The sequence below is a fragment of the Eschrichtius robustus genome, chromosome 11 (assembly GCF_028021215.1).
Source record: "Eschrichtius robustus isolate mEscRob2 chromosome 11, mEscRob2.pri, whole genome shotgun sequence".
NCBI classification, from domain to species: Eukaryota; Metazoa; Chordata; class Mammalia; order Artiodactyla; family Eschrichtiidae; genus Eschrichtius; species Eschrichtius robustus.
In genome coordinates, this window is record NC_090834.1 from 60,180,754 (window position 1) to 60,322,170 (window position 141,417).

General features: G+C 51.1%; 2 protein-coding genes across 4 annotated transcripts; one reads left to right on the forward strand and one right to left on the reverse strand.

The window, feature by feature from the left end:
- The first annotated feature begins 19,845 nt into the window (after positions 1 to 19,845).
- On the forward strand, positions 19,846 to 93,090 carry ARRB1 (arrestin beta 1). Of its 3 annotated transcripts, none has more exons than XM_068554494.1 (15): positions 19,846 to 19,893; positions 72,086 to 72,116; positions 73,857 to 73,917; positions 76,968 to 77,012; positions 77,764 to 77,960; positions 79,326 to 79,385; positions 80,179 to 80,246; positions 82,431 to 82,566; positions 83,433 to 83,517; positions 83,946 to 84,018; positions 85,014 to 85,151; positions 86,365 to 86,448; positions 90,411 to 90,481; positions 91,274 to 91,325; positions 92,664 to 93,090. In XM_068554494.1, exons 1-15 carry the CDS (start codon positions 19,874 to 19,876, stop codon positions 92,773 to 92,775), a joined length of 1,233 nt encoding a protein of 410 aa, XP_068410595.1. In that variant the 5' UTR covers positions 19,846 to 19,873; the 3' UTR covers positions 92,776 to 93,090. The 3 variants fall into 3 exon arrangements, with proteins under 3 accessions (XP_068410595.1, XP_068410594.1, XP_068410596.1); XM_068554493.1 differs by lacking the exon at positions 19,846 to 19,893 and adding an exon at positions 68,891 to 69,108; XM_068554495.1 differs by lacking the exons at positions 19,846 to 19,893; positions 85,014 to 85,151 and adding an exon at positions 68,891 to 69,108.
- Positions 93,091 to 109,981: 16,891 nt separating this feature from the next.
- TPBGL (trophoblast glycoprotein like) lies at positions 109,982 to 111,160 on the reverse strand. The gene has a single exon (XM_068554260.1). The coding sequence runs from the start codon at positions 111,158 to 111,160 to the stop codon at positions 109,982 to 109,984; it is 1,179 nt and encodes a 392-aa protein (XP_068410361.1).
- Between the last annotated feature and the right edge of the window lie 30,257 nt (positions 111,161 to 141,417).

Genomic DNA, 141,417 nt, shown 5'->3' on the forward strand with positions numbered 1-141,417 from the left:
GATGCAGTTATGTGTTTTTCCTGGAGTTTCTTGGCACTTTTCCTGTTCGTTTGGGAGAGAAGAAACTTGTGCCTTCTTTACCATATGACTAAGAGCTTCTAGCTTCTTTTTTTTTTATGATATTTTTATATCTTTTTTTTTTTGGCTGTGTTGGGTTTTCATTGTTGTGCGTAGGCTTTCTCTGGTTGTGTTGAGCAGGGGCTACTCTTCATTGCAGTGCATGGGCTTCTCATTGCTGTGGCTTCTCTTGTTGCAGAGCACGGGCTCTAGGTGTGTGGGCTTCAGTAGCTGTGGCTCGTGGTCTCTAAAGCGCAGGCTCAGTAGTTGTGGCACACGGGCTTAGTTGCTCTGCAGCATGGGGGATCTTCCCAGACCAGGGATCGAACCCATGTCCCCTGCATTGGCAGGTGGATTCTTAACCACTGTGCCACCAGGGAAGTCCCAAGAGCTCTAGCTCCTTAACTGTATTATCTATTGACTGGAACTCAATTCTTGAAGACCTTTTTAAGACGTTGTTATCAGAACCTTCTGTTTTCCTGTTCTAATTTAAAGCAAATACTTCTAGGCAAACAGTTATCACTCTAGGATTTCCTTTCAACGTGTGTCTGGATTAGTTCTATTTTTATTGATACTAAGTGTGTTAGCTCAGGCTCCCCAGAAGCAGAGCCTGAGACAAGGATTCTGGTGAAAGTGAGACTACTCTCTCAGTTAACCATTGTCACCAGGATAAAGCAGGGGAAGAAAGCTAAGCAGGGAAGTATTCTTGGCTGGAGATGCTGGAGTTCATTCCCCCTTGAGATAAGGAAGCATTTTGTGCAGCAACTCACAGCAGGGGCAATGGGTACGCTAGGTCGGTGGGGGGGCGGATTTGAGAGCACCATCCACCACTCTAGTGGTTCTCAAACTTGAGTGTGTACCACAATCACCCAGAGGACTTGTTAAAACACAGATCACTAGGCCCCACCTCCAGAATTTCTGATTCAGTAGGTCAGGGGCAGGACCTGAGAATTTGCATATTTAACAAGTTGCCAGATGCTGCTTCTGGAGCTATACTTTGAGAATCCAAAGCAGCACATGACATCTTACTTTTTTGTTTTCCTGGACTACAAGCTCAAGTAATTTTTTTCAGCATGAATGCATGGGAGGTACAAGTCTATTTTGCCCCTACACTTGTCTTTTCATTAGGCCAGTTCAAAAACATTTCCCTCAGAACTTTGCAGGCTGTTTCATAGTTTCTAGCTTCAGAGAAGCCCAATGCCAGGTTTAGCTTTATTCTCTCCCCTTACAGATAACCTGTTTGTTTTTAAGTTCCAGAAGCTGTTAGGCTTTCTGAAACCTTGTGAGCCCTTAGTTATGCATTTTCCCCCCTTTTGGCTCTGCTCAGCATTCAATAGGCACTTTTATTTATTTATTTTTTGGCTTGAGGGATCTTAGTTCCCTGATCAAGGATTGAGAACCCAGGCCCTGGCAGTGAAAGCACCTAACCAGAGTCTTAACCACTGGACCATCAGGGAATTCCCATCAGTAGGCATTTTTAATCTAAGGGTGGTTAGGAGGGTTTTTGATTTCTTTTTTGTTTGTTTGTTTTGGTTGCTCTGAGAATTTCCCTTCTATTATTTCTCTGATTATTTTCTTGCTTCTTTTTTCTGTTTTCTGTTATTCTCATTAGAAAAATATCAGGCCTCTTGAAATGATCTTTTATGATTCAATTTTCCCCCCTTATTTAAAAAAAAAATCTTTTCTGTCTCTATATTCTTTTTTTTTTTTTTAATTTATTTTTATTTTTGGCTGTGTTGAGTCTTCGTTTCTGCGTGCAGGCTTTCTCTAGTTGCGGCGAGTGGGGGCTACTCTTCGTTGTGGTGCGCAGGCTTCTCATCGTGGTGGCTTCTGTTGTGGAGCACAGGATCTAGGTGCACAGGCTCTAGGCGCACGGGCTTCAGTAGTTGTGGCTTGTGGGCTTCAGTAGTTGTGGCTCGCGGACTCTAGAGCACAGGCTCAGTAGTTGTGGCGCACGGGCTTAGTTGCTCCGTGACATGTGGGATCCTCCTGGACCAGGGCTCGAAGAGACTTTAGTTTTTTAAAGAATATATCAAGGGACTTCCCTGGTGGCACAGTGGTTAAGAATCTGCCTGCCAATGCAGGGGACACGGGTTCGAGCCCTGGTCCGGGAGGATCCCACGTGCTGCAGAGCAACTAAGCACGCGCGCCACAACTACTGAGCCTGTGCTCTAGAGTCTGCAAGCCACAACTACTGGAACCCATGCGCCTAGAGCCCATGCTCCGCAATAAGAGAAGCCACTGCAGTAAGAAGCCTGGGCACCGCAACAAAGAGTAGCCCCTGCTCGCCACAACTAGAGAAAGCCTGTGCGCAGCAATGAAGACCCAATGCAGCTGAAAATAAATTAATTAATTAATTTAAAAAATAAAGAATATATCAAAATTAATTTATTTTCATTAACTGAAATAAAATACAATTCCAATTGCAAATCAAGTTTCTGACACCACAAATGTGTCATTGGATTAATTTACACAGAATGAAAAGCCTCAAATAATGATTAAAAACAAGAACATTCCAAGATTTCCAGGTGGGGGGAAAAGCAGCATCTTTTGCGCTTGAATAATCTAGGATACGATGTACTTAATAGTTGGAAGAAACCTGACAAAAGACAAAATAATCCTTAGTAAAATAGAAATATAAAACTTATGACCATGGTATTATCCTTTGCTTTAAAAAATTGTTTTCCTTCCAGTTTTATTGAAATAGAATTGACATGCAGCACTGCATAAGTTTAAGGTGTACAGCATAATGATTTGACTTACATACATCATGAAATGATTACTGCAATGAGTTTAGTGAACACCCATCATCTCATACAGATACAAAATTAAAGAAGTGGAAAATAATTTTTTTCCTTGTGATAAGAACTCTTAGGATTTACCCGCTTAACTTTCATATAAAACATACAGCAGTGTTAACTATATTTATCGTGTTGTACATTACGTCCCTAGTTCTTATTTATCTTATAACCGAAGGTTTGTAACTTTTGACTACCTTCATCTAATTCTCCCTCCCTCAACCCTCCGCCTGTGGTAACCACAAATCTGACCTCTTTTTCTATGAGTTTGTTTGTTTGTTTTTGAAGTATAATTGGCCTACACCACTATGTTAGTTCCTGTTACACAACATAGTGATTCAGTGTTTCTATACATTTTGAAATGATCAGCATGATAAGTCTAGTTACTGTCTGGCACCATACAAAGACATTACAAAATTCTTGACTATATTCACCACGCCGTACATTTCGTACCCTTGACTCATTTATTTTGCAACTGGAAGTTTGTACCCCTTAGTCTCCCTCACCTGTTTCTCTTCTCCCATCCCCTCTGGCAACAACGTGTTTGTTCTCTGTATCTATGACTCTGTTTCTGTTTAGTTCTGTTTGTTCATTTGTTTTGCTTTTTAGATTCTGCATACAAGTGAAATCATACAGTATTTGTCTTTGCCTGTCTGACTTATTTCACTTAGCATAATACCCTCTAGGTCCATCCATGTTGTCCCAGATGGCAAGATTTCATTCATTTTTATGGCTGAGTGATATTCCATTTTGTGTGTGTGTGTGTGTGTGTGTGTGTGTGTGTGTATGACATCTTCTTTATCCATTCATCTACTGACGGACACTTGGATTGCTGCCATATCTTGGCTATTGTAAATAAAGCTGCAATGAACGTAGGGGTGTGTATATCTTTTCAAATTAGTATTGTCATTTTCTTTGGATAAATACCTAGGAGTGGAATTGCTGGATTATACGGTAATTCTATTTTTAATTTTGGGGGTAATCTCCATACTGTTTTCCATAGTGACTGCACCAATTTACATTCCCACCAACAGTGCACGGAAGATTCCCTTTTCTCCACATCCTCACCAAGACTTGTTATTTGTGTCTTTTGGTAATAGCCATTCTGACACGTGTGAGGTGATATCTCGTTGTGGTTTTGATTTGCATTTCCCTGATGATTAGTGATGTTGAGCATCCTTTCATGTGTCTGCCTGTTGGCCATCTGTGTGTCTTCTTTGGAAAAATATCTTTTCAGATCCTCTACTCATTTCTCAATTGGGTTTTTTTTTTTTTTTGATTTTGAGTTCTATGCATTCTTTGTGTATTTTGGATATTAACTCCTTATTAAGTATGTCATTTGCAGATGTCTCCTCCCATTTGGTAGGCTGACTTTTGGCTTTGTTGATAGTTTCCTTCACTGTGCAAAACCTTTTTAGTTTAATGTAGTTCCATTTGTTTACTTTTGCCCTTGTTTCCCAAAATTTTTATTAGCTCTTATTAGAATTTCAACAGTTTTTCCACTAATATCCTTTTTCTGTTCCAGGACCCAATCCAGCATACCACATTGTATTTAGTTATCCTGTCTCCCGAGTCTCCTCTGGGGCAGTTTCTCAGTCTTTCCTTGTTTCTGTCTTTTTTCTTTTGAAAGTGGTGAAGAGTATTTGTCAGATATTTTGTAGAATGTCCCTCAATTTGGATTTTTTTCTCATGATTAGACAGGGATGAGGTGCTTGGGGGAGAATATCACAAAGGTGAGGTGCCCCTCTCATCACATGACATCAGCTGGTGATGGTACCCTTGATCACTTGATTAAAGCAGTTTGTCAGATTTGTCCAGTGTGAAATTACTATTTTTTCCCTTTCCATACTTTCTTCTTCAGCAGTGAGTCACTAAGTCCAGCACACATTTATGGGCAGAGAGCCAATTAAGCTCCATCTGGAGGGGAGAGTATCTACATATGATATTTGGAATTCTTCTGTTAGTAAGATTTGTCCCTTCTCCCCATGTATTTATTTATTCAATCACTTATTTAGATCAGCATGGACTCCTGTATATTTATGTTATACTTTGGGTTATACTCTAATACTCCATTATTTTGTTGCTAAAATTGTCCCAGCTTTGGCTATTGAGATCTCTTTCAGGTTGGCGTCTATGTCCCTTTGACACACCCCCATCCTATATATTTAAGCACTTCCTTACTTTCTGGCACTAGCTTCTAGACTTTCAAATCATATTTTTTATTTTGGCAATCATATTTTTCATTTCCCAGAACTCTTTCCCATTTTCTTTCTTTCTTTTTTTTTTTGTTATTTGAATTTTTGAATTTTATTTTATTTATTTTTTATACAGCAGGTTCTTATTAGTTATCTATTTTATACATATTAGTGTACATATGTCAATCCCAATCGCCCAATTCATCACACCACCACCATCCCCCCCGGCACTTTCCCCCCTTGGTGTCCATACGTTTGTTCTCTACATCTGTGTCTCAATTTCTGCCCTGCAAACCGGTTCATCTGTACCATTTTTCTAGGTTCCACCTAGATACGTTAATATACGATATTTGTTTTTCTCTTTCTGGCTTACTTCACTCTGTATGACAGTCTCTAGATTCATCCACGTCTCAAAAAATGACCCAGTTTCATTCCTTTTTATGGCTGAGTAATATTCCATTGTATATATGTATCACAACTTCTTTATCCATTCGTCTGTTCTTGGGCATTTAGGTTGCTTCCATGACCTGGCTATTGTAAATAGTGCTGCAATGAACATTGGGGTGCATGTGTCTTTTTGAATTATGGTTTTCTCTGGGTATATGTCCAGTAGTGGGATTGCTGAATCATATGGTAATTCTATTTTTAGGTTTTTAAGGAACCTCCATACTGTTCTCCATAGTGGCTGTATCAATTTACATTCCCACCAACAGTGCAGGAGGGTTCCCTTTTCTCCATACCCTCTCCAGCATTTGTTGTTTGTAGATTTTCTGATGATGCCCATTCTGACCGGTGTGAGGAGATACTTCATTGTAGTTTTGATTTGCATTTCTCTAATAACTAGTGATGTTGAGCAGCTTTTCATGTGCTTCTTGGCCATCTGTATGTTTTCTTTGGAGAAATGTCTATTCAGGTCTTCTGCCCATTTTTGGATTGGGTTGCTTGTTTTTGTAATATTGAGCTGCATGAGCTGTTTATATATTTTGGAGATTAATCCTTTGTCCATTGATTCGTTTGCAAATATTTTCTCCCATTCTGAGGGTTGCCTTTTCGTCTTGTTTATGGTTTCCTTTGCTGTGCAAAAGCTTTGAAGTTTCATTAGGTCCCATTTGTCTATTTTTGTTTTTATTTCCATTACTCTAGGAGGTGGATCAAAAAAGATCTTGCTGTGATGTATGTCAAAGAGTGTTCTTCCCATGTTTTCCTCTAAGAGTTTTATAGTGTCCGGTCTTAACATTTAGGTCTCGAATCCATTTTGAGTTTATTTTTGTGTATGGTGTTAGGGAGTGTTCTAATTTCATTCTTTTACATGTAGCTGTCCAGTTTTCCCAGCACCACTTATTGAAGAGACTGTCTTTTCTCCATTGTATATCCTTGCCTCCCTTGTCATAGATTTGTTGACCACAGGTGCGTGGGTTTATCTCTGGGCTTTCTGTCTTGTTCCATTGATCTATGTTTCTGTTTTTGTGCCAGTACCATATTGTCTTGATGACTGTAGCTTTGTAGTATAGTCTGAAGTCAGGGAGTCTGATTCCTCCAGCTCCGCTTTTTTCCCTCAAGACTGCTTTGGCTATTCGGGGTCTTTTGTATCTCCATACAAATTTTAAGATTTTTTGTTCTAGTTCTGTAAAAAATGCCATTGGTAATTTGATAAGGATTGTATTGAATCTGTAGATTGCTTTGGGTAGTATAGTCATTTTCACAATATTGATTCTTCCGATCCAAGAACATGGTATATCTCTCCATCTGTTTGTATCATCTTTAATTACTTTCATCAGTGTCTTATAGTTTTCCTGCATACAGGTCTTTTGTCTCCCTAGGTAGGTTTATTCCTAGGTATTTTAATCTTTTTGTTCCAATGGTAAATGGGAGTGTTTCCTTAATTTCTCTTTCAGATTTTTCATCATTAGTGTATAGGAATGCAAGAGATTTCTGTGCATTAATTTTGTATCCTGCAACTTTACCAAATTCATTAATTAGCTCTAGTAGTTTTCTGGTAGCATCTTTAGGATTCTCTATGTATAGTATCATGTCATCTGCAAACAGTGACAGTTTTACTTCTTCTTTTCCAATTTATATTCCTTTTATTTCTTTTTTTTCTCTGATTGTCGTGGCTAGGACTTTCAAAACTGTGTTGAATAATAGTGGTGAGAGTGGACATCCGTGTCTTGTTCCTGATCGTAGAGGAAATGCTTTCAGTTTTTCACCATTGAGAATGATGTTTGCTGTGGGTTTGTCATATACGGCCTTTATTATGTTAAGGTAGGTTCCCTCTATGCCCACTTTCTGGAGAGTTTTTATCATAAATGGGTGTTGAATTTTGTCAAAAGCTTTTTCTGCATCTATTGAGATGATCATATGGTTTTTATTCTTCAATTTGTTAATATGGTGTATCACATTGATTGATTTGTGTATATTGAAGAATCCCTGGGATAAATCCCACTTGATCATGGTGTATGATCCTTTTAATGTGTTGTTGGATTCTGTTTGCTCATATTTTGTTGAGGATTTTTGCATCTATATTCATCAGTGATATTGGTCTGTAATTTTCTTTTTTTCTAGTATCTTTGTCTGGTTTTGGTATCAGGGTGCTGGTGGTCTCATAGAATGAGTTTGGCAGTGTTCCTTCCTCCACAATTTTTTGGAAGAGTTTAAGAAGGATGGGTGTTAGCTCTTCTCTAAATGTTTGATAGAATTCACCTGTGAAGGCCTCTGATCCTGGACTTTTGTTTGTTGACAGATTTTTAATCACAGTTTCAATTTCATTACTTGTGATTGGTCTGTTCATATTTTCTATTTCTTCCTGGTTCAGTCTTGGAAGGTTATACCTTTCTAAGAATTTGTCCATTTCTTCCAGGTTGTCCATTTGATTGGCATAGAGTTGCTTGTAGTAGTCTCTTAGGATGCTCTGTATTTCTGCGGTGTCTGTTGTAACTTCTCCTTTTTCATTTCTAATTTTATTGATTTGAGTCCTCTCCCTCTTTTTCTTGATGAGTCTGGCTAATGGTTTATCAATTTTGTTTATCTTCTCCAAGAACCAGCTTTTAGTTTTATTGATCTTTGCTATTGATTTCTTTGTTTCTATTTCATTTATTTGTGCTCTGATCTTTATGATTTCTTTCCTTCTGCTAACTTTGGGTTTTGTTTGTTCTTCTTTCTCTAGTTCCTTTAGGTGTAAGTTTAGATTGTTTATTTGAGATTTTTCTTGTTTCTTGAGGTAGGCTTGTATAGCTACAAACTTCCCTCTTAGAACTGCTTTTGCTGCACCCCATAGGTTTTGGATCGTCATGTTTTCATTGTCATGTGTCTCTAGGTATTTTTTTATTTCCTCTTTGATTTCTTCAGTGATCTCTTGGTTATTTAGTAACGTATTGTTTAGCCTCCATGTGTTTGTGTATTTTACATTTTTTTCCCTGTAATTGATTTCTAATCTCATAGCGTTGTGGTCAGAAAAGATGCTTGATATGATTTCAATTTTCTTAAATTTACTGAGGCTTGATTTGTGACCTAGGATGTGATCTATCCTGGAGAATGTTCCATGCACACTTGAGAAGAAAGTGTAATCTGCTGTTTTTGGACGGAATGTCCTATAAATATCAATTAAATCTATCTGGTCTATTGTGCCATTTAAAGCTTGTGTTTCCTTATTAATTTTCTGTTTGGATGATCTGTCCATTGGTGTAAGTGAGATGTTAAAGTCCCCCACTATTATTGTGTTACTGTCGGTTTCCTCTTTTATAGCTGTTAGCAGTTGCCTTATGTATTGAGGTGCTCCTATGTTGGGTGCATATATATTTTAATTGTTATCTTCTTCTTGGATTGATCCCTTGATCATTATGTAGTGTCCTTCCTCGTCTCTTGTAACATTCTTTATTTTAAAGTCTATTTTATCTGATATGAGTATTGCTACTCCAGCTTTCTTTTGATTTCCATTTGCATGGAATATCTTTTTCCATCCCCTCACTTTCAGTCTGTATGTGTCCCTACGTCTGAAGCGGGTCTCTTGTAGACAGCATATATATGGGTCTTGTTTTTGTATCCATTCAGCAAGCCTGTGTCTTTTGGTTGGAGCATTTAATCCATTCACGTTTAAGGTAATTATTGATATGTATGTTCCTGTGACCATTTTCTTAATTGTTCTGGGTTTGTTTTTGTAGGTCCTTTTCTTCTCTTGTGTTTCCCACTTAGAGAAGTTCCTTCAGCATTTGTTGTAGAGCTGGTTTGGTGGTGCTGAATTCTCTTAGCTTTTGCTTGTCTGTAAGCTTTTGATTTCTCCATCGAATCTGAATGAGATCCTTGCCAGGTAGAGTAATCTTGGTTGTAGGTTCTTCCCTTTCATCACTTTAAGTATATCATGCCACTCCCTTCTGGCTTGTAGAATTTCTGCTGAGAAAGCAGCTGTTAATCTTATGGGAGTTCCCTTGTATGTTATTTGTCTTTTTTCCCTTGCTGCTTTCAATAATTTTTCTTTGTCTTTAATTTTTGCCAATTTGATTACTATGTGTCTCGACGTGTTTCTCTTTGGGTTTATCCTGTATGAGACTCTCTGTGCTTCCTGGACTTGGGTGGCTATTTCCTTTCCCATGTTAGGGAAGTTTTCAACTATAATCTCTTCAAATATTTTCTCTGGTCACCTTTTTCTCTCTTTTCCTTCTGGGACCCTTATAATGTGAATGTTGTTGCATATAATGTTGTCCCAGAGGTCTCTTAGGCTGTCTTCATTTCTTTTAATTCTTTTTTCTTTATTCTGTTCCACAACAGTGAATTCCACCATTCTGTCTTCCAGGTTACTTATCCGTTCTTCTGTCTCAGTTATTCTGTTATTGATTCCTTCTAGTGTAGTTTTCATTTCAGTTATTGTACTGTTCACCTCTGTTTGTTTGTTCTGTAATTCTTCTAGGTCTTTGTTAAACATTCCTTGCATCTTCTCGATCTTTGCCTCCATTCTTTTTCCGAGGTCCTGGATCATCTTCACTATCATTATTCTGAATTCTTTTTCTGGAAAGTTGCCTATCTCCACTTCATTTAGTTGTTTTTCTGGGGTTTTATCTTGTTCCTCATCTGGTACATAGCCCTCTGCCTTTTCATCTTGTCTATCTTTCTGTGAATGTGGTTTTTGTTCCACAGGCTGCAGGATTGTAGTTCTTCTTGCTTCTGCTGTCTGCTCTCTGGTGGATGAGGTTATCTAAGAGGCTTGTGCAAGTTTCCTGATGGGAGGGACTGGTGGTGGGTAGAGCTGGCTGTTGCTCTGGTGGGCAGAGCTCAGTAAAACTTTAATCCGCTTGACTGCTAATGGGTGGGGCTGGGTTCCCTCCCTGTTGGTTGTTTGGCCTGAGGCGACCCAACACTGGAGCCTACCCGGGCTCTTTGGTGGGGCTACTGGCGGACTCTGGGAGGGCTCACGCCAAGGAGTAATTCCCAGAACTTCTGCTGCCAGTGTCCTTGTCCTCACAGTGAGACAGAGCCATCCCCCACCTCTGCAGGAGACCCTCCAACACTAGCAGGTAGGTCTGGTTCAGTCTCCCTAGGGTCACTGCTCTTTCCCCTGGGTCCCGATGCACACACTACTTTGTGTGTGTCCTCCAAGAGTGGAGTCTCTGTTTCCCCCAGTCCTGTTGAAGTCCTACAATCAAATCCCGCTAGCCTTCAAAGTATGATTATCTAGCAATTCTTCCTCCCATTGCTGGACCCTCAGGTTGGGAAGCCTGACGTGGGGCTCAGAACCTTCACTCCAGTGGGTGGACTTCTGTGGTATAAGTGTTATCCAGTTTGTGAGTCACCCACCCAGCAGTTATGGGATTTGATTTTATTGTGATTGCGCTCCTCCTACCTTCTCATTGAGGCTTCTCCTTTGTCTTTGGATGTGGGGTATCTTTTTTGGTGAGTTCCAGTGTCTTCCTGTTGATGATTATTCAGCAGTTAGTTGTGATTCTGGTGTTCTCGCAAGAGGGAGTGAGAGCACGTCCTTCTACTCCACCCTCTTTGTCTTTTTCTTTCCTGTTTTCTGATTGATTCTTTTTACCAGGAGTCCTTTCTTGTTGTATGGATCCAATATAATGTCAAATTAGAATTTATTTCTAATCATAAGGTTGTAAATGCTGTTTATTGGATTTAAATGATCAGAATTACTCTCTAAATAAAGCACAAAATACTTAATTACGGTTACAGAGTATATGTAAATATTAGAACTCTTGGCAATGTAAAAGTAACAGTATAGCTGTCAGAGTCAGAAGGTTGGGGTGGAGGAGAGATGGAACAGAGTACAGGGGCTAATTTCTTCATTTTATACAGTAGAAATCACAAGATATTGCTAAAGAGGATGAAAGTGGAAATAAAGGTTCATTGAGCTTGAAGTAGTAATGAACAGAATAAACTAACACTATAACTACCACAATGTGGAAGAAATTGGAAGATGAGAAGTAGTGTAAGTGAGCAGATGTCTTCATTTTTTTCATGAGGGGAGTCACTAAATATTAATCCAGTTGATAAATCAAGAAATGGAGGTATATGCATATTCGCCAGATTTGATCAATCTGATGATGGTAAAAGCCATCACATCTCAAATCAGAAAAGCTTACTGGTTTCCTTTAAAGAGGGGGCCTAGAGCAGGGTGGGGTGGGGTGGAGTAAGACTGACTTTTTCCTTAGTAACATTCTGTATTAAAGCATTTAAAAATATATATTACATTTTTAAAGTAATATTTTATAAAAATAATTTAAATGTATGTAAATGTTGAACACTGGTTCAAAAGCTAGTGCTTGATAGAATGCGCAAGGTGGGAATGGCAATGACAGGGCTGGATGAGGCTGAGGGTGTGTAAGCTTGTGGCTGCAGAACACAGCCCTGCTTGGGTAGAGGTGTTCCCAGAGGCAGGGCCCCTTCCCTCTGCTCCTTTAGCATGTTCATTCATCCAACAGCTTACCTAGCACTTGCTGAGCTTCAGATCCTGTTTTGGAGCTGGGGATAGGGAGCCATCTTTGCCCTTGAAATTGAAATCAATCCCTTACAAAAGACTGCTCACCTTAGAGCTGGCACTCCCCACCATGGGAAGGGTCTAGTCCATTTGACTTTCCTTTTCAGGACAAGGGAGGTGGAGGTAGGATTCCTGGGGGGTATGGTGATCAACCCTCCTGGTTTGCCCGCCATTATACTGGTTTTATAACTGGAAGTCCTTTATCTCAGGAAACCCCTCTGTCCTGGGCAAACCTGGGCACTGGTCACCCTTTCCGAGGGGACAATTGCTAGCTCCATCTGTCACTTCTCCTCAGTCTTTGTTCTGCTGGAGGAGATCAAGGAACCCACGGCTTGTGGGAGTCATCTCTAGAGTTGACAGCATGCTCTGCTTTCTGAATTTTGGAGGGTCTGCAGTAGTAGGGTAGGCAGGGTGAAGATCAGGGAGCTGGTGATTCTGATTTCTGGATGGCTAAGGTGAAGGGAGAGAGGACTCCAAGGAATGGAGCTAGGAGATGTGGCGTGGGGTAGATTAAGGTAGGGTGGTTTCTTTGCCTCTAAAATTGCGTGTCTGAGGGGCATACAGTTTCTTGTTTTGTTTTTTTCTTGAATTTTTGAATTTTATTTTATTTATTTTTTATACAGCAGGTTCTTATTATTTATCTATTTTATACATATTAGTGTATATATGTCAATCCCAATCTCCCAATTCATCCCATCACCTCCCACCCCCCACGCCCCGCCACTTTCCACCCTTGGTGTCCATACGTTTGTTCTCTACATCTATGTCTCTATTTCTGCTGAGGGGCATACAGTTTGACCTTGGGAGGAGACCAGATTGTTAGGCCCACTTCATTCCTTAAAATGCACTTATTTAATAAGTATTTATTGGGCACCTACTATGTACTGCACTCTTGATTATTGTTACATTACACTTCTTCATTAATTCAGCCCTGTTTAGACTCTGGGGATGCAGCAAGGGCCCAAACAGATTCACATACAAAAATGGAGTTTACAATATAGAAGGGAATGTTGACAATTGACCTGTGGGCCTCTTTCCCTTCCATTAATCTATTTGTCTATTCTTACACCAGTACTGTTCTGTCTTCTTCTTTTTTTAAAAAAAATATTTATTTATTTATTTATTTTGGGTGCCAGGTCTTAGTTGCAGCACGCAGAATCTCCGTTGAGGCATGAGGGATCTTTTAGCTGCTGCATAAGGACTTCTTAGTTGCAGCATGCATGCGGGATCTAGTTTCCCGACCAGGGATCGAACCCGGCACCCCTGCATTGGGAATGTGGAGACTTACCCACTGGACCACCAGGGAAGTCCCTGTCTTCATTATTATAGCTTGATTTTATGTTTTTAAATCATGTAGTGTGGGTTCTCCAACTTTGTCTCTTTTTTTCCCCAAGATTGATTTAGCTTTTTCCACATAAATTTCTCATATAAAGGTCTACTAAAGAAAAAGCTTATTGGGATTTTGATTGGGATTGTATTGAATTTACAGATTGATTTTTTTAAAGTAATTAATTAATTTATTTTTGGCTGTGTTAGGTCTTTGTTGCTGTGCGAGGGCTTTCTCTAGTTGTGGTGAGCTGGGGCTACTCTTCGTTGCTGTGCACGGGCTTCTCATTGTGGTGGCTTCTCTTGTTGCGGAGCACGGGCTCTAGGCATGTGAGCTTCAGTAGTTGTGGCACATGGGCTCAGCAGTTGTGGCTTGTGGGCTCTAGAGAGCGGGCTCTGTAGTTATGGTGCACGGGCTTAGTTGCTCCACGGCATGTGGGATCTTCCTGGACCAGGGCTCGAACCCATGTCCCCTGTATTGGCAGGCGGATTCTTAACCACTGAGCCACCAGGGAAGCCCTATAGATTGATTGTTTTGGAAAATAACAGCCTAATATTGAGTCTTCTAAACCATAAATTTGGTATATGTCTTCATTTATTTAGATCTCCTTTGATTTCTCTCAACGTTTTGTAATTTTCAGTGTGTAAAGCAAAGGTCTTGCATGTCTTTTGTTAAATTTATTCCTAAGGATCTTATGTTTTTCGATGCTCTTGTAAACAGAATTTTTAATTTCATTTTCAGTTCTTTTCTGCTAGTATTATATATGGAAACGCAACTGATTTTTATATATTGACTTCATTTATTAATTCTAGTAGTTGTTTGTACATTCCTTAGTATTTTCTGTGTTAACAATCATGTCATCTGCAAATATAGACAGCTCCACTTATTTCCTTCCAATCTTTGTGCCTTTTATTTCTTTTTATTTCTTATTGCAATGGCTAGGATCTCTTGTATCGAATTAAATATAAGTGGTGGGGCTTCCCTGGTGGCGCAGTGATTAAGAATCCACCTGCCATTGCAGTGGACATGGGTTCAAGCCCTGGTCCGGGAAGACCCCACATGCCATGGAGCAACTAAGCCCATGCGCCACAACTACTGAGCCTGCGCTCAAGAGCCCACAAGCCACAACTACTGAGCCCACGTGCCACAGCTACTGAAGCCTGCGTGCCTACAGCCCGTGCTCCGCAACAAGAGAAGCCACCGCAATGAGAAGCCCGTGCACCGCAATGAAGAGTAGCCCCCACTCACCACAACTAGAGAAAGCCCGCGCAAAGCAACGATGACCCAACACAGCCAAAAAACAAAAAACAAAACAAACAAATAAATAAATTTATTAAAAAAAATAAATATAAGTGGTGAGGACTGAAAGCCTGGCCTTATTCCTGATCTTACGGGGAAATCATTCAGTACTTCAGCTTTAAGTGTCATGTTAGCTGTAGGCTTTTTATAGTTTCTCTTTATTAAGTTGAGGAAGTTCCCTTCTACTGCATTTCACAGTAAAGGGGATATTTGTCTTTTTTTTTTTTTTTGCTACTCAGCCTTTAAACTCCTTACTCATGTTTGGGGAATCCTCCACCCTTTGAGTCTTGGAGTAAGTTAAAGCCTGCCTTGCAGTATGGTAATCACAAATGCCAACCACACAGATTCTCAGTGTCCTTGCAGCACATGGACACTGAGAATCTGTGTGGTTGGCATTTGTGATTCCATACTGCAAGGGTAGGATCACATGACCTAGGGCAAGGGCACATGACTAGGCTCAGCCAATCAGATGCATAGGGGACTTTGACTCAAAGATGTAGAGCCAGCAAAGAATCCATTCTGGTGACAGAAGTGACAGTGGCCATATCTTGTTTCTGGGGTAGCAATAGGGCTAGGTTTGGTTCTGGCAATAGTGGGGGTATGAGTTGTGGTATCCATCGTTCAGCAGTAGTAGCTACATGACTATCTTGCCAATACGTTCTTTGTATGATTAAGTCAGCCGGAATTGGTTTCTGTTGATTACAAATAAGAACCTTGAATTGTCCACCTAGTTAAATACCAGTAAGCCCACCATAATGAAATCTTGTTAGACAAACTGGAGATCTTGTTAGACAAATGTAAAACAGCCCCTGCCATACTGGGGAGCTGACCCATCTGTGAGCCTTCTTCCTCAGGATATGGCTCTCATCCTCCTTTCCAGCTCCTCCCCTCCCCTCTCTGTGCTTTGGCCACAGATCCATCTGAATCCTTCCGAAGTGTCATGCCCTTTCCTTCCTCCCTGGCTTTGCAGCTGTTGAGTATCTTCTCCCTGGAATGCAGTTACCATCCCTCCCTAAACTGCTGACACTGCCTCCTAATTGGTCTCCCCTTCCACATCCCCTCAGGCCCATGTCCAGTCCACATTTCATACAACGGCCAGAGCTGTCTTCCCAAAATATATGTCTGAGCATGTCACCACTCTGTTTAAAATCTTTCAAAGCTTCTTTATTGATCTTTGGATAAAGACTAAATTCCTTAACACGACCCTCCAGGCTCAGCATGGTCTGGCTCCTACCTACCTCTCCAGCTTACTGGAAGACACTTAGAGGCAGAAGCAGGGGACTGGATTGAGATGGAATGAGGGGGGCAAAGGAGGAGTCAAGGATGACACCCAGATTTCTGGTTGGGGCAGAGGCAGGGAAGCTCCTTAGTTTATTCACCTTTAAGATCTCAAAGGTGTGTACTAGTCAGCCTCACATCTTTTGCTGAACAGGGAGCTGAAAACTCATCCACCCACCCACCCACTCACTCACACTTCAGTCTGACAGTCAACTACCTGAACAGCCAAGCAGAGGCTTTAGGAGTGAGCTGCAGCTCTTTTATTTTTATGTCTTTGGCTTAGGCACTTTCCCTCCCAGTGTCTTCCTTTTCTCATCTATAAAGCAGGAATAATATCAATACTTTCTCTCTTCCCTTCCCTTTCCTTCTCTCTCCCTCCCTGCCTCTCTCCTTGATAAAAAATTATTGTATGTGGTAAATTTCAGGCATGTGACTGGCCCAAGTTGGGACATAGCTGGAGATGACCATCTCCTATGAGTCTCAGTAATAGAATCTATTTGTCTTTTAGAAAAATCACTCTGGTTTTCAGGTGGAGGATGTATTGCAAATAAGTTGAGACAGGAAAGAAGGGGTCTCCAGTCTTCTCAACCCTTGGAGAAATGTGTGGGGTGGTGGGCTGCATGGAGGGTGGAACAAACAGACCTGCCCCAAAACTCAGGGTAATCCTGGATCCTCCACTGTCCACAGTCCGTCCCTCAGCACGTGCTGTCGGCTCTACCTCGAAATTTAGATGAACCCCTTTACTTCTCTTTTTTTTTTTGGCCATGCTACATGGCTTGTGGGATCTTAGTTCCCCGACCAGGGATCGAACCTGGGCCTCCTGCAGTGGAAGTGTGGAATCCTAACCACTGGACCACCAGGGAAGTCCCATCCCTTTACTTCTCTTCATTTCTGCTGCCATCACCTTAGTCCAACCACCATCCGTTCTCTCTGACCTACTCCAATAATGGGATGCCCCGCCTCTGCTCCTGTCTCGCTCCAAAACATCTCCATCCAACAGCCAGTGACCTTTAAAAATGTAAAGCAGGTACTGTTACTCATTTCCTAAGCCCTCCGCCAGCTCCCCAAACTCCTCAGCCCTAGCCACAAGCCTGCACGGTCCGCACCACTCCTTCCCTGTTCACCCAAACCCAGGCACCCTGTCCTTCCTTGCTCCTGTGCTTCAGGAAGGCCCAGCTTCTGTCCTTGCCGCCCCCTCTGCCTGGGTGGCCCTTCCCCTGGCTCTCCCCGCACACCGCACATCGCTGAGTCCTCCCCTGCAGGTCTCTGCCCAGAGGTCGTCTCCTTGAAGAGCCTCTTTCTAAGTACACTTGCCCCCGTCACTCTTTGTTCCATCACTTTTATTTCCTTCATAACACTTATCACTGCCTGAAATTAGACTTTTTATATTTATAGAGGTCTCCTCAACATTACTACTTTTACATTTTTATTAATTTTAATTCTACTAGGAATACATAACTATGTTGCCCAAAGAGCCTGACAGGTAAACTCCTCTTCTCCCAGTGAGATCCCTCACTGAAATGACAGCTCCATTTGTCCTATTGACCATGATTTGTAAGTTCCTAGAACCATGCATGCATGGCACATTCCACAAACAGTTAATGAATGAAGAGTGAATCAAGGGCCACACTCTCGCTCTACCACATATTAGCTTCCCTTTGGGGAGGGCTGGAGGAGGAGGAATCAGAGGCCAAAGTCCAGAGGAGGCGACGGATTTGGGCAAACTACTTAGTTTCTCCAACTATCAGTTTGCTCATTTATTAAAAAAAAAAAGGGAAAACAGCATTTATCTCATAGAATTGTGAGCATCAAGTAGTGCCAGGCACACCATACACCCCCTCATGAAGTTTATAGTCTAGTGGGGGGGTGGGCAGTGGGGACGTACTTGAAACGCTGCATGTTGATTCCATAGTTTACCAATCTGTTCAGTGGCCCTAGAATTTTAGAGCCTTGCTTTCCAAACTGGGCTGGAAAGAGCTATGTGGGAACAGGGGTTACCCTGAAACCATCCGATGCATCTTCCTGGACTGTTTGTTTTACTTGGAAGTAATTTATAGCATTATGTTTTATAGTAAACTAAACACAAAGACTTATTGAGTCAAATGCAGAATTTGCCTGAATTTTAAAATTCAGGTGCTTTGGGCATCATCATGAGGAGAGGCACTGGAGATCATGTGGGAGGGTTGAACGCCTGTTTTCTAGGTGGGGAAATGGATGCAGAGAGTGGCCAGACCCGGCCTCTCCATCCTGGTTAGGGTCCTCTCTGGCTCACTCGGTAAGCCTCCTGTCATCATGCAGGACGCTGGTGTGCTCCTCTCAAGTCCCTGACCTCAGCAGAAACAGCAGGTAGCTTCCTCTCCTTCCCCTGTGGGAGTGAGGGTGAAGCCCAGAGGCCAAGGCCAGGAGGAAGGTTCTGGGCCCTAATCCAACTCTCCTAATTCCTAACATTGTCCAGACCCTGGACCACCCTGCCTTCCCATCAGCACTTCCTCTTCTCAACCATCCACCGATCTGGACACAATTATAGTTATTATACTGGGATATCCTTTCCCAATTATGTAAAATCAGCATAGGTAACTGCTTCTGAGCATAATTACAGGAGATGTTTACAGACTCACAATCACATCAGAGTAAATGATAGCTTCCTTTCCTCCCATTAATACACCAATATTAGGCCCCTATCAGGGCCAATTAGTCAAATCCCAGCAGTGAGGGGGTGGGAAAGACCTCACACTCTCCCACCACCTGCAAAGCAGGAAGGGATCTCAGGGTCCCAGCCAGGATTTTACAGGACACCCAGAAGCCTGCAGAAGTATGGGCTAACATTCACTGGACACCTACTGTGTGTCAGGCACTCAGGGTAGGCCAGCAAACACCTAGGAACAATTCTGCACGCTGGTGTTAATATCCCACTTTACATGTTTGTAGACTGGTTCTGAGAGGGCTGGTGTCCAGGGTCACCCACAACAGACCATGAAGCTAGGAGGGGGCTTTTCCATTATGCAACTCAACCGGCCAGACTCCCAGGCCACAGCGCCGCCAGCTCTATGCCCCCTTCCTTATCTCCTCTTTTCAATGTTTCCTCTTCCGTGGCAGTCACCAAAGCTACCCCTGCTCGCCGCCGGTCCCCCTCCCACCCTCATCAGTTCCCCAGCGTTGACACTGCCTTCTCTGGCCCCCTCCGCCCCTTCTTCCTGTCCCTGTGGGGTTGTAATCTCTCCAGAAGGGCGGGGAGGTGGGGTGGGGATAGGGTGGGGCATAGGGCGAAGGCCACAGCTGGCACCCAAAGTTTCCCACCGACCCCCACCAGGGGCTCCGCCCGGAGCTCTGCCCTGGGGTCGCGGGCACACCTTCGGCGTCCACGCTCCCGCACACGCAAAGGCCGCCCCCCGGCGTGCGCAGGGGAGCGCGCCTGCACACACGCACACCGCACAAAGACGTGCACCCCGCTCCAGCCAGGCAAACGCACCCCCAATCGGTAGAGCACGCAGCGGTGCACACGCACCCTCGCGTGCACACACGCGCACGTATACCCACCCCAGCGTGCGCCCTCACGTACACACACACGCACGCACACACAAGCCGGACAGCATCCTTGTGGACCCCTAATGCCGACCTCAGGGCCCTGACGCGTCCGGGCCCTGCCCAGCGGCTGGCTCGGCGGCGCGCACACACGCGCGCACACGGGTCCCCGCACGCCCTCCCAGCTCGGCTGCTCGGCTCCCCAGCTCCCCGGCTCCCCGCCCCGGCCGCGGCGGTCGCTGTGCGGCGGTCGCTGTGCGGCGGTCGCTGTGCGGCGCGGCGGGACCGGGCGGGGGCGGCGGCTGGGAGCGCGGAGGAGGCGGAGCAGGAGCCGGGAACCGGCTGGCCCGCGCCCCTCCTGCCGGCCGGGGATTTTCCAGCCTGGGCGCTGACGCCGCGGACCTCCCTGCGGCAGCCGCGGACCATGGGCGACAAAGGGACGCGGTGAGTGCGGGCGGCGGCCGGTCCGGGGCGCGTGGGGCGACCCGGGCGAGGGCGCGGGCAGGGGTTCTAGTCCGTGTCCCGGCTGTGCGTGCGCAGCTACCCTGGCACCGCCAGCGCCTGCTCCGCGGCGGCTCTCGGCTCTCCTCCACCCGAGGTCTCCCGTGTGGTCACCAGCAGGGCCAGGGGCGTGGGGACGGAGCGATGAGGACCTGGCCGCGGAGACACACTCACACGCACTCACTCGCTGACACCCAGCACTGGCCAGCCGGCGCAGGGACGCAGGGGGCACGTTGACACACAAAGGCACACGCTTATGTGGACACACGGGCACACTCATGCATGGGCGCGCTCATGCTGGCACACACACTGACATTCACTGCCACGTGTCAGCACATCCAGTGACACACTGTCACACACTCACTGGTACACATTCATCAACACGTTCTTGCTGGCAGTCATGTTGGCATACACAGGTCACACTTCAACACATACCAGTGCTAACGCACCTTCATGCTGGCGCACACATGTTGGCCGACCCTGATACATACACTGTCACTTGCACTGACCTTAACAAACACTCTCACTGAGACACACACGTTCTTACCCTTACCAACAGGAATGCTTATGTTGGCATGTCTCTCACCAACACAGTGTTCAACAGGCTACGCCAACGCTGACCCCCACAGACACACATCAGACTAATGCCCACACCGACACCCCAGGTCACATGCCAACAGCCCCTGGCCGCTGATACACTACAGGTCCCTGCAGGTGGAGAAGTGGAAACACACGCACCACACAGGGTGGGAGGCCCCCTGGAGCCTGGGAAAATGCCTCCCATCCACATTTCCTTTCCCTCTGACCTCCCCAAGGCCTGCGGTGGTGGCCGGGATCTGCTTGAGCTGGGGGTGGGGAGGGCCCTCCTGTCTCCTTAGGAGCCTGCCCTGCTCAGAAAGAGAGAGGGATGCCTCTGAAATGGGAAACTGGGACAGAAAGGGGAGGGGGCTGGGGCCCAAGACAAGCCCCGGTCAGGCACTCAGCTTTGTCACCCTAGTTCTACCCCTTCCCTCAGCCAACTCCCTTAAGTTCTGTTACAGGCTTCTCCCTTAGCTCCTCTTACCCCTTCTGCAACCCCCTTATTCATTCTTTTCTTTCTTTACCCTCTTCTGTCCTTGTGCCCCACTTCTCCCTCCTCTCTTCCCTCTCTCCACCCTCCCTTACTCTCTCCTTGCTTCCGGTAATTATTTATTGAGTGCCTGGGGTGTACAAGGTATAGTGTGGGGATCAAAGATGTCCAAAACCTGTTCCTTCCCCAAAGGAGCTAATAGACTAGAGAGAAACAGCCCCCGTGGTCATCATGTTTCGGGACCACTGACAAAGCAATGTACCACTCACTGCCATCTGACACTGTCTCTCAACAACCTGAGAAAAGTCTTTTTTTTTTTTTTAACACATTTAAAAATTTTTATTTATTTATTTTTGGCTGTGTTGGGCTTTGTTGCTGCGCGCGGGCTTTCTTTAGTTGCGGCGAGCGGGGGCTACTCTTCGTTGCGGTGCGTGGGCTTCTCATGGCGGTGCCTTCTTTTGTTGCAGAGCAAGGGCTCTAGGCGCATGGGCTTCAGTAGTCGTGGCACATGGGCTCAGCAGTTGTGGCTCGCGGGCTCTAGAGCACAGGCTCAGTAGTTGTGACGCATGGGCTTAGTTGCTCCTCGGCATGTGAGATCTTCCCGGACCAGGGCTCGAACCCATGTCCCCTGCATTGGCAGTGGATTCTTAGCCACTGTGCCACCAGGGAAGCCCCAACCTGAGAAAAGTCTTTCAGAGATTATTTCCATTTTCCAGAAGAAGAAACTGAGGCTCAGAGATAACTTGTGCTCCTAAGTTTTAGAAACTGCTTCCCAGCCATCCTCCTGACGGCTCTGCAAGGAGGTTAGCTTTCCTCTTCCTGTTTTCCAGAGGAGGAACCAGAGCTTAGAGAGGTTACCTGACTTGCTTAAGGTCAAGAGGGGTCAGAGACAGGACAGAGGCTGGAGTCTACTTGGTCCATTTCTCTGTGGCTCACCCTTGGGCACTGTCACGCCCCTCTTGGGCCCTGGTTTGAGGCCCAAGAGGGATGGCCTGCTCTGTGTGTGGAGGCCCAGCTGGTGGTGGAGGCTGCAGAAGATCGTGAGGCATCTGCGTTCACCTTGATGGCTAGTCCCCATTGCTGAACTGGTGACTCATGTCTCTGTCCTCAGCAGGAGCATGTGTGACCCTCTCCTCCACCACATCCATGTCCCCCATTGCCAAGATCCTCCTGACCGCTGAGGTCAGACTCTTCTCCCGGCAGGGAGTCAGGAGCGCATCTTCCTTTCTCATTCCTCACGTGCTACTTCACCATCAGGGTGACTCAGCCCCTCTTGGACCTTGGTTAGCCTCACTGTGACTTGGGGGAAAGTGTCATTGTTCTCCTGCTGGCATAGGTTGTCAGCAGGATGGGACACCATGAGCAGCCAGGCACCTGTTGGAGACCCAATCTTTGGGGCCAAGCATTTTCCACGACTCCCCCTTCTCTGCCTCTGACTCACTGGGGCAGCTTGAGGACCTTGGACAATGGTCCTCACCTCTCTGGACCTTAGTGTTCCTGTCTGTAAATTGTAGCTATCAATACCTACCATTTTCAGGGCTCTCCCTGTGTTTTCTGAATATACTGGGCAGGGGAGGAAGCGCTGCCAGAAGCCTGGTGCCCAGACCTGGCTATGGTCCATGTGACGGTGGCCCTGCTCTCTCTTCCGGTCTCCCCTGTAGTCCCAGGAGGCCTCCCTCTCCCTTCCAGACAGGTTTCCTGAGTAATTTGGAAGAGAAAGACAAAATCAGTAATGGGCTGTACCTTGCCTTGTTCTGTAAACCATGGGATTCTACTTTATCTCTGACTTAGAAGAAGAGGCTTGCAAGTATCCAATACTCTAAGGATCAAGAGTCGTTGCATCCATCCTGCACCTGGATTTTCAACCCCCACGTGAAAGTGACAATGAGAATTAATCAGAAACTGTCACTGCCCTCTAGGGAGTCCCAGGGTCAAGGGGGAAAGAGGGCATGAGACGAATACCTGGATAGGACTAATTACAGGTAGTGTGATGACTGCTCTAACAAGTGCTCTAGGAGCAATCATACAGCCATTCAACAAACGTTGACTGAGTGCCGGGGCTGGCGGTTCAGAGATGAATGGCTCTACTCTGTTTCTAAAAGACTGAGAGCAGAGCAGATGATTATAATGCAGGGTGACATGTGCTGTGGGAGGCTGAAGGAGGAGTCCCCCGCCCAGTCTTGGCAGGGGGCATGGTGAGGGAAGCTTTCCTGGGAAGGAGGTGGCATTGGAGCAAGGGGGTGGGACTGGGGATGTCATTCCTGGCCAGGGGTGCAGAATGTGACAAGGCTTGGAGGCATGAAGCAGCCTGCGGGTTGGGCTGGGGTGATGGGTGCGAGTGAACACGGGCCAGTTATCAACAGGCTGGGATGTCAAGCTAAGGAGAGAAGATTTTCTCCCTAAGTCCCTGGTGACTCAGAGAGGACTGTGGGGAGGGGAGGGATGGGAGCAGATTTTTGTTTTAGAGGGATGCCTTTGGCAGTGGCAAGGAGGGGCAGGCCTGGATGCAGGGAGACCGGTGAGGAGGCTGAGGAGGAGCCTGAGAGAAGGCGAGATCCGAGCTAAGGCTTTGGCAAGGATGGAACCGAGAAAGATGAACAAGGAGCTGGAGTCCATTAGCCTTACTGCCTGGATGCCTGGTATGTGTCAGGTTTACATGCATGATCTCATTTGGTTCTCCCTATGATCCTATTAGCGTAAGGATTGTTGTTCCCATTTTACAGACCAGGAAACAGACTAGGAGAGATTCAGTAATTTGTCCACTGCCATTCAGCCAACGAGCTTCTGAACCCAGGCCCGTCTGTCCTGCTGCTCCTTGCTTTCACTCAGACGGACGGGGTTGTCTGGCTCATAGGTGGCCTCCCCCATCTCCCTGGCGGCCTCATTCTCAAGTTTTGCGTCCCTTCTGGTTCTTGCTGTTCCCACTAATTCAACTGGCAATATACAGGATCAAAGTTAAACAACAGGAGGGACTTCCTGAGAGGTGATGGGATGGAGTGGCATTTCGTTTCCTACAGATGTTTATGAACTCTTCTTTTTTGGCAGAGAAGGAGGGTGGGTGTGATGGGGACACGTAATCACCAGCTCTCTGTGAACCTTGGCTGTTGTCTCTCTTGGTGGTTAAGCTCTGTGTGATCCATCTTGGCTGGAACATGGGGGAAGTCCTGTGGCTTTGGCCAGGGGCGCTTATGGGGCTGCTGGGAGTGGAAGCACTGAGCTTGACCCATCTTCTGTGATCCTTGACTCTGGGCTGGCCTCTGGGCTTCACACGTCTCCCCAGCTCTCTTCCTTCCGAGTTTGGGCCTCCTTGCCCAGGGTTGAAACCTCCCACTGGCATGGGTTCAGGGGTCCTGAGTCATGTGTGTGCCATACCTCGGGGCTGTGGCAATGGAAGAACAATAGCTTGGGAGTCAGCACGCCCCGAGTGGCCTCCCGGCCTCTGCCAGGCCATCCTCCACAGCGACCATGCTGACCATATCTTGAGGCCTGCAGGGGGTGGCAGCTTGACAGGGAGTCAGGCTGGAAGTTGAGGAAGATGTAGGGAGGCTTCTGCATAGATAGGTCCGGATCTTGGGGCAGGGGTGGACGTGGGAGGCAGGGATTTGAAAGTCTTCCGGTTAGAGATGGTGTTTGACTTGGGGATTATGGATGACATGGTACAGGGAGAGGGAGAAGATAGAGCGTATGAAGAGAGGATGGCTGGGGGCATTTGAGGCTTTGGAGAGCACCCATGCCTGGGGGTGGAGAGAGGAGGAGGGAGAGAATAGGGGAGGCTGTGTCCTGGGAGCCAAAGGTCAGGGAAGGACCAACAGAGGATGAGCTTGGGAAAGACCCCTGGGATTTAGGCAGAAGGCAGTGGCTGGTGACTTGGTGAGAGGGGTTTTGATGGAGCCATGAGGGCAAAGCTGGGCTACAGCGGGCAGAGGAGAGAAGAGAAGGACCTTGCTTTTCTCCATGCCTGGAGCTGGGGGGGAGCCTCTCGGAAGAAGGGTATGAGGCCCTGGGCTGGGGGTGGTGGGGTTTCCGGGTGTGGGGACCTGGGGGGTGAGGCTCAGCTGGGGACTGGGGGGAACATTGCAGAGGCGTCAGCTGGTCACAGGGGGGCATGTCTGTGCTGGCTCCTGAAAGAGGGGCCGCTGACTCAGGCAGGGGGTCTTGAGAAAGGCTTCCTGGAGAAGGTGCCCCCAGAGCTGGGTCCTGGGGCACAAGGAAGGCTTAGGTGTTCTAGACAGAAGGAAGGGCCTAGGCCAACGTGCAGGTGCGGGAGTGTGAGGGGTGAGGCTGCCGAGGGAGGTGGCAGCCCTGGCGAGCAGGCTTTGGGTGCTGGGGTGGGTGGGTTTCAAGGTACTTTCTACTCAGGTATTCACACCTCAGGTGTCTTTGTTCCCCAGGTGGTGAGCTCCTTGTGATTTGGGGCTACCTCTGTTTCCTGTTTGCTGGTCCATTATCCAGCTCTGGGTCTGGTTCACAGGAGATGCCTGGCAGGGATTTGTTGACAGGACTGAACTCCTTCCTCCCTTCTTGCCTCTGCTGTCAGCCCAGGGGCTCCCTGAGTGCTGAAATTAGCTCTTTCCCATTAGGGAATCCTAAGAATGGAAGCCATGCTTCCCACATTAGACCGGCTGTTGCGGGGGGTCTCCTCCATCAGACTGGGAAGTCGTGAGGGAGAAGGTTACCACCCCTATCAGAACGGGCTTCCTGCAAGTGAAGCCTGTTTCTCCCCCATCAGATAGGCTTCTGCAGGTGGGAGCCATGTCTCCTACATCAGGCGGGGGGCTCCTGGGGGTGGAGCATGTCTCCAGGACAAGCCCTGGAATTAGAACAGGGCACCCTTATGGTTCCTGGGCACCCTCCTTCCCTCCTGTGTGCAGGATGGGTCCTGCCCCAGGGGTGGCTTGAGTCCTAGTAGGGGGATATAGATCAGAGGGGGTGGGACAGGGCAGGGTGGCTGCTTTTGAGAGGGGAACAAAGGACACTTTTGTCCCAGCCCCCTCCCTCCCTCCCTCCCTCCCAAGGGGCCCTGGCAGGGTCATCACTCTGGAGACGCACCTCCTCCTTCCTGGGCCTGGCCCCATCTTTAGTCCCACTTGAGAGGAACTGCTTGTTCCTTCCCAAGAGACCCGGTGCCAGATGAGGCCCCCAGGGGGCCAGACCCCAGGGACTGGACCAGACAGGTCCCTGGAGTTCTGTGTGATTGAAGTCACCGCAACCACTGAGCTGCTTTCCCTCTGCCTGGGGCTGGGCCTGTCCTGGCTGAGACCATAGCCAGTGGGTCCTTCTGTAACTGGAGAGGGATCTGGAGCAGGTAGGGTGTTGTGGTCCATGTCAGGCCAGCGGGAGGCAGGACTCCTCACTCAAGGTCTGAGGGGTTCAGTGTCCATGCAGGGTGCAGCCTCTCTCCAGGGTGTACTCAGAAGCCCAGAAGCTGAATGAGTATGGACCTGCACAAGGCAGGGGCTCCCTCTCATCCTGGACGTGGGCCTCTGGCCCCACAACTGGTCCTCCTGGTCCTTTTGCAGCCTCACCCCCTTCGCCCAGCCTGTGCAGTCAGTGGGCATGGATGCATTTTGGCAGAGGACCAGGGAGGGGGTGTGGAGTGGACTGCTGGGATGTGCCATCCCCGGAGGGTCCCAGAGATACGCTCTAATGCTTGCTCAGTGCTGGAGGGGAGAAATGGGGGATTGGGCAGCTCAGGCCTCTGCCCCACACCAGTGGGACTGAGACTGCTGGGTGGCTGAGGGTTGTGTTCTTTCCTGTGAGACCAGGTCCTCGCCTGGGCAGCCTTCTGCCTCCCAAAGCACCTACAGGAACCGGCAGGCAGGCAGGTCCTGGAAAGTTTCATTTTCTCTGCCCAGGCTGTGCCCTCCTTTAGGTGCTCCCAGTGCCCTCTGTGATCTGATTAGCATGTATTAGAGGCTGATTAGTATAGTGGTTAGGCTCTAGGAAGAACCAGGTTTCCTGGTTTCAAATGCCAGCTCTGCCACTTACCAGCCTGGCAACCTCTGCTGATTATTTAACCCATTCTCTGCTGCAGCTCCCTCATCTGTAAAATGGGATAGCAAAATGGGATAGTGCCTGCATGATACGTTGTTTTGAGGATTAAATGAGTTAAAATAGGTACAGCTCGGGGACAAGTCCTTGGAACAAGTGCCGTGTTATATGCGGTTAGTTCACGACACCCTTCCTGTCCTTCAAGACCTGGATCACACATGGCCTCCTTCTCTGGGAAGCCCTCACTGATCTCCAAGTGCCTTGTGACTTTTTTTTTTTTTTTGCCATATATTCATTCTCTCTCTCTTCTCTTTCTGTTGGCACTCATCCCTCTGTCTCTTTGTGGGTCCTGGTTATTTGCACACTTGTGATGTCCTCTGTGTGAGGCCAAGGGCACCTGTCCTGGGTCTGTTGTCCCTTTGCACCTGTGCAGACCTGGCATGGCACCGAGCTCCATAAATATTTGTTCAGTGAAGGAAGCTAATGTAGGTGTTTCACTGGGAAAAAATATACTTGGGGATGGGCAGTGTGGTGGGTGAGGACAATGGGACACCATTGCTGATTCTGAAACGTCTAAAAGTCACCCTGAGCCACAGGCATTAGATTATTCTCTGTGATCCAAAGGGCGGAGGTCACAGGATGACTCGCTTTACCTTTGCTAGGAGAATGTGTTTTCAGACAACCAGAGCTACCTGGCGAGGGGCTTGGTGGCTCATTCCAGCCTCTGTGCCTTTGTTCTTCCTGCTCCCACCGTCCAGAATGCCATCCTTTCTTCTCTCTGCTTGTCCAAATTCTATGTCCTAAATACGTGCCCAGCCATGGTGCCATCACTTCCTGGCCCCCAGAGGGTGGGCTCCATTCATCACGCCCATCCTCAGACATTTACTGAGCCTTTCCTGGGTCTGGGCGGTGACATGGGAAGGTAGGGAGTTCCCCTTTGGGTTGGACATCTGGATCTGGCTATAGTATATCCAGTGTGGTTTGACCTGACCCGAGGAGGGGACCATGGCTTCCGATGATCCACCGGTGATCAGGGAGCTCTTTATGCAGCTGGAGAGCCCTCCCTTGGCCTGCTGGCAGAGCACAGAACTCCCCAGTGGCTTCCCACTGGGCAAGTACTCAGAACGCACCTAATTACTGGGGACAGAGTTCTGGGCACTGGATCCAGCAGGCTGCGGTCCAGTAATAATCAGCTAATTAAACCACCCAAGAATTGCTCCTTGGCCCAGAGGAGTGGAGGGAAGGGGGTGGTGAGGCTCAGAAGAGTCGTGGGAAGGAGAGGGCTGCTATATGCAGGGAGAGTTCAGACGCTGGGCCTGCTGAGCAGAGCTGGGAAAGGGAAGCAGGAAATGGGGAGAGAGGGTCGGGGGGGGGGCAGGGCAGGGAGAGAGACAGCTGGATGAGAGAGGGTGTTATCTGGGGACAGCACTCAAGTGAGATGAATCAGGGCAAGGATCTGGTCTGGGAGGCAGGGACCCCGTTTGTTCACTGTCCCTGTGACATCATGGATGAACTGCTTTTCCTCTGTGGACCTCAGTTTCTGCACGTGTCAAGCAGCACGGGGGAAAGGGGTTGACCTGGGAGGTCTCTAGGACCCTTTGCTTTGGTTCAGCAGCTAGCAGGGGAGGGGGGCGTGAACAGCAGGCTGTGTTTCTGCCCGATAGCTTGGCCTCTAGCAGCCCTGTCTTCTGGAAGCGGCAGACGGTGCTTGGGTCTGATCCAGCCTGAGATTGAGTTGCCGTAGGTTAATCAGAAGTGAAGACTGTAGGTGGCAGCAGGCACACCCTCGGCCTCTGGTGTGCCCTTAGCCCTGCCCTGTCCTCGTGACTGTCCTGTGGTTCCCAAACCAAGTGTCCTCAGCGAGTGACCGCTTAAGGCTCTGCAGTGTCTTTTCCACCAGTCTAGAAATTTCCCGAGTAGCATCCCCAGGTGTGTGGGGATGGGGTTCCCCGAAGGTAAAGCCACAAGGTTTGGAGTTTGGATTTCAGAATCACACAGACTCGGCTTTGCTGTCCAGCAATATTGTGCACTAGCTCCATGCCCTTGGCTGAGGGTCTTAAACTCTCTGGGCATCAGTTTTTGCATTTATGAACTAAGGATAATAATATCCCCTATTGCGTGTGGTTGCTATGGGCACAGAGGGTAGGGATTTGATAACAGTCATTGTTACTCTTCGGGACTGGCAGTGGACCTCAGCTTTTCTCTCCGCCCCCTCTCTCCTGCATCCCCTCCCTCCTCCCGTCCTGCCCAGGACCGTGTGCCCCGCTGGGTGTGTTGGGGTGGGAGCTGTACTGGGCTGGAGGAGAAGGTCAGATGGTGGCTGGAAAGGGAAGTGAGATTGCCCGGGGAGGGGTGGGGCAGTTGGGGCTGGAGCAGCCGTGGCCCCTTCCCTTTGGGCCCCGCACTTATGGTGGGTTCTCTAGGAGGAAGTGAGGAGAGCGTGGGGGCAGGAAGCTGGGGACAGGGGTGGGCTTTGTGGAGGTCCCAGGCCTCTCTCCTTTAGCCCCCGCCCCCAGGTGCCGGGTGCGGAGCCCAGAGCCTGGTTTTCTGCCAGGGAAGCCAGCAGGCCGCTGTTTCACACACTCAGACAACAAACAGCCCTTCCTGGTTCTCAACCCCTAGTGGGAGGTGCCTGCTTGAAGCTGGGGCACTTGGAAGGCAGCGCCTGCCTGCCGCGGAGGTCTGCGGAGGTCTGGAGGAGAGGCCGCAAAGGAGGGGACAAGAGCCGCCTCCCCCTCCCCCAGCCTCTCCCCGCAGTGCTGGGCTGTGGCATGCCAGGGTCTCTGACTCCAAGGGAGCTGATTACATAACGCAGCCGGACTCCCTGCTGGCTTCTTCCATTCCTCCCCAGAGCGGCCTCAAAGGAGGTGCTGCTGTGCTTTGATTCCCGGGCCCAAGAGGTCATTGTGACCATCCCCCTGCTTAGGGCGCTGGTATGTGCTGCCCACACCATCTCGGGAGGAGAGCTGCATGCCCTGCGCTGCCTTCGTGCAGGCACTGGGGTTGCCTCTGCGCACTGACCCCCTTCCCACGCTCCTGGGAGCAGGGCTCCAAAGGGGAGAAGCCTCATTAGAGGAAACAGGCTATGTCCTGAGATAATTTGCCTGCAAAGTGCCCCAGAGGGAAGCTGGCCTCTCTGCAGCCAGAGGGACGGATAACCAGCATCTTCCGGTTTGTTCAACTCAGTTCCACAAACGTTTCTCGAGCACCTGCTGAGTGCCAGGCCCAGACCTCCACTCAAGGCACGTCGCCGAAGCCGGCTGGCTCACCCCCGTGGCGTCTCTCTCCTGGTGGGAAGCTGACTTAAGGAGCAGCTCTACCCCCCGTCTCCCACCTAAGGCAATAACCTTTCTCACAGGCAGGGGCCTGGCTGTCCTGTGTTCTGGGGTGGCAGGGACATCACGACAAGGAAGCATGGGGGTTCCTCTGGGCTAGGCTTTTTCAGGCTTGGCTTATACCCTTTCTATTCAGCCACCCCTGCCCTCCCAAGGAGGTTCCCGTGAACAAACCCCTGAGTGTCTGCAACATCGCAGGCCCTGGGCTGGGCACTTGAGGTGTGAAGAGGAAACAGGCAAGTCTCAGCCCTCGTGCTGCTTGTATCTTCTGGGGGAGAGGAAACAGATCATCCCAACATGGCGGGTAATGGGAATTCATTTATACGGGGCACAGAGCAACCCCAGTGGATAAGTGTCACAGGCACACCCTCAGAAGCGGGGGGCAGGGGGGTCATTGCAGCAAGCTTTGGAAGGTGAGTTTGACATGAACCAGAGGTGACGCTTGTCTTGGCGGTGCCTGTGACCGATGTTCTCAGCGGGGACTGACTTCCTTCATCAGATACTTGAGAACCCACTATGTGCCAGGCACAGAGTCAGACACTCACTTCATCTGCTGTGAGTAAGGTGTGTCCTGGGACTGTTGGAGGACATAAAATCTAGGGTGAAAAGTGAAGGTTCTGCCACGTGGCATCACAGTGAGTGTTTGGGCCTGAACAGAAGTAATGGGGCAGGTGTAAGAGGAGACACCGGGCTCAGCAACCACTCCGTGGAAACCAGGGGCTGCCTGGGTCTCCCCTGGTGGAGGGCAGCGGGAGCAAAGGCTTCCCTCCAGCCGGGAAGACCTTGCGGAGGTCTGATGACTGTTCCCAGAAAAGTGATGGACATGAAAGAGCTGGGAAACCACGTCTTACGAGAAACAGCTCTAGGCTTGGGGCCGTGGGGCGGGGGTGGGATGAGGGCACACGTCTGCGGCTCCGAGGGCTGGGAACACCGAGGCCAGGCAGTGGCGTGATAGAAAGAGGGAGCTCATCTGGGGTTCTCACCTCCCCTCTATCAGTAGGTTTGTGTCTGTGGGCTGAGTTTTTCAGCCTCTGGGCATAAAGTTTCCATCCTTTCTGTGTTGTATCTGTGCTAATGAAAGCACTCAGCACATTAGCAGGTTGATTTTATTATAGGTCTCTATAGCTCCAGGGCAGTGGAAGAAACCTGGAAGCATTTTTATACTCAGTAAGGAGAACTTCCTTTTTTCCCAACAGATTTTAATATCCTAAAAAGGACAAAGATGATCACACGGCATAATGGAGTGGTTAATATGCACATATTCATTTCTCGTATTATTTAGAGCGATCACTTCAGCAGCAGCGACTCCCTATGCATACTTGAAACAATCCAGCCATCTCTGATGTTTGCAACTTTGCAGAGTCGACTTTGCCAAAAAAATAAAAAGAAAGAAAGAAAGAAAAATGTTTTAGTAGAACTTTCAAACAAAAAACCACGACCCAGTCTTAGACTGAGCCCTGACCCCAATCAGCTTCCGTCGGATTGTAGAGCTGGGATGGGGGTGGGAGAGGTCCCAAACTCCAGGGAGAAAAGAAACCCTCACCTAACCCTCGGGGGGCATTTAACCTGATGGTGATGGATACATGTCCCCATCACCAAAGTGCTTTTCTTCTCCCTATTCCACAGCCACCAGCTCAATCCAGGCCCCACTTCTGGCCTGGACTTATTGCAGTAGTCTTCTGGCTGCTCAGTCTAAACCCCCCAAATCCTCCTCTTACTCTGAAATTCACATCTGACCCTGTCCTTCCGCAACTTAAAAACTGATCAGTTTCCCCTGTTTCCTATGAGACAGTTCACATTCTTCTGGTGGCACTGGAGGCCCTTCCCTCCCACGCTCCTTTCCCAATTCTCCCCACCACACAGCCAACATTCTGGCTCCACTGACTTTTTTGTATGTTCCTCCACAGTCTTCGTACTTTCCACACGTCTGTGTCTGTTCAAGCCAGTCTCTTTGTCCGGAATGCCTTCCTCCTCTGCCTGGTGAAATCTCCCTTGTATTGTAAGGTTGAACCTAAGCTCAGTGCAATTCAATCGAACGCCATGCGATTGAACTGCATTAGACACGTACTATGTGCTTGGGCATGACGCCTTCCCTTGACTCTGTGTTCCCTGCCCAGGCAGAGTCGATGCCCTCCTCCATGCTCCCTTGGCGCCTTGCAGGCTTCCACGATGGCACGTTGTATCAGAATTGACTGCTGTCATGTCAGTTTCCTGTGCTAGAGGGCAGGCGTGTGTATGGTACCTCTTGGATCCCCAGTTCCTGATAGGGGCTGGCCGAGCTGGGCGAGGTCCAGGTTTGCAGAAGTGCACTGAAGCAGGAGTACAAGCAGCGCGCGAACACACACACAGCTGTTGTACTCAAATAAGCGGGGGCCAGAATTGGGTATTGTGTTGGGGAGTAAGTCAGGGAAGGTTCTCTGGAGGAAGTGAGGCCTGAGCTGCTGACCCAAAGGAGAAGCACTCTTTCCTTCTTCTCACTTGCTTCCTGGCCCTGGCTGAAAGAAAACAGCTGAAACTGACTGTGAAAAGGGAAATGTATACATTTTGAACTGCGGGTTGGGATCTTCTAGCCTGGAGATGATTAAATAAGGCGTATACCTCCTCCCTCCCTTCCTTCCACACATTTTCTGGACCTCTAGGACATGCCAAACACTGGGGCTACAAAAATTGATTAAATAAAACAGGTCTTAACATATTTTTCTGTCTTAATGTTCATGCTGGAACCTGCCCTTTCCTTTATTTGTCTCATTGGAGTCTAAGTCTTGGCATGTCACTTACAGCTCTGTGACTCGGGACGGGTCATATATACCATGGAGGTGATAATATGCTCCTCATAAGGTTGTGCTTGATAATGTGTGTGAGGTGCTGCGCAGGTGCCTTTGACAGTGGGTCCCTCATGGAGTGAGAGCTCCTCTCAGACTGCAAGCTTCCTGAGGGGGGGCGGGGACCGTGTCCAATGTGTCCTCAGTGCCCAGTGCAGGGCCAGGCACACAGTACACTAGGGTGGTCAAGCGTCCCAGTTTTCCTGGTCTGTCTCAGTCCCACATTTTGGGAGAACCCTCCGTCCTGGGTGAATGGGGACAGTTAGTTGGTCACCCTACACCATGTTCTCCATAAGGGTTTGTAGAATGGATATATGGATGAATGAATCATGAGGGACAGACAGCAGTGGGACTTGGACGAGCAAGAGCCAGCGCTGGGCGGCTGGCTTGTGGGGTGAGAAGTGATCTTGTGAAGGGTCTGGAAGGCCCAGCAGGTAGAAGGCGGGAGGCAGGCATGGGGCCCTCTGCTCCTCGGCAGGGAAGACACGAGGCCCTGAGTCTTTAAGACTGTTGCTTTCAAGCAGGTTTCAGGCTTCCAAGGCCTATGTGCTCTTCCTCGGACTCATCCAGAGAGAAGGCAGTCATTGAGGTCCACTTCCGCTGGGAGGGCCTGTAATGAGCCCCCAGTTGCTCCTCTGCCTCGGAAGCTGGAGGCCTCTGGCCCCTCCCCCTGCTATGTTCCGGCAAGCCTGCCCACTGCCTTCTGAGCTGTCCACTCCAGACGTGGTGGAGGCCTGGGCCGCGAGGTGGGAGAGCAGGGCTGCAGCCCAGGCCCAGAGACTGAGTGGAGCCTCTGTTTCCCCACCTGTTCCGTGGGGATACAGCCCCTCCTGCCAGGGCGTCTGTGAGATGCCACTGGTGGAAGTCTCCTTGGCATGTCTAGCACTAGTATGTGCATAACTAGTGTCATTTGTTGTCTGCTTCTGTAAATGGGGACAATAAAACTTGCTCTGCCTACCTCCAGGGGCTGTTGTGTGGGCCCAATGGGATGTGGGAACACATGGTCAGCCACGTCATAGCCTTCAAATATTTGGGGAGGGGGGCCTCAGAAGAGCTGCTCAGGCCGGCCCAAGGTTCCAGGCGCAGGTAGGAGTGGACCCTGCCCACCAGGCGTGAAGGATCCTGTGGGGTGGGCTCCAGCACTGCTGTCCGTGAGAGCACGCAGACCCTATGAGCAGGCCCTGTGCTCAGGTGAGCTCTGCTGCTTCTGAAACCATGGCAAGAGAGAGACGTGGGAGGGTTTAGTAGCAGCAGGACACGTGACAAGAAGAAGGAATGTTCCAGAGCCTCGTCTGTCTGTTGGGCCGGAGGCAGGGCCTTTGTGAAGGCGGGTTGTGCTCAGATCGCCTCTGGGCCCTTCCTCCAGCCCAGAGGCGGATTCACCGGGAGGCTGGTGCCGCTTCAGCTTCAGGCCTTCACACTCCAGGGCCGTTTCCAAGGCCTAGCAGTGTGTCCACGGGCTCAGGGGGATTGTGAAACGTGCAAAAGGAAGAAGATATTTCTGTACTTTTTTTCTTTTTTTTTTTTTTAAAGGAGAGTTTCCAAACTACATGAGTTTCAGGCCCATCCAAGCCTGGATCTGCCCCTGCTCTAACCAGGAGTCCTTTGTGCCAGGAGGTTGGTGCCATGTCGCTGCATGTCCTCAGGGAGTTCTCATCCCATCGTGGACCTGGTCATCAGTTAGAACCCTCCCTGCTGAGGCAGGAGCTGAAAGGCATCTAGGGGAGCGAGTTCTGGGCCAGGCCAAGCCCACAGTTCCTGCTTGCTGTGTCAGTAAGAGACTGGAAAGGCCTCTTTGCCCTCAATCTTACTCATCCGTGAAAGGGACATAAAACCTACCTTAAAGGCTGTGGAAAGGTTTAAAAAATGTACCACTGCCTGGTGCTGCAGGTACCCAGTACCTGATGAAACTGCCTGGGAGAGCCCAAGGCTTGTCATGGGAGCTCAGTAAACGGTGGTGGAAGCTGGATGGACGTGGCGCAGGGACCCCACCCCTTCTTTTTTTTAAAATTAATTAATTTTTGGCTGTGTTGGGTCTTTGTTGCTGCGTGCGGGCTTTCTCTAGTTGCGGCGAGCGGGGGCTACTCTTCGTTGTGGTGCGCGGGCTTTTTATTGCGGTGGCTTCTCTTGTTGCGGAGCACAGGCTCTAGGCGTGCGGGCTTCAGTAGTTGTGCACGTGGGCTCAGTAGTTGTGGCTCGCGGGCTCTAGAGCGCAGGCTCAGTAGTTGTGGCGCACGGGCTTAGCTGCTCCACGGCATGTGGGATCTTCCCAGACCAGGGCTCGAACCCGTGTCCCCTGCATTGGCAGGCGGATTCTTAACCACTGCGCCACCAGGGAAGTCTGGGGCGCACCCCTTCTGTTAGGATGGAGCCAGTTCTGCTGACTCTGATTCACCTGCACTGTGCTCTGCCTGATGCTGGGCGCTAGGGATGCGGGCTGCTGGGGTGGGGTGGTGGCGGTCGTCCGATGAGCTAAGAGGGTGAGAGTCTTTATCAGCTGTGAAGTACAGCTCCCTGGGAAGGAGGGGCCATTGTCAACGGAGTAGCCCTTTTGTGGGGAGGGGCAGGGTGGAAGTCTGGACTGTCCTTTCCTGCTCGTGGAGGGGAGGTGGTGGTGGTGGTGGTGGTGGTGGTGAGGAGCCTGGCCGGGTTTGTGTCTGAGAAGAGCTGCCTGTGCGGGCTGGGCTGACCTTTCCTGCTCAGAAAGGAAGCCAGGCCGGCAGGGTGCACTGCTTCCTCCTGCACCTTCGGGGAAGGGTGGCTTAGTGGTGGTTGCCTCCTGTGGCTCCCAACTTCAAACCACAGTGCCCTCTTCAGGGAGGGGAGGGAGGAGGAGACTAGGGCGGGGGCTATGAGGAAAGAACATGGGCTTTGGTGTCAGGCCACGTTTCAGATCCCACCTCTATTGCTTGCTAATGTCTATGACCTTGAGACAGTTATACATAATCTATCTTTTTTTTTTTTTGGCCTCGGCAGTGAAAGCGCGGAGTCCTAACCACTGGACCTCCAGGGAATTCCTTTTTTATATATATATACATATACATTATATATATGTGTATATATAGTCTTTCTGAACCTCAGTTTTCTCATCTTCAAAATGGGGGTTTATCCAGGGAATTCCCTGGAGGTCCAGTGGTTGGGACTCTGCACTTTCACTGCTGGGGGCCGGGTTCGATCCCTGATTGGCGAACTAAGATCCCGCAAGTGGCGTGGTGCGGCCAAAATAAGAAAATGGGGGTGATAATATCTTCCCCCAACACCCCAGTGTTGTGGTAAGCTTAAATGAGATAATGTAGGGCTTAGCATAGTTCCTGGCACACAGTAGGTGCTCAGTAAATGCTGATTGTCCCTCTCTCCTGCCCCATGACCCTCATCAACCTGTCTTCCACTCCATCCTTTACCCATTTGTGAGTGCCCTCAGTTGGACTGCAAGCTCCCTGGCGGCAGGGGTTGTGTTTTGTTTGTCCATCATTATACTCCAGCCCTGGCACAGTACTTTCAATACACCTTGAATTGGTTGGCGAGAAGTTGCACTGGCCCAAAGAAAAGAGCACTAAGTTTTAGCCAGCAACTCACTGCGAACCTACTATGTGCTCCTGCCCGAGGCCTACTGTGTGGTCTCTGCCCTACAGAGCTTGAGTAGCCACTTATAACTTGCTGGGACCCTCTGCACCAGTGGCTTTGTTTTCTTTTCTTCCGAGCACTTAGCACTCATGTAATCAAATCACTCTTTGCTCAGCCTTTAAGATCCGCCTCTCCCCACTGGAACGCAAGGGCCACAGGAGCTGTGTCCCCAGGTCCCAGTGCCTGGCACAGGGCACACGCATACATTTTTGTTGGCTGTCCTTTTTTTTCCCTTCTCTGAGGTCAGGCCTGGTGTCCCTCCCAGCTCAGCTCCTTTCTAGCTGGGACAAATCACCCTGCCTCTGTCAGGTTCAGTCTCCTCATCTTTAAAGTGGGCATAATGTTGGTCCCAAATAATCAAGTGCTCAGCTGTGCCTGGAACAAGGTAAGCAGCCCATCATGTCAGCTCCTATTTTTTAAATGATCTTCAAGGGTCCTTCTGGTTCTGACCTTCAGTGACCTCACTGCCTCTGGCTGGGAGGAGACTGGGGAGAACATTCCATTCCTCGCAGACCCTCTCTGCTGGTCTCACAATGGATTTGGAGCTCTGTGCAAATTGTTTATGTTTCCCGGCAGAGTTTATTACCCAACTGGGCCTTCTGCAATTAATTACAAGCAGAGCAAATAACTTGTCCCTGGGAGGCTGGGCTTGGCATAAACATTTACATCCAGCCAGGGGCCGGCCCAGGGGCTAGGCTCTTTCCTCCAGACTTTGGAACAGAGAAGGATTAGAGGATTAGGGCTGGGAGGGGTGGGATGGGGTGGGGGCCCGAAAAGAGAACTTTGCTTCAACATCTTTTCCTGGACCCCTCCTTAGCCCCTGAGATGCTGGGCGTATCCTTTCTCTTTTACTCCTCCTCCGTACCCTGCCAGTAGAGTCCCTGTTTGCAGATGAGGAAATTGAGGCTCATCTAAATTAAGGAATTTGCCCAAGGACACACAGCTTGCAGGAGTGGCAGGATCTTAGGGTTCACATGGCAGCTGCGTAGAACAATAGACTAGAAAAGAGAGGACAGACGTTAGGAAATCACCGAGGGAGTGTTTGTTTGATCGTTCATTCATTCATCACGTATGTGTCAGGCCCCTGTTGTGTGAAGGGATCGCGAGGAGACAGTGCTGACTGTTAGTGACTGAGCTGAGACTGTGTGTCTCCACACTGAATGCTGGGAACTCCCTCAGGATAGTCCCGTTTACAGGCTAACGTTGGCTGAAAGAGGTTTCCTGGAGGGCTAGGAAGGGGGCGGCTTTCTCTGGGTCTCTAGTGGTCATAACCATCTCATCTTACACAAAGAGATGCCTCCAATGGAAGCAGTCTTCAACAGGAAGGGGCCTCTAAGGTCAGCCTACTCATCCCAACCTAGAATCTGGAATTCTAGGTCCTCGGGCCCCTGCCTTTGCGCTGAGAAGCCTCAGAGAAGGTTTGGCTCCAGGCTATGCAGCCGGAGGGCATAGTGGGGCCCCTGGCAAAGTGCTTCTTCTAATGCATTTATGTCTGAGAGGGAGGTGACTGGCAGGGGGAACCCTCACTGCTGTCCGGATGCCCCGCCCCTGCCCTGCTGCGGGGCTGTGAGTTTTCTGAAGGCCCTTCCAGCCCAGCAGTTCCTGCTCCCCTCCACAGTCCCGCTGTGCAGATCCCTGGAGCCTTCTGCTGGGGGCCATCTTCCGTCTTTGCAGAGAGAAAAGCTGAGACCAGGGAGGAAAGGGTACCTGTTTTGGACATGGTGTGCCTGGATCCTGGAACACCTGGGCGAGGCAGGAGCTCAGGCCTGAGGCTTCAGGCCTTCTGGCTTCAGGCCCCAGGAGACTGGGGCTCAGCCTGAGCTGTCCACTCCGTGTTGCCAGCTCCCAGCCCAGAGCCTGGAGTGTGATAACTGATGCCCGGGAAAAGTGTGACCTGGGGGGAGGAGTGACTGGCTGATGGGACACACAGGAAGGACACTCTAGCCTGGGAGGCAGGGGGCTTCAGTCCAAGTCACTGTCTCTACCATGAATGGACCTTAGTGTTGCCTTCTGGGAACCGAGACAGAACAATAGTCCTCACCCACAGGGTCATGGTGAGGATCAAAAGGCAGCAAGTGACTATTCACAGTGGACAAAAAGTGGAAACAAATGGCCCAAATGTCTATCAATGGATGCATGGGTAAACAAATTGTGGTCTATCTATACGGTGGAGTATTATTCAATCATAAAAAGGAATGAAGTACTGACGCATGCTATGACATGGATGAACCTTAGGAACATTGTGTTAAGTGAAAGAAGCCAGACACACAGGTCATGTATTGTATGATTCCATTTATATGAAATGTCCAGCATAGATATGTCCATAGACCCAGAAAGCTGACACTGGTGGTTGCTGGGGGCTGGAAGGGAGGGGAGGGTGGGAGAAGAAACTGCTTAGGAGGAATGGATTTTATTTTATTTTATTATTTTTTTAATTTTAATTTTATTTATTTATTTATTTGGTTGCGTTGGGTCTTCATTGCTACACACGGGCTTTCTCTAGTTGCATCCAGCGGGGGCTACTCTTCGTTGTGGTGCACAGGCTTCTCATTGCAGTGGTTTCTCTTGTCGCGGAGCTCAGGCTTTAGGCACGCGGGCTCAGTAGTTGTGGCTCACGGGCTCTAGAGTGCAGGCTCAGTAGTTGTGGTGCACAGGCTTAGTTGCTCCGTGGCATGTGGGATCTTCCCGGACCAGGGCTCGAACCCGTGTTCCCTGCATTGGCAGGCGGATCCTTAACCACTGTGCCACCAGGGAAGTCCCGAGGGACGGATTTTACTGTGGAGTGATGGAACTGTTTTGGATCTAGACACATGTGGTGGTTTTGCGCAACATTGTGAATGTAATAAATGCTAATTGTTCACTTTAAACTGGTAAATTTTATGTTACGTGAATTTCACTTCAATAAATTATTTTTTTAATTGCTAATAAAAGAAGGCAGCATCGTGAGGAGGAGGTACTGGAAATGAGATATAGGTGCTGGGGTGAGGCTACTGGAGAAAGAACGAGCGGAGCGAGCAGCTCTGACAGAGTAAAGGTGTCCAGTGGGTGGCACTTTGGGAGCCTGGTTAAGACCAGGGGTTCTAGAACAATAATGCCTAGGGGGCAAAGCTGTGTGGCCTTGGGTAGATTATTCAACCCCTCTTTGTTTCAGTTTCCCCATCTGTAAAATGGGAATAGTAAAGTTTTTTATTATGGGAACCTAAATCTTTTGTGATGGAAATCTTAAAAGTTTTCTTGAGGATTAAGCTAGTTAATATTTGTAAAGGGCTTAGAATAGTGCTTGGCACAAAGTAAGTACTGCGTAAGTGTTAGCTACTGTTATTATCGCTCATTCACACTGTTATTTATTTGTTCATTTACTGAGCACCTCCTCTGAGCCAGGCCATGGGCTGCCTTCTGGGGACACAGCTGTGAGCGTGACTCAGGGCCGGCTCTCAGGAGCTCCCTCACATCCTGGTACCCCCCTCCCCTTGCCGCCCCTGCAGCTTCAGCTGTTAATGAAAATTGTTCCTCGCCTTCTGCTTCTCCAGAGCTGCCTGAGCAGGCACCGTCTCCCCTGGGATCAGACAGGCCTCCTTTTGAAAACTCCCTGGGTTTGTGGGCTGGTGCCTTGGGCTTGGAGGGAGGGCATGCCTGGGTCTCAGTTTCCCTACCTGTCAAGGGAGAGGGCAGGCTGGCTGTGCCCTGGGGTCCTTCTCAGCCTTTTCTGGCCTCCAGACCTCTGAGCCACATAGTTCACTAGCCTATGTTTGGGATGGGCCTGAGGAGTCACATCTGCTGATATTTAATTTATAAAGAGCAGGCAGTTGGGCTTCCCTGGTGGCACAGTGGTTAAGAATCCGCCTGCCAATGCAGGGGACACGGGTTCGATCCCTGGCCCGGGAAGATCCCACATGCCACGGAGCAGCTAAGCCTGTGCACCACAACTACTGAGCCTGCGCTCTAGAGCCCACGAGCCACAGCTACTGAGCCTGCGTGCCACAACTACTGAAGCCCGCATGCCTAGAGCCTGTGCTCCGCAACAAGAGAAGCCACCACAATGAGAAGCCTGCGCCCGGCAACGAAGAGTAACCCCCGCTCACCTCAACTAGAGAAAGCCCGCGTGCAGCAACGAAGACCCAACACAGTGGGGGAAAAAAAAAAGTAAGCAGTCTTTTGGGGGCTGGCATTTGGGACAGTAGGGGTTGGGGGGATCCTGCCTGAGCTCCAGCCTTCAAGGACTGGGCTTCTCCCCTCTTTCGAGTACGGCCAGCCCCTGTCAGTCTCCCCGCCGACCAATAATCATTCAGGCTGAGTCTGACTGCAGCTCTCCTAGACTGAAACAATCGGATTCTAGCTGCTGCCCCTGCCCACTCTGTAACCCCCTCCATGTGAGCACCTCTTCCACTGCCATCCTCAGTCTGTCACCTCTGCACGGTCATATGCCCCACCCTCTCACTGTGACAACCAACATACACACACATTATCACCTGGCCACTTTCACTCCCATTCACACCCCAGCGAAGTCTTGCTGAGCTCTTGTACCCTCCTCCCACCCTCCAACACCTGCATTCCCCACCTCACACTCCAGCCACCTGCCCATCTCCCTGCCCTGCTCCCCTCCCCGACCCCCGCCCTGATCCCAGCTCAGTCTCCACCTGCTGGCTTCCCTCCCAGATGCTTGTCACAGAGGTTGTCCCAGGGTGAAAGGGCAGAAAAGTCTTTCCAGGAAGGAGCTTGCTGTCTCTCGTCTCCTTTTAAAAACAAACTTACGTCTTGAGTAGCTTGAGTCAGGCCTTCCAGACGTCCTCCCCGGTGGTGGTGGAAGGAGAGACCAAAGGGGCAGCTGAACAGGGAGGGCCTGAGGAGGCAGGGAGGGGCAGAGTCAGGCCAGGCCAGGCTCTCTGGGTTCTCAGAAAGCCCCGATATATTCACATCCCCCTTCTTTCTCGCAGACACAGGCGCCTCGCTCTCACAGACACGGATCTTGGCCCTGGAGAGCTCGGCACACTGTGATCAGGGAGGCTTTCTTTGCCAGATATTCATTTATTCAACCCTTCATTCATTCATCGGTCTTGGCTCTGTGCCAGGCCTTGTGCTGAACCCTGGGGACACAGAGTGGGGCGGGACCTGGTCCCTTCGCGAGGGCTGATGAGGGAGGTTGCCGTGTATTCACAGGGACGCAGTACATCTGATATGCGCCATTCATTCATTCCCTTGTTCAGCACATGCTGGCTGAGCACCTGCCTTGTCCCAGACACCATTCTAGCATCGGGGCACCAGCTGTGACCAAAGCAGGTGACAAACCTTACCCTCGCCAGGCTGAATTCTAGTGCTGTCATCCTAGAGACAGGAGTGACCAAAGTTCTGAGGGGACATTTGAAAGAACTGACATTTATCGTTCAGTAATTATTTTAAAAACACAAAACCCTTCACATCTGGACAAGGAGAAGATAGCTATCATCCATAATCTTATCACTTAGAAAGAACATTAAAAAAATTTTTTTGGGGGGTCTTTGCGCTCCTTGCTATTGTGTGTGTATGTGGATGTGTGTGCATGCATGTGCCTGTGTATTCAAACACAACTGTGCTTAAACTGTTCGTGACATTTGGTTAACTGCTTTTTTCCTTCAGCATTTCCCATGTCATTAACTTATCCTAGTATCCGTGTTTGTTAATGACACATAAGAGTTACTCGTGTGACTGCTCGGCAGTTTATTGAACCATCCCCTTGTTTGGCATTTACGTTATTTCCAGTTTTTTGCTATTGTAAATAATGCTGGAATGATTAGCTTTGAAGCCATCTGATCACTTCTGGAGGGCAGAATCCTAAAGGTCACAGAGGTCCCAGGCTTGCACCACCCCCCCCCCCCGCCCCTTTCTTGCCCCTCAGGGGCACCTTCTTCCCTGTGGAGGAGAGGAGCTTCCCTCCAGGTAGCTCTCAATATGAGCTGTTCGGTTACCTTTTGGGGCATAACCAATCACCTGATAACTTAGTAGCTCAAAACAACAAACATTCATCTCCTTATCTCCTGGTTTCCATGGGTCAGGAATGTGGGAAGAGGTCAGCTGGGCAGTTCTGGCTCAGGGCCTGTCCTGTGGTTGCAGCTGGCATGGGGCTGCAGCAGCTGGGTGCTTCCAACAAGCCCTGGTGATATCATCCCTGGCATCTGGACTCGTCCCTCTCTTTCTCTCTCATGGCTACCTCTCTAATCTGGGCCACCTTCATTTCTCACCGGGGTGAGTAATATCAGCTAAGCACACCGCACTCTCCACGGGCCAGGTATCGTCCCAGGCTCTTGACACACAAGAAGTTGCTCATTTAATCCTCACAGCAACCCAAGAAGGCAGGTGCCGTCATGATCTCTCTTCTAGCAAATAAATGGCAGATCCTGGATCTGAACCCCAGGCAGCCTTGTTGTTAATCCTGCCCCTAACTGGTCTCCCTGTGTCCGCTGTAGCCTCTGCCCACCCATTCTCCAGCCAGCGGCCCAAGTGAGCGTATTAAAGTACAGCTACGTCTCATCCATTCCGCACTGTAACCCTGCCACCATCTCATCACAGTGACAGTAAAATCCGACTCCTGACCAAGGCCGCCTGGTGACCGGCCCCTGCTGGCCTCGCCTACCCATCTCCCTCAGCGCCTTCCTCCCCCAGAGCCTTCCCACTGCAGGTTTTGTTTCCTTTTTGCTTCAATGCAGCGTCCCCATCCCAGCCCCCTTCAGAGTCACATTACTACCTCTTCTTCAGCTCCGAGCTCAGATGTCACTTCCTGGGGAAGCCTTGACTTTCTCAGGCTGGTCAGTCACCCATCCTGTGCTCGTGGAGCACTGCCCTTGACAGCCTGTAGCCTGAGAGTCACTGTGTAATGTTTGCTCACTTGTTTGCTGTCTGTCTTGCAGGGCTGTTGTGTTGCACACGTGCAGGGGACATGGTGGTGCCAGTGGGCACTGTGGTCTGTGCCATGCACCCGCCAGAGTTGGGCAACGCAAGGCCCTGCTGTCTTCCCCGCCGAAAGGGAAACTTCAGACAGGCAGGGGCCGTCGCATGGATCTGCTCTGGTCGCCGTGTGTCCCTGGTGGCCAACAGCATGTGACACACGATAGGCACTTGATAAATATTTGTTGACTATTATAGAGCTAATATGTGTTCCTGGGTGGCCAGCACCACGCACGTTTATCCTCAGAACAACCCTTTGGGGTAGGCTCTATTGTAGTCCCCTCTTTTTAGAAGAGGAAACAGGCTGAGGGGGGGGGAGTCCCTTGACTGGTGTCCTCTAGCGAGTGGAGGTTTCATCTGAGGCAGACTGGTTCGCTGTGATAAAAAAAAAATGAATGAAAGAAGGACCCCTGTATTGCAGCAGCTTAGAGCCAATCATATGAGGGGAAGCTCAGACACAGGTCATCGCAGTGCTGGCAAGGATGTGTGTGGGGAGGGGGTTTTTCCTCCAGTCGGGAGAGAGGAAGGAGAGAAAAGGCCCCCAGACAGGAAGTGGATCTGCCCTGGGGCCACTCTCCCCCTTGGGTGCCAGGACTGGCTGCCTTCTCTCCTGACTGCAGCTTCTGTCTCCCAGGCTCTGTACCGTGATGGAGGCCTGAGGAACGAGGGTGCCCGCGGGGCAGGGATGGGGTGGGCATGGGAGTGGCGGTGAGATTCTCTCCCGTGTGCGAAAGTCATACCAGAGGACTTCGTTCTCACCTACTTGGAGGTCTGTCCTTCCTGTCATGCCTCCCCTGGGAGGAAGGTGGGCACAGGAGAGCCCCCACTGTACAGGTGAGGGAGTGGAGAAACCAGGAGACATCAAGGGATTTGTCCAAGTCCCAGAGCCCAGGTCCCTGGAAGCCCCTCAGCCCCCGGCGCTGAGTGTGTGTGTGTGTGTGTGTGTGTGTGTGTGTGTGTGTGTGTAATGGGGGTGGGGGATGCCCCCAGGAGAAGATGCCTCCCTCTTCCTCAATCCTGACTCCTTTCCCAGCAGCGTGTCCTGTTGAAACTGTGCACCTCAGATTGGGACTCGAACCCACGTCCCGGGACTCGAACCCGGCCAAAACCCTCATTGGGACTCGAACCCATGCTGCCGGGACTCGAACCCGGCCAAAAACCTCACTGGGACTCGAACCCACATGCCGGGACTCGAACCCACGTGCCGGGACTCGAACCCGGCCAAAACCCTGGTTGGGACTCGAACCCATGTGGCCAGGACTCGAACCCGGCCAAAACCCTTATTGGCACTCGAACCCACGCTGCCGGGACTCGAACCCGGCCAAAACCCTGCTTGGGACTTGAACCCACACGGCCAGGACTCAAACCCGGCCGGAACCCTGATTGGGACTCAAACCCACGCTGCCAGGACTCAAACCCGGCCAAAATCCAGTCTTCCAACTGAGATCACACACCTGATTTCAGGACTTAATGAAGCTCAGGTTCTTGATGTCTCACCGCAGAAAGAATTCAGTGAGAGACAAAGTGATAGTGAGAGACAAAGTGATAGGTAAGAAGTGGAGTTATTTAGAGACAAACACTCCACAGACAGAGCGTGGGCCATCTCAGAAGGTGAGAAAGGCACCAGGGTATGGGGTTGTCAGTTTTTATAGGGGTGGGTAATTTCATAGGCTAATGAGTGGGAGGAGTATTCCAGCTATTTTGGGGAGGGGTGGGGATTTCCAGGAATTGGGCCACTGCCCACTTTTTGATCCTTATGGTTGGTCTTGGAACTGTCATGGCGCCTGTGGGTGCGTCATTTAGCTTGCTGATGCGTTACAGTGAGCATATACTGAGGCTCAAGGTCTAGTGGAAGTTGACTTGTCTGCCATCTTGGACCCATTTGGTTCTAATCAGTTTCTGTCGTGTCCTTGGGCTATGTCATTCTTTCAGAGATTGTGACCTGCCGCCTTCCCTCCTGTTCCACTATCAGAGGAAAATGCCTCCCGTAGGCTTTGTGGACTGGCCCCAAGTGCCTGCCAGTCCCTGGTTGTCGGGGAGTCCAGAGCCACCTCAGTGCCCGCGCTGCCTCCTTTGAATTCCTTGGGTTTCCCACCAGCCTGTGGGCTTTCTAAGGGCTGGGCCTGGACTCGCCCATCAGATCAGTTTTGCTGCACAGTATTTTCTGAGTTTGTGCTAACTCTGGTGTTGGAGCCCAGCCCAGCCCAGAGGTTGGGCCCAGGGGCTTGGGGAAGAGCTGGTACCTGAGTGGGTCTTGAAGGAGCTGTAGGAGTGACCATATGGAGTCCACATCCCCTGCCTCCCTGAGCCTCGGCCCCCGTGGGACAGAGCTGGGCGGGCCCCGGGGATGGATGGGGCCTCCCCACCACCCCAATGCCTGGCAGGGCTACCCAGCTTCCAGAGGCTCCAGCCCTGGGCTCCTTCCCAGCCACCCGCCCCTCTGAGGCCCCGGCTTCATTCCCTGTCTCCTTCCCCACAGGTCTCAGTCTGCTGGGGATTCTGTTTTGGTTGGAAAGAGGAGGCGGAGGTGTTTGCGTGTCTGGCTGTTTCCTCCTTTCTCATTCCTCCTCCCTGCCGCCCTCCTGCCTCTCAAGATGTTTCCTCTGCCAGCCTGGCTCCACTCCAGCCTCTCCCCTCCCAGGGCAGACAGCAGCCATCCTCTCCTGCCTGGGGCTTCTATGGGCTGTGGCTTTCCAGAGTGGGCTGTGGCTTTCCAGAGTGCGCTCTTTTTTTTTTTTTTAATTTTAGAATTCCCTGGAAATTTTTCCAACCGCACAGCCCCTTCATGCATTCTTTTTTTTTTTTTTTTAACTAATTTATTTATTTATTTTTGGCTGTGTTGGGTCTTCGTTTCTGTGCGAGGGCTTTCTCTAGTTGTGGCAAGCGGGGGCCACTCTTCATTGCGGTGCGCGGGCCTCTCACTATCGCGGCCTCTCTTGTTGCGGAGCACAGGCTCCAGACGCGCAGGCTCAGTAATTGTGGCTCACGGGCCTAGTTGCTCCGCGGCATGTGGGGTCTTCCCAGACCAGGGCTCGAACCCGTGTCCCCTGCATTGGCAGGCAGATTCTCAACCACTGCGCCACCAGGGAAGCCCCAGAGTGCGCTCTTAATGCCTTCCACCCCCAGGAGGGGTCCACAGGGCATGTACTTCAGGGTAGGGGCACACTGCCTCCTCCTTCCTCCACTGTTTAAATCTCCTGGGAGAGGAGGCCAAGGGCCCACTCCAGGGCTGCCTCCTGCTTGGGGTTCGTCCCTTTCCCCCTCTGGGCCTCGGTTTCCTGGGGAGCCTACAGCCAACACGGCCCCTTGGCACAGAGACACATAGCGTGTCTTGTGTTCATTTGGTAGTAGTTTTGTGTTACTTTTCCAAAGGCATTGGGGGGCTGCTCCCCACAACTTGGCAGGGCCCTGGAATGTAGAATTTGTACTACTACTCCTCACATCCCCACCTTTTCAAATATCCAGCCGAGGTCTCATCACTTCCTGGGGACCCTCCCTGGCCCCCCTCTCTGTCTGCCCTCCTGGCAGAGGCTCATAGGGTGAAGCAGACCCATAGCCTGGCCTGATGGAGCTCGGTCTGGGCTTTGCCTCCCCATCACCTGCACTGTGCCTGCAGCAGGGCAGATGCTCAGTAAATATTTGTAGAATGAATGGTTGGAGAGCAGCTAGGGAAGCAGAGGTTGGCATGATGGAGCAATGAGGACAGACAAGGTGCTGAGGGAGGACTTCTCAGAGGAGGTAGAGCTGACCTGGGGTTTTGAAGGATGGAAAAGAGTTGGACAAATAGGCAGGGTAGGAAGGGCATTCCAGGAAGGAGGAACAGCCTGTGCAAACCCTGAAACAGATGGTGTGTGATCTGGGGCTTAGGGTATGTGTGAGTAAGTGGCTGGAGGGGAGGCTGTAGAGAAGGGCCAGGATATGGGAGGAACCTCCAGTCTGGGGGTGGGCACCCTGGCCTGCTGGAATGATGCCAGCAATTAGCCCCTTCCGTTGGGTCCCAGGTCTTTGAGCTGCAGACCTGGCCTTGGAGGGCAGGCAGGCGGTGTGGGGAGGGCCCTGGAGGTTTGCCAAGGCTTGTCAGAGCTTGTCAGGGTTTGGGACTATGTGAATCCAACCCAAGGCTATGGCTCTGCTCCCCTGGGCCGAGCAGGTCGTGGGATTAGAACCTATCAGGGCCAGCTGGTTGAAGCAGGCTTTGTGACAACACGTAAGATAGAACCAGGTTCAGTTGTGGTCTCCGTAATTTCCTGGCTGTGATCCTGGGCAAATCATTGATTTATGCTGCGTTTTCCTCTACAGTAAAGATAATAGAAGCTACCTCTCAAGATTGTTCCAAAAATTAACAAGGTAACTTGTTGTACAGTTGTCCTTTTTCCTCCTTGCTTCCTCTCCCTGTCCTCCCCCACCCTCCTTTCCTTCTTAGCAGAGCTGGCCTTTTGCACTGAGGCCTCAGTATGATTTGAAGGATGCTGGGCATCCTCAGCCCTGATAGCCCACCTGCAATCTCTCCTTCCTGGAGGCCCTGGATTCAGAATGACCTGCTAAATATGCATTCCTTAGGGCAGTGGTTGTGTGTCTCAGCCCACAGCACCAGTATCAGCCTCACCTCTAGAAATGCAGCAGTTAGAAATGCAAATTCCCACTCGGTAGGTGAGAGGCCCACTTCTCACCTACTGAGTGGGAATTCTGGGGGTGGGTGCCCAGCAAGCTGGGTTTTAACAGGCCTCCTGGTGATTCTGACCTAGGCTTAAGTGTGAAAACCACTGCCTGAGGGGACCCGATGCTCAAGGGCCTCTCAGTGGGAGAAGCCTGGCTTTGGGCCTGGAGTCAGAGCACATGGGTGCCCAGGGGGCCGGCTTCAGGGGTGTGTAACCTGTGAAGTCACTCAGGGCCCCAAGTTCAGAAGGATCTGGTTTAATGCACGTCTGTCTCTGTCTTGAATTCTGAACAAGGGGCCCCACGTTTTCATTTTGCACTTGGGCGCACAGATTATTATAGCTGGTCCTGGGTGCTGGTCCCAGCGTGTTCCCGGTTAGCTGGGTATCCTTGGGGAAGTCGCTTTCTCCTTGAGTCTCACTGTCCTCATCTGTGCAGGGGGGTGATAATCCCCACCTCCTAGAGGGATCGTGAAGATTAAATGTGATGAGTGGGTTCAGCAGCTGGAGTGGGGCCTGGCCCAGGCGAGTGTATAGTGGCTTCCAGAGGCCATGTGCCAGCACTGGGCACACCTCTGATGCCATGGCAGCAGACAGACACTGTCCTTGGCTTAATGGGGCTTCTGGTCTGGAACAGGGACACAGATGGCAAGAGATGCACACTGTGAGAAGTGCTCTGAGGGCGCCTAATGGAGGGATCTGCCCTAGTTGGGGGTCACCAAAGGCTTTCTGAGAAAGTGCCAAATGAGCAAAAATCTGAGCTGGAGTAAATGTGAACTTGGTGTGGGGCTGGACAGCATTGTCCAGATGGAGGCAACAGCATTACGGGTGGTATTTTCATAGTTATTTATTTTTTTATTTTTTTTATAAATTTATTTATTTTATTTATTTTATTTTTGGCTGTGTTGGGTCTTTGTTGTTGCGTGCGGGCTTTCTCTAGTTGCGGCAAGCAGGGGCTACTCTTCGTTGCAGTGCACAGGGTTCTCATTGTGGTGGCTTCTCTTGTTGCGGAGCATGGGCTCTAGGCATGTGGGCTCAGTAGTTGTGGCGTGCAGGCTCAGTAGTTGTGGCGCACAGGCTTAGTTGCTTCGTGGCATGTGGGATCTTCCCAGACCAGGGCTCGAACCTGTGACCCCTGCATTGGCAGGCAGATTCTTAACCACTGCGCCACCAGGGAAGTCCCTTCATAGTTATTAATAACAGATCTCTGGGAAGGCTGAGGTGAGGTGAGGTGCGAGGGCCTGGAGGGAGGAGATGGGCCACAGGGGCCGCAGGTGGGTCAGGAGGCTGCGTTGGGGCCTCAGCGTCCAGTCTGGGTTCCTTCCCTTCAAAAAGGCCTTAGACCGCAATAATTTGGAATAGAAACGGACCCTTGCCCAGAGGCCTCCTGGAGCAGGATAGGAACATGGCTTTGCCAGCTGGTGCCACAGGCAAGTTCTTCACCCTCTGGAAAACTTGGACTTCTCTTCAGCACATGGGCCTTCTAATCCCCTCTGGGTGGGCGGTGGTGACGTTCAAGTGAGATGAGTGCACGGAAGCCCCAGCACAGCGCCACCTGCAGGAAGTGCTCGGTACGAAGGGTCGATTCCTGTTTCCCTCTGTTGAAGTGGGAGTGGGAGCCCAGGTTTTGATCAGGAGCCCCTCTAGCCCAGGCTAGCTCCCTTGGGGGAATCCTTTCTTTAACTGTAAGGCAAATGAGGCTGACAAGCCCTTTCCTAGAGATGATCAAGGACTGACCAGCATTGGGGGCCCAGAAGCAGTGGCTTTGGAGACAGCTGAGTGCCCACCTCTCCAGGTGCTTCCCCAGGTTAAATTAAACCCACCAGCTATGTCACAGAGAGGGGGTGAACTCCCCCATGGGCGTCCTGAGTCCAGCCCCTGCTCTCTCAATGGTGAGAACAACTTTCATTTATCGCAGGCCTCACTGTACCGGGTGCTTCTCATGCATTCATGGAGAAAGGCACTATTATTCCTATTTTAGAGGTGAGGATCAGAACAACTCTCTCCTTGCCCAAGGTCACCCAGCTAGTGAGTGGCAGACCCCAAAGCCTTACCTACTGCCCCAAATTGGCTCCCATAGTGACACACCGTGGAGCCGGGGGCAAGTCCAGACCTTTCTGGGCCTCAGTATCACCATGTGTGCCCTGAGGGGCGGGACTTGACATTCTTCAAGGCCCCTTCAGCTCCAGTGTCGTAGGGTCTGTGTATCTGGGAGGGCCCGTCCCCTGGGGAGTTCCGCCACCACACCTACAGGCTGCTATTGTCTTTACTGTGTAGAAAATGACCAGCTTACCCAGGCCCTCTCAGCTCCAGCCTCCCAGGCCTGCCATCTAGGCCTGGCCCCTGGCCCTGCTCCCTCTCTCTTAACCCCCAAGTAGGAGCAGGAATGGCCAGGACCCATGGTTTCTGCACCACAAGTGGTCTGGGGCTGGGGTGGGGGGCAGTGAGGGCAGAACCCTGTGGGAGATTCCAAAGTGGGAAAGAGTTTGATGGCTCCAGGGTACTGACCAAGGTCAGTGTGGCTGGAAGATACGGAGGTGCAGGAGACTGTGGTGGAGGGGAGGTTGGAGGGGTGAGTAGGAGCCAGATTGCGAAGGGCTTGTGGGCAGCAGTTAAACAGCTTGAGGCAGAGAAAGGACTTGATCAGGTCTGTCTAGAATGACTGAGAAAATGCCAGCGACAGTTAACACAGTGTCAGGCACGGAGCATTCAAAGCCGTTCATTATGGTTTGATGCTTTTCATTATATCGATCATTATGAATACCCAGATTCCACTCTTACCAGCTGTGAGAACTTGGGCCAGTCACTAACCCCTGGGACCTCGTTTTTCACACCAGTAATGCAGGAAGAAGGGTAAGGAGCCTTCCTCCCAGGGATTTTATCAGGATCAAAGAGAGAGAATGGGGGGATTTCATCTCATCTCCGTTAATCCTGTAAACACTCAGCCCCCTGAGCCCAGCTGTACAGCCAGGGCCCTTCCTCTGTGTCACATGCATCCCTGCTTCCCAGTTTGGGGCAGAGTAGGACTCAGCCACTGGCTCCAGAAGCCCCCAGCCACAATACAGCCCCTTTCAGGCAGGACTTCACCTTCCCCAGATCCCTTCTCTGTCCTCAACCTCGGTCCTACAAACAGCAGACCTCTTCCTCCTCCTCAGACTCTCCCCTAGCCTTGAAGCCCTGGCCAAGGGGCTCCCAGCCTTAAGAACTCGTGGAGATTCCCAGTAAGCCAGTGTGGTGTGGAGGGGAGTGTGCAGAACCTGAGAACATCACGTGCCTTCTCTGAGCCTCACTTTCCTCATCTGCAAAATGGGAATGGAAATACCTACTTTATTAGTCTCCTATTGCTCCTGTAACAAATTACCACAAATTTAGTGGCCAAATACAGCACACAATACATTCTCTTATAGTTCTGGATGTCAGAGTCCTAACATAGGTTGGCAGGGCTGCATTCCTTCTGGAGGCTCTAAGGGAGAATCCATTCCTTTACCTTTTCTAGCTTCTGGAAGTTGCCTGCATTTCTTGGCTCCTGGCCCCATCCTCCATCTCAAAGCCGTCAGCACAACATCTTCCAATTTCTCTCTCAGTGCTTCCGTCGTCCTCACATCGCCTTTTCTCTCTCTGGCCCTCCTGCCTCCTGCTTATAAGGACCTTCGTGATTGCACTGGGTCCGCCCAGATAATGCAGGGTTATCTCCCCATCTCCAGATCCTTAACTAACATCGCATCTGCAAAGTTCCTTTTACCACATAAGGTAACAGATTCACCGTTCCAAGGATTAGGATGTGAGCATCTCAGGGGGTCGTGATTCAGCCTGTCACACACTCCTTGCAGGGTGGTTGTGAGGATTAAATGAGACAAGAAATGTGAAAGCCTCAAACAGTACCTGGGACGTGGCAGTCAGTCCCTCGGCACATTTTCTTTTTGTCCTCTCTCTGGGCCTTTGTCTCCCCATCCATAAAAAGAGGCCTATTCTAGCTCTAGCAGTTGGATCCCACCTTATCTGGAGCGTGTCATATGGTCAGGCAGACCATGCCCTTAGCACGGAATTCATAGGAAGCAGCAGAATTGAGCCCAGGATGCCCCCAGCGGCCCTCGGAAAAGCCCCCCTTCTCCTCCTCCCTCTTGGGGGTAGGCCTCCTGTTAGTTCCTGGCCAGCCGAGCATTTCCCATCATTCCCAGGGATGGCTGATGGGAAAGGCTGAGCTCACTGCTCCCTGGGGAGGGCGAGGGGTGGAGGGAGGAGAGGGAGAGGCTGGCGGCAGCTGCTTCAAGAGGCAGGGAGAGGAGAGGCCAGGAGAGGAGATTTACAGTGGGAGAGGTGGAGGTTATCAGCGCTCAGGGTGCGTGGGAGGGGGTGAGGCAGGGCCTCTAAGCTGGGCCTTGGAGAATGGTCAGCTCTTCCTTGGCATTCTCAGCCCAGCCCTGGCCATGCTGCTCTGTCCCTCTGTCCCTTCTGAGAGGCCCAGGGGTCTGGAAGAGTGTGTATGTGCGCTGGGGATGGGAGGGGGGTGTCACAGGCCAGCAGGGGCTGGAAGTGAGAGATTGCTGCCAGAGAGGAGTACCGTCCCCTTCGTGAGAAGAGAGCCATCTCAGCCAGCATACATGGCCCGCCCAGGAACCAGTCACCATGTGCCCTTTGGCTCATCATCTGCCTTCACTGTACCCTACTTTTCTTATTTGCATGTGTGTGGGGGGAGGGAGGGGGTAGGTAATAACACCATTACCGGATTTGAGAGAATCAAGTGAGATAGTGACTTTGCAGCGTATACTCTGCTATATAAGGATGTGTGAGTCCACGCTTATGCACGTCACTTTGATGTTCTCTCTTCTGCACCTTGACTACCTGGCAAACTTAATCACCCTTCAAGTCCCAGCTCAGATGTCGCCTGCTCTGTGTAACTCCCTCAGGAGTCCGTTGTCCATCTGGGAAGAATGGAGCTGCTCCCGCCCCCGAGTTGTCCTCTTTATAACCCTCTCTCGGTGCCTTTTGCAGGATAGCTGTTGGTTTGTGCATCTGCCTCCCCAGCCATATGTGGGCAGTGCATTCACCTCAGATCCCTCTGCTTCTCAAGGTCCCAGTGGTTGTGGTAGAACAGAGGCAGGATGATAAAGGCCTGGGGGAGCTGGCCTCCTGGCCTGGGCAAGGTCCCCACTTGGCAGTCCAGCCCTTAGAATCGAGCAGGCCCCCATGATGGACTCAGTCAGATTCAGAGACCCCACTCAAAGCAGGTGGGCAGTCATCCAGGTACAAGAACCCTTCACTTTCTGTGATGCAAATGCTCATGCCCGCTGCCCAGGACCTCCTGCGCATGATCAGGACACCAAGGGGGACATGTTGGTAATGAGGTTTCCTGATGAGGGTGAAACCTGAGCCAAGGGACGGGGAGAGTGTTTCGGGAGGAGCTGTCTAGGCCCTAAAGAGTGTATTCCATAAGCTCATCCACCACACTCCAGGGACCCCCAGGAGGCCCATATCCCAGTGCCTCAGGCCCACTAGATACACAGAGAGGGCCAAATAAATGTTGGGGGATTTGGCCTCCCACTCCTTGCTATGTGTTCTCACCTGTGATTATTTGTCTCCCCCGCATCTCTCCAGGGTCCTGTATAGCCTTGTTCATCCTGGCACTTCCGGTGCCTCTCAGTGCCCTAATCCTACCGTATATTGAACTTGGATTATGTTCCAGGCCTAGGCAGACATCAGCCCATTCATTCCCCTCCACACCCTGGAGGTGGTCATATGATCCCACTATCCAGGTGAGGACAGGTGAGGTGAGGAGCCATTAAGTGCCAGGGTAGAGATCTGGACCCTGTTCCCAGTTGCTCTTTTCCGTTTCCTTCACCGTTTGCATGGTCTCTCTGAGGTTCGAGGAAAGATGGCCTGAGCGTCTCGGTTGGGGCAGGTGGAGCTTGTACTGAGTTGTCACTTCAGACAGTTTGGTAGCTAAGGCCCAGCGCTGTTCCTCCCGGCAGGTTTCTCACACCCCGCCCCCGCCCCCAAATCCGTGTGAGGAGCAGGTGGAAGGTAGATTGCCAAGCCCCAGGGTGTGCTTTGGCGAGAGGTTCAGAGATGCCCTGGAATGCCCTTCCCTGCTCGCTGTCTCACTGAAGGCGGCTGCTCTTGGCTGGCTTCACTGTGCTCACCTCATCTGCAAGCCTGTATGTTTCTGGAAGTAATGGAAATGCATTTCTTAAAAATGCTCGATAATTCAGCCTTGTCAGCCTTGGTCTCTGCCCAGCACTCTGGCCTCCCAGGAACTCCTCATACCCATCACCTCCTCTCAGCGGCCCAGGCCCATACGAGGTGACGTGACCCTCACGGAGAGCTGGTGAACCCGCTGAACCCTGTCCAGCAGGGACCTGCCCAGGGCCACCCAGCGAGTCTGTTTCTTGGGGGATGGTGGTGACGGTTAGTATTTTCACCACTTACAGAGTTCTAACTGTGTGCCAGGGCCTCACTTAACACTGTAGATGGCTGAAGTGCAGGCTGATGAAGCAGCAGGCCTGCCTCACCCCAGCCCTTAACTCCTTTGTGTTGCACCTTGTCTGAGCCGAGCACAGTCCCTGCAGCTCCCATCCTGGGGGGCAAACCCCCGCTGGATTATGCCCACCAAGGAGGTGTATGAGATAGGTACCCTCAGCCTGGAGGCTCAGTGAAGCCCCCTGAGGGAATAATGCCTCTTTTTTCCCCTTCAGTTGTCCTCAAGATTAAACAGGAGGAATAGGTCAAATACTTAGCATATGACAAATAAATGATAAATCTTAAAATAATTGTTATTGTGGTTTTGTGGGTTTGTTTTCTAAAGTTTAATAAAACTACTCAAAGTTTCAGAAGAAAACTATGATTTTGAGATGACTGACAAGCACATATTGTACATTTGTAATATTCCTCTTTCAGAGAACCTTTTACATCGGAACTATACCACAGGATGTCCAATAATGAAAGTATTTGGTTTGGAACACACTTAGGATAAATTGTATCTTTCAACAGTATCTCATTCTTGTAAAACCCAGAAGCGTGGTTACTATATTTTTACTTCCTAATTTATCAGGCATTTGGTTTGAACTGCTTACATTTCTTATTTCTACTCTGTGACTTTGAGCAAGTTACTTAATTTCTCTTTGTTTCCTCATATATGGAGTGGCGATAATAAGAGTATCTACCTTACAGGGTTCTTGTGAGGATAAATGAGTTAAATACAGTGTTTAGAATAGTGCCTGACACTTAATAAACATCATTTATAATAATAATTATTATTACTATTTCTTAATAAGAAAATACACCCAGATTAGTTACCAAATCTGGTCAGGTTGCCTTTCAGTGACTAAGCCCAGGCCCCTGGGCTTCCTGCTCGGTTTCTGCCTCGTGCGACTAGCCCCCAGGGCCCCGGGTGAGGCTGAGCTCATAAAAAGTGACGGCAAAGCACTTTGTGGATCAATGCTAACTAATAGCAGCTCCCTGGAGCTGGCGCATGTAGGGAAGACTCTCGTGGAGGCAGCTTGAACCAGGCTCAGGGGCAGCCCCTGGGGAAGGCCAGTGATGTCCTCAAGGCGGGACCTGGGAAGGGCCCTGCCTTCCCTCCTCCCTGTCGCCTCCTGCCACTTTAACCAGCAGTGGGTGCTGACAAAGTTTGGAGATGGGTGGGGGGTGTTAGTGGCCACACGGGGAAGAGGTTTGCCCATTTAGTGACAAGAGTCAGGAGCAGAGACCCATCTAGCCCACACACCTGGTCACTTCCAGGCCAGAGCTGGGTGCACGGCTTGTCCTGGGCATCCTCTTGTCAGGGATCTCCCAGTCATCCCTATTGCTGTCTCTCAAGAGGTCAACATTCCTGGCTGACAAAGACAGCTGCTGGCCTTTGCCCAGACACATGCCTGTCTTAAGAATGGCAAAGCAGCTTCTGTTCAGTTGCGGGCATGAATGGGAAGTTGGCATGGGACCTCGTGCAAGGGAGGTTGTGGGCAAGACTTCCCCTAGTTCTGCCCCAGGGGGAAGTCCTTCTTTGAGCCTCAGACAGAACTGAAGTCTGTTTTGGGAACTGCTGAGGAGGCAGCAGACAGGAATGTGCCCTCTGGGAGCTCATGGTCTGATGGAGGGGGCATGGTCCTATTCTCCAGGAGAGAGACTCTGGTCTGCTGGTGGGGGCAGGGGGGGGGGTATGTGGCTCCTGTTTCCTGGGACTTCCGATCCAGTGGAGGGGACAGAGCCCTCTTGTCCTCTAGTAGCTCCTTGTCTGAGGAAGGAAGCATGAACTTTGTCTGCAGCAGCCTACTATCTGATGGAGAAGTCATGGCCACTTCGCTCAGGGAATTCTTATCTGATAGAGGAGATATGACCTCTGCCCTCAGGAAGGCCCCCTGTCTCCCTGTTTGATGGGGGAGGCTCATCTCCTTCTCTCACTTAAGAAGCCCCATTTGATGGCCTCTGCCTTTGCTCCCTGCCTCCCTGGCCTGATTCATGGGGAGCTCTGGTCTACAGGCAATAGCCCCAGAGAGCTGGGCAGAGTAAGGGGCTAGGCTGCCGTGGGGCAGGGCGGAAGGGAAGAAGGGGGCGCTTTAGAGGGGCTCCCGTAGCGAGTAAGGGTGACAGGAAAGGCTTCCCAGTCGAGGTGCCTTTATGGGACAGTCTGATGGAAGGAGGTGCCTGGCTGTGATGAGTACCCACTGGGGATCAGGGGGTGCTCCTCCAGGCTGGGAAGGGTAACTTTGGGAGCCTGTCTCCACGCAGGCCAAACTGCTGGAGTGGAAAGGGTCCCTGGAGACTCTCACCTTCTGCCTGTCCGTGCACAGGCCGAGTACTGCCAGCCCAGAGACATCCGCCCTCCAAGGCCTGAGAAGCCCAGAGGAGGAGAGGAAACAGGACGCGTATCAGGAACGCCTTTTCCTTTTGTTTGTAACTAACCCCCTCACTCGGGGCTGGGGAGAGCTGATTCTGCAGGGCCTGCCCTGGCCTGACTGCTGCTGCCCGCAGCCCCCAGCACTGGGTCTTCCACGGCCTCCCTCCTTCCCACACAGCCCCCCACCCCGCCTCAGCTACTGCTCCTGGGCTGGTCCCTTAATTTCACCGAGACTCAGGGCTCTCATCTGTAAAATGGGGTAAGACTTCCTATCTGCCTCATAAGGAAGTTTGTTTTTTCCTTTCTTTATAGGATTTACATAATTTATTCCTTTATCCATGAGATGTGCCTGGAGCACTTCCTGTGTGCTGACCTCTGGGGTGGGCAGGGGCAGAGAGTGTAGGCGAGGAACAGGTGCGGGCAGACAGGAAGTCTGTTTGGGACTTGTGTGAGGAGTCTGGGGACATCCGAGTACACATGTCCCAAGGCTAGTGGGTATGGGGTCAGAGAGGGTCTGGCTGGAGATGGAGGTTTGGCTTACCAGCATCTGGTGGCAGCTAAAGGGGCCAGGTGGGTGGGGTCACCAAGGGAACTGCCTGTCATGGGTCCTGGGAAGGGGTGGAGGCCAGGCCCTGGAGGTCACAGGGAGCCGGGCTCTGCTCTGGAGCCTACAGACAGCTGGGCACAGGGCAGGGATGGGGGACCACTGAGTCAGGGCTCCAGTGGCTAAGAGGAACGGGCCTGGGATGGGGTGACAGGATGGTGCTCCTGGGGGGGTGTCGAGACCTTCGCTTTGGCAAGCTGGGTGCGGGGGTGTGTGGGAAGGATGGTCCTTGGGTTGAGGAGACAGTAAATTATGGCAGAGGTGCTCAGACATCAAAAGAAGGTGGTCAGGCAGATTGGCATTCTCTTTTTGTTTTGGCCGCACCGTGTGGCATGCAGGATCTTAGTTCCCCAACCAGGGATCGAACCCGTGTCCCCTGCAGTGGAAGCGCGGAGTGTTAACCACTGGACCGCCAGGGAAGTCCCGGATTGGCATTCTCTTATTCTCATGATTTCAGTTAGTCTTCTGCTGGCTAGAGGGCTGCTGTGGGAGCACGTGTGTTTACGTGGTGTGTGTATGGTGTACGTCGGGGGAGCTGTAGGTGAGATGTGTGTGGGCTGTGTGATGCAGGTGTGCGCATGGAGTGTGCTTAGTATTTGTGTGTGTGGTCTGTGTATGTGGTGTGTACAAGTGTAAGTGGTATATATGTGGTGTGAGATGTGAAGCATACGTGGTATGTGTGTGGTGCAAGTGTGCACGATGTGTGTGGTGTGGTATGTGGTGTGTTTCGTACATGTGTGGTGTGTGTTGTGCCTGTAGGTACATGTGTAGGGCGTGTAGGGTATGTGTGGTGTGTGTTGTGTGTGTGTGGTGTTTGTGGGTATGTGTCAGGTGTGTGTGTCTCTGTGTGTGTGCATGGTGTGTGTGTGTGTGTGTGAGGTGTGTAGAGTTTGTGACTGCATACAGCAGGCTGGTACTGAGCCGTTTGCCTGGGCTGGAAACTTAGAAGCATCCACCAGGCTTCCGAATTTCCCTTCTCTATTTAGGGTCACATCCAATCGTCCACTGGTAACAGCTGGCTATCCAGAAAAAAAAGGGGGGGGTGGGGTTGTAGTATTTGCCGATTTCTGTGGTGTAAATTCTTCCACCGAGGATTTCACCCTACTAACGTCATGTCATTGAACATGGAGTTGGGAAGAGATGCACAGTAGGGCACCATCTTTATAGTGAAATTTAGTAAAAAAATAGTAAGTGATAAGTTTTGAGTATGTATTCCCTTTGTTTGTTTTTTTTAAATGAGTGTTGATAGTTTTTTTAAAATAAATTTATTTATTTATTTTATTTTTGACTGCGTTGGGTCTTTGTTGCTGCGCATGGGCTTTCTCTAGTTGTGGCGGGCGGGGGCTACTCTTCGTTGCGGTGCGCGGGCTTCTCATTGTGGTGGCTTCTCTTGTTGCGGAGCATGGGCTGTAGGCGCACAGGCTGAAGTAGTTGTGGCACAGGGCTCAGTAGTTGTGGCTTGCGGGCTCTAGAGTGCGGGCTCAGTAGTTGTGGCGCATGGGCTTAGTTGCTCCGCAGCATGTGGGATCTTCCCAGACCAGGGCTTGAACCCATATCCCCTGCATTGGCAGGCGGATTCTTAACCACTGCACCACCAGGGAAGCCCTCCCTTTGTTTTTATTTTTTTACTTTAAAAAAATTTTTATTTATTTATTTATTTATTTTTGGCTGCGTTGGGTCTTTTTTGCTGCATGAGGGCTTTCTCTAGTTGCGGCGAGTGGTGGCTACTCTTCATTGCGGTGGCCTCTTGTTGCAGAGCACGGGCTCTAGGCATGTGGGCTTCAGTAGCTGTGGCACTAGGGCTCAGTAGTTGTGGCTCGCAGGCTCTAGAGCACAGGCTCAGTAGTTGCGGCGCATGGGCTTAGTTGCTCTTCGGCATGTGGGATCTTCCCGGACCAGGGCTCAAACCCGTGTCCCCTGCATTGGCAGGCGGATTCTTAACCCCTGCACTACCAGGGAAGTCCCTCTCCCTTTGTTTTTAATATAATTTATTTAATTGTGATTTTGGATCAGGATTTCTCACCATCAGCACTGTTAACATTTGGGCTCGAGGTTTTTTGTTGGGAGCAGGGAGGGGGCTGGCCTACACATTGTGCAGGTAGCACCCGTGACCTCCGCCCACTAGATGCCAGTAGCAGCCCTCCCCCAAGTCGTGATCACCCAAATGTCTCTAGACATTGCCAAATGTCCCCCAGGGGGCTGATTTACCCCAGTAGACAGCCATTTCACCCCCAGTAGAGAGCCATTGGCAATGGCTGTGTTTAACAACTAGCTCACAAAATTCCTACAAGTGTGACAGTCGGCTCTATGAGCCTGTACAAGCCAGCTCCAGCACATCATGGGCACTGTATCTAGCTAAATATAAGACACGGGTTTTTCTCCCCAAAATTCTTTCTCAAGAAAGAGCCACTACCCTAGGCCATACCTTTCAATCTGGACAGAGCTCCTGACCACAGAGGGCTCTCAGCCCCTGACTGGTCCCCAGAGTGGTTGAAGCAAAGTTGGAGATGCACTGCCCTACTGATCTGTTCTGATATTTTATGAAATGTGACAATGGAGAAAAAAGTAACACTTCTGAATTAATATCTTATTTTATTATATGTTCTTCTGTATCCCTAAAAGTTTATACGTGCAAATTGGCAAAAACAAAAACAAAAAAACCATACACACATACACACACACATACACACACACACACACACACACACACACACCCAAGCAAGTAAAACTTTAAATAAAGTCTTCCCACTGGGAAAACCATGGCTGCCGCGTGTCTGGGGCTGCCCTGTGTGTAACGTGCTCCTGCTGAGGCTGCACACACCCGTGTCTTATCCCGGCGGCCAGGCGGCCCGCCTCTGATTCGCCTCTTGGCCCAGGTCCTATTTTTTCCCATCTTCAAGCTCAGGGTTTGGCCCTTGGTTATTCATTTATTCATTCATTCGAAATATTTACTAAGCACCCACTATATACCAAGGAAGATGACTGAAGGAAGACAGGGTTCCTGCTCTCTGGAGCTTGTCAGTATTTCACTCCACGCCATCCACTGGGGAGCAGAGATGTGCAGGCTCGTGTGGATGCTGAGGGGACATGGGGCAGGACAGAGGCGAGGAAGGGAGAAGTGCATGTGTGGGTGGCTATTGTGTGCCTGAAGCTGAGCTGGGCACATAATACATCGTATCATCCCACCCTCCTGCTGTGCTTCTGAGGGAGGGTTTTGTTTATTTGTGGAGTATCTCTCTCTCTCCCTGCTCCAGAGTGCAGGTGTCCTGGTGACAGGGCACAGGGGCCTCTATCTTCTGGAGGTAAGAACAGTGTCAAGCCCAGAGATTGGAAAAAAAGGAAGAAAATCAAGGAGGGGAGTAGCAAAGATGGATGGAGAGAGGGAAGGAGGAAGGGGTCAGGGCAAGGACACTTTAAGCTGAAGCAGTCAGGGAAGGCTTCTTGGATGAGGTGACATTGGGAAGGAAGGATGGGAGGGATTGCAGTGGGAGAACCGATAGAAAGGCTATTACAGAAAGAGGGAATAACAGGGCATGTCCCTGGAGATTTCTGGAATGTGAGGGTCTAAACTAGGAAGAGAATATCATAAACTGCTGTTTTCTACCCAAGACTGAGAGAGAGACAGACAGCTAAAAAAACTTTTTTGTCTCCAGTGGAGTTAATATAACCATCCCCTCCCACCTGAGGGACAGCTGGGCAAGAACTCTCCCCTGGGCGCTGGAGGGAAGGCAGAGTGTTGGCTCAGGGAATGAGGATAATAGCAATAATAATTACAGTACCAATGATGTCTGCTTCCCTCTATCGTTCCCTACTAGGTACCAAGCCTTTATATATGCCTTCACCTATGGGGTAGATATCAACCCCACTTTCCAGATGATGGAAAGTATGCCTCAGAGAGGAAGCAAAACTCAAGGTCACACAGGACTCAGGCGGGGTCTGCTTGCTTCAGCGTCTGCACTGTTTCCTCTGCCAGCACCCTTCCCTTCCTGCCTCTCAACCCTCGAGAAGGCTGGAGAGCATTCAGGTGCAGTCTGTGGGCTCTTTGGGATCCAGCTGCCAGCCTGCTTGGTGAAATTATTAGCTTTCGATTTCAGATGTCCAGTTTCGTGGGTTACTAGAAAATGGGCCAGGCTCCTTTAAGAAACTCTCCCCTCTGTCCGCGGCCACCTGGTGGCTCCCCTCCTCCCTCACTCTGCACCCCCTGGAAATCTTCACATATATGGATCATGGCTAGAAAAGTGAACACATGAATGTGGACAAGAGGCTGGAGCAATTGCTGTCTGCCTAGACGCCTGTGAGGAGTCCGGAGCCCTGGAGCTTGACTTGGCCAGACCCCCGTCCACCACCCCTCACCCCTCAGGCCTGTGCCCAAGGAAGCCGTGCAGGATTCTGAGCAGGGGTGTGACAGGAGCACCAGAAGCCTGGGGCTCTCCTCCCAGTCTGTGACTGGACACACCCCAGAGTCTCTCTGGGCCTTAGTTTCCTGGCCCGGGTGCAAGATTCTTCTCTCCCTTGGGTGTTGATTTCTCTGTCTGGGAAATAAAGCAGGCTGCACTGTGATCCCTCATGCTCCCCAAATCTGTGAAACAGGGGTGACATCTCCTGTCTTCTTGCCTCCTCCCCCTGTCCTGGGCTGTCCCAAGAAGCAGGTGCACTAATGGTGGGTAAACAGGCAGGCAATGTTCTGACACAGGGAGGGCTGTTCAGTTCTGGCAGAGCAGACAAGCCTGCACACAAATAACTCTGCTACCAGGGAGAGTGTGATAAGGGCTCTAGAAACCTCTTTGCTGCCACAGCTACCTGCTCCTCACACCTCCCGGCTCCCTGATGGCTGTTCTCACACCCAGGAAAGTGGGTCAGAATGTAGGGCGGGTGTACCTGAGGGTGAATGCCCCCTTGCAGGTCCGCACCCTACCCAGCTGAGCTATGACTGCTATCAGGGGCAGGGATGGGGGAAAGGTATGGGGTGACAGCATCTCTGCGTCCAAGGTACAGTCCTGGCCATTCTCCTTCCCCCTAAGTACCTATGGCTCCCCATTGCCTTCTGGATATGGTCTGAGGTCCTTAGTCTGGCATTCGAGACCCTTTATACCTAGCCCAGGGCCTGGGGCATGGAGGTGCTCCGTGACTATCAGGGAAGTGAGTGGACCTTCTCTGGCCCATCCTCCTCCCTGGTGCTCCTCCCAGGCACTTGGGACATACTGCAGATTGCCGACTGTCTCCCAAATGCACAGTGGACTCAGTTGTGAGGCCCCCACCTGCAGTGCTGTCACCCCTTCCGCACCTCTGTGTGTTCTTCAAGATCCCCCTCGTTGCTACTTCCTCCCTTGAAGCCTTTCCTGACCCCCTCAGACAGAACCACACAATTCTACCTATAAGGTAGTATTGTGAGTGGTGAAAAGTGTCATCCCTGCAGCTAGACTGCCTGGGTTCCAATATCAAGCTGTGCACCTTACTAGCTGTGTGACCTTGGGCAAATGACTTAGACTCTCTGTGCCTCAGTTTCCTCATCTGAGAAAGTGGGATAGTAGTACCTCCTCATATGTTGTTGGAGGAACAAATGACACAATATTTATCAAAACAAATATTTATGACACACTTAGAGCAGTAACTGGCACCTGGTTTCTCTCCTGGACGAGTTTTCTGTTGTTGATTGAGCTTAACTTCTGAAGGTCTCTCCACATTCACTGTATTCATAGCATTTTTATCTAACATGAGTCTTCTGATGCTCACAAAGGATTGAATTGTTGCCAGTGCTCTCTCAATTCACTGGTAGTGAATCTGCATTTGTGGATAAGCTTTACAAGATGAGTTTTCTGATGCTGGCTTTGAGACTTTGATTAAGTTATTCAGGGTCTCTGAATCTCAGGTTTCTCCTTTGAAAAATGGGAATGTTTAGATGGCATAATATACTATCTTAATGTGTGTGAAGTTCTTAGCACAGCACCTGGATTATAGGGAAAGCTTAACGCACGGTGACCGACGTGGTTGGTGGGTTTATCTCACTTGGCTATACCGTGGTTTTTTGTCAGCAGGAACTATGAATTATTCATCTTAGTGCCCGCAGAGCCGGGCAGTGGTAGGAGTGTGTGGATGTTTACTCGGTAAGTGAATGATAAATGGGAGAGTCATTGGTCAAAGCTGAGCAGAGGCCCGTGTGGGTGTATCAGTTGTATACCTGGCTCAGCCTGATGGTGGCTGGGACCCCGCCCCTATGAAGTATTTTCTAAGCCCAGTGCCTATTGATCCTGACAGCCGAAGAGAAGCATAGATAGAAGAAGAAATCCCTGGAGTCCACTCACCCAGAGCAAAGGACCATCCCCACCATCTTTTTAAACTTCATCCATCCTCACTGTTGACTAATTCTCTCTTAGGGCATTCATTCAACAGCATTCCACCTGTTTTTATTTACTGAGCACCTACTGTGGCCCAGGCACCGTGCTGTGCCCCAGGGATCCAGTGTCAAAAATACAAATAAGATCTCTACTCTCATATAAGTTATGAAAGAGAAGCAGAGGGTGAGTAAACAGACTTTTACAAAGTGTGGTAAATGTTGTGACGGAGACACACTGGGTGTGGGAGTTGGGGGGCACCTAATCCAGACTTGGGGGGAGTCAGGGAAAGCTTCCTGGAGAAAGAGAGTGCTGAGCAGAAGACCCAGCACGCAGTTCTAGCAGTTGACACAGCAGGCTTGGGGAAGGGTCTGAGGAATCACAGAGACGTGGACTCTGGATTGTAAAATTGCAGTATCAGGGATTCTAGCATCAAAGGATCCGAATGACAGGATTTTCTCTACTGTGCTTACAATATTTTTTTCACTAAGACTTGAGACATACCTTGTTAGGGAAGCCCTGGCGTCTTTATGAAGTAATTTGTGCTCATTGTACAACATGGAAAAATAAGGGATATAAAGGAATGAATGGGTGGGTGGACGGAGTTTCCTTCAACCCCTGTTAACATTTAGGCACATTTCCTTTCCTTTCGTTCATTTTTTGGGGTTGTTTTTAGTTTTAGTTTTTAAAACTGAGATATCATTTACATACCATAATATTAGCAGTTTTAGTGTTTTTTAGTATTTTCACAAGGTTGTATAACCATCACCACTATCTAATTCCAGAATATTTTCATCACCCCATTAGCAAGCAATCACTTCCCATTTCCCCCTCCCACCAGCCCCTGGCAACCACTGATCTGCTTTCTGTTTCTATGTAGTTGCCTATTCTGGACATTTCATATAAATGGAATCACACAATATATGGCTTTTTGTGTCCGGCTTCTTTCACTTAATATAGTACTTTCAAGGTTCATCCATGTTGTAGCATGAATCAGTGCCTCATCACTTTTTATGGTTGAATAATATTCCATTGAATGTATATGCCACATTTAAAAAAATACATTCATCAATTGATGGACATTTTTTTCACTTTTTGTGACTGTTATGAATAATGCCACTATGGACATTTATGTACAAGTTTTTGTGTGGACATCGTTTTCAGTTCTCTTGGGTATCTACCTAGGAATGGAATTGCTGGGTCATATGTTAACTCTGTGTTTGATGTTTAGAGGGACTGCCAGACTGTCTGCCAAAGTGACTGCACTGCTTTACATTACCACCAGCAATGTATGAGGGTTCCTGTTTCTCCATATCCTTGATAACACTTGTCATTGTTCTTCTTTTTCTTTTTAAATTTTATTTACTTATTTGTTTATTTTTGGCTGCGTGGGATCTTCGTTGCTGCGCACGGGCTTTCTCTAGTTGCGGCCAATGGGGGCTACTCTTCATTGCGGCGCGCGGGCTTCTCATTGCGGTGGCTTCTCTTGTTGCGGAGCACGGGCTCTAGGCGCGCGGGCTTCAGTAGTTGTGGCACATGGGCTCTAGTTGTGGCTCGCGGGCTCGCGCAGTAGTTGTGGCGCACGGGCTTATTTGCTCAGCGGCATGTGGGATCTTCCTGGATGAGGGCTCGAACCCGTGTCCCCTGCATTGGCAGGCAGATTCTTAACCACTGCGCCACCAGGGAAGTCCCTGTCCTTCTTTTTCGCTGAGCTATCCTAGTGGGTGTGAAATATCTCACTGTGGCTCCCCCTGCCCTGCCACACCAGTCGGCTTGTGGGATCTTAGTTCCCAGACCAAGGATTGAACCCAGGCCCTTGGCAGTGAAAGCAGAGTCCTAAACCACTGGACGGCCAGGGAATTCCCCTCATTGTGGCTTTAATTTGCATTTCCCCCATGACTAGTGATCTTTTCATGTGCTTATTGGCCACTTGTATATCTTCTTTGAAGAAATGGCTATTCAAATTCATTGCTTGTTTTTAATTGAGTTATTTGCCTGTTTGTTGTTGAATCGTAATAGGGTCTTTATATATCCTGGATACTAGGCTCTTATTAGATACATGATTTGAAAATATTTGCTCCATTTTGTGGATTGTCTTTTTACTTTCTTGATAGTGACTTTTTATTTATTTATTTATTTATTTATTTATTATTTATTTATTTTTGGCTCTGTTGGGTCTTCGTTTCTGTGCAAGGGCTTTCTCTAATTGTGACAAGCAGGGGCCACTCTTCATCGCGGTGGGCGGGCCTCTCACTATCGCGGCCTCTCTTGTTGCGGAGCACAGGCTCCAGACGCGCAGGCTCAGTAATTGTGGCTCACGGGCCCAGCTGCTCCGCGGCATGTGGGATCTTCCCAGACCAGGGCTCGAACCTGTGTCCCCTGCATTGGCAGGCAGATTCTCAACCACTGCGCCACCAGGGAAGCCCGATAGTGACTTTTGAAGCTCCAAAGTTTTTAATTTTGATAAAGTGCAATTTATCTACTTTTTCCTTTAGTTGCCTGTGCTTTTGGTGTCATATCTAAGAAACCATTGCCTTATCCAAGGTCATGTAGATTCACACTTATGTTTTCTTCTAAGAGTTTTATAGTTGTGGCTCTTACATTTAGATCTTTGGTACATTTTGAGGTAATTTTTGTATATGGTGTGAGGTGGAGGGGGTCTGACTTCATTCTTTTGCATATGGATATCCAGTTGTCCAAGATTCATTTGCTGAAAAGACTATTTCCAAAGACTTGTCTTGGTTCCCTTGTTAAAAATCAATTGACCGTAAATATATGGGTTTATTTCTGGACTCTCAATTTTGTTCCATTGATCTCTATGTCTATCTTTATGCCAGGATCACACATTCTTGATTACTGTAGCTTTGTAGTAAGTTTTGAATTTGGGAAGTCTGAGTCCTCCAACTTTGTTCTTTTTTTTTTTTTTTCAAGATTGTTTTGGCTATTACACTTCCATATGAATTTTATGATCAGCCTGTCAATTAATGCAAAAAATCCAGCTGGGGTTTTTGATAGGGATTGCATTGAATTCATAGATCAGTTTGAGGAGTATTGCCATATTAACAACCTTGTCTTCTCCTTCTTTCTTTTGGGTATTTATTGAGTATAAAGTTGAGCTTATGCCAAACATACTGTTTTGATTCCTGATTTATTCTGCTTAATATTCTATCATAGGCATTTCCCTGTGTTATGAAAGATGCAAACATAATTTCAATGCTATGTAGTATTATTCCATTGTTTGGCTGTACTATACAAAATTATAAACTCTTGGTTGTTGGATAATCTATCTAGGAAGGTACTTTTTTCTGGGTCCCTCATGATATAGGCCTCTCCCTATAGGCACAAAGGGACATTGGGAGGACTGGTGGCACACAGAAAAGCAGCAGAATCAGAAAATAGGATCCAACAGGCTGCACAGACACTGATACAGCATGTTTGTTTTAGGCATGTTCTCTAGAACAGTGGACTTGAAACAGTTAAAAATTTGCAGCATGATATTCATTTTACATTGTAACTCAGTTCATCTGAAATGAAATTTTACTAAATAATATTTACTTTTCCTATTAGCCAGGAGAAGCTGGTCTGCTGCAGTTACAAACAACCCCCAAATCTCAGTGGCTCAAGAGCTTTCTTTCTCTCTCATGCTACATGTCTATCATCTAGCAGGAGAGCCCTGGGATTTCGGTCTCTGAAGGCTTTCCCATCCAGAAACCCATTGGTGGTTTCAGTGATAGAGGAAAGAGGGTGTGGTAGGCAGAAGAATGGCCCCCCCAACAATGTCTACGTCTTAATCCTTGGAACCTTTGAATATGTTATATCACATGGCAAAGGGGAATTATAGTTGCAGATGGAATTAAGTTTCCTAAAATCAGTTCATCTTAAAATAGGGAGCTACATGTATTCATAAAGGTCTTTAAAAGTGGAAGAGGCAGGCAGAAGAGGAGGTCAGAGCAATGCAATGTGATAAGAACCCAACCTGCTGTTGCTGGCTTTGAAGATGGAGGAAGAGGCCTTGAGACATGGAATGTGGGTGGAAGGGGCAAGGAAACAGATTTACCCCTAGAGCCTCTGGAGAGGAACGCAGCCCTGCTAACATCTTGATTTTAACCTAGTGAGGTACATTTTGAACTTCTGAACTACAGAACTGCCAGATAATACATTTATGTTGTTTTAAGCCACTAAGTTTGTGACCCTTTGTTATAGCCTCCATAGAAGACTAATATAAACAGCATGGGGAATCATGCAACAGCCCTTAAATGCTTCTGCCCGGAAGTGACATATGGCACTTCTACTCATGTTTCCTTGGCCAGAGCAAGCTGCATGGGCACGACTAACTTCATGGGACTGGAGAAATTTGATCCACCCATATGCCCAGCCTTAGAGGGCAATAGAATATTGGTAAATATAGTAGTATCTACTATACCTTTGCCATCTGCACGTGATGCTTGTATCTTTTATTCTATTCCATTAAAAAACAACAACAACAAAGTACTGGTGGCAACTCTATAAGTTGATTTCATTGTCAACTAATGGGTTGTGACCCCTGGGTTGAAAAACACTGCTCTACAGACCCTCCTCTGCCCATGCCTGATGGACCACATGACACACTCTAAGCCTAGCTGATTGGCCCAGGCATCGGACACCTGACCAAAACTGACCAATGAAATTCCTCTCCTGGGGATTTGGAATTGGGCCATTCAGCCAGTTAACCGTGGGAAGCTGAGCAGAGGCAGAGTAGAAATAGGGTCGGAGTGAGAGCCACATGCAAGCCAAAATGATGGAGGGGCAGAAAAGCCCTGAGTAAGCAGAGAGTTGGTCCACAGAGACAATGTAGCAGCCGCACAGAGAGCAGTGCAGCCGGGAGAACATGCAGCCCCAGGGAGAGAGGTGGAGAGAGAGAGCAGCCGCCTGAGAGGCTGATGGCTTCCCCGTTCCTGGCTCCAGCCCCCGTGCGTCCTGCCTGCATATCCTTCCCGTGAGATTTTTGCCTCCTTATCATACCCTCTCCTTTTCTTGAGCTCTGCTAGGTGGGTTTCTGTTCCTTATCTCCAGAGAGTCTTAATCAGCTAGAACACCACCGGTATTTCTTGCATGGGACCCAGCTTTGGCTCTGAGGATCAGGCTTATGGGGTACAAACGGGACTTGGGGATGAACTAAACCCAGCCATCCCACAGTCTGGAAGTTTGGCTTTTACCTCAGTTTTGTGTGTTTGTGCTTGCTCTTCAAAGCGGACAGGCAGAAGCCATCTCTGAGGTCCTGCACAGGTGGGGGTCCCGGTGACCTGGAAGCGCCCCTACAGGGGCCTTTTTTCTGACAGCATTGTGGTCAGGAAGCCAGTGGAGTTGTTTCAGGGACCGTTTGGCTGTGGGACAGAGTGGAAAGGACATGGGCTCTGGAGACAGGCAGCCATAATTCACCTCTTTGAGCCTCAGTTTTCTCATCTCTGAAATGGGATTGTGGAAGGATCAACAACAGTGTTCTGGGAAAAATACTGAGACATGCTGAGGGCGTACAAGCCTGGAGGGCGCCGGCAGCTGTTGTTGTTGTCTGAGGAAGCCATCAGCGTCCAGCTTCCTGAGGAGGTGGCCCGGCGGCTGGTTGAGTTAGCAGCGGGCCATCTCCCACTGCTGGGCTGGCCGTGCTTCCTGCCCCTCGTCACGCTTACTCTCCTTCTCGCTCCTTCCTCACCCTTTCATTTCTTCCCGCAACTCCTGTCCTCATTTCCCCTCTTTTCTGTTATTCCTGACGTTGATAAAAACACCTGCTTTAGGAAAGCAGCAGGGTTGGACAGAAAATAACCAGCCTCTGGAGGCAGACGGACAGAACTGGGTCTGAATTCTGACTTATTAGCCCCTTGCTTGCTGTGTGTTTCTGGGAACATTACTACATCTCTTTGAACCTCGAGTTCATTATCTGTAAAATGAGGGTTATAATGCTCATTTCACGGTGCTGTTATGAGAAATAATTATTTGGGCACTCAACAAATGCTAGTTCCTACTTTTTAAAAATGTTAGTTGCTTCTTACTTCCTTCCCTCCCTCCCTCTCTCTCTGACTATCACTACTCCCAGCTGGCCCCCCGCACCAGCTTCCTGTGGCCAGGGTGCCACTAGTCCCTCTCAGGGGTCACTGGGATGGCCTCAGGCATTTGTGGCCTCTCCTTTCCATCAGACCCGGGGCTCCTGAGGGGTGGACTGAGGTTTCTGGAAGCAGCTGGGATCTCTGTGGCCTGTCACTTCTCTGGTCTCCTCTGCAGGTCCAGCCTTAGCTTGGGAGCTGCTAGTTCAAATTGTGTGATCTGCATTTTTTTCTCACTTTAGCAATTATTATACCCCAGCTGACTGTGGCATCTTCACACTCTAAACACTGATAAATATTTATGAGGAGGAGAAAAACCCAGAACTTCTAGGGGAGGTGGGGGAGGGATGTGCTAGGCTATTACTTGCCAGCTAAGCTCAGACCCATCGGTGGTCCCTTGGGCCCCAAAAGTAAGGGGTGGGAGTGATGGGGGCTGCTACAGAGGCAGCACAGAGCCACCACCCCACTCCCCTCCTGGGAGGACCTGCTGTCGCTGGGACACTGTGGGCCTCACCCGGCTTTGCCCTGGATGCCTGCTGGACCTCCTGCCCCTCCAGGATTTGGGCTGCCTGTATCGCTCTCCGCGCATGCAGGTCTGCTCTGTTGCTCTGTGTCTGCTCCATCTCTCTCTGTTTGTGACTGTCTCTCTCTCCCTCTCTGTTTGTTTGTTTTATCATCTCTCATTCCATCCTTTATTGTCACATCTCCAGGGCCAGCATCCCTCTCAGCTCTCCCTCCCTCCCTACCCTCCCTCCTCCAATACCTTCTCTGCCTCTGGGTCTCCGGTCTCTACCTTTCTTCTCTCCCTCCCAACATTGCTCTGAGCAGTTCTGGGGCTGGATGATGGGGGATAGGTGAGGGGCCTCAGGCTCCCAGACCAGCTGCAGGGAGACAGCAGGAGGAGCTGCTGGGGACCAGGGTGTGCTCTGCAAGGCAGAGGGAGCATTTTACGGGAGTCAGGGACCATGCCTCTGCCTGACCCCCCATCCGTGCTCTGCTGTGTGGCCATGGGCACATCCCCTCCCTTCCTGGCCTCAGTTCCTCAGTTGATTCCTTCACTTATTCATTCACTCACCCTCTCAACTAATATTTATTAAGTGCTGGCTGCCTACCATTCATTAACACGGATTTGTTAAACACCTGCTAGATGTGCCGTCCTAGGTGCTTGGGACGCATCAGTGGACGAGAGAGACAAAGATCCCTGCCCTCGTGGAGATGACGTTAGCAGAGTAGACAGGCATAAATGTAATCCGAGAGTCAGTCATGTAGTGGGTTAGGAAGTGGTGAGTGCTGTGGAAAAAGGGAGAGTACAGTGAGAAGACTGGGAACGCTGGGTAGGCACAGGGTGAAGCTTCATCGTATAAAGCGGGCAAGCGGATCTGTGCGGGGAGAACGTCCCAGGGAAGGGACTGTTGTGGCAGGGACCACCCTGGTGTGTTGGAGGAAAGGCAAGCAGGCTTGCGGCTGGAGGATGGGGGAGAGTAGGGGGAGGTGAAGCTGGGAGGTAAAGGGGGAGGGCAAACCACACACACAAGGCCGTGCCTCTGCGTGAGCTGGGAGGACTTTGAGCAAATGAGTGGCAAGGTCTGACCTATCTTGGAAGACTCCCTCCGCCTGCTGGGTGAGGAACAGACTGAGGGGGCTGTCAAGGGAGACCAGGGGAGCTATAAAGGCAAGCATGGCGTCTCAGGTGGGGGTGGCAGTGGAAGACAGTGAGATCTGATCATACCAGGCACTGTTCTGGCTCCCAGCGCTTGGATGGTGCCTGCAAGTCACTCCAGGCCCCTTGTTCTGGTCCTGCCGAGGGATGGCCTGCAGGAGCCTACCCCTGGGCGGGATATGCTAACCTGGCCTTCCCGCTCTTTCTCTCCCCAGGGTGTTCAAGAAGGCGAGCCCCAATGGAAAGGTGAGTCTGTAGCAGCCGCACCCCGGCTCCTCTCTGTCCTCAAACTCTCATCCTCTCTTCGGGCATCTTTACTGCCGCGAAGGACCTGCACACCCTGTCTGAGGGAGAGACACAGCCCTGTCCTCAGGAGCCCTCGACTACAAGGAGAGGGGCCCTGTCAGCAAACTTTCTGTCTCAGGGGGGCAGTACAACTCTCCTGGACTTTAGGGAGCCCCTGCCCGGGTGTGGGGAGGCACGGCCTATGACGGAGAGGCTGCACTGTGAGTGCAAATTAGAGCAAGTGCCAAGGGCCTCGGGGGAGCTGAGTCCTCCGGCATGAGCGGCCCCTGGAGCCTCTCTACTGAACCCTGTTATCCGGGGCAGCTCCCAGTGCCTGCCCTGTTCTCTTTCTTAATACGGCCCCAGGCTCCATCCTGCTTTCCTCTCAGTTCAGCACAAATTACTGACATCACTCTATGTCAGGTATAGGCTGAGCCAGTGGGAATCGGGGTAGGGTGTACTGAGACAAATAAGGCACCGCCCATGCCCCTCACAGCCAGATGCGGGAGGTAGACACAAAAACTGGTAATTTCAATATAAAGTGGCAAGTATAGCTGCAGACCCAGCCTGGGTGGTCAGGGATGGCTTCCGTGAGGAAAGATGCATCCCCAGGCAAGGCAGGGTGGAAAAGGGCATGCAAGGCATGAACATAAGTTGTAGGGAGTCTGGGTGCCAAGAGGGAGGCAGAGGGAGCGGGAGCTGAGAGGGGGAGGTGGCCGGGCTTAGGAGCTTGGACTCCTGGCCTGGGCTGGCAGACGTGCACCCACGTCTCCCTTCTGAGCCCACAGCAGACATCACCAATCACTGTTCACCCTTTCCTGCTGAGCCCATATTGCATCTTGGATTCTTCTCAACCCAGGGCCCCAGGCAGCCCCTACCAATCAATCAGAGTTGGCATTTGGAATGAAACTCATTTGTCATTTTACCTCTGGGCACTGAGGAACCATTAGAGGGTTTCAGACCAGACTACCATGGTTAGATTTGCATTTTAAGATGACCAGTGTGGCTAAGGAGGGGAGAAAGGTCCGAAGAATGGGAGGCTCCAGGCAGCAGACCATCGAGGGGCTGGTGTGTAGTCCAGCCAAGGGTGGCTGTGAGCATGGAGAGATCTGATGGAGGGGGACTCATCAGGATTTAGGGATTGTGGAGGAGTAGGAAGCAGCCAGGATGACACTCTGGATTCTAGCTCTGGGGTTCTTCCCTGAAGACTGGTTACCAAGTGGGGCACTCAGTGCCTCGGAAAACAAGTCCTCCTTCGAGTGGATCTCTGCAGGCTGCACAGAGGCCGGGAGCAGTGGAGGGCACAGAGCTCGGTGTTCAGAGCGCCCTCTCGGCGCCGCTGGCCCTGCTCTGGGTCCCCCCGTCCTCTCAGAGATGCGCCCAGCACCCCCTCTCAGCAGACTCCTTTGCTGCTGCCACTCCACCCTCAGTGGTGCTTGGCATGAAGATCCCTGCAGGCCTCAGTGTCCTCATCTGCAAAATGGGAACAATAACAACTTCTTCACAGGGTTTTGGGATGAACGGGTGCTTTAAAAATTATACAAGGGCTTGTTAGTATTAGGACTGGGGCTCAGGTCCAAGTCCAGTTAGGAGTTTGATGAGGGCTAGGGTTGGGTCCAGGGGTTTCAGGGGCAGCTCCCAGGGTTTCCTCCAGGGCGGGGGCCCACAGCTGCTAACACCCTCTGTGCCTCTCCTCCCCAGCTCACCGTCTATCTGGGAAAGCGGGACTTTGTGGACCACATCGACCTCGTGGACCCCGTGGGTGAGTCCCTGGAGGCCAGAGAGGGAGGGGAGGGGGGAGGCAGGGCTGGCCTGGCTCCTTCCAGAGAAGAGCGTGTTGAAGCTGCCCAGGAATAGCCTTCAGGTCTCCAGAGGGGCCTGGTACCAAGAACAGGACGTGCGTTCAGTCAGCAGACGCTTACCAAGCAGCTACTTTCCTCTTCTACTGAGGGGCCTGTGAGAGGAAATTGTGGGAAGGATGGAGGTAAGAAGCAGGGCAGGTGTCCTGATGAGGAGGAGGAGGAGGAGGATGACAACAGCCACCACTTATCGTGAGCCGCCTTATGCACCCAACACTGAGGGTAACTACTGTTATTACCATCCCTGCTTTACCGAGGAGAACAGGGCACCGGGAGGTTACGTGACTTCCTCCAGGTCACAGAGCTAGTAGATCGAGGAGCCTGGATTCAAACCCAGGCAGTCTGGCTTCGCAGAACCTTTGTTCTGCTCCCTCCTAATGGCAAAGGGTGGGAGGTGGAAGGAAAACCTAGGGGCTTGTGAAATGGAGGCTGTCCTCGCTGACATGGGGTTCTTACCGGAGGTTGGGCTGTGGCTGAAGGCACCTTCCAAGGACTTTTTCTTGTTCAGGGTTTCTCAACCTCAGCACTCTTGACATTTTGGATTGGATAATTCTTTGCTGGCGGGGGCCATCCTCTCTGCTGAAGGATGCTTAGCAGCCTTCCTGGCCTCTACCCTTTAGGCACCAGCAGTCCCCCCATCCCAGTATGACAATCAAAAATGTTGTTAGACCTTGCGAATATCCCCTCGTGGGGCAGAATCACCCCCAGTTGGGATTCTAAGAACCAAAGCTCTCCTTAAGGAACCTCAATCTCATTGCCTCTTCCCACAACTGTTTGAGGGAGGGAGGCCCAGGATGACCCCTATTTTACAAATGTGCACAGTGAGGCCCAGAGAGGTTAAATGATTAAAGAGGGACTTGAACAAACCCGAGTGAGGCCAAAGAAGGTGACAGGTTGGGAGGATGGGCCCTGGAAACTGCATGAGGCCAAGTCCAGGTGAAGAAAGTAGGATGTGTTGCTTGGGGAAAAATTCACAGAGAACGTGGCCTGTCATCACATCCTTGCGGGCTTTGCTGGGGCCAAGAGGGCAGGAGTGACTTGTGGTTCCAGAGCCCAGGTGGGAGCAGAGAGAGCAGAGTGGCAGGTTTCAGCTCGCTGAGAGGAAGGCCTTTGCGACGTTAGGGAAGGACACCTGGGGAGTCCCTGGGGTCCCTGAGTAGGCTGTGGGCTGCAGAGTCCAGCTCTACTCCAGGCCCCTCCCTTCCTGGCCTGGAGCACCACGATCCCACCCCACTTCTTCTCCCCAGCCCTGTCTGGTGTCCTCTGAAGCTCACTGCCCCCTCTGCCATTTCCATCTCCTCCCTGAACTTGGAGGCAGGGAGCAAGCATCCCTGTGTTCGCCTGTGGCCTGCTCCAAGGCAAAGTTTCCTACGGGCTGTCTGAGGCCAGGGCTGTTCACACCCCTTGGCCTTTAAGGATAGCAGCGGGGTCACGGGGACTGGGGAGAGGGGCAGGAGGGATCTGGCTCCCGTAACACACACAGGCACCCTGAGAACTGTTTGACAAGTGTTCCTAGAGCACCTGCTTCATGCCAAGCCCTGTGCTGGGCCCTGCAGATCCCAGAGAGTGCTGGGGCATCGTCCAGAGTTGCTCAAATGACCCACAGTGAGAAAATCTTGTTCCCTCACAACGTTGAGCTGATTATGCCTTCCCGATGTTTAACTATACCCCTGGTTACCCTGCAAACTCAGGGGCAAGTCCGAGCCCCCTGACCTCACAGACAGGACGTTTAAAGTCAAGCCCGGCCCTCCTTCCTCCTACGCCTCCGGGATCTGCTCTCCCAAGTCTCAGAGCCATGCTCTTCCCACTGCCCACCTTGGGCTGCCCCTTGGTCACCTAAATGATGACCTTTACTTGCCCTTAAGACCTGGCTCCCGCTCCGCCTCCCCCAGGGAGCCTTTCCTGATACCCCTGGTTCGGGGAGTGCCCTTGCTGGGATGCCCTGTGCATTGAATTTCCACTCAGCCCCTGGTGCCCAGGCCCAGAGGAAACCCCACGGTAAAAGGAGAGAAGATGCACGTCAGGCTCTGGGCACGGGGTGGGCACCCCCTGACCAGCTGTCCCTTGGACCTGCCCAGCACCGGAAGAGGACCAGGAGCCCTCCGGGCACTCACTTTCTAATGTGGCCTCTGAGGGGTCAGCTCTGGGGGTCAGTGTGGGGTGGGGGGGGGGCTGTGGGTTAGATTGGGGAGGTCAGGTGACGGGGTGATCCCTGAGCCGATCTCTCTGGCCTCCTGGGGTCTGGGCAGAGAAAACATCCTTTGTCTTCAGCTGGACTCTGTACTCCCAAGGCCAGGCCTTGGGACATTCTCCATGGTGTCACATGTGCCAGGCACTGTCTAACACTTTACACATACTGACTCATTTTGTCCTCACAGGAGCCCTATGAGGTAGGTACTACAGGATCTGTTAATCCCAAGTCCAAAAGCTCCGCAAGCCCCAAACTGTTCATGAGTTTGACACAAAATTCAATTAGTGGCAAACCTGACCCGAACTGATGGGAGGCCACTGATACCTTAGTGAGCCTCTTGGTGAAAATATTCGCGTTTCCCTACAGAGGTATTAATGAGTTGGACAAGGGGTGCTGCCCCAGAGCTGGCAGAAGACATTAGAGAATATGTGGAAGAAGGACCATATGGCCTTTCTACAATTCAACACTTCTGAATTCCAGAGTATACCTGATATGGGGCTTTTGGACCCGTCTTATTATTCTGACTAACAGATGAAGAAACAGAAGTTAAATAACCTGCCCAAAGTCGTGAGCTGGGTCTGTCAGGCCAGCCTGGGTGGGTGCGTAAGGGGGGACGTGGTGGTACCATCCACCGGGCGCTGGCCTCCCCATTTCGCTCATGGTGCTTTTGGACAGACAAATGGTTGAGTTTAAATTTAACTTGGTGTTTGGGGCTCAGAAGTTGGAGCGGTGAAGTCTACTCACCCTCTGTCCTTCCTCCAGATGGTGTGGTCCTGGTGGATCCTGAGTATCTCAAGGAGAGGAGAGGTGAGCTGTGGCCCTTACCCCCAGCCTGTCAGGGGGCCTCCTTTTCCTCCATGACCTCCAGCCGAGGGCCTTCCTGACTCGCAGGCAGAACGTCAGCAGTAAGAGAGGCAACAAGCCTGTCCTTGCCCCTCCCCGCTGGTACTTCCCTCGACAGCTGCAGTCAACGTCAGAGCAGCTGCCTTGGCCTCCCCTGGCCTGGGGCGGCCCTGCCTGTGCCCATTTTGGGAGAACCTTTTAATGCCCTGAGCCCTTTTACATCAATCCATCATGACTGTTGCAAGGCTGGGGATGCAAACAGAGCAGGAGTTAGGGTCTCATTGTACAGAAGAGAAGATTGATTCCTGGGGAGGTCAGGGGATTGTCTAAGGTCAGCAGGAGGACAGGAGGCGGGGGGTGAGTGGGACAAGACTCTGAGCCTTCCGGACACCACCCAGCACTTGTTTCCCCTCCCACTACTCTTTCCCACTGTGCTCCTTCCCAGCCCCTATCAACCCTGTCAGACCCTCTCCACACATGCCCTGGGCTGCAGTGGGGGGTGGAGAAGAACAGAACCAACCCAGCAGTCAGCCCCGCTTCCTCCCAGGGGCCAGGCACCTGACACCCCATCCCAAGGGCAGCGCAGCCCTCCCCGCAGGAGCTCTGGGACAGACCCGTGCCTCCAGTGGGGCCAGTCCCAGGGCTGCGGCTCACGCTCTGGGGGGCGTGTTTGCTGCCCTCCCAGGCCCCTCCTTAGTGCCCCCTGCTCCCACAGTCTATGTGACACTGACCTGCGCCTTCCGCTACGGCCGGGAGGACCTGGATGTCCTGGGCCTGACCTTTCGCAAGGACCTGTTTGTGGCCAACGTGCAGTCCTTCCCGCCAGCCCCTGAGGACAAGAAGCCCCTGACTCGGCTGCAGGAGCGCCTCATCAAGAAGCTGGGCGACCACGCCTACCCTTTCACCTTTGAGGTCAGGGACTGCCAGCCCCTGGGGCCCCATTCCAGAAGCATCCCTCTAGCAAGCCCTCTGGGCAGGCATATGGAGGCAGCTGGGGCAGCAGCTCCATGCCACCCAGTTTCCCAGTGTACGCTGGGACCAGGGCATTGGCACTTACGTTGCCTGGTAAGTGTCTCTGGCCACTGCCAGGGGCATCACCCTTAGCTCTGCGCTACTCCCCAGACCCTCCTGAGTCCGGGTCATTGGTGGGAGAAAGGGGGGTCGAGGGGGCTGCTGCAGAGAAAGAAGGAGCCCTTTCTGGCCCCTGGGTCACCACAAGGCTGTCTCCTCCCTCAGACCGGCTGCCCACTAGCACTGCTTCAACCCAGCTCACAAACGAGGATGGCAAGTAGTGGATTTCCCTGCTCGGCCATCTTTTCACTCCAAGACCCCAAGATTCTGGATTTTCAAATTAACTGTTTCTCAGGCTCTGATTCTGTGATTCAGTGAAATTCCCTGGCTTTCTGTGAGGGTCAGAGAAAGGGAGAGTATACAGAGCCATCCTCTCTGTTATAGATGTATTAGCTTCTTGTGGCTGCTATAACGAACCATTGCAAACCCGGTAGTAATTAAACCTGCTAATTAAAACACGAATGTGTTATCTTACAGTTCTGGAGGTCAGAAATCAAAATCAGGTCTCACGGGGCTAAATTTCAAGTGTCAGCAGGGCTGCATTCTATCTGGAGGCTCTAGGAGGGAAACTGTTTCCTTGCCTTTTCCTGCTTCTGGAAACCACTCACACTCTTTGGTCCCTAGCCTACCCCTCCTCCATCTTCAAAGCCAGCAATGGCTGGTCCATTCTTTCTCAAACCCCATCACTCTGACGCTGTCTTTTCTGCTTCCTGCTTTCACTGTTAAGGACTCTGTGATAAGGCCCATCTGGATAATCCAGGATAATCTCCCCATCTCAGGATCCTTAACTGAATCACACTGTAAAGTTCCTTTTGCCACTTAAGGTAACATTATCACAGGTTTTGGAGATTAGGATGTGGACATCTTTGGGGGGCCATTATTCTGCCTACCACAGTGGGAACATCATGGAAAGACCTTTTCAACTCTTGTTCTGTGGGGACTGTGCTGGGTTAATAAACCCTTAGATAAAGAAAAACACTGAAATCCTTGGCTTTACTGAAGGGGCCTCTGGTCTAACATGGGGCGTGGCTTGGCATGGTCTGATGGGGGAAACGTGGTCTGTCCCCTGAATTCCCTAGTCTGATGGCAGGGACATGGCCTGTCCTCAGGGTCCCCTGGTCTGATGAATGTGTGTATGGGTGCCTGGGGTGGGAGACACAGAGGGGTCAGTGGTGAATGTGACAGGTCTGTCCGTCCTCTTAACAGATCCCTCCGAACCTCCCATGCTCTGTGACGTTGCAGCCGGGGCCTGAAGACACAGGGAAGGTGGGTCACCCCCAAGGGAGCATCTCTCTGGGTCCAGGACACTGTGTCTCCAGTTCCCTGGCTTTCTCTCTGGGAGGGCGCTGGAACCCTCCCTGTAGAAGCCTCCTTGCCGCTAGGCCAGGCTGATCCCACCTCAGATAAGCAGTCTTTTCAGACAGGGCAGCAGATATGGTATCAGTCAGTTATGTGCCCAGGGTCACTCTCGCTGGCCTCGGTGTTGTCTGCAGAATGTTCTCTGGAAAACCAGCCGGCCTCACAACCCTGTGTGGAGGTGCAGTCATCGCTGTTTCACAGGGGGGGAAACTGAGGCTCAGAGAGGAGTGACACCATGAGTGGCCCAGGCCTCAGATCTCTGAGCCTGTTTCCTCATCTGCGAAATGGAGGTGGTAGGATGTGCCTCGTCGTGTGGTCGAGAGGGTGGAGTGAGACGCTGCAGGGGCACGCCCAGTGCAGGGTCTGTGCACCGGAGGTCGGGGGGAGCTCTCTAAACAGGGCTGCTGAGGTGCCTGTTGTTGTTTCTGGGCGGCTGCCTCGCTGAGTGATGAGGACAGCCCCCCAGACAGGCAGGAGTCTGGACCGGAGCCCGGTCAGGGAGCAGCTCTGCGGGAAGGTCGGATGGGGGAGGCAGCCCCGCCGCTGGCTGAGCGCAGGGCTCCGAGTCACACGAGGGGGGTCAGGCCGTGGGAACGTGGTGTTCCCATCCAGCAGCCTCGTTAAATGAGAGGGTGGGCAGGCTGTGCTCACGGGAGCCCGTCCTCTCCAAGGCTCTGCGGTCAGTGACCCTTCCCCACAGGCCTGCGGTGTGGACTATGAAGTGAAAGCCTTCTGCGCCGAGAACCTGGAGGAGAAGATCCACAAGCGGTGAGAAGGGTGCAGCTTCCGCCTGCCTGGGCGTGGGCTGCCTGCTGGCAGAGGGAGGGAGACAGGATGGGCCGAAGTCCGAAGAAGACAGAAGTCACAATGCCTGGAAGTGTGCGAGGAGGGGCCTCACGTTCCAGCCTTGGGAGCTCTGCAAAGGGCACTCGGGAAGGCTGGCAGGTTGTGAGGGCTTCCTGGGGGAGGTGGCTCAGTTGCCTTGGCTCAGGCCTCAGCGCTTTTCCCTTTGCACCACTGTACCCGCTTCCCTTATCTCCCTGCCTCTAATCTCTTCCTCTCCAGACGGCGTGTCCTTTAATTTTGTTTTGGAAAAAAAACGAAAAACGAAAATCAGATTGTTTTAAACAGTGAGCAAGATGTTTCCCACCAGCGTGGACCCCCATCTCCCAGTTCTCCTGGGAGGCCATCAGCAGGAGGTTGTGGCGGCGGGTTAGGGGGGTGCCAATGGAGGCTTCGAAACAAGGCAGGGAAGGGGAGAACGTGAACCCACCCAGGGCAGAGGGAGGAGGTCAGCCATATGTCAGAGAGGGGAAGCATTTTCCTGGAGAGACACAGCCCTGGGCAGACAGAGAGCCCAAGCTAGCAGCCAGAAATAGCTGGCCCTGACTTCTGGGGTGAGCTGCCCAGCCCCGCGCTCACACCTGCCCCTCCTGGGGTCGGGCTCTGCTCTGGCTCCTGGCGAGGCTGGCCTCAGCCCCCAGCTCTGATGCACCCTGCTTCCTGAGGGCGCTGCAGCCTCTTAGGGAGCGGGCTGAGTTTGCCACCTGGTGGTCACAGGATGCATTGCACATCTCCAGCTCCAGCCTGGCAGCTTATGTGTGTGGGGAGATGGGATCCTTCTCCCTTGCTTCTCTGTCCCCCTTTTCTTCTTAAGCCCTGAGATCAGGAGAAAGGAAGGGGGTTGTAGGTTGTGGTAGGTGGCCTAACCAGAGCAGGGAAGAGGAGGCAGCATTGAGAGCCATCACTCTCAACCTACCACCAATAGGACATTTTAAGTCCACGCCGGAGTTACTAATAATGATATAGCAACTATCACTTATCAAGAGCTTATTAGACACCAGACACAGTTCAAAGTGACGGACATGTATGAACTAATTCGATCCTCACAGCAACCCTAAGAAGTGGGTCCTGCTGTTGTCACCATTTTACAGATGAGGAGACTGAGGCACGGAGGTTAATTTACTCAAGGTCATATAGTTAGTATGGGGAGAGCTAGGACTTTAACCCTGGCTATCCAGCTCAGGGAATGGAGGTGGCTTATCTGAGAAAGAGGGATGCCGGGATACCTAGCACACCTGACAGTCAGGAGACTGCCTGACTGAGTCCCCATCCCCTCACCAAATCTTCGTGTCCTTGTTTCCTCCCTGAGTCCATCACCTTCATTGAGCCCCATCCCATCTCTGGGCCTCCATCCTCTCACTGAGTCTTTATCCTCTTTACTCCCCCTGACTGAATCCACACCTCCTCACTGAACTCCATCACCTCTCTGAGCCCTGTTTCTTCATGGGGCCCTTGTCCCCTGTGTATATTTTTATTTAATAGATATTTAGCAGGTATTTATTATATGGCAGCAGGCACTGTCACAAATACTGAGAATACAGTAGTGAACAATTTAGCCAAAAACTTCTGTCCTTAAAGAGCTCACACTATTAGGTGACATCGGGGATGCAGGAAGTGAAACAATAGTCCCTTTCTTAGCGTCCCGCTGGCTACCAACACACAGATCCACATAAAGTGCTGCCATGGGATGGTTCGGCCTCTGATGTGGTGGGAGTTCAGACCAGGAGAAGATCAGAGTGGGCGGATCTAGGGAGTTTCCTGGTAGAGCAGGTGTTTGGCTGGGCCTTGAGGAAGGAAGCAAATGAGGGCAGAAGCTGGAAGAGAGCGTTATAGGCTGGGACCCAGTATAAGCAGAGCTTCAGAAACAGGACTAGATAGACCATCGAGAATGATAGTGAGGAAGTGGAGGAGGCTGGGGACAGGATGGAGGAGGTTGGAGTGGGACCAGATGGTGACAAGGCCCTATGCCAAACTCTGCAGTTTGGACTGGAGTCCAAGGTCATGGAAACCATGGCAGTCTCTTGAGCAAGAGAAGGATGTGAGGGTCGCAAGGAAAGAGGATGGAGGCAGGTGACTCTGGTCATCTTTTGCTCTACCCACCTCCACTAGGAATTCTGTGCGCCTGGTCATCAGGAAGGTGCAATACGCCCCGGAGAGGCCCGGCCCCCAGCCCACAGCCGAGACCACCAGGCAGTTCCTCATGTCGGATAAGCCCTTGCATCTGGAGGCCTCCCTGGATAAGGAGGTAGGAGGCTCGGGCTTGGCAGGGGGTGGGGGCCGCTCCCCCAGGGCTGGAGCCTCAGATCCCAGCTCTCTCATGCCCTCCGGTCCTCCTCGGCTGGGAGCTTCTGCCTCCAGCCCAAGGATCACAGGGCTCAGGGAATCTGAGACCTCCGTTGGAGGATTTGGAGAAGGCTCTTGGGGACTAAAGGCGTGGCAGAGGTGGGGCATGAGCTCAAAGGGTGCGATCGACTTCAGATGTCAGCGTACCTCCTGAAGGGTCCTGGGTCCTGGCCATCTCCCTGCACCCCCGACCCCCTTTGAAGTGTGAGCACCTCCTCTCCCTCTTGGGGGGCAGCTGAAGGCAAGTGCCTGGGCCAAGATGCAAGTTGAGGCCCTTCAATGAGGATTCAGAGCAGTTTCCCTCAGTGAGTGCATCAGCCCTTCCCCACCTTTCTCCTGCTTCTTCCAGACCCTCCTGGGTCTAAAGTCCAGGCAGCCAGAGCCACCAGGGACTTGATATATCACCTACTCCAGTCCCTCCATTGTACAGAGGGGGAAACTGAGGCTTAGATAACCTGTTCAAGGTCACACCGCTCTCACCGTCATTACCGTTATTATTACTGTTATCGTTACTTCTGGTGACCAACCCCGGAGTGGAACAGAGGAGTATCACCTTCTAACTTAATTATCTTTCAAGGTCCCACAAGGAACTTAAGTTTAACGTGCCCAGTGGCATCAGTGGGAAGTGGCTGATGAACTTGGGGCCAACGTCAGAGTGGCCAAGGCCTGGGGAACCCCAGGAGATGTGTGTGGGGCCTCTTTTCCCTCCCCATCATCTAAAGCTTTGGAGTCTTCCCATCCATCCCTCTCCCTTCTTACACCTCCCAGATCTACTACCACGGAGAACCCATCAGTGTCAACGTCCACGTCACCAACAACACCAACAAGACAGTGAAGAAGATCAAGATCTCAGGTACTCAGGCAGAGGGCCGGCCCAGGGGGCGGCAAGGGGACTCCTCCCAGGGGTTGGGGTAGCTGAAGGCTCTCCCCTCACTAACAGCCTTGTAAATCACTACTGGCCCACAGAGAAGCCCAAGGCCTGCTAAGCCAAAGGGTAAGGCTTTTGAGGCTGGTAACACAGGCTGCTTATTGGCGGGGTGATGAGTTTACTATTGAAGCCCCCTCTTCTCTTAGGTTCCCTGGGTTCTGGCCAGGGCTGTCCTTCAGGGGAAGATTTTTGTTTATGGAAGGAGTGGGCATGTTTGAGCTGCCATGTAGAGGATGGGTCCATCTCCTGCAGAAGCTTCTGGTGGACTGGCTGTTGCCTGGGGCTGAACATCCCCAACTCGGGGAGCCTGGGACCCCTGGCTCACCCCACCTTGTTTCCCTCTTCCTCCCCAGTGCGCCAGTATGCAGACATCTGCCTTTTCAACGCAGCGCAGTACAAGTGCCCCGTGGCCATGGAAGAGGCTGAGTAAGTGAGCACAAGGCCAGCTTTGGACGTGTGGGGTCATGTGGGGAAAAGAGAAGCCCTAGGTCTGGTCACAGGTCCAGGTGGCTCTTCTCCACCTGGCAGAGGGCCTGGCCTCAGATTTCCCTGCCGCTCAGTGTAAATGACCCTGAACAGCCTTTTAGAAACCATCCACTTGGTTTAGCTATAAGGAAATGCATGCTACAGTCAGGGAAAAGACCCACTAAAACTAGAATGACAAAATAAGAGCTAGTGAATCTAAGAGGACTGGGGTTATGCAGGGAAGAGAATAATTACACTGTACTGGAAACCTAGATTGCACAAAGCCCTCTGAGTTCGGGTTGCTGCTGACCCCAGTACGTAGGGAAGGAAATGGGGCCAGAGAGATGTGACTTGCTCAGCCTCACAGGGCTGGCCAGCGGCAGAGCTGGGGCTCCTCTGACTCCGAGGGTTGCTGCACCCCAGCTCGTTCATTGTTGAGAAGGGGGATGGCGGATGGAGCAAAAGCAGGCCAAAACTGAACAATCCAAACACCTTACACATGATGGATGGAGATGAGATAAAGCAAATAAGGTCTTCCTGTAGAACCTAGGGGGTGGGTATATGGGTGTTCACTGCACAATTCTTTCAGTTTTCCTGTATGTTTGAAATTCTTTCATAATAATATGTTAGGGAAAGAAAAAGTCCATGCTGTCTCCACTAAAAAATTATCCTAGCCAAACAGCACAGGGCCAAGCAGTACACTGAATTTTTAAACCCTTGCAGCTGCTTACAAACCAAGAATGAAGTTGTTGAATCACCCCAGGGTCACTGCTGTTTGCACGTGGAGCAGAGATGTGCCCCTTTTGGGTGGCAGTGGCCTCCCTGCCAGAGCTGGGCCTGGCCCATGTGGCCCCTTCATGGGGGAGGGCGACTTGGAGCAGGGCCGGGCTCTGTGACCTGGCTGGGCTGGGGTTGGCTCTGGGGGGCATCTCCACATCGGTCCCCCTTCTTCCCAGTGACACAGTGGCGCCCAGCTCGACATTCTGCAAGGTCTACACGCTGACCCCCTTCCTGGCCAACAACCGAGAGAAGCGGGGCCTCGCCCTGGACGGGAAGCTCAAACATGAGGACACAAACCTGGCCTCCAGCACCCTGTGAGGACCCACCCTCCCCAGTCCCAGGCTCTGGGATGCGCCCCCTCCCCCGGCTCCCCTGCCCTTCCCCCAGACAGGTCCACACCCACCTTGGTCCCACCAGTGCCAGCGTGGGCTCAGGCTACCCGCTCCCCAGGCGTTGTCCAGGGCCTGTCCTCATGAGCTTGAACTGCCAGGGAAGCTGTCCCCCAATCCCACCCCTCTCCAGGGGTGCCCCAGAGAGCAAGATGGACCACTCGACCAGCCTCTCGTAGTCAGTGCTGGGCTCTGCTGGCTTGCCTAGGGGAGGGCAACCTGGAAAGGCTTCGTGCAAGAGGCAGGAGCTTCTGACGTCATGTCTTCTGTTGGATGGAGTGTGACCCTGAGGCAGAGCAAGGCTGGAAGGAAGGAAGGAAGGAAGGAAGGAAGGAAGGAAGGAAGGAAGGAAGGGGATGGCTTCTGGAAGGGTCCTAGCAGGAGAGGATGAATCAGGACAGGCCTGGGGAGTCTGGAGGGATGAGGGTGGTGAGCTGGGCTAAACCACACGTGGGGGTGTCCCCGGAGGGCAGAGATCCCAGGGCCATAACATAGGGTCACTCCTGTCCCATGGTCACCACTGACTCTCTGAGGCCACCCTCCTCTAGTGGAGACCTGGGGGTGTGGGGACCCATCTTGCCCTGCCCGCTGAGGTCTGGCCGTTCCTGGGGGTTTGACCCACCTCTGCAGCACCGCTGCCCGCCACTCCAGCCCAAACGCTGTCTCACCCGCCCCTTCGTATGCTACCATCTCCCCTCGGAGTGTTTGCTCTCTTCTTCCCTGGCTCAAATCCTACCTGCTTTCAAGACCTAATTAAAGCATCACCTCCTGCAGGGTCTTCCCTGGTACCCACTCCCCTCCTCTCCCCCGCCAACTGCCCTCTCCTCTCTGGCCCAGGAGTGAGAGAAAGGGAATCCACCTGAGAGCAGGAAGAGCCGCTCCGCACAGCACTGGGACTCAGGCCCCTGGAGGGAAGCAGGGGTTCCCAGGGCCGCAAAGCCAGACTCGGAAGCCAGGGCTCTGAGTTCCCGCTCCCTGAGAGCAGACCTCGCCTTTCTCACACACTGGGCTCTGCCTGTACCTGGCGGCTGGGTGTCCAGGAAAGGGACCGATGGCCGCTGCCCCCACCGCACCCCACCCTGCCGGGTCTTGCGCACCAGCAAGCCCTGTGAACCGGCTTCCCTGTGTCGCCTCGCAGGTTGAGGGAAGGAGCCAACCGGGAGATCCTGGGCATCATTGTTTCCTACAAAGTGAAGGTGAAGCTGGTGGTGTCTCGGGGCGGGTAAGTGCTCCAGCCCAGCCCAGACCCAGACCCCGAAGTGCAGCGGGGAGGTCCCTGGTGGCCACACCGGCTGCCCCATTCTGCCTGTTTGCTGGACCTTTTAGCTGCATCCTGTTCCTTCTCTTTCTCCTCCTCCACCCCTTTCCCTCTTCTACTTCAGAGGCCTTCAGCCCCTCTCTTGCCCCTCCCCTCTTTCTCTCCTCCCCCCTTCTCCTCTGCTTCCTCTTTTTCCTCCTCCTCCTCTTCCCCATCGCTAGTCTGGGCACATGGGAGGTGGGGGGAAGCTTCCTCAGAGTCTGTGCTGTGGGGTCTACAAGGGGTGCCGTGTCCGTCATCACATCTCAGGGCACAGCACCCACCCCGACTCATGCCCAGGCTGATCTGCTGGGGAAATGGCTCAAGGAGCTCAGAATTCCAGAGTTGGATTGGGGATGCTCTGACTCTCCCATTTTACGGATGGGGAAACAGAGGCCCAGACAATTCCCCACACATTTCCTGAAATCTCCTCCCTTAATCTCAGGTCACGGGCTGGGTGCTGGGGTCATGGCAGTAGACCAAACGTATTCCCTGACCTGGAGCATAGGCTGGTGGAAGCTCAGAAAGAACTCCCACTTTTCTCCATATGTTAGACCTACATGTTGCTATAAACCTAGAATTAGGATTTCTAATTTGTCAGAGGGATTTTTTTAAATTCATAAATTTCTATGAAAAGATTGGAAAGCTAATAGCATTAGACATCAAGTCTCCTTTATTTTTAGAATAATGCCTCGTGCAGGTGACAGTGTGTAATACGGACCATATATTATAGGACATCTCAGAATCACAAATCTCAAATCCTGTGTCCTGTGACTCTTGCAGGACCCACAGTCTGCCTCAGGCTCCTTCTTGAGGAACCCTTGGGGAATCCTAAAGTGCTTCCTTCTGCCATTGGATAGTCCCAGCCTCCCCAGGGCAGGCAGCACAGGGCTTAACTTTTATATCTCCTTTACAGATGATGACCCTGGGGCTCCCCTCGCAGGGAGTTTGGCTTAGCCGGGCCTGGGTTTCAGTTCCCCATGCAGGGCTCACATCTCTGTATGTCCCTGAATGAGCAGTTACAACTGGGGTGGGTAGAGTGTGTCCCAGGATCTAATCTACCCCAAAGGGGAACAGAGGTGGTAAATGAATGTGCTTTCTGTTTTCTTCCTCTCTGAACTCTCTCCTGACCACTTCTCCCGCCTCCTCTGACCCACCCAGCCTGCTGGGAGATCTTGCATCCAGGTAAAGTCCCTTCCTTCGACCTGATCAACTCACCTTCCTGGAGGGCCCAGAGACCATTGTCCTGATTGTCCAGAATCACGGGCACTAGGTTGGAAGGAATCTTAGCAGTCCCTTTTGATTGCCAGGCTCAGGCCTGTGCCGGGACTAGGACCCTCTCCAGAGGGACTGGGGAGGTGCAGTTTCTCCTTTCAAACCCATCCCTGCTCTTCCATCCTACCCAAGTGACAAGGACCTTTGCAGACAGCAAAGTTGGCTCCATTTACCTGGGGAGTGGCCCCCAATCAGTCTGTTTTACAGGATGTTTTGGAGAAATGCAGGCTTTGTGGCTTTCAAACTTCTACACTAATGAGAACGAACTGCTGGCTGAGTGTTGTTAAGGAGAGGTCCTGAGATCTGCCTTTGTAGACAAGGCTTCTTGGAGCCAACTGGATCCACGTGCATTCCAAAAATACCTGTGCCCCAAACCCAGTGCTTTTGCTTCCTCCTGTCACAAGGTGCCACTATTGCTCATCCCAAGAAAACTTAGTCCATTTGGCGAGGTGAAATTCAATTCAGTGTAATTCAGTAAGAATTTCCTGAACCCATGCTTGAGCCCAGCCTTGTGAGGGGGACTGAGGTCTCAGAGAGGAATCAGATACACCCCCTGCCCTTGATTGCTCATAGCCTGGTGGAAGGTTAAGGTCCAGAATCTTCCATCTGTATTCTGGATGGCTTTAGTGAAGGTTGGCAGTCTTAGTCTTCCACCAGCTTCCATTTTGATAGCTCACTTTTCCAAGTGAACCTGGAGAAGCAATCCCCTTTGGAAGCAAAAAGCAAAAAAAAAAAAAAAAAAAAAAAAAAAAGCCAAATTGTTTCAATAGCCTTATGAAACCCCCATGTTCCTATTGAGGGGAAGTAATAATTCTAGCAGGCACAAGCTTCACAGTTTAACCAAGCCTTTTACCTACATCACCTCCTGGAAGTGGCTCTAGAAGGTAGGTATAGTTAGCTCCGTTTTCCAGATGAGCTCAGTGAGACTTAAAGATGTGAAGTGCTCCTCAGTGAGTGGTGGGGCTGGTGGAACAGCCCTTTCTGGTTGCGTAGTTTATACCCCTGACCTCTCCATCCCCTGCCCCATCCCCCTCTCAACCGGCCCCTGGCAGCAAAGTCAGTAAGATGATGTGCCTTTAGGCGCTCACAGTTGACAGGGCCTTGTAGGGTGATACCACCTAAGTGGAGTGGAGGAGCTTTCAGGGCTGCTTTTGTCTGGAGTGGAGAAAGAGGCTGGGTGGAATCACCTTCTCAATTCTGAGATGTTATCACACAGGGTTCAGGGTGTGAATTAGGGAGTCAGAATCCTCAATCTGTAACTTTTTTTTTTAAATTTCTTTACTTAATTAATTAATTAATTTAATTTTTGGCTGCGTTGGGTCTTTGTTGCTGCGCGCGGGCTTTTCTCTAGTTGCGGCGAGCTCGGGCCACTCTTTGTTGCGGTGCGCGGGCTTCTCATTGGGTGGCTTCTCTTGTTGCGGAGCACGGGCTCTAGGCGCGCGGGCTTCAGTAGTTGTGGCACACGGGCTCAGTAGTTGTGGCTCACAGGCTCTAGAGCACAGGCTCGGTAGTGGTGGCGCATGGGCTTAGTTGCTCCGCGGCATGTGGGATCTTCCCAGACCAGGGCTTGAAACGTGTCCCCTGCATTGGCAGGTGGATTCTTAACCACTGTGCCACCAGGGAAGCCCTGTCACTTTCTTTTAATAGCCGTACGGCCTTGGATAAGCTGCGTTTTCTCCTTGGTCTCAATTTCCCAGCCTGTACATTGGGTTGTTGTGAAGGTTAAATGAGTGACTCTAGACTACTCCTTGGCGGAATGCCCTGGCGGTCCAGTGGTTAGGACTCTGCGCTTCCACTGCAGGGAGCACAGGTTCGATCCCTGGTCAAGGAACTAAGATCCCGCAAGCTGAGCAGCAAGGCCGAAAAAAAACTCTGTGCCTCCTTGGCACAGAGTCAGTACCATGTGAGTGTCTGCTCTTGTTATTATTCTGTCCATCAGGGCTAAGAGGAGAGAAGGCCCAGTCAGAAGCGTTAGCCAGTAGCAGCACCACTCCCATCCTTCCGTCCCCACACGGCTTCAAGGCTCTGTGCACAATGTAGACGGTGCTGGGGCCTGGGTCCCATCTAGCTTGAATTTGATTAAGCCGACCTCAGCAGTGCATCATCTAGATTGCAGGGGGCTAGGGCCACCTGAGCACTTTCACAGGAGCCCCCTGGAGATGTTGGGAGATAGGACAGAGTGAGGGTGGGAGGAGTTCCAACCAGGAAGTTGGCAAGGGCAGTGTCAGGGGAGGCTGGGCTGGCTGTGGCCATTTGAGGCCAGCAGGGACTCAGGGCACCTCTGGAGCCACTCAGTGAGCAAGATGCACACTCACTGCCCTGGTCAATCCTTTTCCCACCCCTATGCCTCCTCCCAGCTCGTGGGACTCCAGGGATCCTTCTCAGGAAAGGGGAAGTTTCCATGTTTTTTGGAGCCGGGAGAAGAAGTCTCCCAGTTCAACTCCCAGGTAGACTGATGCTCAGGGAGTGCTGGAACTGGGTCTTGGGGCCGGATTTCCTGCCTCTTGGCCCAGAGCTACCATAAAACCCTCCCCAATCCTCAAAGTGACAGGGCATTGAGACTCACAGCCTGGGACTGGATTCAAGGCTCAACTGGTCTGGGTCTGTTTCAGTGACGTGGCTGTGGAGCTGCCCTTCACCCTAATGCACCCCAAGCCCAAAGAGGAACCCCCGCATCGGGAAGGTGAGCAGAATCTGTGGGTCACTGAGATGGGGTTTCCCTATCACCCCACCTACCTCTGGGTCAGCCTTCAGCCCAGGGTCACCCCTCTTCCCCAGCTCACAGGATCTTTTGTGAGGCCCACGCTCCTATTTGCATCTGACTCCTCAGGAGACAGAGAGGTCTGGCTCTGTTCTCTCTGGGCTGGGGGTGGTGGTGGGAGCGGCACGGGCCATGCTTGGAGCCCTTGTCTGGCATCCAGGCATAGCGGAAGGGGCTGCATGGATAAGATGATCCCTGGACACTCCACCCCCATAATTTTTCCAAGTGATACTGGATTGGTCATATTTCATTAAACCTAAGACTGTTTCAGTTGAAAGAAACATTGTAGTATGTACCACAAAGAAAGAAAAGTGTTCCCACAATTAAACTTTGAAATGCCATTGATTGTAAACATACCCCAAGTTCAGAGATGTGAAAATGTGAATAAATGGTTGTATTAGAGTTAGTGACAGTCATGCATGCAACAAATGAATCTAAGTCGTGTTGGAGACATGCCAAAAGAAGCAGGGTCCAGAGATTTTTCTGTTCCCCTGGGCCTGCTGTGGGCCTCCCTGGCCCTCCCTGGACCCTCCTCCCTGCATTTAAGGTGATTCGAGGTGTTTCCAAGACCAAGGACCAGCTCCCCCTTCTCCACTCCCCTCCCTCCTTTCCCTCCCCATCTTAGCTTAGTTGTCCCGGGGTGGGGACCTGTGCCCACCTGCCCGCTTGCCCACTCACCAATAACCCATGGGCGCTCGTCTGCCCTGTGTTTAGTTCCAGAGAATGAGGCTCCAGTGGATACCAATCTCATAGAACTTGACACCACGTAAGCCGAACCCTGCCTGCAGACATATTGGGGGGGGGTGGGGCGGGCCTTGGGAGGTGGGTGGGGCTACCTGTTTATTTGCATTTATGCTAATTAACCCCCTGAGGAGCAGCTGGTCTAACCCGTCTGCTGAGAGCCGCCTCTGCTCGCCTCTTCAGCAACCCGCTTGCCTGCATGTGACTTGAAGGACCCTCGGTGCCTGTTCCTCTTCCTCCTGCCTTGGTGGGGTCTGTCTTCCTCCCTCGTCCTTGCACGTCCGTCAGTCCGTCAGTCCGTTCGTCCATCCACAGCACCTGCTCGGCCGTCACAGGGCTGGTTTGTGGCCCTGGGCTGGGGCTCTCTTGCCTGGCCTTCCCCCAACCAGTGGAATCAGGCCTTAGGGTGGGGAAGTTTCTGGGGATCTTGTTGCTTCTGACTCCCAAGAGGACCAATGTGGATTCCCCTGCGGTCGAAGGCTGTCGTGTCACCGGACAGTGGCCAGAGGGGGAGGACCTGGGCGAACATCACGGACCACCTCCAGGGCCAAGCAGCTTTCTCGCTCCAGCTCCAAATCCACACTTCCTTTGTCCCCCAGGAGATATTTGGGATATGGGGTTTTAAGTCACCCCATGAGGACACCCCATGCAGCTGGCTGAATTCTGTGGGGCTGGGGCCTTGGGTGGGCCTATGTGGACATGTTTTATAGTAGAAGGGAACTTGCTGTCCTTAGAAGCAGCCCTTAGCCCTGAAACCCCCTCAGACACCCTCTTTTCCCACCCACATTTTCTCTGCCCCCCTATTTAGATTGGCCTACCCCCTCCCTGCCCCCCCACAGACACTGTCTTATCCAAGGTCCCTCAGGGTAGAATGTGAGCTCACACTTCCCTGGAGAAGAGGGGTTTTCTCTTCCAAGCCAAGCCCACCACTTCCTGTGCAGAAAACAGGAATGCTTTCTTTGGGTGGTTGAGTGGGGCTTCTTGGGCCTGTTCTTGGGGGATTCAGAATATGCTGTGAAACTACTGGTGGCCTGGCCTCTTTGTGGGAATAAGTTCCTCCTCTGGCCCTAACCCAGCCACACTGACCGCCCCTCCCCCAATTTTATGTGTCCCTTGACCCCAACTCCTCAAGAACCAGGTCAATTTCCAGCCCTTAGGCAAACTCATGCCTCCCTCTGGTATTTCCACAACTGGCTGGTCCCACTGTCATTGATGGGCATCCAGATGTGCCAGCCTGGCAGGCCTTTCTATCCGAGGCCAGTCCCACCTGGGTCCCACCTGGCTGTGCAGGCTCTCCAACCCCTGGATAAGCCTGCTCTCCCTGCCCTGCAAACACACACGTTTTCCTTGTCTTTCCCACCAGCGATGACGACATTGTGTTTGAGGACTTTGCTCGCCAGAGGCTGAAAGGCATGAAGGATGACAAAGAGGAAGAGGAGGATGGTACCGGCTCTCCACAGCTCAACGACAGATAGACTGGGGCCGGCCCTCCCTCCGGGCAGCTCCAGGTCCACTCTCATGCACTAGGATGCTTGTTTGTCTTCTTCCTGCCCTGGTTCCCCCTCCCCTTTGTTCTTCCAGCTTCTACCGGGGGCCCCAGTGGTCTTTCAGGTCACGGTGGTGAACCCCTGGCCTCAGGATTGGCCCCGTCACCATGTCGACAGGGCCACGTGCACCACCTTCACCACTCTCGCTGCAGTCACCTCTCCATCCCCCCCTCTTTTCCTGTTGACCCCCAGAAAGGCCAACATGGCTCTGGTCTTGGAATTTGACTTGGGATGGGAGCAGAAAGGGGAAGATGGGGCACAAGGGCTTGGAGGGGTGGGGAAGGGGGCTCAAGACACGTGAGAGGACGTCCACTGTCCCTGGTGATTAACACAGTTTTGGCAGCTACAACATGACCGAATCGAAGGCCAACCTCTGGCTGGGAGGGGCAGACCGGTGGATAGATTCTCCATGCAGTTCTTTTCGCAGTTTGGACCCACCGAGCACCTCTCCCCTTCCTCCCCCATCCCCCCCATGCCCCTCTGTGACTGACAGTGACATTAGTGAAGGTTTGTGGACCCCAGGAATGGAGCAAAGGAGCTGGACTGACTTTCTTACCAGCAGTTACCTAGTCTAAGGCAAGTTGTGTGAAGTAGCCCAAGCCTATTTCAGTATCATCAGGATGTAATATCTTAACTGCCTTGTATCTTGTGTGTGTGTCCTATCTACAAATATGCACAGAGAAAGAGAGAGAGAAGGGAGGGGTCTTCAGAAAGCACCAAGGTCCTGAGGAGGTTTCCTGAAGGGTGACTCTGAGAGATGGGGGCGGGGTGGGAAGATGAGAGTCTGCCCAGCTCCCTTCCTTTGTAGACCTAAGAGGGATCAGTGATCCCATGGGAAGTGAGGGCCACCGGTGTCCTCCTGCCCTGCAGTTCTCCAGGGCCGGGCTGGGCTGCCCCTGCAGGCTAGGAGAGAGCACCTGAGGTCACTGTGCCCACAGTCAAAGAGGATCCTTCCCCAGAAGGTGGCAGGGTCCATCAGGACGCCCTCAGCTAAAAGGAAGGGGGGGGGGACTCCTTTGTTTCCTTGGGGAGTTGATGGACACCCCCCCAGTAGTTCCCAGTGTCCTGGGTACCCAGTATCCATTGGCTAGTGTTGGTGTGATTGGGACATGGGGCATTTCCAGGGCAACAGGGCAGGCAGACAATGAGGCAGAAAGTGTTAAAAGGTATCTGTTTTTGTCTGACCTTTGCTGCTCACTTACTGTGTGACCTTGGGCAAGTTCCTTTCCATCTCTGGGCCTCAGTTCTTCACCTAGAAAACCAAGGGGTTTGACCAGATGATCACAAAGGGCCCTCCCAGCTCTGCCTCCAAGAATTCGTGAACATTAGAGCTTCTGGTCTGGTGGGTGGAGCCAGAGCCACTGACTCTGATCCGTCTGCCACCAGCGAGGATTCACTGGACCCCAGAGGTGGCAGGGCCATGGAGAGCACCTAGCATCAGCACCCCACACCCACTCCAGGCCTGAGAAAGGCCCTTCTTGGGCTCCTGAGGGGTTGCGTGATGTCAAGCTGTGGCCATAGCTAGCATGAACTGCTTGGCCCTAGGGCCCGAGTGTTACAGAAGGACAGAGCTTGTATTTGCTGAGGTGGGTGGGGGAAGAGCTTGTGATAAGCCCTCCAGTACTTCACACCCCCTTTGAATGTCCTGAAGTTTACCTTATACCCAAGCAAATATATTGATTAGCAGGGCAAGGGGATCTCTTGCTCCTTTCTATCCCTGTCCCATACTTGTGAAAAGGGAGACGGCAAAATTTTATTGTACAAGTTGCATCTCAACCCTTTTCAGTCCAGCCCCTCCTGGGGTGGACTGAGCAACCATTTTCCATGGTGGAATTACCCAGTTCACATGCCTGGCACTGTACCCCAGCCCTTCCCTTCTGAATCTCATGAAGACTCGACCCTAGGGACCCCTACTCCAGGTCAGAGCCAAGTCAGCTTGGGGCAGTCACACTCCCATGGCCAGTTCTGGAGTCCCAGCTGCGTCCAGCCCCTCCCAGAACTTGCTGGGCAGTCTGTACCTCATTTGGGCAGCTGGAGAGTTAATGAATTGTTGGAACAATGCATGGCAAGCATATGCTCTTCAGGGTTGTCTTCTGGAACCTTTGGGGCTGGTATAAGACCCTTTAGGGTTTGGGGTGGTCACTTGCCTACAAATAGACCTCTTCCCCCATCCCTAACCCGGTCACACAAAAGCTTTGTCAGGCTGGTTTCTTGACCTCCTTCCACCTCAAAATCACACTCACCATTTTGGGTTTATCCCAGTGTTGAACTGAAATTTCTCCAGCTGCAAGAAACATCATGGGCCCATTTAGCCTTTTATTTACTCTCTGGGCCCAGGGCTGCAGAAGGGCAGTGGTCAAGTTCATTTGAATTTGGCTTAACCATCCTTGGTTGACAACTTCTCCGCTTGGTGCTGAGCACTGGAGACACAGAGTTGGGTCAGTCCCAGCCCCTGTCCTCAGGAAGCTCATGGTCAAGGGAAAGTTTTACGGGAAGTAGTGAGGGGGCCATTGCATTCAGGGCTCCATGATTGCTGCTAGTCTGTATAGTGCCTTGATGTGAATTAGAAATGGTGTCCCTTCCAGGTGGATTCAACCCACATTGGAATGCACAGCTGCTTGAGTGGCCACAGGCTGGAGTTTAGCCCCACTTGCCCCTGGGCTGGGCGCCCTCCTGCACCGTCATGCACTGCAGCCCAGTGGGACGCTCAGGCTTCTTCCTGAGAGAAAGAACATCCAGATCATCTTTCCAAGTTTCTGGTTGGCTCCAGACCCCGCTCCTCCTGCAGCCCCCAAGCCTGACTGAGTTCTTCTCTGCAGGGCCCCTCTCCATCTGGAGTCAGCCTCTCCAGGGGAACCCTGGGAGTGAAACTGGGGGTGGGGGAGCCCCACTGGGCTCCAGGCACCAGCCCACAGTACTGGCTCTCTCTGTCCACGCATTTGGAGCCTGTGCTGACCATGCCTCTCCACTCTGAGACTTTGCAGTGGGCCATGCGGGTGGCATGTAGATAGCAGTCTGGGCAGCAAGGAAGAGCATGGCCGGGGGTGAAAGTCTGCAGGCAGAGGGCCAGCTGGACTTCCTCAGCCTTCCAACCGAGAGAAGAGTTCAGTCCCCGTGAAGATAAGGACAGAGTTCTTTGGCTGGACCCCCCGGGCCTCCTCAGTCTCAGAGCCCAGACAAACCGAGAGTGGGCTCACTTGGGGTCTTGGTTCAGCTGGGGGAGTTGCAGACAAGCTGGCCCCACGTGGTGCAGTGAAGAGCACCCTGGCCTGCAAGTCCACGATGCCTCTCCGTGTTGGCTGTTACCACCCAGCTGAGGAGCTTGAGCAACTCATTCAGCCTCTTGGGACTGGTTTCCCTAACTGTAAAATGAGACAGCCATCCCTTTCCCGCCCGACTCAAGGAACTTGTGAGGCCCAGAGGAGATGAAAGTCAGCTCTGTAAGTTGCACATGGCTGCCCAGGCTGTGGCCCTGCCACTGCCGGGCAGTAGCCCAGGGTCACACAGGAAGTTTGCCTCTGGCTGAGCCCTCCCACCCATCTTCATCTCTTGCTCCCGTCTCACTTAGGCAGAGGTCAACCAGGATGAGATGAGGCCAGTTTGAGGGGTGACCCAGCCGAGAGGGAAATTCAGATACTATTCAGGAGTGCTGTGTCTCCAGGCGGTGGTCCCAGCAACCAAGACAGAGAGACCGGACATGGGTTGTGTCAGTCATTGGGGGGGCGGGGGCACGCCTTGGTGTCAGAGGCCAGGAAGCGTTGGATCTGACCCCAGGTTAGGGAGAGCCTCGTCCCCCAGGCCCAGGGGTGCTAACCCCGGCCCCCAATACCCCACTAGAGAACCCCAAGGGTGAAGTGGAATAGAAATTGCCCGCCCCTTCTCTTCAAAGTGTAAGACCCCCTCCAGGATCAACTGGAGCTGCCAATTGTCGCTTCTTGGTGACACTTGGGAGGGATTTGGGTCTGGGAAAAACCCAGGCCTCTTACGCTGAGATCTGAGCCCCGGCTGACGCATCCCCCGTGGTTTCAGCAGCCCACAAAGGCAGCTTCCCTCCTGCCAGCGACTGGGGGCTGGATATCCTCCACCCATCCCAGAGGAAGGCATTAGGCTCCAATCTTGAGCTCTTCTAGGGTCTCATGGACATAGGCCTACACCTGTCCTGGTTTTTAAAGTCAACAAGGACCAAAACAGACTCCCCCAGCTCTCGCGCATAAGCCTGCATTGGGCCTGGCGTTTTGCTTTCCTGGCCCAGGCAGCTCCCTCGCTTTTGTTCTTCCAGGACTGGAGTGGCCTACCCATAGGGCAGGATCCCCACCTGTACCACTCTCCTGCAGGCTCACTGCACAGTGGCTTCAAAGGGAGGCCCGTTGAAGGGGGGAGCATCCTCCCCCCATCACTCTCTCCCAACTCTTCACCCCGAAAGGGAAGTCAAAGCACAGGTCCCCAGGACCCATGACCCGTAGACTCTGACACACTGGTTTTCAAACCAGGTGCTGTGGAACCCCTGGTGTGCCACAGAGCTTCGGCAGGGGCTGCTAAGGTGGGGGAATGGGGGTGGAGGCAAAGGATAGGTCTCCAGCCCTCCCCCCCATTCCCACTTCCACCAGAACAACTCTGCTTTTATCTGTCTTGCCTATTGAGGTTTCACCTTTAAACTTTCTTTTGAAGAAAAACTTCTTCAAACCACCATTCTGAGGTTTGATCTTAGACCAGCAAGCCCAGCTTCTATTCTTGCTTTTCCTGTTGGAATGACTCTAGCATTCCAATACAAAGTATCGTTGTATTGGGACTTGGGTCACAGACCCAGGCCCAAGCATTTGCTTATTCACACACACACACACACACACACACACACACACACACACAAACACATACTTGATGGTTTTGTAGCCCACCCCCACTGAAGCTCCGGCCTGGGGTTTCATTTGGGCGGGGGCCTGGTGCTGTGAGGATGGGTCTTGGCCCTGATATTGGCCCAGGCATTGTGGGGGACCACGGAGGAAGCAAAGAGGCCCAGCCCCACCCCAGGACTTGTGTCTGTGCCCCAGTGTGACACCCCACTTCCCTGGCCCAGGCCCGTGAGATGGCAGAGGGGCAGCGTGGTGGGAAGAGAAACTAGAGTTAGGTTCCTCTTTATATACAGCCAGCTTTAGTAAAAGAAATGCCAAGGGAGGACTTTATGACAAAAGTCCCTCCTATGAAGGCAGGATTCCTCCAGAGACCCTTTAAGCAGCAAATTTCCCTTGAGCAATTCTAATAGGATTCCATTCCCACATCTGCAGTCAACTGAATGTGTGGGCAACAGGCGGGTGTCTGAAGAGAGGCTGGTTCCCTACCTCCAGTCCCCCAAATTCTCTTCCTGCTGGTCTGCTCCTCTGCCCAGATCCCTCACCGGGGCTGACTAAGAGGTGGGCACTTTGGGGAGACCTGGACCAGCCCTTGGCACAGCATCCTGCCTGGCCCCCACCCAGGGCATCCAGGTGGAAATGTGAGACCTGGGACACAACAAGCCACGTGGCATGGGAGAAAGAGCGCCCAATGCTATTCTGTGTTCAGTCCGAGTGTGCCCTTGGGAACCTGACCTCAGTTTCCCCTTGTGTAAGATGGAGATAGTGCCCGACTCTGCCCACCTCAAAGGGATTACTGCAAGGGTCATGGGAGAGGTGGGTATGAAGGGGGGCTCACAAATTCGGGGTGTGGTCATGGCCTGCCCTGGAGATCCAGGAGCACTCGGGGGATGATTGTTGGATGGACCGTCTTCCTGGGACATCTCTGCTCAGTGTTAGGGTCTAGCCACAGATGCCGGGGGAGGGGGCTGCATCTTCCTTTCCAATGGGAGGCGGCACTTAGCCTGGTACTGTGTGTGGATCCTGGGTGTGAGGAGTGACAGGTGGCAGAGACTGGTCTCCAGGTCTGTGGCCCTTCTGTTAAGTGATTCTTTTGTGACACCCTTATTCCTGGGCCACCTGCCAGGTTTATGTGTTGTACCTGTGGCATTCCTTATTATGTCAGATAAGTTATTACGGTTTATTCAACTCTAACAGGACAAATGAAAAAAAGAACCATAAATAGGAGCCCATTAAAGGTCTTTTATGACAGATGCTGGCTGTGCTTTTATTTCTGTCTCCCAAGCCCATGGCAGGACACAGACCAGCAGAAGCTGTCCCTGCTGCCCTGGACCAGCGGGGTCAGGTGTTGGCCCCAACTCCAACCTGGCTGCTCACCCGCTTCTCCTCCCCTCGCTGCCATTTACCAGCCTTTGGGCCTGGGGAAGTTGCCAAACCTCTGATCCCTCTCAGACACCACTGGGTCCCATGACCCCTGGTTTGCTCCTGGGGTGAAGCCATCCCATCTTCCCTTTGGCACCACTGACCACTTCAGCTGGAGTCCTGTCCCAGTCCCAGCCCTGGTTCTTACTCAGTTCTCATCTCCTGCTCTGCTGGGTCTCCCCGAAGTCACTTCAGTTTTCCATGACTTACCCACTGCCTGTTCCAAAAGAACACATGGGAGGAGTGGGGATATAGGTGAGGAAGATTCAGAGTCCTAAATGACAGTGTATCGTATGAACACGAAAGGAAGATGCTGCTGAATGTAAGATGGCTTTTCCTAGAAAATTGGTCATATATGTGAAACCATGTTTTTTTTTTTTTACATTCCTGTAGAATAATGTGCAACTTAGATCAGTGCATTGCCCTCCCGGTCGGCCAGAAGGTGGTCTCTTTCCTCTGATGCTCCCAGCCAGAGAAGGGTAATGGGCAGACACTGACATTTGAATCAGGAGACATGAGCTAGAGCTTTGATTCTGCCCTCCCACGTGGACTGTATCAGTCCAAGGCCAGATAAACAGAGCCTATGCCAGTATTTCAGTAGCAGGAATTTAATCAAAGAAACTGGTTATGAAAATGTTGCAAGAGGTGAAAGGGCAAATGGGATGTAAGGCAACCCAGGTACAATAGGAAATCACTACCACCTGTAGGGTGGAAGGACAAGGGAGAGGAGGTGGTGTTACGGAGCTGAGGACCAGGGAAGCCCAGTAGGGCTGTTGAGGGAGAGAGTATCTGAAGAATCCAGACCATAGAAGAAAAACCTCTGTTCCTGGGATGCTGCCCAAAGCAAGAGGGTGGGAGAAATACTCTTGATTTCTCCTTTCCTTCTGCCCTCCTACTGGCAGACTCAAATTAAAAGTTACTTTTCAAGGAATCTTGGGGAATGTAGTTTGCAATGGTCAATGCCCTGCAACACAGAGCAGGAGAAGGTCAGGGGATTAGATCTGAGACCAAATAGGCAAATCACCAGCTCTTCCTTAATCTTCTCATCCAAAAAACAGAAATAATCCTATTGGCCTGGATACCACAATTTAGAAGGAGTATCCTGACACCTAAACAAGGCTCTAAACATGGAAGAGGTCTTTGCGGTTACCTCTCAGCTTTGAGCTTTTCTCCTGTCACTGTCTTCACGGTGTTCTGAGACTTCATTTGTCTTAGCTTTTAAAAATTTCAGCAAATCAAAATAAATTGTGTAGGAGTTTCAAATTCTGGCCAAAACAGAGTAAGTCAACTACAGCCTATCTCTCCTACTGATTACATAAAAACCCTGGACAAAAATACAAAACACAACTACCTAATGACTCCGAAAATTAAACAAAAGCAGGCAAATGGTCCAGGGAGTAAAAATTTGGAGAAGTAACCTGCATGGGGTAGACTTCCCTTTTATTTCTCTTTTCTCTTGTGGATTTGTGCTGCGATTAGAACCACCCACCACCCAACAGACAACTTTGGGTCTGAAACTAAATCAGTTGATAACCTCTTGAAACAACGGCAACAACAACTACAAAATCAACGTTCTATCAAGGATTATAACAGGACCCAGAGTCTACACAACATAACATTCACAGTGTCCAGGATACAGTCTGAAATAACTCAACATACAAAGAACCAGAAGAAGAGGATGATCAATGAGGATGCATGATCAGTATACAAAAATCAATTATACTTCTGTATAGTAACATCAAACAACTGGATCTTGAAATTTAAAAGACAATGCCAAATACCAAGATAATACCGCCTACAATAGCACCAAAATGGAAATATACTTAGGTATAAATAACAAAATATGTGCATAATCTCTATGTACATCTCTAAAGCACAAAATACTGATGAAAGAAATCAAAGAAGACCTAAACAAATTGAGACATGTACTATGTTCATGGATTGGAAGATTCAATATTGAATATGGATTCAATATGGATTAGAAGATGTCAACTCCCTACAGACTAATTATAGATTCAGTGCAGTCCAAATCAAGATCTCTGCAGGATTTTTTCTTTTCTTTTATATGTGTAGACAAGCTGATCTTAAACATTATATGGAAAGGTAAAGGAACTAGAATAGCCAAGCAACTTTTAAAACGAAGAACAACATTGGAGTTGCCTACTAACTGATCTCAAGACTTACTATGAAGCTACAATAATGAAGACAGTGTGGTAGTGGTGAAAGAATAGACACCTATATCAATGGAATGAGCTCCAGAATCCAGAAATAGACCTGTATATATCAACTGATTTTCCAAAAAGGTGCAAAGGCTATCCAATTGTTCTTCCCAAAAAATAGTGCTGGCGAGGGTGTGGAGGAACTGGAACACTCACACACTGCTGGTGGGCATACCAAATGGCACAGACACTTTGGAAAACAGTTTGTCAGTTTCTTATAAGTTTAAAGATACATACTATAAGGGCTTCCCTGGTGGCGCAGTGGTTGAGAATCTGCCTGCCAATGCAGGAGACACGGGTTTGAGCCCTGGTCTGGGAAGATCCCACATGCCGCGGAGCAACTGGGCCCGTGAGCCACGATTACTGAGCCTGCGCGTCTGGAGCCTGTGCTCCGCAACGGGAGAGGCCGCGATAGTGAGAGGCCCGCGCACCGCGATGAAGAGTGGACCCCGCTCGCGGCAACTAGAGAAAGCCCTCGCACAGAAGCGAAGACCCAACACAGCCAAAAATAAATAAATAAATATTTTTTTTAAAAAAAAGATACTTACTATAAGACTTAGAAGTTCCAGTCCCAAAAGAAATGAAAAGTTATGTCCCCACAAAAACCTGTATGTGAACGTTAATAATGGATGCATTCATAATTCAAAAACTGGAAACAACTCAAATGCTCTTCAGCTAGTGTGAATGGATAAACTATTGTACAGCCATACAATGGAATACTACTCAGCAATAAAAATGAACAAACTAGTGGTACCTACAACAAGGATGAATCTCAAATGCATCATGCTAAGTGAAAGAAGCTAGACTTAAAAGGATAAATACGTATGCATCTATTTATAGGACATTCTGGAAAAGGCAAAACTATGGGGATGGAAAACAGACCCCTAGTTGCCAGTGGCTGGAGTTGAGGAAGGGTTGGCTACAGAGGGGCAGCAGGAGGTATTTTGGGGGGTGATGGAACTGTTCCATATCTTGATTGTCAAAATAAACTGTATGCCGAAAAAGAGTGGGTTTTTACTCTATGCAAATATGTATCTCAATAAAAAGCAAAAAAAAAAAAAAAAGGTAAAAAAGAAACTAAACAATCTATAGCTCACAAACTGCAAACTATTTACTGGGCATGTACCATTTGCTGAGGCTTACGCTGGACCTTGAAGACACAAAGATTAATAAGACAATCCCTTCCTTCAAGGAGCTCACGAATTCACAGGAATGTAAGGCATGACGAAAAAGATTTGGACTTGATGTTGAGGGATATTGGAGATGGGGGCTGACACATACTCATGGCATGCCATGGGAGCACTAAAGAGGGGTGGGTGGGATACGAAATAAGGCAAGCTTCCTAGAAAGGGAATTGCTTCAACTGAGTTTTGAAGGATGAGAAGCAGTTAAGCAGGTGAGGAGAGGCTGTGGGCATTCCAGATAGAAGGGGTGGCTCATGGGAAGCCCCAGGTGGTGAGACAACCTGGGACCTTCAAGGAATTGTAAGGACTTCGGTTTGGCTAGAATGAAGGGAACCAGAAGAGCTAACAGGAGATGGGAGCAGACCATAGCCATGGGGAGGAAGGTTAAAGATAATCAGTCCAAAGAGCTTTTTATCCAGAAGACGGTGGGACAGGTTTTAAGCAGGGAAGTGAGATGGATCAGATTCATGCATTTTTAGGATCACTCTGGCTGCATTGCAGAAGATGGACCGGAGGGGAAGGCTGGAGGCAAAGGGACCAAGAAGGAAGCTGGGACAGGGATCCGGCTGAGAGATGTAGAGGCTGGGACCAGGTGGGGAAGCAGAAGAAGGACTGATTGGAGAGGTATTTGGGGGTAGAATGGTCATAACTGGCCTCCCTCTCAATATTTGAATATTCAGTCTCAGCACCTTTGCACTCGCTGTTTCTTCTGCCTGGATTCATCTTTCCTAGGCGGTTTGCAGAGCTCCTTCCTTCCCATTCTTCAGGGTAAGCCACCTTCTCAGAGGAGCCTGCCTGACTACCCCATTCAAAGGACAACCTTTCCTATCACTCTTACAACACTCTGTTTATTTCCCTCATAAGAGGTATCTTACTTGTTTATTTACTTGTTCTTGGTGCAAGCACATGGGCTCTGAGTTCTAACCCCAACTTGACCCCTTTATTAGCAGTGAGCAAATTATTCATCTTTGTCTTAGTTCATTTGTAAAGTAGGAATAATAACACCTACTTCATAGAATTGTCATCAGGCTAAAATCGGTTAATGTATGTAAAGTGCCTAGAACAACTGCCAGCTTCTTCCTGGCATAGTGCTTGGCGCATAGTAGGCACTTTATAAAATATTTGCTGAACGGATTTGACTAAATGAAAGAAGGAACATTCCCATGTTCACCAGCAGATGGCGCATGTATGGAAAAAAGTTAAAACTGGTTCCACTCCCACAAATTGGCCAATAGATGTCACTATAGCTCCCTGGGTCAAGGAACCAAGGCTGAGGCAGGCTGAGCCAGTGGCAGATGTTGCCCAGATAGGACGCTGGACAAGAATCCCAAATGGAGGGCCAGAAAGCTATAATTGCATTAAAAAGTCAAAGTCTAAAAGCTAAAGCTAAATTATGTTTTACATGATTACATATTCTAAAGCTGCATTTTCTTTCTATTCTCCCACTTTATCGAATAGTGACAAGGAGCTGACCATGCAGGCATCTTCTATAACTGCAGCCTCAGTTCAACAAGGTGAGAGGTTGTGGGACTTAAAGGGAGTGGGCATCAGACGTGCAGCAGAGGGAGGCCACGAGCCCTGCGTGATGCCTCTTCCTCTGCACTTTGGATTTCTGTGGGGTGCAGTGCTCACAAATCTCTGTGCACCAGGGTCAGGCACCCAAAAGGGAACTGGGCCCAGCCCCTGCAGGGAGTGTCTGGTCTGGTGCAGACAATGGGCCAGAAAACAAATCAGTCCAAATGAAGGTCTTGGGGGGGTGGGGTCCAGCGACAGGAGGAAGAGGCTGAGGTCAGGAAAGCAGAGGGGACCACTGAGCTGTCGTGCTGCTCTCTGTTGGGGGTAAGGCATCCCAGGCGGAGGGTACTGGGTGAGCAAAGGTATGGGGCCTGAAATAGCTAGCTGGGCTCTGTTACTAAAATCTGAGTAGTCTGGTGTGGCTAGAGAATAGCATTCAGGAAGTTGTTTAGCATGGCTGGAGGACAGGGGCAAGGACAGGGAGTGTATTAGTTATCTAGTGCTGGCAGACTAGCTAGTCTAGCAGTCTGGCACTTTTTCTTTTCCCCTCCAAGTCTTGTCAAAAGTCATTGTAGTCCAGGGCCCAACAGCCTGGTACAGTCCTAGTTTATTCTTGTCCCAGTGTAATTATCAATAGAGGTCCCTTTCACTCTCCAAAGTTTCCTAGTTTGGATGGTCACCTTAGTTTGGGGCCCCCATGCCTCCATTATCACAGTGACCCCATCTTTACTGAGCACAGGAGCCGGGTGTGGTCCATTTCAGCAGGTGCTCGGCAGAGAGGAGAGGCTCAGGAAGGATGAGCTTCATGCAGGGGGACCTCAGAGCCTGCGGGTCCAGAACAAGCCCCTTTCTCCTCTCAGAGAGGGGTAGAGATGCCCCTTCCCTCGAGAAGGAGCCCCCATCAGAGTTTCTGCCTGCAAGAGGCTGGAGCAGGTTTCTGAGGCCTCCTGGAAGCTGCTGATGGAGGCTGAAGAGAGCTTTCCACCCCTTCCTTGCTGGCTTTTTGCTTATCTCCAGGCCTGGCCGCAGGAGGCAATGACCACAGGGGTGGAGATACAGAGTTTGGAGATGGGGCAGCACTGCCAGATACTCAGACCCAGAGCAGGGCAGGGATGGCCCCAGGGGGCACCCTGAGCTCTGGATCTGCTCTGCTCCTGACACCCTGTGTGACCTGGATGGGCTCCTGCACTCGCTGGGCCTCAACTTCCCCAGCAGTACACTGAAGGGTTAGTTGAGGTGGTCTCCATGGGACTGGCCATCCCCGGGCAAATCGCTGTGAGGCAGGGCTGAGGGAAGAGGGTGGAGGCGGAGAGGGAGGGGTGGGGGGCAAAGGAGGGGACTCCGAAGGCAGCCAAGTTCATTACCACAAGAATATTAACTGCCCCTGTCACTTCTCCCAGTCCGGGAAAGGCCATGCCTGTAAATTAGGGCCATGAGTCTGCCAGGCAGAGACTTAATGAAGAAGGAGATGGACTTCAGTGAGAGCAGGCAGTGCCTCTGGAGGTCACAAGTCCAGCCCTGGCCTGACAGAAGGAACCTGGAGCCAGGGAGGGGCAGGGGGTGCCCACAGTCCGGGTCGGACTGAACCAGAAAGGCACGAGCCGGCTCTGCTGTGTTCACTGCTGAATCCCCAGCACCCAGCACACAGTAGGGCCTAACCAATGTTTCTGACTGACTAGGGTCCAGATGACGTGGCAAGTCATGCTGAGCTCAGACTGAAACCCAGTCCTCTGGACTCCAGCTGGGCCCTCACTTATTCCCACCCCAGACCTGAGGGGCCTGGGTAGGAAAGGGGTCGCAGAAGTAAAAGGTTTCTCAAGGAGATGGTGATCGTGGCTTCCCTTCGTGTTTGAGAGGAAATTTCAGTTTTTACAGGGTCACAGAACCCCAGGAAGTCTGACGTGTTTCTCGGTGCAGAGCTGCCTTGATGTGTGTCACATTTCTGGCAGTCACACACCTTTTCTCTCCTTCTCTACCTGCTCTCTATCCCACCTGCTCTTTGAGGGCACATCCTGGATGGAGCTTTCCCCCCTGGCACTTGGCCGCTGCAGTCACCTGCCCACCTCAAACTTCCAGCAGCATTCACAGCATCTGATTAGAGGGGGAGGTTAACCATTTGGTGGGTCCCTGGCACTGCTGAGAGAGGGTCTGCAGTGAGTGGGTGACAGCAAGGTGCCAGGGGAGGGCCAGCCAGACCCCTCCATCTCACCTTTTCCTGCAAGACCTCTTTGTGGCCCCTTCCCTTACCTCCCTGCCCCTCTGGCTTCCCATGGGCATGGCTTAGCTGACTCCTCTCTCTGTCTCCTGTGCCCAGCATGAGGCCTGGCACAAAAAGGATGGGCAGAAGGAAGGAACAAGTAAGAGAACCACGCAGTTTTCCTGGCCCACACAGCACATCTCCCCACTTCCCTGACTTCTCCTCTGAGGGTGGAAGTCCCTCTAGTTCCTCCCAGTGGAGAATGAAGGGAATGCAGAACCATCTTACTCACACACATCGTCCTAGCTACCCCCAGCCATTAATGGTCTTCTTGAATTATCAGACTAACAGATCTTCCTGCATCTAGGCCTTTGCACAAGCTGATACTTCTGATCTTTCTCTGTTCTGCAAACTCCTACTCATCCCTCAAAACCCTGCTCAAATGTGACTTTAAGAAATTTCCCTAGGCTGGGTACGGGGGCCCTTACTCTGAGTTCTCATGGTTTCCTGGGACTTCTTTTCTCTAGAACTTGATTGAATAGAATTTCTCCCCTGGGTCATTAGCTTTTCTAGGACTGGCAAAGTTGTATTGAGACTAAGAAAATGGCTGGATTTGCAGAGGAGGCTGGGGCCCTGGGGCCCTGCTGATAGGTCCATAAAGCCAAAGGCCACTGACAGGCTACAAGAAGGGAAGCTGCTCAGAGACAACATTTAATGGGAGTCAGTGAATGGCACTAAGGTTAAATGTCAATTGGCATACATTAGGTGCTCAATTAGTTGATTTTTGACAACTATTGACTTGATATTTAGCTTAGCATCAGCTCTCACCTAAAACCCTCAAAGATTTTTGCTGACAGTGTACCACAGCTACCAGCATGTTTTATTTGTCAGGACTTACTGTAGTCTTAGGCTACATTACATTACACCTTTGGAACTGGGGGGTGGGGGCTGGGGGTAGGGGGGGTGGTTGGGCAGGGTGCCCTGTTAGAGACACAGTTCTCTAACCTGTGTTAGAGAGAACATCACTATTTTCTCCTGCGGGACTGGCAAAGCACCCTTTGAAGGTCACTGACGGATGGGAATGCTTCAAGAGAATTTAACCCCTTCTCACGAGGAATGACTGGGAGGAGGGGTAGGGAATTTGCTGGGAGAAGATAAGGAGGTTCGTGCACTGCCAACCACTCTGTGAAGAGCTGTCCTGGGGTGAGGTGTGCTCCTGGCCTCAAGGCAAAGCTGGGACTGTCAGGGAGCCCCAGGCAGACTTCTCTGGCACTGAAAGGGATGTTCCCAGGAGGTGGGGGGGGGGGGGGAAGCGAGCTCCTCGAGAGAGGGAGCTCCTTGTTGACACAGTTTATGAGGCTTCCCACGTTACCTCTGAGGTCCCTTTCAATGGTTAGAAGACACAAATTCTAGAATTACACAACCCTAAGATTCTAAAATGCCAGAATTCTAGGCTTCTGCCATGTGGTTCTAGGGCTCTGAGACCCTGAATGTAAAATAATCCAGCCTGGGGACCTTGAGGTAGGAGACAGCCTCTTATCCTGGCCCTACTGGCCCAGAACCCACCTGTCTCCTTGTTCCACATATCTCAAGGGGCTATTTTATCCACGCCCCCCACTGCTAGGTTACCTCTCCTCTCAGCCTCTCACATATCCAAGGTGCAGGTCTTTACCCTCTAGCCAGGAGAGCGTGGCGTGACACAGGACGTAAGGGAGTACCAGGTAGTTCAACAGAGGGGATGATGCCGAAGCAGCAAATAATGATTCCTCCTCTTTTCCGTCTGAATTAACTGCCTCTGATTCTCTGCAGCTGGATTTTCTCCCTGATAGCCTCGTCTGATGCTAGTGTTTGTCAGTCCAACTGCATCTCCCCCGTGACCCTCCACCCCACCGCAGTGATGAGGAACCGAAGGGTAAGAGGTTGTAGAGGAAGTGCAGGATCCCACCCTGGCTGCGGATAACACTGTCTCAGCATAAAAAGCGAACTGACTTGGAGAGCAATGCCATCCCAATGGGAAGTCCCTCCATGTGTCTAGCCTCAAGCTTACTATGTACAGTCAGAGAGAGCCCTTTTCTTCTCCCACAGTCCAGGAGAAGACATCAAGAGTCACTGCTTCACCTCAGGAAGGTCTAAACTGCTCTAAGTGTCCCCTCCCACCCCCTTTAATGACCCAAGGTCAGCAGGAATGACATGGCACCGTTTACAAGAGCAGAGTATCTGAGATTATTGCAGACTTTATAGAAAACTGCCCAAGGGAGATCCAGATTTCCAGGGTGGGGTGGGAAGGCAGGCCTCAAGGCAATATGTTGAAGGAGGGTGACTTCCTGTGTGCAGAGGCAGCACAGGCCAGCCATTCTGCCTGACCCAGGGGGTGGGAGTCAGGGAGAGGCGGCCCCCTCCCACTCACCAGTTGTGCTTTGGGATCATGCAGAAGGCAGGGCGCTGAGGCTCTGACCCTGTATCGGAGGGCTTTTCCCTTCCTCTTCCAGAAGGCATACGGGGGGGTGGGGCCGGGGTGAGGAGGTGGCAGAGAGGACTCTCCAAGGGAGAAGAGTCACATGGGTGGGAAAGAGCATGTGGCCAGCAGCTCCCAGCCCTTCAGAGCCCCTCCCCCACCCCTCTCTGTGGCACAATGGTCAGGTGACCCTGGTTGTGAGGCCAGACCATCTACTTTGCACCCCCAGGACTCTCTCCTCCAGGATCTCCCATGGGGATCTGCTAGTATGGCTGCGGGGTGCTTCGCATCTGCGCCTGTTTTGCAGGGCTAGAGAGCTCATCCTAAGAGGAAAGGGGGCTGGGCATATCCCAGGGATGGATTCCTCACTGGACCCTGACCCAGTGAGTGGCAGTGTGGGTTCTGAGTGCAAGCGATGGATGTGGGAGGAATTGAGAGCCTAAGACTTGGGCCGGGGGAAGAAACTCAGATCGGGGTGAAGAGCTGAGAGTTTGAGATTGGGGACAAGGACTGAGTATTAGGGTATCAGAGCCAAAAGTGGGGAAGGCTGAGGATCAGCTCCACGTGAAGGCTATAAAGGGGTGTGCCCGTCCCTGGGATGGGAGAGACAGAGAAGAGCTGAACCCCAAGCCTGGGCCAAGGAAGGGAGGGGCCTGAGCAAGAGCTGGGGTGGTGGGTGGTATGAAATACATCCTCAGATTGGGGGAGGGTGCCCAACCCTCAGACTCCTGGGATGCAGGTCTCTATGCAGGATGGAGAGTTAAGAGCTCCGAAACGAGAAAAAAGGCTCAAAGTCCACAGAAACCTTCTGGTGGGGTTGCTCTGCTTCTGAGACCAGAATGGGATGTGAGGGTCCCCGAGCCCTCGAAGGGAGCCGAGGGTTGCAAGCTGGAGTGTAGTCTAGGGGGATGTTTCCTGCTGAGAGGTCTGGGTTCAAAGCACAGGGTAGTGGAAGCAGTCCCAGGGCCTTCGGATTGAAGGACAGGGTCTCTGGGTGAGTGCTGAAAGGGGTGGTGGTGCTTCTGGTGGTTCAGGAGGGCTGTCAGAGCTTGGGATGGGTGGACGGGGTTTCTGGAATCAGAAGTGCCTCTGGGTCTTTGATGGTGACAGCTCTCAGAGGCTGGGGAGGCGGGTACAGCTTGGGGCCTCCAGGTGGGGGAGATGCCATAATCCAAAGGTCTCAGGTCGGTCAGGGGTAGGTCTCAAAGCCCCAAGCTCGCGGGTGTCTCATACCCACGGCCTCGGGACAGGTCATCAGCTGGCAGGGGTGGCCCCCAAGTCCCATCAAGCGAAGCTCAGAGGCCCGAACCGGGGGAAGTGGCCCCAGAACCGGCGGGGGCGGCCGGGGCGGGAGCGCGGCGCGGGTCTGCGTCCTGCTCGTAGCGGTAGTGGTAGCCCTCCATCTGGTCCCGGCACGCCTCGCGCAAGTTGCGCATCCAGCGCTGGATGCCACGGCGGTTTAGGTAGAGCACCATTAGGAAGATGAGGCCGATGAGCGCCAGAACCAGCCCGAAGAAGACGTAGGAGGCTTCCAGCTCTGGGCCGGCAAGTTCCACTTCTTCCCCGCGACCGTCGGCGTCGCCTTCGGCGCAGCGCAGCCCCGCCTCGTCCAGGTCCAGGAAAGGCCGGTCGTACAGCGCTCGCGGGGAGGCGCAGCGTAGGCGCCGCGCGTCGGGTACGCGCTCCGTGGCGTTGCGCAGCCAGGCCAGCAGGGGGCGCGCAGCGCAGCCGCAACGCAGGGGGTTGTCGGCGAGCAGCAGGCGCGGCGCGGGGAGGTCGCCATCGCGCTCGAGCGCGCGCAGCTCGTCGGGGCCCAGGCCGGCCAACGCGTTGAGGCGCGCGTCCAGCTGCTCCAGGCGCGGCCGGCGCAGCGCGGCGGACGGCAAGCGGCTAAGCGCGTTGCCCGACAGGCCCAGGAGGCGCAGCTCGTCGAGCGGGGCGAGCGCGGCGTCCAGCGCTGCCAACAGCGCGGGGCCGCCCCGCGCCAGCGCGTGGTTAAGCTGCAGCGAGCGCAGCGCGGGCAGCCCGCGGAAGGCGTCGCCGCCCAGGGCGCGCAGCGGGTTGTGGCTCAGGTCGAGCGCCGCCAGGCTGGGCAGCCCGTCGAAGGCGCCGTCCTCCACCATCTCGATGTTGTTGTGCGTGAGGCGCAGAGCGGTCAGGAGCGGCAGGCGCACGCCGCCCGCCGCCTCCGCCTCCGCCTCCTCCCCGTCCGCGTCCCCGCCGGCGAAGGCGGCCGCGCGCAGCACAGTCAGGTTGGCGCCCACGATGGTGAGGTTGCGCGCGTCGGGTGGCACGTCCCGCGGCGGCTGCCGGAGCTCGGCGCCCGACGCGCAGCGCAACATCAGCTTGGGGCCGCCGAAGCAGTAGCACTGGAAGGGACAGGGCGCGGCGGGTCGGCTCAGCGCCGCCGCCACGAGCAGCAGCCCCGGCAGCAGCGGGCCCCAGTGCTCCGGCTGTCCCGCGCGCGGGGCCATCACGGCTGCCCCCGCATCCAGCGCCCGGGCCGCCGCGCTCACCAGTGAGTTCGGAGCCCCTTGGGGGCGGGGAGGGGGGCGGGTGGGGCAAGTCCTCGATCGGGAGCGCCCGGCGGCTGTGGTCGGTCCTTCCGCTGGCTCTATAGTCCGAGGAGCCTTCACTTTCCTGGCTGGGGCGAGAGGGGTCAGGCGGGGAGCGGAGCCCCCCGCCCCCGGTGCCCTCTTCGCCCTGCGCACCGGCCTCCGGCTTCCGCGGCCGTTCTGGGCTCGGAGCCGAGTGGGCAGGGTTTGCCTCCCCCCTCCCCGCCTCCCGGCCTCCTCCTCCGCCCCCGGCGGTGTCTCCGCGCCCTCCTTGCGGAGAGGCGGGGTGGGAGGCTCCCGAGAACCAGGGCTTTCGGCTGCTGCTCTTTCTCTTCCCCCCTCTCGGCTCCCGGACCGCTGAGAAGTTTGGCTCTCCGAGGTTCTGACTTATTTGCCCCTCATCTCCCCCTACCCGCCGCGTTTGGGCTGGTACCTTCCCCCTCCCTCTCTGGGACGTGTCGGGTAGGGTGGGGCCGGGCTCGGGAGAGCAGGCAGGTGGGTCAGCATCACCGGCCGAGAATTTGGGGGGAGGACTTTAAGGCTCCTCCTACCAGCGCAGGCAGGGATGAGGGGTGGGCTGGGAAAGTTCCTCATTTTTCAGCCTCTTCCTTATCCTTGTGATCAAGGAGAGGGCTGTGCTAGGAGTGAGGAAAATCCCCAGCCTCAGCCCCCTCCTCTGCCACCCCAGTTACATCAGGCCTGGCTCGGCCAACACCCCTGCAAGTCCCGGGAGACCAACGTCTTCTCCACCCCACCCCATCCACCCCGAGGAAGTCAGCGACATCCCCTCCTCCTTCCACCCCTCCTCCCCCCAAGTCACTGGCTGCTCTGCCGGGAGTTCTTCCATCTGATTTCCTCCACCAGGCTGGACTTTTCCCCCAGGCACTTTCCTAGGCCGGGGGACCCGGTGGGTGTGGTGATTCAGCTCTTTGCTGTACCCTCCCTGCCCCAGCACCTTGGTACCCCCGCTAGGCTATTCTGGGTCTCAGGGACCTTAGGGTTGTTGGATACCATCAGCTGCCCCTCCTCCCCTCCAGGGTACCTCACCTGTAAATATTGAATGGGTAGGAGGGTTTGTGAGACCAGGAGCAGATTTTGCAGCAGGGAGTGGGGGTCTCAGAAGGGGCCAGGGCTGAGCTGTTTATAGGTTTGTTTTGTTCTGGATTTTTGTTTTTTTTTTTTTTCCAGAACTGGGAAGCTCCAGACTTGATTTAAAGGGACAGACTCCTGAGAAGGGAGCACTCCTTGCCTTGGCATGAATTATTCAGGCTGGAGAGGCTGACACTTGATCCGAAAGCCCTTCTGGTATCAGCAGAGCTGGTTGGGATAGAGGCTCCCCCCAACCTAAGAGTCATTCTCTTTCACCTGAATTAGGGATTGTTGGGTTGACTGCTTCCCTGAGGTTATATTTAACTGATCAACCAACAGATCAACACCGCTTAAGGAGAAGAGGTAGGAGAAGACGTAGACCCTGCAGTGGCCTGGGTCTCAGACAAGGGCCATTGTTAAGGCCCAGGGCTGTTGATGCTGGGGGTGGGGGGGTGGCCTCCCCTTCCCCTTCCCCTTTCTCTCCCCTGTCCCCATTGTCACTCCCAAGTATTGGCGGATGAGAATAGTAACTTGCACAAGCATGTTGGACATGTCTGTACAGATGTACATGTGCGGTTGTACATTCACATGTACACATAGAAGCAAGCTTAGCACGTAAACAGACCTAGGTGTGTTCACATGTAAGCACACACACACACTCATGCTCACTTGGGTGTGCATACACATGCATAGGAAGGCTTGCATAAGCTTGTGCACAGTTCCAGGCAGCCTCAGATGTGCCTCTTGCAAGTACATTCAGGCTCATTCGTACGTGTGCACATATAAACATAGGTTTGAGTGCATCCTGGCTTGTGTCCGTAGATTCATAATCACATACGTATTTGAACCTTCCTACCTCTGGGGCCATGCAAGTGCCTGGGTGTGTTCTCAGAGGGGCAAGCTTACAGACTCATGCGTGCAAGCACATGTATCCAGAGGTCGGCCAACACACTCTGAGCCCACGCCTGCCCTCCACCATGCCCCCGTTCTGTGGAATTAACAGGGTGTGGTGTCTTTTCTCATATGGGCACAAGAGCTCAAACAGATGCCACTGAGGCTGGGCCCTCAGCTCTTGCACTCACCCCAGTCCTGGCCCACATCAGCTCCAAGCCCCAGCCTTGACATCTCCCCCAGTGGGAGACACTGGCTCTTCTTCACTATTGTGTTTCCGATACAGGGACTAGCACAAGAGACTGTGCAGTAAATGTTTGTAAATGAATGAAAAGGTCTTTGCTTTTCTGTCCTGCTGCATAGAGCCCCTTCTGCCTCCAGCCACTAAGAAATCACAGACCAACTGCCAAGGCCAGATCTCCCTCCCCAGGTCCCATGACGGCTGGTTTCTGATGGGCCGATGCCTGCTGAGTAGCAGGCAGCTTTGGTGGTAGGGGGTTGGGGTGTGTGTGCAGGTGCTAGACACCTCAGTTGGGGAAAGGAGGACCAGAGGGAACCTAGGACCATCAGGTGGCAGAGAACAAGGCAATGACTGTGTTTTATAAATGAGGAGGTGAGGCCAGAGGGCCAGGGACTTGCCACAAAGCCTGTGGTCCTCAGGGCTTTGCCTAGAAACCTGGCCCCAGGGTCCTTGCCCAGGGCTTTGTCCAAGGTAGTAGCTGCATCTGAGAGGGGCCAGCACCACAGGGAAATTTCACCCTGACCCCAGGAATCTGAGGCCAAGAACAGATGCCAGGGTGGGTCTGGTGTGACCTTGGACGTCTCTCCACCTCTGGGCTGTCAGCTTCTACTTCTGCAAAGTAGGTGGGCTTTTGAATTCCTGTCGTTCCTGGTCCTTTCAGAGCTATTGTGATAACATGAAGGGAAAAGGTTTTGAAACAAGAAAAGCCATTATCATTAGGGTCTGGGCACCTAGCATCCATGTGACTGTAGATGAGGCATTGCCCTTTTCTGAGAGTAATTAGTTCCCATGTCGTTTTGCTCTGTTCCATCTTCCTTCATCTCCCAATACCTCAAATTCATGGTAGATAGTAAAAGGAGTGAGTCTCCACTTGCTGTCTCCGTATATGCCTCTACCCTGCCTTCTCCCCACCCTCCATTTTGTGCAGGTGTTCCTTTTCTCTGTCCAGGTTCCCCCAGAACCAAGTCTGTGAGCCATTTGGGGGTCTCTGTTCTCTGGAGGAACAGCCCTCTCCGTCTTGGCATTGTCAGTGTTCAGTATGCAGTAGGTGTTCAATAAATGTATGTCCAGTTGCGTCTGAGGCTGTGTGTTTATTCTCTGATGCATCGAGTGTATTGCTCACTGTTTGCCCCACATGAGGTGCTCTCTCCCCTTGATTCTATTTCTCCAGTCCAGCCTACTGTCCCTCAGGGCTCAGCTTGAGTTCTGTCCCCTCCAGGAAGCCTTCGTGGCTTCCTTCTCTCTCCTTTGAACTTCATTGAGTGATCAGAGGGCTAGAGCTCTCCTGAGCCCCCTGACTGTCAGCAATTGGGGCTCAGAACTGTCCGATTTCTTGTGTTGTCAGCACACAGCTCAGAGTTCCAGCATGGAGAAGGCACCAGGGAACATTTACTAAATGAAATAATGATTTAAAAATCTCTGGCTCGATCTACCCTTGTGAAGCAAGCTAGGTGAAGATCCTCCGTCTACACTTTACACCGGTAGACAGTCTCCCAGAAAGGTCAAGTGCTTTCCTCAAGGTTGCACAGCTAACTGGGACCCGAGCCTGACAGGAGCTCAGGTTTCCTGCTCATCTCCTTTGCCGCAGCCCTCCCCATCCTAGGTTCTCTCTCTAGGGAGTGTGACTGGGTCAGATCCCAGGGGAGCCTGTGGGCAAAGAGTGCAGGCACTCAGGGTTTCCTTAGGACTCAGCAAATGAATCACCCCAGCCCCACCCAGGCAGAATGATCCTGTCTGCCCTGTGCCAGGTTGAGAATCCCCCATGTCAGCCACGCTGGACCCCAATTCTTGAGTTTATTACCCCACTAGGTCCCAGAGCCCCTCTCAGCCTTTCAAGGAGCTGTTCCGTCCCCCAAACCCCAGCTCCTACACCCTTTTCTCCCTGCAAAGGCCCTACCCTCTATAAGCTCCACTAAGCCTTGGTAGGGAGCCTGGAGAGGTTTTCAACTTCCCTGAGGTCACCCAGCAGGTAGCCCTTCGCCGTCTGCCTCCAGCTCCATTTTGTCCATTAGGGGCAACTCAATGTTACTGGAGCCCGCAGACAAGTCTGCCTTTCCAGCTCTGTTTCCCTCTCTTCAAAGGTGTGTGTGTGTGCACGGGCTGATCTCGGAGGGCTTTTGAATCCTGTGCCCCTTGGCCTTTTAGGGATGAGGGTCATGGAGGGGAAGGTAATGCTGTGACTTGCCCAAGTTGGTGCCCCCACCTTCTTAACATGTGACCTTGAACTTGCCCCCGCCCCCAAATTATAAAGCAGTGGTAGGATGGTCTGTGGGTCCTCCTAAGTCTGATGCTGTAGCAGCCTGCAATCCAGGCTCCCTTTATCCTGGCGGCCCTCATGCTGGCCTCCCTTTCCCTCTGCCCCCTCTTTCTCTGAGGCAAGTGGAGGAGCAGCCCGGCAGGCCTGACATGATGAAGCTCAGTCACTAGGTAGTGGGGGAGGCCCCAGGTTCTCTCGTGTAGCTTCTGCGCTGGTGGGGAGGGGAACACTCCACTGCAGGCTCTGCTGTTCCCACTTCTCATTCCCCCCTCCCCCCACTGCCATGAGACACAGGAAAATCCATAGACCCAAGATTCATTTTCTCCATTGAGTCAGCAGAGGCCACACTCTGCTTCTGAGGGGCGGGCAACCAGCTTTTAAATAACTCTCCGATATTTAATACCCTCCTCCTCCACTCTGTGGCCTGGGCCTCTGGGGAAAGGCTAGACTAAATGAGTTGGATGAATCCTCTGAAAGTCGTAAGTGCTGCCTGCCTGCGCCTCAACCCACCCTCCTCCACCCAGACTTCCAGACCATGGGGAAAAAACCCGATTTCTTACTACCTTTGCACTGTGCTTTACAGTTTCTAAGTGGTGCCCCAGGTTGGGTTTGTTATCCCCAGTTTAGAATTGGAAACTGAAGTTTAGAAAAGAGGATGACCCCATCTGGCTTTTGGTCTTCGTCTGCTGCTGGCTGGCTGTGGGACTTTGAGCAGGTCCCTATCCCTCTCTGGGCTTCTATTTCCTCACCTGTGCTACAAGGTGGTTCAGCCTGTGGGTTGCCACTAGTCCCTCTAGCTGTTACATTTCATGAGCTGCTGCCCTTGTCTAGGTCTAGGTCTCCTCTCACGGAGCTGCTTTTTGCCTCCATCCTCTTCTTGGGGAGGCTAAAGGGCAGAGCAGACTGAGGCTCAAGGCCAGGCAGGGTCTGGCCCCAGGATTCCAGTGTAAGTCAGGGACAGGAGTGGGTGGGGGAAAGGGAAAGGAGCTGAGCTGGATTCTTTTTTCCCCTCCTCCCCAACCCCCTTCCTTTCTTCTGCAGGTAGAGGTTAGGACAGACAAAGGGCAATAACATATTTAAAGCTTGGCTTCCTTAAAACTCAGGGTCTCAGCAGCTGCAGATATAATTTGAGAAGTTGGGAGCAAAGCCCTCTTCCTAAGCTGTGTCAGGGTCAGGCTCCTGATGATGGAAGTTCGTGGGCCCAGTTCTCCTGGCTTCACCACTGTTCTGTGTCATTTGGAAGACAGGGATTGATATCTCCATTGGTTATATGAGAACACTGGGCAGTTAAGAGCTGTGCTTGGGGTCACCTCAGACTAATGATGGAACAAGGTCTATAATCTAGGACTTCTGATTCCCAGCTCATCCCACTGCCTGCTCTAGCGGGAAATTGGGGGCTGAGGGACGGGAATGGAAGAGGCGTGTGGGTTCCTGCTTAGTCTGGGAGTCACCTTACTTTGCTCGACTTCCCTACCATCCTCTTGGGTCCTCATGAGCCTCCTGAGCTGTACCAAGCCTTCTACTTCTAAAATTACAGAATCTTAGAATCAAAACATTGAATTCTAAGAACCACAGACTCCGAGAGCCATAGAGCCATGGTCTGTTTGCATCAGAACATAAGACTCTTATGGTGTTGGTAATATGAATGGTGGTGAAGCACTTAGAGCCTGCGGTAGGTTGTTATATTAATGTTCCCCAATGCAACCTGCCTATCTGTATCCATACTTTTATGCTGTCCCTTCCCACACTGACTTTGGTTTGGCCATGTGAATTCCTTTGGCTATTGAGACATCAGCAAATGTAATGCAAGCAGAGGGTTAAAAAGTGATTGTGCCTGGGGGATCCCCTCTTCCTGCTCCCCTGAGTTGTCCAGGTATAGAAACCAAAGTAAGCCTCTTGGAGGAAGAGACCAGCAGTGAGCCATCCTGCTGAAGCCCTCTAGACCAACCAGCTCCCAGATGATCTTCCAGCTGATTCCAGCTGCCTGAGTGACCCTAGATAAGACCAAGAGAACTAGCTGGCCCGAGCCCAAATTGCTGACTCACGGAATTGTGAACAGATACAGTGGTTGCTGTTTTAAGCCATTAAGTTTTGGGGGGTGGTTTGTTACACAGCAGTAGATAACTGGCTCAGAGCCTTAGAATTAGAATTGTAGAATCTTAATCATAGATTCCACATACCCCTCAATCACAGTATCATAGATTTCTCAGACCAGAAACTGGAATCTTTGATGCAGTACCTGAGGAATCGAAGGGTCCTGAGAACTCACTTCTTTAACTCTCACCCAATGCTGAACTCTCCTTTAATTCACAGAACAATTGACCCACTCTATTCCAACCTGTAACCCCCTGCTCGAGGGTCCCTGATCCTTCAGTATCTGTCCATCCTGTCATGCAGTCTTCTTGTTCCACCCCTCAACTGGTTTATCAGTTCTTCCTTCTTTAGCAAGCCTTCCCGTGTTGATTTACTTGCTCTGGTCTGGGGAGCTAAATGTGGCCTTGGTGGAAATTTGTCCTGGAACAGTTCCTGGCACAGTGCCTGGTGCAGAGTGGGTGTTAATGAACATACCTTGAGGGAAAACAACCATTACCACCACCACAAAACTCTTCTCATCTTTTCCTGCTCTGTCCCCTCATTACTGAGTTCTGTGATCTGTCCATGGTGCTGAATGCCTGTCCTTGCTACTGTCTGCCTCAGAATGGCTACTTCCCAAGGGTCGGAATCACTCCCATGTCCTGGAATTCACTCATTCTCCCTCCCTCCCTCCCTCCCTCCCTCCCTCCCTCCCTCCTTCCCTCTCTTCCTCCTCTCTCTCTCTTTCTTCCTTCCTCCTTCTCTCTCTTTGCCCCACCCCTCATGGCCTAGCTCCCTCACTCCCCACCCCATCCTCCATATACAGATCATTGGCCTGAACTATTTAATGCAAACTGATATGAGGTGATGTGGACTAATTAGGATTAGGTTTAGCTGTATGCACCAGAATGCCCAAAACAATAATCTCTTAAATGATAAAGAAATAGAAGTTCATTCTTTTTCTTTCATAAAAGAAAGTCCAGACATAGCAGTCCAGAGTCTGAATGGTTTCTCCACAGTTATAGAAAACCAACACTCCTTCCAGCCTCCCACATTGCCTTCCCTAGGGTGTAGTCCTCATTCTTGTGGTACAAAATACCTGCTAGGGTACCAGCCATCACATCAGGTAGCAGATGGAGGCAAAAGATAAATAAGGGTGCCCCTTCCCTTTATGGGCACTTCCCATAATTTCATCCAACATGTTCACTTGCATGGCCACATCTAACTAGCTTCAAGGGGCCTGGGAACTATAGTCTTTTAACTGGGGGACAATTTTTCGAGCAAAAAGTTGTGGTCCTTACTGCTGAGGAAGAAGGAGAAATAGTTATTGAAATGTAACTAGAAATCTCTGACATTAGTAATGGAACAGTGTTGTTGATGGTGACAGTGACTGTGGTATACTACTTGTGTGGATGATGACAGCAATGGTAATGGTGGTGGTGATGGCAGAGGGAGTGATAGTGGTAATGGTGGTGTTGATAGTAGTGGTGGTGATGAAGAAGGAGGTAATGGTGAGGAGGGTGATGATAAAGCTGGTGGTCAATATAAGCTCTGGTCCAGGAGCACAGACTCACTCAAGCATCAGCCTGGACCAGGAGAATACCAGAAGATAGACCCAGTGACTACAAGGTGTCTGGAGCTTGGGGCCTGCTCCAAGCCACAGGGGAGTGATTTCTGGCACCCTTGCTGCTTTGCAGTTCATCAATGAGCCTCTTACCTTCCTGAGTCCAAATAACCCCCAGAAGAGCATGAATCAGATTTTCCCCCACACCCCATTTAGGCTGGAAATAACTCTGGAATGAAAATTTAAGGCCTTAGGGAGGTGAAGCAGGAAGGACGATATTGGACTTCCATTTTATTAGACAATAAACGTTGGTGGAATTTATTTCACTCAAGGAAATCTTTGCTGTGAAATACACAGAGAAACACACAGACACAGCCTCAGACATAGAGACAAATGGTTACAAAGATAGACATGCAAAGAGAGTTACAGATGTGCAGAAACAGGCCCATAGTCATGGAGACCCATAGGCACAGACACACTGTCTCACAAGGAGGCACCAGGCCAACCCCTCTCCCCAAAGAGATGCAGCCCATGCAGCCATCTTATTCCATAGGACAAATTTCATGTTACCCCTGGGTCCCATGCACTGAAGGCACCAAGGAGCCAGAAGTGACAATGAAGAGGGGGGCTCAGAAATCAGTAGCCAATCAGAGAAGGAGGAAGTCTGACCTTTGATACCCCTCCCACCCGGGGTGCCAGGCCAGCCCAGGTTCTGTGGCTGAAGGTGACCAGAGGGGTGGGAATTGGGTAGGAGGGGGTGTGTCCTCCATGACGTCTCCCCCCAGGGGCCCAAGGACACACCTGGAGGCCATTAGCAGAGGAGCCATCAGGCAGCAGGCTCCGGCTGCAGGTGAGAAGGCGTGATGAGAACATGTGGCAGCCTCCACCAGCTGGAGCTGGAGCATGGAGGACACCTTGGTCTGAGCGGCTCCAGCATCACTCCCCCAGCACCACCTGGAATGCAGAGGTAACCACAGCACAGGCTCTGACACTCAAGACTGTTGGTGAGCCCACCTCCAGTTTACCTCCCAAACTTTTTTGACATCAGATTTCCTGACCTTCATAGTGACCTTCTTCTTCTAGGAAACCTTCCTGATGACTCCACTGCCCCCCTTACCCATCACCCCACCCCTGTCTCTTTCTTTCTCTGCTTCTGCTCAGAGCTCCTATATGGCCTTGTCCTGACCTGCCTACCCTTTCCATTGATCTGTGCTTCTTGGTAAGTGACAGCCCTTCCTGGCTCCAGCCCCTGCCGCCCTCCTCCTCTCTAACCAGCTGGAGCAGGTTTATTTCACTGCAGTTTCAGTTCTTTCTTAGTGACTGAAGATGTTTGGGTCCCACCTTGGCTCTCAGTGCCCTTTGCTGCCGATCCTTGGCCCTGGGACTCATGGCTGACTCATTTCTCACCACTGGAGTGCTGGAGCGCCCAGCTCATGAAGGAGCCCCCAGAGAGCGCCGCTCTTTGCAGACAGATCATCAATTGCCACACCAGCCTAGGCCTGGCTGTTTCCTGCTGCCCCAGAGCCTCTGCTACCTTTCCAGCTTCATGTTGGCCATTTACCAGGATGACTTAGTGCTAGTTTCCCCCAGTGGGTCACATTCGAGGTCCCTAGACTTCCCCAACTGTATCCCAAAATGGTAGAGAAAGCATTCAGCCTCAGGTGTGGTTGCGGTAGTTTTCCCCAATCCTAATAAAGGCCTGATTTCCCTGGGGATCTCTGTGAGCTCATCACGTTATGGAAGGCTGCAGGTGGGCAGGAAGACCTTGAAGGCTGGCCAGAACATTAATAATTGGCTGCCCCACATGTACCTGGACTTAGAACAGGAACCTCGGTACAATGGACAGCAGCCCGAGCAGTCAAGAAGCTGTTCCCTGTTGAGGCAACGCTGCACTCTGTACCTTGGCCGCCCCCGTGGCACACCCCTGGTGGACACACAGGGCCCGGCTGTGGCGGGGATTCAGCTTGGCCCTGCCAGTGTGTCTCCAGCCCTGCCCTGGGGAAGGAAAAAAGAAGCCAGTTGGAAGTTCAGAAAAAGAAAGGCTAAAAAGGAGCCCACAGTCGGCCCTAATTAGCCACTGGGAGAGAGAAAAGGAGGTCAGAGGACTGAGTCTACTTCTGAAAGAAAGCACCTGGCAGGCAGAGCTCTGGCTGGTCTGTGCTCCACACCACCCGGCACGGGGCTGGGCCCTGCATGCAGGGGCCCATCTGACCCTGGAGTCTTCAGCTCCCCAGCTGGGGAAGGGCTCCACGCCTACGCACAGGCTCCGTCATGGCCCTCTCCTCTGGAAGAGGCAGCTGGGTTGAGGGAGGGAGGGAGGGAGGGAGGGAGGGAAGGCAGGCTGACTTGACTGAGGGCCCGCTGTACCCAGTGCACTAAAGTTGAGAGCTTTACATACATGGTTGTATTTAATTCTCACAGTGGCCCTGAAATGGACGTACTTTGGCCCCAATTGTTAAATAAAGAAGTGGACACTCAGGTTAAGTAGTTGACCCAAGATCACACAACTTAAATGGGGCCGAGTGGAGAGTCCAGCTTAGGCTGTGGGCTCTGCAGCCTGTGCTCTGGGTGCTATAAAATGAGCACTCAGAGGGCAGAGCCCTGGTCTGCATCATCTCTGTGCCCCCAGCACCCAGCCTGGGGAGGGGCAGGCAAGTGGCAAGTGCTGAGAAGAGCTGTTGAACTCAACAGGCAGGACAGGCTGAACCAGGGAAGGACATAAAAAGAGAGGGACAGTTGGAGGGATGGCGGAGGCGCTGCAGAGACAGAGAGGCAGATGGCTTCCGTGCCCTGGGATACCATACAGGGGACCCTCGGGGTGGGGGGCTTTCCTGGGACAGTGCTGGACTGAGCACAGCTTGTACCCTGCCAAGGGGGAGACGGGGAGGAAGAAGTGCATTTCTTCTCCCCACTTCGCCACTCCTCCTACCCCGCAACCCACCCCCGGTGGTTAAGCTGAAGCAGGAAACAAAATGAGGAACCTTTAGCCCTTGTTGGAGCCAAGCCACCCCTGCTTAGCCTGGGCAGATCACCAGCAGGCCAACTGGGCCAGGGCCAGGCCGTGGTCCAGAGTGGGGGGTAGGGGGAGCATTGGGCCTCGGGGCAGGGCCACTGTGGGCACGGCGCCCCTCCATGCAGGCTGCGTCTTCTGGCAGGGGCCGAGAGAGGCGGCAGGATGGGGAAGGGCATGGGGATCCTCCTTTGGCACTGCCTCTGAGCACCCCAGTAGCAACTGAGGAATAGGAGAGATATATTTTGAGTCAGGCTGACTTCACATAGCTGCTGGTTCAGTCTTCACAACCACCACTCTGAAAGGTAGTGATTCTCAATCCTGATTTTAAAGATGAGGCACAGAGAGGGCAAGTAACTTGCCTAAGGTCACAGAGTGAGTAGGAGAAGGGCTGGGATTCCACCCCAGGCTCTTTGGCTCCAGGCCTGCTCTTAATCGTCATGATCTCCTGAGAGGAGCAGCAAGAAGCTTGTCTGCACCCACCAGCAATTAGGGGCCCCTCGGTATTGTGAAAAGTGTCAGTGGAGTGTGTCTGATTAGCCTCATCAGTGCCCAGCATGGGACACATGTGTTTTCAAGATGGATCACCATTATCCTTGGCTGAAGAATTGCGTGGGGTTTTCTAATTGCAAATTATTCCTGCTGGATTTCATTATGCTCCCTCTTGTACTGGCTTTTTGTGTTCTCAATAATCTTACAAAACTTTGAAAACCATAGTCAGCCCAGCTTTTTTTCTAGGACTTAAAATATACAGCTAAGCTTTTATTAAGGCACAATGTTGTTACATTTTTAACAAGTGAATGTTTGACTCAATATTACAAGAAGACGGTGATTATTTGAATTTTACCATTCCATATTTATAATGAGTCAGAAGAGCAGGACGGAAATGTACATTCCTATAGGAAACCTTCATTCATTCAGAAAGCAAATTTCCTGTGGTAGAGGGAAGTTCTCATTTAAGTGTTTTGAGCTGTTTTCAGCCAATAGTCAACTGTTGTAGGCAAGTAGCCTGGGTTAATTTGATCATTTCTAAGTGAGACTTTTCACTGAGGACTGAAAATTATTCAGATTTAACAACACTAACAGAGACAGAAGAAAAAGAATGCTTTATATCATTAAAAAATGAAGAAGAAAATGCAGTGGTCATCAGGACCCAGCACACGTTCACTTAAAGGAAGTCAGGCTAATCTCCTATCTCCTCCTTTGGGAGAACCTGAGATCAGGGGTCGGTCAAAGTCTTGAAAATCTTGATTTCAAAAAGACATTTGACTATATGATGTCACTTATATGTGGAGTCTAAAATATGACACAAATTAACCTACCTATGAAACAGAAAGAGAATCATGGACATAGAGAACAGACTGGTGGTTGCCAAAGGGGAGGGGGTTGGGGGAGGGATGGAGTGGGAGGTTGGGGTCAGCAGATGTGAGCTTTTATATATAGAGTGGATAAACAACAAGGTTCTACTGTATAGCACAGAGAACTATATTCAATATCCTATGATAAAACATATAGAAAAGAGTATATAAAAAAGCATGTATATATATGCATAACTGAATTAATTTGCTGTACAGCAGAAATTGACACAACTTTGTAAGTCAGCTAGACTTCAATAAAAAAATATTAAAACTGAAAAAACAAAACAAAACAAAAAAACCCCGAAAGGCATTTGGAACATCTCCCAAGGTATTTTTATGGCAAGATGAGGGGCAGGATCAAATAGTGATACTCCAGGTGAATGCCTAGCTGCCTGGCTAGCTGGTGGAGGAGAACGGATTAATGGATCAATGGCAGCCTGCAGGGCAGACTAGAGCCCTGCTCAGGCTCTGTCCTCCATGCTGACTTGTGGGTCTGATATATTTTTGGAAGGACTTGGACGAGGCCAAATAAAATGTGTATCTAATCTGGGGTGGGAGAGTGACTGTGTCAGATGGCCAGACTGGGTTTCAAAATGATCTGAATTGACTTGACCTATAGGTGACAACCATAGGTTCAAGTTCATCCAGGTAAACGCCAAGTCCCCTATCGGGGAAAAGTTTGGGTGAGGGAGAGGGGAAGGAATTATTGAGCGCACACGATCTGCCATACCCTCTGCGTAAGGTCACTCACTTAATTATGAACCCCCTAAGAGGGGGACGTTGCTCTCATTTTATAGGGGAAGCAACTGAGGCCCTGAGAAGCTAAGCACTTGCTCTAGGTCACGGCTAGAAACAGGTGGAGCTGGCATCAAAACCAAGGCTGGTCAGATGCCTAGGTCCACCTTCTCACCAAGTGTTTAGGACGAAGGACAGCTGAACAGCAGTTTATGTGAGAAGAAGACAAATACACACATTTCTGTGATGTTAGTCCCAAATTCTAATGCTGAGGCTTTTCTGAGCCTCTCTTTTGAGACCACCCTGGAGTTAGGCTCAGGGTGCAGAGATGAAAACACCCAGCCCCTGAGCAAGCTGAGCACCTGGTCTGGGCAGAGAAAACAACACAGCCACAGGCGAATTGACAGTCCTGGGAGTACTGAGTGCTGCGGGAGCCCAGTGAAGACAGGCCCCCTGCCTTGGGAAGTCCTGGCCGACTGCACAGGAGGCGGTACGTGGCCTGAGGCCTGAGTACGGCTGGCTGATCTGGGAGCCCAGGGAGCACACGGGGTGCAGGTCCAGGCAGAGGGCACCAGCCCAGGCACTTCATTTCTGCCCCTCTGGGCTCACTATAAGGCCCAGGAAGTGTCTGGGCTGAGGGGATGGGGAGGTTTGCCAACCTTCCACTCCCAGCCCCCAGCCCAGAAATGAAAGAAGAGAGCAGGGGCAGAGTAGGGGTTCTGGAAGGCATCTGGGAGCCAGAGTCAGGGCTGCGCTTCTGGGAGTGCTGTGAGGTTCTGAGACCTTGGGCTCCAGGTCTGCTGGTTACTTTGTAACCATCGGCTATCTCCTGAAGCTGTTCTTTCAAGTGAGAAGGGCCAGAGACTGGTGTTCAGGGGCAGTGAACACGCAAAGAACAGACATCCTGGGAGTCAATTTGGAAGAGGAAAGGAGGGCAGACCATGTCTTTGTGCTCAGGGGGGAGACAATGTGAATAACATGTACAGAGGTCTCTGTGGTGCAGGGATAAGCTAGGTGGGCCAGAGACAAGAGGTCAAGAGATGGAGGAGGGCGTTGCTGAGACACAATTGGCGAGGTCTGCAAAGGCCAGGCCAGGTGGGCCTTGCGGGCCTTGTTCAAGGTCTTAAACTTTATCCCAAAGGCAAGGAGAAGCCACTGAAGGCTTTTAAGCAGAGGGGTGACAATTTAATGTGCTTTTTGGAAAGATCGCTGTCACCGCAGGATTGAAGGGGACTGAGTGCCAGAAGACAACTGAGGAGATGCTGGAAGGAGGAGTGCAGGTAGAAGAGGCCAGTGCTTGGGCGGGGTGGTGGCATGGAGGTGGGGAGAAGTGGTGGGTTTGTCACTCGGGGCCTGGTGACAGACTGGATATGGGGTGAGGGGGAGGGATGGCTCTGGGCTGTCTGGCTTGTGAATGATGGGATCATTCATTGAGAGAGGGAAGACCAGGTCCAGGGTGGGCAGAGAGGGTGAACTCTGCCTCGATCCTAGTGAGTTTGAGATGCCAAGACATCCAAGTGGAGAGGCTGAATGGGCAGTTGGATATTTAAGTCTGGAATTCAGGAGCCGTGTCAAGGCTGGAGCTGCAGAGCTGGGACTTGTTGGCATTTAGGTGGTAATTGAAGCTGCTTATTCAAGGCCCCCTGGGATCCATTGCCTGCCCTGGGAAGCAGTTCCTGACCCCCACCCTACCCTGATGCTGCCTCTGGGCTGCCTCTGGGCTCCCTCAGCTCCCCCATCACTGTGTGTGGTCAGTGTCTGTCTCCCTCCTTATATGGAGAGCTCCTTGAAGGCAGGGACCACATTCATCTCTGCATCCTCACGGTCCAGCCCAGGTCCTGGCACAGAGGAGTCATTGATGGCAGTCTGGTAACTGAGCATGAACCAGCTCTCAGTGGAATGGGCTGCCGTAGAAGGGAATGAGCTTCCCGCCCCAGAAGACTCATTGGTAGGGCTCTACAGCCCATCAGGGAGTAGAGGAGATTCCTATACCCAGCAGGTGTCCTCTGGGGACACTCTCAGCCCTGGATTCTAGATTTCCAGGACCTAAGTCACATTCCCTAGGGAGGAGGAAGTGTCATTTCCTCTCATCCCTGAGTCCAGAGTTTGGGCTGGGACTCTCTGTGGCCTCCTCATCCTCTAGAGAGGTTTCTGGAGGCTGTGCCGACCTCAGCAGATGCTCCCCTCCCCACGAGCCTCTCAGCTCTGGGGCTGCCACCCAAGCGTAGATGCCTTGCTAGAGTTTAGCTGAAGCTGCTGAGCTAGCTTTGGCCTGGGCTGCTAGGGCTGGCTGCCTGCCCTGCCCAGCCTCTTTGACCTCAGCCTTGGCCTGGGCCCTTCTCTCTGCCAGCCCCCTCCACTCTACCCCACTGCATCCCTTACTGCAGCAGCCAAAGTGGGCCTCCACCTGGAGATTCTGGGGGCTTGGCAGGAAGGGGGTGTACATGGACGGAGAAGGAGAGGGAGCAGACTGGTGAAGAAGCTGAGAAGGAAGAGGAATGGGAGGGGTCTGGGAAGGGGCAATGAGATACAGAATGTCCCCACTGAGATGGAGGACCTGTAAGATTATCTAGCTCCCTTGCCTTGCCTGGGGAGAAACTGAGGAGCAGGAAGGGAGAAGTGGGAGTGGAGGGGAGTTGGGGTAGTGGTGGAGGATGCCAGAGGATGCACTGGGCATAAGAAACCTCCCTGTGCTTGGGGAGGTGGAGGAGGGGAGAGACCAGAGGGCCCAGGAGGCTATGACCGTGACTGTCCCACCTGGAGGAGGGGGTAGGGAGGTAGCGGGGTCCTAAGGCAGAAGCTTTAGGAGTCAGGGTTGGCTGAGACGGATGTCTTCCCATATGAATCAACCCCTGCTCTCTCCTGTCTTGTCGCCGCGTTACACTGGGAACTCCTGGAAAATAGGAACTGCGTCTTCCATCTGATTGGGACATTCCTAAGGCAGTGAATAATCTAGAGTCTCCCTGAGATTGGAAGACTGACTCCTCCACCAGACAGGGGCCAGACAGGACCAAGCCTCCATCCTCTGTCCATCCACAGCACTTGGCATTGTGCAGGGCAGGAAGGAGAGGTGATGGGGGACCTGCAGCTTGGACAAGAAGACACAGAAGGCACCTCCGAGGGGCCTAAATGTCACAGGACTGAGCAGCCCCGCCCCATTTGTAGGCGGGAGGGCGAACCTTGAAGCCTGGGAAATGAGAGATAAAACCAGCAGAGAGGAAGATTCCAGCCCCCGGAGCTGAATCCTCACAGTTTAGCAGAGGCTGATAGCATGTACATTGTTACAAGAGGTGGGAATGCTGGATTATTCCCACCCTGGCTCAGAGTGTTCAGCCTGAGATAACTGGTGACAGTGGTGCACACCAGCTTTGCCAGCTCTGGTAGCAAACACTGCAAGGGATGCCAGGCTGCCCCAGAAAACCCAGAACCACCTTGGTTTCCAAACCACTATAGGACGTGACTATGGGAACTTAAAAGGACTAAGACATGGCTGTACCATCTCTTTGTTAATATCATTTTTATGCTTGGTTTTAAAAATAAAACTTATTTTACATTTGTTTCAGAGCGCTCACTATAGAAAATTTGGAAAGTAGAAGTTGAAAGAAAAATAAGCAGACCCATAATCCCACTATCCAGAGACTTTTTGGACAAATTTCCTTCCAGTCTTTTTTCTATGCATATTTTCTCCATGATTGGGTTAACACTGTCATAATCTTTAAAACTGTTTTTTACTTTATTTTTTCTTATAATTATTAAGGTAAAGCATACTCTTTTTTTTAAAGGAAAGTACAGAAGAACATAAAAAAGCAGGAAAAAATTACTCATAATCCCATTATCCCATCAATCATCGTGTGAAGATATTGGAACATTTACTTCTAGCCATTTTTCTGTGCCCCACACTTTAAATAAAATGTTAGCAATGGTAAGTACAAATTCTCTGTGTTTACAATTTGGGAGACAGCATAATGTATTTGTAACAACAAAACCACCCACCTGTATTGGAATCCTGGCTCCATCACTTACCAGCTGAGTGACTTTGGGAAACTTACTTCACCTCTGGAATCTCAATTTCCTCAGCTATAAAATGGGATCAACCATTATCCAGTTAAAAAAGAGAGTCTGCTTTGCTGATTTGTTTATATAAAACTCCTGGAATGCATCCAGCATTTAGTGACTCCTCAATAAATGTGTAGTGGACATTTGTCACAGTTTTTGCTGCCTAAAACCAATCCGTTGCTTTGTATTTTGAGTAAATCCCCCACTAGGTGAGTCCTTATGGAAACGAGGACCCAATCTTCCATTTCAAAGCCAAAAGGGGCCAGATACTCTACCACTACCACCCCCTGCCAATTTGGCCAGTTGTTCCTGGCTCAGGACCTTGATGTGACAATTGGTGAGGAGGCTGGGAAGAAGATTCGTTAGCATGCATTTGTGCTTACATCATGTAGCAGTGCCATGTCTGGGTGGGCAGTATGGTGGAGATGTTCAAAGGTCGGGCTAGTGGAGGCATTGGGGCCAGCTGTTCCTATGGTATGACCTTGGCTGTGAATCCAGCCGCCCACTCAGTTGGTTCTCCAGCTTTCTCATCCATTCCGAGCTGCCCAGTGGAACTGCTAATAATTTTTTTTTTCCGTTTTGCTTAGTCTGAGTCAGTTTCTGTTGCTTGCAATCACAAAGGTTACTTCCTAAATCTTTCCAACAGTAGAATAAATTTCAGGCCCTAGCTTCAATTCCCAGCCAACATTTTAATGCAAACAAGTCCTGGATATGCTAGAATGTTGTGCTTAATGCTGGTCCTTTGGACAGAGAACAGGGTGACCCTAGATCTGTGCCTCGTTGCTCAGCCCAGAGCCTGCTTGGATAGAAGAGGTACTGAGAGCTGCTGAAGGAAAGAATGAAGGAAGGGAGAGAACAGGTGAGGGAGGGATTTCCACATGCCTGCTTCCTACAGGCAGCTTGTGTGTGGTCCACCTGAATTCCTAAGGTTCCATGGGCCTCCACCTGACGAATCCTATAACTTGAGGAGCCTGAAACCATTGCAACTCCTCTTGTTCTCCTCCTGACCTTACATCCTCCTGTTTCCCATAGGATGGCATGACCCGAAATAACAACCCTGAGTGTCTCCCAAGACCCTTCCAGTACAACTCCTAAGCGTTTCTCGATCCATGCCTTGCCTCCCTCGCTAGCATACCAGCTCAGGGTGTCACTTTCTCCCATCTATCTGGATTTGCTCATGGGGACCTTGTTTGCCACAGGACTGGTCTTCAGGAGTTAGGTGGTAGGAGCAGGCCCCCAGAGGCCAGGTCACTATTTTTTTTTTAATTTTTATTTATTTATTTAGGCTGCACTGGGTCTTTGTTGTGGCACACGGGCTCTCTAGTTGCCATATGTGGGATCTTCGTTCCCTGATCAGGGATCGAACCTGGGGACCCTGCATTGGGAGCACGGAGTCTTAACCTCTGGACCACCAGGGAAGTCCCAAGGCCAGGTCACGTTTGACCAGCAAGACTGCTTGCCTGGGCATCTCAGTCCTTAGGCAAGGGGCTGCGGGTAGACCCAGCCAATAAGCAGAGCTCCAGAGACACCAGCCAGGCCTTAATCCCACCTGGAGCCAAGCTGGGACTATCAGCTTGGAAATGGAAAATATTTGCGTGCCCTTCTAGAACTCCTGGAGGACAGGGCCTGAGTCTCATTCACCTCTTTATCCCCCACTTCCATCTGCCCCCAGTCCCAGCACAGGGCTTGGCATATTGTCAGTGCTCAGGAAGCATAGATTGATCAGAGACTCTGGGGTCATTGCCTCAGTGCCTTCTTGGCACGCCATCAGAAGCGAGACCTGGACTGGCTACCTCTCCTGCTCATTTCCCCCATTCCTAACTCATGCTCTAAGCTCCAGCCACATCAACTAGTTCCCTGAATGTGTGCCAAGCTGTTTTACTGCCATGCCTTTGTACATGCTGTTCCCTCCACCCAAGGCCCTCCCTCAACCAGGTCAGCCCAATGAACTCCCACTCATCCATCCTTCCTTTAAGGCTCAGTGAGACTGCCTTCCCTGGGGAGCCTTCTGGAACTGGCCCCAGGAGGCCTCCCTTATTTGTGACCCTTCTGGGTCCTGCCCATGCAGGCCTCTGTTTTACCACTTGGCACACAGCGTTGTGGGTATGTGTCCCCCCACTAGGCCATGCTTATGAGGGAACTAGGTCTGTTTCTCTCTGTACTTCCAGTGCCTAGCTAGAACCTGGCACAGAGGGAAAACCAGGAGGTGTTTGTTGCCTCTCTACCCACCCGCACCCCTTGGAGGCAGGAGATGCCCCAGGAAAGTTTGCAGGGCCTCGAATGCCAGGTTAAGGAGAGAGGCTTGGTCAGATTTTCATTTATGAATAATCTTGGTGGCTGGGACCCCCACACTTGGGGGAAAGAAGAGTGATTTTTCAATTTGTCCCTCTCTCAGCCCAGAGAACAGGGGATTTGTTCTCAGCAAGAAGATGGAATATGGGCCTCCGCCTGGGGTCATGGCTGCCCCCTTCCCCTGGACCCCCTTTATTTCCCTCTGCCTTTACTCCCGACTCCTGAAGTCTCTTCCCAAAAGCTGGGGTCTGGGATCCACTGCCACTACTCAAAGGCCAAGTCCAAACCTCAATACTCTGTTATGTAAGTGAATTATCTGCTGTTCCCAACCAGCGCCAGCCAGATCTCCTCCTCCTCCTAATTGATTTAATCTTCTCATACCAGAGAGCTGGGCGGGGTTGGGGAGACAGTGTTGATCAGAATCCAACACGTCAGTGACATAGGCTCATTAATTACAGGGAATCTAGGCCACGATTGGCTCTGAGTGGCTCTGACTCTCTCCCTCCTCTGTCATTTGGGCCTCTGAAAGGACATTTTCAGTTTCTCTTCATTCCTCAACCCCACACCTCCACAGAAAGCTGAGGGTCCCCTTAGACCCCATTTCTGTCTCCCAAATCTCTCCAAACCCTCAGCTCTGGATGGAAATTCCCTACATTCCAATATGAACTCAGGGCACAGCTGAACCTAATTGTTGAGGATTGAAGAGATGAACAGATGTTTTAATTTGGGGGTGGGAAGAGATTTCAGAGTTGCCCTTATTTACTTTCCACATCAAGCAAGTCTCCACTTTGTAGCTTCTCTCATAGAAGATGTCCAGATCCTACTTGTGCAGCCCCAGAGATGGGAAGCTCACTACCCCAAGAAAGTCTTTCTCTTGTATGATGGCCTTTCTCACATGAGGCTGAGACCTCAGCCTTGTGACTTCCTCTGGGAGCTAGATTTGCCTCTGGGGCCATAGGGCATGCCCCAGGATAGCCAGCCAGATCCTGAGCCATGATGATTATCACCCCTGCCTTTTCTCTTCTCCAGGCTGAACACTCCTGGTTCTTTCACCAGTTCCTCATTTGGTAGGCTTTACAGATTACTCCTCGCTGTATCTCCTATGTGGACAAGCCATGGCTGTCATCATCCCTCCAGATGCACAGAGCAGAACACAGGCTCCAGGGCAGTGTGAACAGCTCAGGTCAAGGCAGGACCACTACCTTTTTTGATCGTGATATTAGACTTTCATCGATACCAGGCTGAGCTCTTTTGCAACCTTAGCACACTTTTGACTCAGCTTAAGCACAGAGTCAGCTCACCCCCATAGTCATTTTTCTGACATTAGCAATGGAAAGTCTCCATGAAAATGATCTTTGTGATACTAGGAATATCTCCGTGTTTCCCATAATTCTTCTTTCTACATATCCTGATATTTATCTTTCCATATAATGATGTGATTATACATCCACTCATTCACCCACACAACTATCTAACTATATATTAATCCATCCATTCACCAACCACATTATCCACCTACATACACTTCCATTCAGCTGTCCATAGAATCATTCTTGTACTCATTCACCTTTCCATCTTCCCACCTACCTACCAACTCAGTTGCCCATTTATCCATTTTCTTCCCACCTATATGGTCATGTACTTATCTGTCCATCCATACATTCACCCACCATCCACCCATGTACCCACTCACCCATCCACACATCCATCCCTTCATCTACTCTCTCTCCCAGTCACCCATACATCTATATTCATCATCCATCCATCTATCTATTCAGACATCCAATACTTACTGAGATTCTATTACATTTCAAATCTTGTGTTGAGTGTTCTGAGTGATTCAAAGTTGAATAAAATGCAGGCTCTCTCTCTCTTCACTCATTATGGGAGAGGATGGGAGCAGATAAGGCAGACGATGCTGAGTACTATAAAACAGGAACAAAGAAAATGCTTTGGGGATTCAGAGGAGAGAGAAGTGGCATCTGGATACGGTTATGGATGCTTTCCCACCAGGGGAGATTTTGGTTTGAGCCTTGATGGAACAGCAGTACTTGGACATACATAGATGCATTGGAAGTAATTCCAAGTAGAAGAAGCAGCACATCAAAGATGGAGAAAGCAGAATTCATGTCTTATTCTGTATGTTCCTGCCAAGGTGTTTAGTGCAGATCTGGGCACACTTTAGTACCTAATACACACTTCCTGATTTATATTTTTTCTTCTCTTCTCTGACATGGGCACCACCCAACACTTGATCAAGATAAGAGTTCACTCTTTCTCTTTAAGAGGATTCTACAGTTGCCTTGCTGGATGGCCTTGGGCAAGTCACAAAACGTTTCCAGGGTTTCTCTGAGTTTAGGGTTGAATTTCTGTCTCTATGAAGTCGTCCTTTCCCCCTAATCTTAGTTATTTCTACTATGCTCTCTGCATAGAGATCAGCATTTCCACATATCTTAAAATTTTATTCCCTTTTGTTGGCACCAATGAACTCTATCTCACCTGTCTTCAACTTCTTCAGCTCTGTCCCCAGGCAAAAAGTCTGCGACGTGGACTAAGGGGGAAGTTCTGTGCAAGTGAAATAACACTGAAGTAGAAACCAGGAGCCATGAATTCAGACCCACATTTGCCATGAGCTTGCCGTATGACCTTGGGCAAATCTCTTTCCTTATCTGTTTTAAATGTTCCTATAGAATTTTAGCACTGAACACAACATTTGAGATTGTCTAATCCAACATCCTCATCTTACAAATGGAAAAACAGGCTCATAATGGGTGTGCCACTTGCTCTAGATCATATCTAGATTAGTGGTAAAGCTTATTCAGAACTAAGCTTCAAATTTCCTGAGTTTCAGTTCAGGATTTTCTTTACCCAAACACCACATTTCACGTCCATTCACAGCCCCTATACATCTCAGGGAGAGCTTCCTCTCCCACCTCCATTATCCAGGAAAAAACGTGTGAGTCTTCCAAGTGTCTTGGCAGTGTGTCCCTGATTCACGCCTAGGCCGGGGCTGGGTAGGTAGTATTTAAGAGCAAGTATTCCCAGCCTGATGGAGTTGATTATGTTCATCAGGAAGAGAAAAGAGAAAGGAACAAGGGGCTCTGGTTATCTACTGGGCTTTAATCAAATTGAGAAACAAGGCAATTCATCACCCAGAGGCTAAGGGAGTTGGAGAGCTTGGCTTCCGCTGGCTACAAGTCCTGTAATGGGTTGGGCGCTGTCCAAGGTGCTGACATCTTCACTTGCTGCTCGAGTGGCTGGGAGGGGCCCAGTTTGGGCAGAGGGATGGCAGCTCTTAGGAGATGGCCCAGGATAGAGCAAGAAAGGGTCTGTACTTGTTGGGGGAGAGGCTTGAGTTCTTAATCTTCTCTTTTTCATTTGTCTATCTGATTTAGAGAAAATATCTCTTCTTCAGGCTAGAGTCCTGAGCTAGGATTAAAGAAATAGAAAGAGAAGGGAGAACCCTAGACCCTTTGATCTCAAGGAGATGCCCCCAGCATGAGTGGAAGCTCAGCCCTTGGCCTTTGGAGATTCCCCATATTAAGGCGAGATGTAGCTTCTGCTTTTATAAAATCCTCAGTCCATTGCAGAGAAATGAACTTACCATTGGGTATTTATTAATCTGGTGGAGAAACATCACTTTGCTTTTAACTCTAGCTCAAGTATTATATAAGGGAGGTATGGACCATGTCTACATGGAGCCTCCAGTCTGATGGGGAAGACATGGTCTTCCTCTACAAAGCTCTCAGTTTGGTTGAAGAGACATGCTTTTAATTTATGAGGGAATCTCAGTTATAATCTGGAAAACATGATAAACAGATAAATTAAAATGTGCACTATAATCAATCAAAGAAGTCAGATCTTCACATTTGTGATTAAGGTTACTGGTGCTAGATATTTAGTGTCAGTCAAGGAAGGTTTCCCAGTAGAGGAAACTTTGAGTTGAACTTAAACAAAAGCAAGGGACTTGAGTCCTTAGATCCTAGGCCCCCTGAGAATTACAACCATACCTTCTCATTCTCTTATATCCCTTTTGGAATAAGCACAAGCCTGGACACAGAGAAGGTTCCTAGTTAATGAAAAATCACCAGCAGATAGAGAGTGAATATACCTACTTTGTAGGTGTGGAGTGAAGATGGGGTAGGAATCAGGGAGGAGGGGTTTTTGGTATGGAGAGAATGAGGCTGGGGTGGGGGGAGGCAGTGGAATGATAACATGAGCAGAGGTGGTAGCCCAATGTGTGTCCAGGCCAGTGAAGCACAGCATAGAGCCACTCCCTCATATTTCTAGAGCTGGTGAGAGACACTTTATTGAATCTTGGATTGTTAAAGCTAGAGACTATTAAATTACAAAATCATAGACTGCTCAGCTTCCAGAGCCACACAATCATGGAAAGTTAGAGTATTAAAATCATAGCATCTTAGCAGGGCAGAATCACAATGTGTTGAAATTATAGAACTGTGGCATATTACAGCCAAAGGGCCAAAAATCCATATTAGAGAATCTTAAAATCCAAGAGTCTCAGTGTCAAAAAGGAAAAGAAAGAGCAATTTATTGACTCCCTCTATTTGTATCAGTTATGGTGCTAGGAGTATTAGAATGTACTAGAGTATATTATCCTCTTTAATTCCTACCACAAGTTTTAAGCTGTTCAATCCTGTTCCTACTCAATGCAGTACTTCTGACAAATGTTTATCTAACACAGGCTTGTGTAAATGTCATGACAGGGGGGCCATTGCCTTTGTGCATACCCCTATCCCTGCTGAATGGAAGCTAGAAAGCTCTCCCTTATATAAGCTGCATTCTATCTCCCGGTAGTGACCCCGCACTTGTCCAGTTCACGTCCTCTGAGCTACACTGAGTATGTCTAATCTCCCACTCATATGACAGCTTTTCAGATGGCTAAAGACAGTCCTTATTTCTTTCTTCTCTAGGATAAGCTAGTTTGTTCATCATGTAGCTAGAAATGGGACAGCCAGTCAAAGAATATTTGAGCTGGAAAGGCCCTTAGAGGTCATTTTGTCCAGAGACATCCTTTTACCACCAAGCAGTATAGCATTATGGTCAGGAGCCTGGGCTTTAGAGAAAGATGAGCATGAATTCAGAATCCAGAGATCCAGCACTAACTTGCTATATAACCTTGGGCAAATTGCCTCATATCTCTGGGCCTCAGTCTCCTTATCTATAAAATAAGGAGAATAATAATATTGACATAGCAGAGTTGATGTGAGGATTGAATGAGATAATGCAAGGGAAGCTCTTAGCAGAGTGCTTGGCACACAGCAAGCAGTCAATAAATATTACCTATGATTATTGGAGGCCCAGAGGGGCAGGGAGTTGCTCAAGATCACAGAGCAACTCAGAGGCAGAGCTGGGGTTAGACCAAGGACTCCTGCCTCCCAGCCAAGGGCCCTTTCTTGTTCCACAGTTTCACTCTACCTTCCTGCGGAAAAGGAAAAAACCCCAGAGGGAACTGGAATGCTTTGCTCACTGAATCAGTTAGAATGCAAGTAAGAAAAAACCTGATGGTTTAACCTTTTATTTCCTTAACAAGGAAGCCAGAGGAAGGTGGAGCCAGGGTTGGTCTGGTTATTCAACCGGAATATGTCTGGTTATGTCTCTGATGACCCAGGTTTTTCCCATTCTAAGCCTTGAGAGAGACTCCCCTTGTGATCACAAAATGGCTGATGTGGTACCAAGTACCATGTCCTCCCAAGCAGGAAGAAAGGGCATGGGAGACAAAGGATCTTCTCTCATGCCACTCTTATCCAAGAGGGGAGCTTTCCAAGAAGACCATTCCCTTATATCTCACTGACCAAAATAAAGTCACATGTCTACTCTTAGACTATTCACTGGCAAAGAGGAAGGCTTTTCCTTGAAGGGCTTGGATCATCCTTGTGGCTGGGCACCTTGCTACTGGAAAGAGGAAAAGGAGATTGGCTGCGGGAAGGCAACAGATAGTGTGTGCCACACTCACCCTCTGTCTCCTCGCTGAATTGGCTTCCCCTCTCAGCTCCACCTCCGCCAGGCGGCCTTCCCTTATTTCCACCCCTTTGTCCTGCAGACCCTCTTCCATCATGTGATTGAGCATTGCCCAATTCAAGTTGCAGTCTACTTTGCCAAGCTCTCTCTTTTCATGTCCAAGTCTTGTCTTCCCAGCTAGTCTGTGAGCACAGGGAGAATAATAGCAGCTACTAATGAATAAGTACCTATTGGGTGCCAGGCACTGTTCTGGACACTTGTGGTAGCCTGCTTCCAAATGGCTCCCAAAGATCCACACCTCCTGGTATCCACACCCTTTTGTGTTCCTGCCCCACACTGTACCAAGCTTAGTCTGTGTGACCAAAAGAATATGGTAAAAATAAAGGTTTGTCACTTCCAAGGTTAGATTATAAAAGATACTGTGGCTTCCATCTTGGTAGATTCTCTTTCTTGGATCATTCATTTAGGGAAAGTTAGCCACCATGTCATAAGCAGTCTTGTGGAGAAGTTTGTGTAAAAAGGAACTGAAACTTTTTACCAACTGCCAGCAAAGAATGGAAGCCTGACAGCAACCACAGAGGGAGCTTTGAAGTGGATCCTCCAGCCCCAGTTGAGCCTTCTGATGACTGCATCCCTGGCTGACACTTGACTGCAACCTCATGAGACATCCTGAGCCAGAATCTCTCAGCCCAATTCTGGGTTCTTGATCCTCAGAAATTGTGTGAGATAATAAATATTTGTTGTTTTAAGCTGCTAAGTTTTGGGGTAATTTGTTACTCAGCAATAGTTAACTACTATAGTCTTACATTACCACATTAAGTCCTCATAACAACTCTATGAAAGATAGGGTTTGTTTCTCCCATTTTTCAGATGAGAAAATTAAGGCTGAGATGAATGCAGTTGACTTCCCACACCTGGAAAGTGACAGAGCTGGGATTTGTCCTCATGTCTATTGGATTCCAAAGCAGAGGGAACCTGGTTTTCTCAGCTGGAATGTCTCCAGCTCCAGCGTGAAGGCTGAGGAATTGAGGACAGGAGGAGATCTCTTACTCTGATGTGTTTTTGTATGCTTTTTTTCCATTCCAATCACATTAGTTAGTAGCTACTACATCTATTGTGTGTATGTGATTCAGGGACAAGTAAGTTTATTAGAAAAAACATTGGAGCTTTAAAAGGGGGATACCTGAGCTCTTGAGCAACCTTGGACAAGTTCCTGTAGTTTTCTAGGCTTCAGTTTATTTATCCACTCTATGGGGCCAGTAGTCCTTGTTCTACATTCCTCATCAGGAAGCCATGAGGATCAAGTGTGAAGGGACTTCGTAAAATGTAGTGCTGTGATCACGGAAAGCCTCTCTCAGTCTTCAAGGGAGGCAGCTCCACACAGTGGCCAGTGCTCCCTCTTCTCTCCCACTTGAGTCTAGGTTCAGGAGACAGAGAATACTGAGCGAAACTGAGGGCCCTGACCCATTTCTTCAGCTACATCCTTCACCATGACCTTTCTCTTAGACCACACTGTAGCCCTGCCGAACTAGTGGAAAATTCCCAAGCTTGCCAGGAGCTCTCTGTATGCTGAGTTTTTATCTGTGTAGTTTCTTCTCCCTGGACACTGTTCCCAACTTCTCCACCTGGTATGGTCCTACTCATCTTTCAAGACTCATCTTAGATGTCCCCACTTCAAGGATGACCTGGTTCAAGGTCTCCTACTTCTTCTCTTGATTAAGCACCAGCCTCCAGCCTGAGCTCTTGGACTCCGGCTTCCCTTTTCCATTCAAAGCTCCCAGGGTGCAGCCTGCAGCCTTTCTAAAACACAAATCTTGTCATGTCACTCCCTGCTTGAAATAACCAGTCAATCGAATAATCCATCAGTCAGTGCTTCAAGGGCACCTCTTTGCCCTCAGGAAGACATCCAAAGCCTTCAGCTGGAACTCAAGGCTTGGTCCTCACTGGTACATCCAGCCTCAGCTCTCCTCTCTCTCCTGATGGCCCTGCACATGCAGTACATCCCAACCACATCGCTCTTGTACCATATCTCAGACACACTCTGCTCTCTTGTGCCTTCCTATCTTTGCTCATACCATTGTTTCTCATGTCTATTTGCATGTTTTCTACCTGGGGATTTCCTGCCTAATCTTTAAGGCCAGCTCTGATTTAACCTTTTCTGGAAAGCCTTCCATGGTGACCCCAGGAAGAATACATGGCTTCCTCTTCTTCCCTCTCCTATATGACTAATCATGCTTTTATTACTATTTGTCAGCTTGTCTGCTTATACTGGGAGTTTCCTGTACTGGACCCATGGCTGTGTCCCCAGCCATGCCAGCACAGGGGCATAGAGCAGCCATGAGATTTGTTGGTTGCTTGGGTGTTTGAATAAATAAATGAATGAATGGTGAATGAATCTATCCTTGAACCATCACTTCTTGGCCAGCACCAGAACTGCTGCTTCCAGGATTAGCCCATTTTATAGCAAAAGGGGAAACAGAAGGAAGGGACTGCTCTGGAAGGGAGAAAGAAAATCAATAAAAATGTAAATCTGGCTGAGAAAAGCTGTCCCAGGCTGGCTGTGGGGGGAGATAAGACTGGGCAGGCTGAGCCCTGGCTGACAGTGGCAGAGAGATTAGGGGACAAGCAGAGCTGCAGCCAGGGCAGGGCAGAGCGAGGGTGGTGCCTCCCCTCAGGGGTGCCTTCTCCCTGTCCTTACTGCCCACTCCCACCTCCACCCCCATGTGCTCCTTTCAGGAACAGGGGAAGGGGAAGGAAACTTACAAATATTGATCATTAGGTACACTGCCTGTGAATGAGTATGTTATCATTATTTTGTCTTCATACCTTCTGGGAGACAGGAATGATCAACCTCACTTTACAGGTGAAGAAACTGAGAGACAAAGAAGTTAAAAATCTTGTTTGGGGTCACACCATGAATCAGTGGCAGAGTCTAGATTTGAACCCAAATCTGACTGACTCTAAAACTCTGTTCTTTTTACTCCACTCCACTGGAGGTCTACAGCCAGGCTTCAGATGGTCCCCAACCTCTGAACTCAGAGGCACAATTGTGTATAAGTTTGTGTGCATTTTTAATGGAGAGTCTATATCTTTTATTGGATTCCCTAAGGTGGTTGCCACCCACTCCCGTTGCCTATACCATGCTGCGTCCCTGGAGGTGGTGGCCTTTGAGCTGGGTCTGGAAGTTTGGGCAGGACTTCATGAAGCGGGATGGAGAGGCAAACAATGGGGTGGGGATGTGAAGAAGGCCAACTGGGTAGAGGGAAGAGCACATGTAGGGGCTTGTTAGGGGGAAAGAATTCAACATGTCTAAAGAATGGCAAGGGTGCCGTGGGTTCTTTCTTGTTTTTAATAAATTTATTTATTTATTTTTGGCTGTGTTGGGTCTTCGTTGCTGCATGCGGGCTTTCTCTAGTTGCGGTGAGCAGGGGCTACTCTTCGTTGTGGTGTGCAGGCTTCTCATTGCAGTAGCTTCTCTTGTTGCGGAGCACGGACTCTAGGCACGCGGGCTTCAGTAGTTGTGGCACGCGGGCTTCAGTAGTTGTGGCACGCGGGCTCAGTAGTTGTGGAGCACAGGCTTAGTTGCTCCGTGGCACGTGGGATCTTCCCGGACCAGGGCTCGAACCCGTATCCCCTGCCTTGGCAGGCGGATTCTTTTTTTTTTTTTAATTTATTTATGTATTTTATTTATTTATTTTGGCCGTGTTGGGTCTTCGTTGCTGCACACAGTCTTTCTCTAGTTGCGGCAAACGGGGGCTACACTTCATTGCAGCGCGCGGGCTTCTCATTGCGGTGGCTTCTCTGTGCTCTTCCCTCTACCCAGGGCTCTAGGTGCGTGGGCTTCAGTAGTTGCAGCATGCGGCCTCAGTAGCTGTGGCTCACGGGCTCTAGAGCGCAGGCTCAGTAGTTGTGGCGCACGGGCTTAGTTGCTCCGCGGCACGTGGGATCTTCCCGGACCAGGGATTGAACCCGTGTTCCCTGCACTGGCAGGCGGATTCTCAACCACTGTGCCACCAGGGAAGTCCCAGTTCTTGCTCCTCGTTTATTTGTGCTCCAATCATGGCTCCTGGCCCCCTGGCATCTGCCTGCCCTGCAACTTCGCAGCATGAGTCTACAGCCTAAAGGAGCTCCGGGCCAGGTGTCAGGATCTTCATTCTGCTTCCAGGCCTGTTCTCCGCTGGATTTTACCACCATAGCATCTAGTAGGAGACTTAATGCCTCTCCTCCAACTCTCAGGGACAGGGTGAGAAGAAAGTGAGCTCACAGGTGTAATTGCTTGCGGCTTCCCATTGGCCAGAGGCCATGTCAGGGAAGAGGGCTGCTCCCTGGACCCCCTGAATCCCTGGGAAGTCGCTGGCCCTTACCTGTTCCACCCCTGGCTCTCAGCCCCACATCTCTCTTGTGATTACTCCTGGAGTCTCCTCCCTGACCAGCCTGGATGATTTTAAGCACAAGCACCTCGTCTTCTTCGAATCTCAGCTCAACCCAGAGGTAGACTAGCATGAAGCTATGGCTGCTTGAGCACCACGGCCTCTACTCAGGCCCAGGGAGAGGCTTCAGCAATATGTTCCTGTTGTCAAGTTCTCAGGAAATTTGCAAAGGCAGACACTTTCACCACTATGGGTCAA

Bases quoted from the DNA above. Each gene is read 5' to 3' on its own strand.
- ARRB1 (XM_068554493.1), top strand. From the start codon at position 69,053: ATGGCTTCCCCGTTCCTGGCTCCAGCCCCCGTGCGTCCTGCCTGCATA. The intron at 69,109-72,085 runs GTGAGATTTTTG...TTCTCTCCCCAG, and splicing joins CCTGCCTGCATATCCTTCCC to GGTGTTCAAGAAGGCGAGCC. The intron at 80,247-82,430 runs GTGAGAAGGGTG...CACCTCCACTAG, and splicing joins GAGGAGAAGATCCACAAGCG to GAATTCTGTGCGCCTGGTCA.
- TPBGL (XM_068554260.1), bottom strand. From the start codon at position 111,160: ATGGCCCCGCGCGCGGGACAGCCGGAGCACTGGGGCCCGCTGCTGCCG.